Source organism: Saccoglossus kowalevskii, chromosome 16 (assembly GCF_978046115.1).
Source record: "Saccoglossus kowalevskii chromosome 16, keSacKowa6.1, whole genome shotgun sequence".
NCBI lineage: Eukaryota > Metazoa > Hemichordata > Enteropneusta > Harrimaniidae > Saccoglossus > Saccoglossus kowalevskii.
The window spans coordinates 5,632,291-5,738,361 of record NC_140656.1 but is presented as its reverse complement, the minus strand read 5'-3'; the positions used below and the strand labels follow the sequence as shown (position 1 = coordinate 5,738,361).

Sequence of the window (106,071 nt, the reverse complement as noted above, 5' to 3'; positions counted from 1 at the left end):
ATAGAAATCCACAAACGAAAATGGCTACCACTTGAGACGACGCCTCCACAGGCGTGAATAGGTTAATGCACGCGATTTTTTTAACACACACACGAAAAAAAATCTCTCAAATAGCGCCCCCACAGGCGTAAAAAGGTTAACGCACGCGTTTTTTTGCACACACACACGAATAAAAAATCTATTCAAAACAGCGCCCCCACAGGCGTAAATAAGTTAATGCACGCGTTTTTTTCTTTTTACACACACGAAATTTTCATTCGACCTCACACACGCCATTTTTAAAAACACACACGTCATTTTTTAACACACACGTCGTTTTTAACACACACGTCATTTTTAAAAACACACACGTCATTTTTAAACACACACGTCATTTTTAAACACACGTCATTTTTAAAAACACACACGTCATTTTTTTAACACGCACGTCGTTTTTAAACACACGCCATTTTTAAAAACACACACGTCGTTTTTAACACACACGTCATTTTTAAAAACACACACGTCATTTTTAAACACACACGTCATTTTTAAACACACACGTCATTTTTAAACACACGCCATTTTTTAAAAACACACACGTCATTTTTTTAACACGCACGTCGTTTTTAAACACACGCCATTTTTAAAAACACACACATCGTTTTTAAACACACGCATCGTTTTTACACACACGTTATGTTTTTAAACACACACGTCATTTTTAAACACACACCATTTTTAAAAACACACACGTCATTTTTAAAACACGTTTTTTAAAACATCCACGCCATTTAATATACACACATGATTTTTTTAAAGCACATACCATTAAAACGCACAGTCACGCCGTTTTTTTTTTAAATGCACACATCATTTTAAAACACACACGCCACGGCCTCCAATACGTACGTAATTTTGAATTATTAGTACGTTTTCTTCTAGTATACAAAAAATAATAAATTTACATTCCGCGCCTCGTATGGCTTATCCGCCAATCTGATTAAAATAAGATCCTGGTTGGCTTTCACGAACAAAACCATTCTTGCAGCAAAATAATTGTAACGTCAAAAAATAATTAAAATAAATAATAATGATAGTAAATAATTAAAATAAATAATAATTATAGTAATTATATAAAAAAACAATTTTAAAAAAAATTTTAAAAAATCAAGCCAACCAGGATCTTATTTTTTTCAGATTGCTTATCCGCTGGATTGAAAATCAGATCGTTTTCGTAGACCTGAAGATCGCCCTCGCAAGTTCAAATTTTGAAGCTGCTTTCGTTTTTGAACTTTGAAAAGGTTATTCTGCGCCTTAATCGATATCGAAACCATGGAAAATGGCTCCACAATGGTGTCGGTTTGTTATTGACGCGGCGTTGGAGTATGACACTCCAAAAATAGTTCATATTAAGAGCAAGAAAGTTGGGATTATTAACAGGTTAATACAGTTAGTAATCATAAGTTACATCGTCGGGTAAGTAAGTTTGTTTTGTGTGAAGCCTTCACCGATATCGCGATGAGATTTTATCATGTGATTTCTACTGCAATAATCGGCATCAATCAGCAAACCAGTCCAGCCGGTGTTTCGCTGTACAGCCAACGTCGATCTCCTGTATCGGTGATATAACAATCGCGTGCTCTAGCCAGTCTGTTTAGTAGCTAGCAGAGTACCCTTTTAAAGTTTACGCCTACACGAGTTGTAATATGGTGTTGATCGGACGTCAGGTGACCACCGTGACTAATTCATACTGTAATCTGGTTGTAGTCTGTTGCCATTTTATGATAGATTTTTGCATAGCGCTATTTCGATCAAGTTTTTATATATTAACTCATTGTAATAAAAGTTATTTGAAAACTGGCCACACGTTTCCACCTCCACTGCTGAATATCTCGACATTTCCTTCTTGTAATCAATGGCGGACACAAGGGGTCGATCCTTTTAAATCATGTAAAAAATGTATGCCAGGTGTTGCAGTAAAAATGCACATTCGGGAAACTAAATAAAACACTCTTAAAAAAATCATTGGGCACACTCATCCAGCCACCCTCGTGATTTCAAATGTTTGACCCCTTATTTGTTTCCAACACAAAACAGTCATCATAATTATATTTGAAGGGTAGCTGTGTTTCTATAATTAGTCATGTCGAAATATTTATCCAAATACATGTGTAAATGGAGAATGCAGGTATAGTAAACATGAGTAATTATGATGTTTACAAGGTACCTGCATACTTACTGTGTTTTAGTTTATAATTAATTATTAAATCCTATTAACATATGTTGTCAGTGGTATCCACTATGACCTTAAAACCAGCTGAAGCCTTTGCATAGAACAGCATGGCTATGGTTATTAAATACATAAATTAATGAAAAAATAATTACAATATAATTATATTTCTACAGATATAGTAGTTATATTTTCAGTTTATAATTGTTTTAAACTTATAGTGTTTAGCTATTTCCACTAATTGTAAACTAGCTAGTGCAAATTAACTACTGTAAAAGGCTTAATTATTCAATGGGTTTTAATTTTGCTCATTTCACTGACTGGAAAATGCGCTAAATTAAAACCCAGTGAATATGTCAAATTTAGCATAGAACACATTATCTAAATGATAAAACTGTGAATTTAAACTCGATGAGTATGCCTGAAATGGTAAATCAGCAAAATTTGAACCCAGTGAAAATTAGTCATTTTACAGTATTATAATTTTCTAATTTGGTTCCAGTGAGAAATGCTGTTACATAGACAGGAGTTCACAGTGACTAATATATTTAAATGACAAAAAGAAAATACTGAGCACTGCAAATGGAAGTACTTCATTGTGGGCATCAGCTGTCACCATACACTGTTTATAATAATAATAATTTAATACTGGTAACAAGTGCAGTGTTACATTGTTAGTTTTTAATTAATGTATACTTTTCTAGATACAATGTATTTGTAAACTAAGATACACTGAATGTCAATTATTCTGAAGTGTCTGCATTAGCAAATATCAAATGTGTTTCTGTGGTCAAGATAAGTAATATTTAAATGATCCTGCATAAAATAAATGCAATGTTTAGTTTACACACACTTCTATAGGGCAAATATTCAAATATAAATATTTTAAAATTGTCTTTTTTTATTTTGGGTATTTGTCAACAATATGTAGCCTATTTTTTTTTAGATCTAATTTTTGGAAAAATATGTGCCAAATAAAATTTAAAAAATGAAATTAACTAACAATTACCTAATAGTTTCCTTGATTGGCAGCTTGGGAAGTTAAATTTTTGCAAAGAAGTAAACTGCTCTGAATTATCATTTGTTCTGAGCATTGGGGAGAAACAAATGCAAAACACTACATGAGTAAAATCTCTATGCCCATGCATTTGAAATCGAACAATGCACTGTGCCAGTCAATTGTGTACAATGTACAATTTCTTTATTTTATTTTGACTATATTCTTTCAAACAAAACTTTGTTCATATAGATCTGACATGTTTACGTGACAGGGTTTCAATTTTCACTCGCTGAATTTGAATATTTTGAAATGAACACGCTGACGACAGATACACGTTTTCACATATGTACTCACATCAATTGTAGGCCTAAATGCAAGCAAATATTCACTGCTTCCTAGTCTGTATGGACAGAATTATTTCATTTTTTTATAACTATCTTTATTATTATAAAATTGTGAAATCATTTTTATTTTCGAGTAGCATACCACCTAAAGCTGTCAATTTAATTAATTTTGATAACAATTAATTATTTGAATATCAAAACTACACATCCATAAAATTAGTATAACTTTTGCAATTTTTTACATCTGTAGCTATAATTTTTTATTAAATTTTAACGAAAGGAATATAATTTCTCATTTGTACAGATCAAATCTGAAAAACAAAAATGCAGGTTTATTTGTCAAGAGGGGGAAAAGACTTTAGCCTTTTAAAGTTTAACACTGAGGGTCAAATATTTGTTGTATATTTAAACAGATAACTCTTATCAAAAATATTTCAATACGCCCACTGTATTTAGTACCGTAGTTATCTGAACAATCACGCTGGCCAATGTTTTGGATAACAAGTCTTATTTTGGAAGATAACCAGAACCAAAACATTGCCCTAATGTTTTGTCACTTTTCTCAACAGTATTTGTAAAATCAACTGTTCATGCCTGGTGTCAATACAAACTGGCTTTCTTAAACGATTGATCTACAATTGTAAAAACTCTCTCAATTCTTGGTGTTCAAAACAAGATTTAAATTTGTATCTTTTTAATTCGTGTTCAAACTTTTTATGAAAAACACAGGATGGAAATCATTATTATTAACCGAATTAAAAAAACAACAACAAAAACATTTTGAAAAACGTGACATCCCTTGATGTATGCTCTCCTTACATTTCCAGTGACCCTGATTGCAACACATCATATCAGTGATGATTTCAACGAAATATGAATTAAATCTTTATTACTCACAACATAAACGTAACTATAGGCATGTGACAAGAAAAAAAAATGAGTTCAAGCAATGCATATAGATAGGAACATTTTCTCAGATACAATTAGAATGCATTGCTATGACAGCTTGAGTTTTCAAAAGGATTTGAACCAGGAAAAAGTAAGTTTATTGTAAAAAATTTTTAACATTAATATAAATATATATATATATAGTCACAGTTTTTGTTTTCTTCACAGATACGTTATAGTCTATCAGAAAGGTTACCAGGAATTTGACGATGTTGTGAGTACGGCAACCACCAAAGTAAAAGGCGTGTCTTATACCAATCTGTCCAATGTGGATCCAGCTAACTTGACGGTGGACGATACCACACCGTATGATAGACTATGGGATGTGGCAGATTATGTTATACCACCACAGGTAAAAAGATTATGGCATATGAATGCAAGCATAGTTCTATTTGTTCTATAGTTTGTATTGTTTTATATGATTACTAAATATTACTGATACATTTAGTCGCTAATTACTAATACAGTAATGGTTAACCCACAGCACCATTTTGAACCAGGAGTCAATTTTAACTCTTAATCCAATATGGCATTGTGGGGAGTTTGTTATTCTTTTGATATAAAATATCAGTATGGCCATGGTGATATCACTTATTTTGGCTTCTTTATTCCTAAAACCTGACTAGTGTCGTAACTGGTGCTGTTTGGATGGGCCAAAATGATGATGAAATTTAGTGACAATTTTGCAAAATGTGAAAATATTTGCGCTGTAGTTTTGGCGTAAAAATTAACAGGCACTCAAACGGTTAAGAATTCTATATCAGTGGATTTCCATCAAGGCCAAAAATATTAGAGGGTGTTATTTTTGTCATCCTGATCATATATAATAATAATATATAACTTAATAATATATGAAATACAGGTGTCCAACGACAGGATTGTTCAAGGATTTGAGTATGTCAAACTTTATGAAAAGTTCATTGTGAAATGTGGGCATGGCAAATACTGGGGTGTATAGACCAATTGTACATGATATGTACTATTAAAAATGAGTGCCTTCACTTCATCAAGATATTTTGTTAATATTATTGTTACCAGAATCTAGTGTTCTAAAACAGAATTGATAATATTTGATTATTTTTCAGATGCACAGTTCTTTTTTTGTGATGACTAATATGATTATCACTGTAGACCAAACACAAGGAAAATGTCCTGAGGTGAGTTCAATAGTTCAGAGGTCAATTCTGGTCATATGCTTCCCCATTCTCCTTCCCAGAGCTCCTTGGGATTAGAACACTGAAAGTGTCTCTTCCACCTAACACTGCCATTTTGTGGTGAAACACTTCAAGACTTTATTATCCATATTCTTGGCATGTTTTTGTTATTAGAGGGCCCTCGTGTTCTCTAAGCAGGCCATTCTGCCACTGGCGACGAAATATTATCAAACGAAAGCCCATCATAGTATTGATGGCAAACTCATCCTACTATCAACGGCAAGCATAAGATTGTGTGGTGCTAGAGATATATTTGTAGAAATAGAAATCTGCATGGATTTTGATGCTTCCCATAACCTTCCTTAGATTAGCTTTCACTGTACAACTGACTATGAGGTCAAATATAGATGCCGTTGGCAATAATCACCTTACAAATTGAATTAAAAAAAAGTTGCATAAATGGACAGTTACTTGTTAATGACAAAATTTATGATGATTATCCCTTAGCAATAAATCCTAATATGGCGGTCATTTTGAATTGAAAATTGGTCAAAATTATTTCAAGTATGGTTGATAATTCAAGCAATATAGTACTAAAGTTATTAAAATGTGGCAAATTTAAGTTATTTTTAGCATATTTAAGTAATTTTGTTTGAAAATGCATTTTGATAAAAATGATATGCGATGATTCCAGGAGTAAAATAAAAACATTGGTTTTGTTGTAAACATAGTATTTGTTCTAAATGTAAAAATTTGTGTATATGTGTTTTAGATTGTTTTGTACATATCGGTATATGTGGTAAATTTGGGGTGCAAGTACAATTCTGTTTTACATTATTTTATTGAATGTTTAACGTTATGTTTTGCTGTCAAAACAAGTTTTTATTTTTCAATAAACCTTACTCCTACCTAGGTATATACCGTACTCAACCGCGTTAGCGCCCATGCCCGGGCAAGCGCCGACTCCCCACTTTTGCGCAATTTTCATATTTGGGGTCACATTCGGCAAAGCGCCCACCCCTTCAAAATGCAACTAATTTAAAACTTGGTCTTGCGTAACGAATCTTGGTAATCGTTTTTATATGATACAGCGTGGATATCGACCGCTGTGAACATGTTGTGAATGCGTAGACCACGGTAACCGTGCGTAAACTACGCTTCGACAATGACTTGTTAATACAAGTAAAATGCGGTAAATATTTCATGCCATATTCAGTTTACCTCTTTAAAATGGCTAGTTACTAGTTTTTTAGAAAAACCATGTCGTTTATTCGCTGAAATCAATTCCAACTTCGACATCGATCATTCACTTCCGCATTGCGTTAACGGAAAGTCTTCGGGAATTTCCAAAGAATTGCGCCGGTACAACACAGCATTCTGATTGGTTAATAACCAACTTGACCCATTAGGTCAAAGGACACTGCTGCAGGTCAAATCTGCAAATGCATCATGGCGGAAAGTGATTTCATCGAGAGTTTACGTACGATCCAACACCTTCGTCAGTGGAGATAATATGAGAATTTTGACTTCGACTGTGTTCCAACAGACTCAAATGTTTTTAATTTCGTAAATTCTGGTGGTACGTAATTAATATTGTAATAAAATGTGCATATTTTTTGCGATCATTTCTGTTTCTTCATTGCGAAAATCAATAACGACGCAACTAATTTCGTAATTTGATTTACCCTCAAAGACGTAATCTGTCACATGATGAATCAAAATTTTCATTTGCACTCTTTTTCGAGGGGGGTGCTCGGGTAAGCGCCCACCTCTAACAAAGCGTGATTTTCTGAGTTGAGGCCCCTGGGCGCTAACGCAGTCAAGTACGGTAAAGCAGAATTATTTAAAAATGCACAAATTTACATTGCATTTTATTGAAATAGGCCTGATTGACATTTCTGCTTTGGTGCTGTGTGCTGGTAGTGAGAATTGAAATAACATAGAGTGCAGTGTAATTACATGTTTTGTCAGACTTTAAAATATATTCATTTATATTTACATATTAGATGTGTACATGTGTTTTTTTTATACAGTCAAACTAACAGGGTTTCAATATATATTTCATTATTTGAAAGGACCCAGGAATGTTTGGTGCAAATTGTACTGTGGATGCTGATTGTCACGAGGGAGAAGCTATAGTCGCAGGCAATGGTCAGTAAATCTACAGTATACATGTCAATGAGGTCATATTCTTGGGGGCGAACATCCAGGCACTTTCTCTCTCTGGCAACCATCTTGTTGAAATCGTAGGCCGAAAATTCTCAGAAAACTGTACTTTGGGGTAGTGTAGACATGTCAATGATAGTGTATACATGTTCGTATATAAATTTGGTTGCTTAGGTTGAGTTTGTGCTGTTTCCTCGACTTTAGCCGTTTTCACCGGTGTTCCACAGCAGCTCGCACAGAGCCCATAGAAATACATTGTACAGTGGTGCGTCTTAGCAACATAGAATGTTCTGTGACTTAACCTTGTTCCTGAGAATATTTGCTAATGTCAATGTTACTCAATTATTTCATGTAACAAATAATATACTTTACCATACACTTGAAACAGTACGATATGTTTATGCTATATACACAGTTAAATGTTATTAAAAATGACAGGGTTTACAAATGCTCACTGTCACCACCATTGCAGGCTAAGTTGCTCACTTGTTTTGTTATGCACCTCTCAAAATTGTTACGCGATTAGAACTGGTTTGTTCAAACCACTTTTATGAGGGTGTTTTGTTCAGCTAAATGCACTCATTTATGAGTGTTATGACACACCATTAACTGTGTCCTGACATTTCACACTGTGTCAGTACATACATTTTGTTTGGATAACTTTGACATTTATTATATACAAATTTATATGATTGAATAAAATAAATTGAAAGGCAATTGCATAATAAATTTTTATTTATATTCAATGTGGCCCAGTACCCCACTATTAGATTGACGTCTCTTGTTGAAGTCGGTTTATTATAATCGTGTAATGATCTCCAGGCGTGCATTTTAAACCAGTCAGCAACTTATATGGCAATGTTGCTGTTCAAAACAATATGGCAGTGACAGTAACTGTATTTTCATAACTGATGATCTATAAAATTAAAATGATTGGCATGTCACATACAACCCGAACATGGACGCTTAATTCTTTCATTGACCAATGAAAACATTTGTCGTCGTAAGTCAAATAAATTAACTCCTTCATTGAATTGAACATTTCTAGTAGATTAATGTAAACGTTAACTATTGCATTATAGGTGTGGCTACTGGTAAATGTATAGATAACCCAGGGTATAATAACACAAAAACTTGTGAAATACTTGCTTGGTGTCCTGTGGAAAGAGACATTAAGCCAGGTCCAAGGTAGGTTCTGTATCTTGCTTCAGTTGTTATCAAAACAATCAGGGTTGATGATTGGTTAAATATAGTCACATGATATTATTGCATAATAATATTTTCTCCCCATAGTATGTGTAAAATATCAATTAATTTATCATTATAGTGATTATCTGTAGTATATTGGTCTTATTAGCATATTTCCCGCGCTTGTAGTTCACACATGCGCATTGTACCTGTCGGTTGGTGAAGCCATGTTTTGAATAAAGTAAAGTCTATCGATTGTTCCTGCAAACTTTGGTTTGTTTCATCTCCGCCTTACCACAGGCCACAACATATTTGGCGACGAGGATGAAACTGTGTATTTGGAGAACCGGCACGACTGTTTTTGACATTCTGCAATTCCGTAAAGTGGTAAAACTTGTCGATAGAAAACTCATCCAGAACTGAACTGTTGGCGCTGTACGTCTATTTTACACGTCCGTACGTTAATTACTCGTATTTGAAATGGCGAGTTCACTGATAGGAACGGTGAGTCAATTTAACCCACAGGAACAGTCTTGGGAAGACTACTGTGAAGTGATGGACCAGTTCTTTCACGCAAATTCTATTGATGACAATGATCGAAAACGTGCCGTGTTATTGTCTTCCGTGGGTCCCAAAACGTACGCGTTGATTAAAAATTTGTGCCAGCCAGACGGACCAACCAAAAGCAGCTATGCAGATTTAGTAAAGCTTGTGAAAGCTCACTACACTCCGAAACCAAGTGAAATTGTTGAACGTTATAAGTTTAACTCGCGTGTCCGTAAACCCGGTGAAAGTGTACAATCATACATGGCTGAATTACGTAGACTTTCAGAACACTGCAATTTTGGTATGACCCTTGAAACTATGTTACGTGATCGCTTAGTTTGTGGTATTAATGATCAGACTACACAACGTAAATTACTGATGGAAACAACTTTGTCTTTGGAAAATGCACTGAAGATTGCTGTTGCAGTTGAAACCACAACACAAAATTTGAAAGACATGAACTCTGTAGACTCTACTCCGCCTGTTAGTGTGATTGCGTTCAAGACGTCAAAATGGAAGGGAAAGCCTGGCAAGCCAGCACCAAGTCGGAAAACACAGTTTGTGGGCACTAATCAAGGGCAAGTAGCAGAACAATGTTATCGTTGTCTAGGAAATCACCTACCAAGTATTTGCAAATTTCGAAATGAAATTTGTCACTATTGTAAAAAAGGTGGACACATTAAAGTCGCATGTAAAAAGCTAAAGCGAGTTAAGGCTGCCAATCACATGACTGAATCAGATGGGGAAAGCAGTGATACCCAAACATACCCATATGACAATGTTTTTGGTCACTGTCAGTCTGATGAACTACTTGGGAAGTGTAGCAATTCCAAGTCTGGTGGATATACAGTTAATTTAGGGATTGATGGAGTGAACACTAATTTTGAAGTGGATACTGGATGTCCATTTACCTTGCTGAATCAGTCATCGTTTCACAAGTTACAAGATTCACAGTTACAGGACAGTCCTATTGGTCTGAAAACTTACACTGGTGAACGTGTGAACATTATAGGTCGTAAATATGTGTCTGTTCAGTTTGACAATAAGAGTGTTAAGAATTTACCTCTTGATGTAGTTGAGGGAAAGGGTCCCAACCTTGTTGGCAGAAATTGGATTTTACAAGTGCCAATTAATTTAACAAAGGTGTGTACTTCAAGCTTAAGTTCTAATGATAGTGATACTACCACATGTAATTATTTGCGAGTAGTAATAAGCATGAAAATTTGTTTGATGATTCTCTGGGAAAGTTGCGTGGTTTTGAAGCCAAAATTCATGTTGACAAAACTGTCCAACCTAAATTCTGTAAACCCAGATCCGTAGCCTTTGTACAAAAACAAAAGATTGACATTGAATTAGACAGGTTACTTAGTGAAGGCATTATTGAACCAGTCACACATTCTGATTGGGCTACTCCAGTTGTATCTGTACCCAAAACTGATGGTACTATGAGGCTTTGTGGTGATCAGAAGTTAACTGTCAACAAAGCATCACCTGTTGAACAATATCCTATTCCACCTTTTGATGATTTGATGGCACAACTGGCTGGTGGACAAAAGTTCACAAAACTTGATCTGTCCCATGCTTACAATCAATTAGTTTTGGATGAAGAGTCTAAAACACTTCTTACAATAACTACACACAGGGGCCTATTTAGGTATAACCGCTTACCTTTTGGTGTAAGTTCAGCTCCAGCAATTTTTCAGAGAACTATAGAGGGTGTCCTGCGTGACATACCTGGTGTTGTGTATTTTGATGATATAATTGTAACTGGGAAAAATGATTCTGAGCATCTTGCAAACTTAGATAAAGTGTTATGTCGTTTAGACAATGCTGGTTTGAAACTCAAGAAAACTAAATCTGAGTTCATGAAAGATAAAATTGTGTATTTAGGTCACATGCTAGATTCTGAAGGTATTCATCCTTTGACTGGAAAAATTGACGCAATACAAAAAATTGACAAACCTAAATCTGTGACTCAGCTTAAAGCTTTTTTAGGTCTTTTGAATTATTATCATAGGTTTTTACCTAATCTTTCAACAGTGTTAGGACCATTACATTTGTTATTAAAAAAAAATGTAAAGTGGCACTGGGGTCCAAGTCAGGACAAATCGTTTGAAGGAGCAAAACAACTTCTTCAGTCACATCAGTTGTTAGTACATTTTAACCCTCAGGAAGATTTATTACTGAGTTGTGATGCATCTCCATTTGGTCTTGGTGTTGTCCTGTCTCACAAATACAAAGATGGTAGTGAGAAACCAATTTCATTTGCATCCAGAACTTTAAATAATGCTGAACGTAATTATGCTCATATTGAAAAAGAGGCATGTGCTATTCTATTTGGTGAGTACGTAAATTTCACAAATATTTGCTGGGCAAGAAATTTACTATTGTCACAGATCATAAACCATTGTTGGGTCTTTTCAGTGAACTGAAAGCTATGCCAACTACCTTGTCTGCCCGAATGACTACCGGTAGATGGTCTTTAATATTAAAAGCATACGAGTATACTATTGAGTACAAGCCTGGGAAATCCCATGGTAATGCTGATTCGTTAAGTAGAGTACCTATTTCTAACATAAAGTGTAATTATGAGGAACACATGTGTTTGATGTTGGACGAGTTAGACTCGTCACCATTTACTTCTGATGATGTAAAGTTTTGGACAAGTCGTGATCCTTTGTTAGCTCATGTCCGTGAATTTGTATTACGTGGTTGGCCAGAAAAACCTCCAGATGAGAGCTACAGGCCATTTTTCTGAATTCGTAATGAGCTTACTGTAGTTGATGGATGTATTGTTTGGGGTACACGTGTGGTAATTCCACCGCAAGGTAGAACAGAACTTCTCAGGGAGCTACATGTAGCACATCCTGGAATGAACCGTATGAAAGGTTTAGCCCGTAGTTATGTTTGGTGGCCATCCATGGATGCGGAAATTGAAAATAAAGTTAGATGTTGTGATGTTTGTCAACAAAATCAGAAATCTCCAGCAAAAGCTCCATTACATCCTTGGGAAGTTCCTAATAAACCTTGGACTCGTGTTCATATTGATTATGCCGAGTATGAAAAATATAATCTTTTAATAATAGTTGATGCGTATTCTAAGTGGATCGAGGCTCACAGAATGACCTCCATCACTTCAGCTGCCACAATTTTGAAGTTGAAACAAGTGTTTGCTACTTTAGGCATTCCTGAAATTTTAGCATCAGATAATGGGAGTAATTTTACTAGTGATGAATTTTCACATTTTCTTAATGTAAATGGTATTACACAAATCTTAGTAGCACCATACCATCCTTCATCCAATGGTTTGGCTGAAAGAGCCATTGAAATTGTTAAAGATGGTCTTAATAGAGTTAAAGACGGTACAATTGACGAGAGATTAGCTGAGATTTTATTTCGCTATAGAATCATTCCACATTCGAGAACCCAAGTTTCACCCGCTGAACTTTTAATGAAGCGTAAGCTTAGGTCTCGTCTTGATTCTGTACACCCACAGTTTAATAAAAAAATTGTTGAATCTCAAAGGAAAATGAAAGTTTTCCATGATCAAAATGTTAAAGAGAGACAATTTTCCATTGGTGATACAGTTTGGACTCGAAGTTATGGTTATGGTAGTCCTTGGGTTAAGGGAAAAATAGAATCTAAGTCAGGTCCTGTATCTTACACAGTGAAATTGTCTGATGGTCGATGGGTTCGTCGCCATATTGATCATATTGGTTCTAAACATTTTGAGTCAACTTCAATTGAATTATCAAATACTAATAGTTCAAATCCTGTAATATCATTGGAAGATCTTAAAGTTTCACCGAGTGATATTACTAGTACAAGTGCTATTTCTACTAGTCATAAACCTGTTATTGAAAACAATACTGTAGAAAACTCTAATCCTGTTTCTGTACATGTTACACCCAGTGGTGAAAGGGGTAACGTTGAGAAAGATAGTATTGCAGTGAGTAGACCAAGAAGAGAGATAAAAATACCAGAAAGATTTAAAGATTTTGTATTGACAGATACTAAAAGTAGTTGCATTTAAACAAATGTTGATGTACTTGTTTTGTATGTGCTTGTTATACATACAGTCTTGTTAAAATTTAGCGTTAAGCATTTACTTCTGTATGGTGTTATAAAAATTAGTTTTGTGAAACAAAATGTAATTTTTAGCTAAGGGTAGAGGAATGTAGTATATTGGTCTTATTAGCATATTTCCCGCGCTTGTAGTTCACACATGCGCATTGTACCTGTCGGTTGGTGAAGCCATGTTTTGAATAAAGTAAAGTCTATCGATTGTTCCTGCAAACTTTGGTTTGTTTCATCTCTGCCCTACCACAGGCCACGACATTATCAGAGACTGATGTCCCTTTACATAGGTTAGCATCATGAGTATGATATGTCCTATATACACTGTTATATTAATTTATCATTACAGTGATTATCAGAGACTGATGTCCCTTTGCATAGGTTAGCATCATGAGTATGATATGTCCTATATACACTGTTATATTAATGATATTTATATTACAATAAGGAGTACTTTAACCTTTTCACCACCAGACTTTCTTGCCCAAATTATTCTGCATTTATTTCTCCTATTCTTCAGTATTTCCAGTAATGAATCCTAATTTTGATTCAGAATGCCTGACTGAGGTGTTTTACCTGTTTCTCAGATGCACTTTCACTGATTTGTTTGCTATACATATATACACAAAGGCATATAGTGGTTTTAGTGGCCATTTGTAAACAAACAAAAAATCATATTGCAAAATTGGAACATGTCATCCACTTTTCTCAAGTATATGCAGATCCATTTAATTCAAACCTGATGTGAACATTACTCATGAAGTTTTGTGATTTGAGTCAAAGTGTCCAATAGGCATCTTTGTTGGGGGTTTTCTATTTGTCCATATCCATTTCTTGGATACACGCTTGACTGAATTAATTTGTTCAAGTATAGTTACAAAGATGAGACATAATGTTGTGTCCTCAAAAGTAAATTCATCCTAATAAAAGCGAAGACTTTGTCAGTGACAATAATTTGCTCTGCATGTACCATTATTGGCTGATCACATGATACTTGAATCACATGACCACTAAATAAAATCTGACAAAAAAAAAATATACACTTAGTAAAAATGACATGAGGTAGGAGTTGAATAGTACAGCTAAATTAATTGTACTTGCAAATCTACAACAGGGCCAACATATATATTTCTGATCCTTTTCTGCGATATTAAATTTCTTTTCTGTAGCACTGTATGTTAATGCCGGAGTTTTCTCTTTGCATATAATCTATGATAGAAATTGGCAAAACAAAACAGTTTATGAAAGTCTTGTCTAGTTGCTATGGTAACACATATGACATTTATGATAAGTACCGGAAATCACCATTACTGTTCTCTTCCAGGAAGGACAAACCTGTACTTTATGAAGCTGCCAACTTTACAGTACTAATTAAAAATTCAGTATCATTCCCAAAGTTTGATTTTCAAAAGTGAGTATTGCAATATTGATATTGTGAAATACAAACTTTGTTTTAGGAAATATTCAGCATTATTTGTTTAATAAGGTAATGCTAATACGTGTGTGTGCAGGTAATTTGAAGCTTGTATGTACTCAATGTTTTCATTAAATCATTGAATGTTTTCATTAAATCATTGAATGTTTTCATTGAATGTTTCATTAAATCATTGAACAAACACTTTTATTCTACAATATTCTTTATCAAGTTTTAAATCAAATAAGCTCAAAATATCATTTTAAAATTTGTTCTGTACTTTTTTATTTTATTTTTTGTTGTCAGTTTATTTGGTTATAATTTAATCTCACTTAGGGGAAAACCTCAGATTTTATCATTTGCATAATCATATTATATATTTCACAAAATATAGTATTTCATTAATTGTATTTTACTGTTTACAACACTCACAAACTGTAGGTTGCATGCAAGGTTCTTATTAACCTTCTGACATGAATTTTAAAAAGTGATTAAAACATTTCCAGTGTTTTCTGATAATAAAATATAATAAATCTTATAGCAATAATTTGTTAGTAATAAAATACAATACATATAATACTAGAGTAAAATGTCAGTCATTTATATTTCTAATTTGAAATATTTTGTTTAAATGTTCAGAAGCTTGGCTTATTATTTATATTTTTTTTTCTTGAACTCATAATTTATTTAAATATCTAAAAATCACTTTTTAATTCTTTTGGAATATTGATATTACTAAAAACTTTTGTCTTTCTGTTTGGTATCTAAGATATGCCATGAAGAAATGTTCAGTGCTTACTGTTCAAACCAAAACTACACTTATTTCAAATTAAAATTAATCAGTATTTAGTATTTCATCATTAAAAAGAAAGAAGCAATTTGACATTTAGTTAATATGTTCATTTCATGGAATACAAATGTAGTGCTTGATAGCTGCCACCAATAGACCACTTTTAAGGAAAAAAACAAGACTGTGGTGCAAAAATACTCCTGCTATGTCATGGCAGAAATTCCAAACAAGTCAGTTTGCCGATAGTCGATAAAAGGGAATTTTATTTTTGTGATGTCGATTGGTACATCCATCAGCACAATATCACATGCACATGTTTATGTTACACCACAAAACGGTATGTGAGTGCATGCAAATTGATGAATCTTTGACTTCTGGGAAAGTGGTCTATGTCTAATTTCAACACTAGAGGGCGGTATCATTTTTTTCCAATTTTACCACCAGAGGGCTTCAGTTTTCTGATAAGAGTTTATTGCATTCTTAGAAATACAAATTTCATTCAGTTTACAGCAAATAATGTTTTCTCAATAACTAATATAAAATGTGAAAATAAAATTTCAATATAATTTTGGTTAAAAAGAAATGAAGAAATATTCATATGATGTTTTTGTTAACATCTTTGAAATTAAAATTGATGTGCAATGTGATTATAATGATTATTTTTCATCTATTTCAGGAGAAATATTTTAGATAGTAGTAATGCAAGTTTTTTAAGAGATTGTAGATATGACTCAAAAGATGCAGATCTTCAGTTTTGTCCAATTTTTCGACTTGGAGATATTGTCAAAGAAGCCAAAGTGTCAGCTGGTGAAGAAGTGGATTTTGGAACAATGGGGTTTGAGGTAATTATGAGTTGATATCATCTACACAGTGCTGTTGATGCCAGACAAAAAAATATGTATACATAAGAAAATTCAACATGTATACTCATCTTAAACATTCTTTAAACACTGTACAAAATGCAGAAAATTTGAAAAAAAAATTGCAAATATTAAAGCAGACAATTGTAATTATTAATTTGGTTGGAACGTCAACTCTCCACTTGAGGTCTAGTAGTTTGTGAGAATCATTTTTGCAGTGCCACCAACAATCAAGTGACTTTTTGACCCAAAAAAAAAAAAATACAAGTGGGTATGATGGACAGGGAATTTTTTCCAGCCTAAGTTAAATACATTACATCCACTGATAATTTGTCTTGTTAAAACTTATTTTGGTAATTCTTTGTACTGCCAAGTTGCATTCCCACTTTCCAAATCTGAGAAGTACCATCCATTGACAATATATACACCATAAACTGTTAATATTATGGGAGAGCAATGAGGAATCATCTGCCATATATGAATTTAAGCGCTCCTCAAAATTAAACTAGATTTTTAAACAATAGACACTGAGTTACGAAGCTTTGATTACCCTTGAAGGTCAGTTACATTGTAGATATGTTTGTTAAAGGAACAAAACCCTCCAGTACTCTGAAAATAAAATAAGAGCGAAAGTGATGGCAGGATATTATGTACTTTTAATATAACATATTTTTAGCTAAAACGACATCATTTTGATGCATGTTATGCTTTAGATCGTTAAAACATTTACTGTTTAGCTCGATTGTTCTTTCATGATATTTACAAAGTAGTAATGCAACATATAACTTATAATAGACCAATTATAGTACATATACATTACCTTCCTGGCAGTAATTTTGTAATCAAGTTTAAATTAAATCTTGTGAAATGACTCTGTATATCTGTGTCGTTGTTATCATTGCAGGGTGGTGTGATGGGAATTTTTATAAACTGGGATTGTAATCTAGATCATGCTGCTGAAGAATGTAAACCACATTATAGCTTTCGTCGTCTTGATAACCCAGAAGCAAAAATTGCCCAGGGATTCAATTTTAGGTAAGTATACGAGTAACTGAGAAATGCAGATGTTGTACCTAGCAGGAAATAGAATGCATTGATTGGCATGTGTCCATTCTATGTTTGTTTCATCGATATCTCTGTCATGTCATATATTCAATTGAAATTTGTTACACATATGGATAAATAATCGTTTAGATCAAAAGTTTTTTTTTATTTCTTTGCATTTTAAATTTATTTAATTGTTAAAAGTAGCTTCTGATTAATTCAGGCATGCTATGGCCAACATTGAGGTAAAGACATGAGTGGTTGTGTCCCTAGCAATAAGTCTAGTAGAACAACCTTGTTTCGGTTTTAACTGTTGTGAGAGGGGGGTAAACATTAAATATATGACTGTGCAGTGGTAAAATAAAGGGGGGAAACTCAACCAACAGTTTTTAGGCCTACAATATGTACTATTGTCCATATTTGTGTGTCATCTTCGTGTTCCAGTGTAGAGCAAACCTGTATTCATGTTCCAAGGCCATGGCATTCACACTGTGCATCAGGCTGCATTTATGTTTAGGGCAAAAATCAAGACATGTGATGTAATGATAGAATATCACATACACAAGGCATATCATAATGACAATAATGAACTTCCACGGTGTGATATTTGTTTGATTTAGAGTTGATTCTACAATCAATAGGGTGATCCACACAAAGTATCAACTCCTAATTCAGTATTGTGTTATGGGTCATTCATTAGGGTGTAATTTGGCAATTACATGTAGTAACCTTAATCACATGGGGACACTAACTAAATGATTGCATTAACTTACTCAATTATTTTATTTGCATTCAATATCTGTTCAATATCTTTTAGCTAGTTACAGTTATTATTTAATTTAAGACATTTCCAGTAAAATATATTATGTTGTGTCTTCAGCTCACAAAGGTTTTTTCTGGATCCTCTAGATTAAATGTTAGTTCCTTGTGTAAGATATGAAGAATATAGAGTTAATATGAAGCTTACAAGATAGTACCTGATTGGCTACCCAACCCTAACACTCAAACCAATCAGAGAGCGGCTTGTTATTTGAAAATTGTTTTCAACGTATCAAATTCTGCCTTGTATACATGCTTTGACTCAACTGAGAATATGATGTACTCATAAATATATTTTGCATGATTCTTATTCACTTTTTATTTTACAATAGATTTGCATACAAATATAAGATAAATGCAACTGACGAGTATAGAACATTGACAAAGGCCTATGGTATATTATATGAAGTGATAGTGACTGGACAGGCCGGTAAATTCAGCGTCATTCCGCTCTTCCTCAACATTGGCTCTGGTTTAGCTCTATTGGGCTTGGTGAGTATGTGTATAAATTCTATCAAATGAATATCACTTAACCAAGCTGTGTTAACACATGGACTGTACTGGGATACTGGTAATTAGTCCACCATAAGAAAACTTGTCAATAAAACTTATTCACAAATATAAGGATTGTTTATTCTGGTATCTTGTCTAATAAAACAGCTTAAAATTCCAATATTTAATACCCAGAATACCCATAATACCCTGTAATGATTTTGGTGACTAATGCATTATAAGATACTTCGGTGGTTTTGATTTTAGTGACTCATTATAAGATACTTAGGTGGTTTTGACTTTAGTGACTCATTATAAGATACTTAGGTGGTAATGATTTTGGTGACTAATGCATTATAAGATACTTAGGTGGTTTTGATTTTAGTGACTCATTATAAGATACTTAGGTGGTTTTGACTTTAGTGACTCATTATAAGATACTTAGGTGGTAATGATTTTGGTGACTAATGCATTATAAGATACTTCGGTGGTTTTGATTTTAGTGACTCATTATAAGATACTTAGGTGGTTTTGACTTTAGTGACTCATTATAAGATACTTAGGTGGTAATGATTTTGGTGACTAATGCATTATAAGATACTTAGGTGGTTTTGATTTTAGTCACTCATTATAAGATACTTAGGTGGTTTTGACTTTATTGACTCATTATAAGATACTTAGGTGGTAATGATTTTAGTGACTAATGCATTATAAGATACTTAGGTGGTTTTGACTTTATTGACTCATTATAAGATACTTAGGTGGTAATGATTTTAGTGACTCATTTTAAGATACTTAGGTGGTATTGATTTAAGTGACATTACTCTATGGGGAAACATATAGAGGATGTACAAGTCTCTACACATTTGATAAGTGAATGACTTTACATCTTAGTCTGCAGTCTGTAACCCTATGTATTTATTTGATAATCTTGAATATGAGGAGTGTAGTTATGAGTTAACAACTCAGTGATCTCATCTCTCTGTGACCATTTATTACAGGCCACTGTACTCTGTGATATTGTAGTACTTTATGTTCTAAAGAAAAGAGAATATTACAAAGAAAATAAATACTTGTATGTGGATGATTTGGAAGATGTGCCTTCAGAGAATTACAGGGTATGTACTATACATTGTATGTTTTCAAGACTAATTAAATGAATATTGTCTATGATTTGATCACGTGCATGGTAATACATAAAATATCACTACTGATACAGTGAATGTCAGCATTTTATGTACCAGTATGTGTAGTTATGGATGTCAGAGATTGAAACAAGCTGGTTTTGTGAATTACCTGTACTAAGCCTAGGATGAAATGCAGCAAATATTGTTTATAAACATTATTGAGAATTTTTTTTTTTAATTTATTGTCGTTAAACTGTTCAGCAAGCATCAGTTTATGGTCTTGTATAGGGGTCATCAAACACAATCACAGTTTAAGCGTTTCAAAATGTCCACTGTGTTCTGCGGTTACTCACTCTTATCTTTAATTTCTTAAATATACATGATGTCCTTTCACCAGACCATTATATTTTTGTTTTCAATTTACTTTGTTTCAGAATCTAGACAAAGAATGATGGGTCTGATGAAGGGGGGGGTGGTGTCTTTGTGACTTTACCTCACTTATACTATAGATATTACATATAATAGGCTTTTATGTAGTATATCGGATATTTAAAGTATGAAATTAGACTTATTTTCCTGCTGCAGATTAAATTAATCTTCTGTTTGCGAAAATAACAAACAAATCTTATCGCAAGCTTAACAATGTTTTTTAACTGTATATTTTGTTGTCGAATATTTACGAATTGCTGGATTAAATATTAGCATAAAAACAAATTGTTAGCCTTTATTTACTCATCTAGTGTACTTGTTATTTAAAGGATGGTGGTCACCGTGCCGTGTCCTGTTCGATGTGGGACTCATAGTGTTGTATACAATCCATGTAAAATACATTCTCTATCCACATGAAATTCAAAGATGTGCTGCACAATGACCACTGCCCTTTAATCAATCTGAGATTGGAGTCTGAGGCTATAAGAACCTGTTATCACTGGTGCAAGATAATATCTGCTAGAAACAGTACTCCCTAACTTCACTGTATTTTTCACATTATATTCAGGATGATTACTCAATGTTGATTTATCACTCATGGCCAACGCTTGTCCTAATTGTCTGTGGCTCCTTAATTCACAGTGGCATGTGCTTCAATATTAAAGGCCACTTAGTTTAGTCAAAATGATTCAAATCTTCACAAGATGCTTATAAAAGTATTAGCTCACATATTGTACCGGTTTTATGTACCACTAAATTGGTATGTGTTGCTAGTCTGTGATGCAAGGATTAGATATCTTTGTCTTTTTACAGAATATGGTAGAGGATGCTACTACCCTTTCTTCCGCTATATAATTGCTGTGTGTTTTCAGGTACTATTATGTAACATGCTATATGTGGCCTACATGTCTCTATTCAGTTACTATTCATATAGACATGTAGGGATAAGCACATAACTGTGTCATGGATAATATTTTCACTTCACTATATTGTCTGTATTCAAATCTCAATTCTGTTTAAGTCATTGATGTTCACTGCAGTCATTTTGTCTATAGCAATTGTTTTCTTATTTCCTTGTGTTATTTTATTTATGAATAATATGAGGATATCATATACACAAGCTCATCAGTTCATCTAGAGTGTGGATCATTACAAAGTTCACTGTGACTACTTATTATCTGACTGAACACTTAGCGTCATGCATTACATCATTAATGGCATTAAAATATTCTTTATGCAACTGTTTGGTGTATGAACCCAGGAGACAAAGGTAGTCTAACCAATTGGTGAATGTACCCAGAAGTCAATTGTTGTCTAACCAATTGGTGTATGAACCCAGGAGGCAAAGGTGGTCTAACCAATTGGTGTATGAACCCAGAAGTCACAGGTGGTTTAACCAATTGGTGTATGAACCCAGGAGTCAAAGGTGGTCTAACCAATTGGTGTATGAACCCAGGAGGCACATGTGGTCTAACCAATTGGTGTATGAACCCAGGAGACAAAGGTGGTTTAACCAATTGTAGTATGAACCCAGGAGTCACAGGTGGTCTAACCAATTGGTGTATGAACCAAGGAATCACAGGTGGTCTAGCCGATTGGTGTATGAACCCAGGAGGCAAAAGTGGTCTAACGGATTGGTGTTTGAACCCATGAGTCAAAGGTGCTGTAACCAATTGGTGTATGAATCCAGAAGTCACAGGTAATATAACCAATTGGTGTATGAACCCAGGAGGCAAAGGTGGTCTAACCAATTGGTGTATGAACCCAGAAGTCATAGGTGGTTTAACCAATTGGTGTATGAACCCAGGAGTCAAAGGTGGTCTAACCAATTGGTGTATGAACCCAGGAGTCACAGGTGGTCTAACCAATTGGTGTATGAACCAAGGAATCACAGGTGGTCTAACCGATTGGTGTATGAACCCAGGAATCAAAAGTGGTCTAACCAATTGGTGTATGAACCCAGACGTCACAGGTGGTCTAACCAATTGGTGTATTAACCCAGGAGACAAAGGTGGTCTAACCAATTGGTGTATGAACCCAGAAGTCACAGGTGGTCTAACCAATTGGTGTATGAACCCAGGAGTCAAAAGTGGTCTAACCAATTGGTGTATGAACCCAGAAGTCACAGGTGGTCTAACAAATTGGTGTATGAACCCAGGAGGCAAAAGTGGTCTAACAGATTGGTGTTTGAACCCATGAGTCAAAGGTGCTGTAACCAATTGGTGTATGAATCCACAAGTCACAGGTAATATAACCAATTGGTGTATGAACACAGGAGTCACAGGTGGTCTAACAAATTGGTGTATGAACCCAGGAGTCAAAGGTGGTCTAACCAATTGGTGTATGAACCCAGGAGTCAAAGGTGGTTTAACCAATTAGTGTATGAACCCAGGAGTCAAAGGTGGTGTAACCAATTGGTGTATGAATCCAGAAGTCACAGGCAATATAACCAATTGGTGTATGAACACATGAGTCACAGGTGGTCTTACAAATTGGTGTATGAACCCAGGAGTCAAATATGGTCTAACCAATTGGTGTATGAACGCAGGAGTCAAAGGTGGTTTAACCAATTTGTGTATGAACCCAGGAGTCACGGGTGGATTAACCAATTGGTGTATGAACCCTGGAGGCAAAGGTGGTCTAACCAATTGGTGTATGAACCCGGGAGGTAAAGGTGGTCTAAAACATTGGTGTATGAACCCAGGAGTCAAATGTGGTCTAACCAATTGGTGTATGAACCCTGGAGGTAAAGGTGGTCTAACCAATGGGTGTATGAACCCAGGAGTCAAAGGTAGTCTAACCAATTGGTGTATGAACCCATGAGGTAAAGGTGGTCTAACCAATGGGTGTATGAACCCAGGAGTCAAAGGTAGTCTAACCAATTGGTGTATGAACCCAGGAGACATAGGTAGTCTAACTAAATGGTGTTTGAACCCAGGAATCACAGGTGGTTTAACCAATTTGTGTATGAGCCCAGGAGACAAAGGTAGTCTAACCAATTGGTGAATGTACCCAGAAGTCAAATGTGGTCTTACCAATTGGTGTATACACCCAGGAGGCAAAGGTGGTTTAACCAATTGGTGTATGAACCCTGGAGGCAAAGGTGGTCTAACCAATTGGTGTATGAACCCGGGAGGTAAAGGTGGTCTAAAACATTGGTGTATGAACCCAGGAGTCACAGGTGGTCTAACCAATTGGTGAATGCACCCAGAAGTCAAATGTGGTCTAACCAATTGGTGTATGAACCCAGGAGGTAAAGGTGGTCTAACCAATGGGTGTATAAACCCAGGAGTCAAAGGTAGTCTAACCAATTGGTGTATGAACCCAGGAGGTAAAGGTGGTCTAACCAATGGGTGTATGAACCCAGGAGTCAAAGGTAGTCTAACCAATTGGTGTATGAACCCAGGAGACATAGGTAGTCTAACTAAATGGTGTTTGAATCCAGTAGTCACAGGTGGTTTAACCAATTTGTGTATGAGCCCAGGAGACAAAGGTGGTTTAACCAATTGGTGTATGAACCCAGGAGTCACAGGTGGTCTAACCAATTGGTGAATGCACCCAGAAGTCAAATGTGGTCTAACCAATTGGTGTATGAACCCAGGAGGTAAAGGTGGTCTAACCAATGGGTGTATAAACCCAGGAGTCAAAGGTAGTCTAACCAATTGGTGTATGAACCCAGGAGGTAAAGGTGGTCTAACCAATGGGTGTATGAACCCAGGAGTCAAAGGTAGTCTAACCAATTGGTGTATGAACCCAGGAGACATAGGTAGTCTAACTAAATGGTGTTTGAATCCAGTAGTCACAGGTGGTTTAACCAATTTGTGTATGAGCCCAGGAGACAAAGGTAGTCTAACCAATTGGTGAATGAACCCAGAAGTCACAGGTGGTCTAACCAATTGGTATATGAACCCAGGAGGCACAGGTGGTCTAACCAATTGGTGTATGAACCCAGGAGACAAAGGTGGTCTAACCAATTGTAGTATGAACCCAGGAGTCACAGGTGGTCTAACCAATTGGTGTATGAACCAAGGAATCACAGGTGGTCTAGCCGATTGGTGTATAAACCCAGACGTCACAGGTGGTCTCACCAATCGGTGCATTAACCCAGGAGACAAAGGTGGTCTAACCAATTGGTGTATGAACCCAGAAGTCACAGGTGGTCTAACCAATTGGTGTATGAACGCAGGAGTCAAAAGTGGTCTAACCAATTGGTGTATGAACCCAGAAGTCACAGGTGGTCTAACCAATTGGCGTATGAACCCAGGAGTCACAGGTGGTCTAACAAATTGGTGTATGAACCCAGGAGTCAAAGGTGGTTTAACCAATTAGTGTATGAACCCAGGAGTCAAAGGTGGTGTAACCAATTGGTGTATGAATCCAGAAGTCACAGGTAATATAACCAATTGGTGTATGAACACATGAGTCACAGGTGGTCTAACAAATTGGTGTATGAACCCAGGAGTCAAATATGGTCTAACCAATTGGTGTATGAACGCAGGAGTCAAAGGTGGTTTAACCAATTTGTGTATGAACCCAGGAGTCACGGGTGGATTAACCAATTGGTGTATGAACCCTGGAGGCAAAGGTGGTCTAACCAATTGGTGTATGAACCCGGGAGGTAAAGGTGGTCTAAAACATTGGTGTATGAACCCAGGAGTCAAATGTGGTCTAACCAATTGGTGTATGAACCCAGGAGGTAAAGGTGGTCTAACCAATGGGTGTATGAACCCAGGAGTCAAAGGTAGTCTAACCAATTGGTGTATGAACCCATGAGGTAAAGGTGGTCTAACCAATGGGTGTATGAACCCAGGAGTCAAAGGTAGTCTAACCAATTGGTGTATGAACCCAGGAGGTAAAGGTAGTCTAACCAATTGGTGTATGAACCCAGGAGACATAGGTAGTCTAACTAAATGGTGTTTGAACCCAGGAATCACAGGTGGTTTAACCAATTTGTGTATGAGCCCAGGAGACAAAGGTAGTCTAACCAATTGGTGAATGTACCCAGAAGTCAAATGTGGTCTAACCAATTGGTGTATACACCCAGGAGGCAAAGGTGGTCTAACCAATTGGTGTATGAACCCAGGAGTCAAAGGTAGTCTAACCAATGGGTGTATGAACCCAGGAGTCAAAGGTAGTCTAACCAATTGGTGTATGAACCCAGGAGACATAGGTAGTCTAACTAAATGGTGTTTGAACCCAGGAATCACAGGTGGTTTAACCAATTTGTGTATGAGCCCAGGAGACAAAGGTAGTCTAACCAATTGGTGAATGTACCCAGAAGTCAAATGTGGTCTAACCAATTGGTGTATACACCCAGGAGGCAAAGGTGGTCTAACCAATTGGTGTATGAACCCGGGAGGTAAAGGTGGTCTAAAACATTGGTGTATGAACCCAGGAGTCACAGGTGGTCTAACCAATTGGTGAATGCACCCAGAAGTCAAATGTGGTCTAACCAATTGGTGTATGAACCCAGGAGGTAAAGGTGGTCTAACCAATGGGTGTATAAACCCAGGAGTCAAAGGTAGTCTAACCAATTGGTGTATGGACCCAGGAGGTAAAGGTGGTCTAACCAATGGGTGTATGAACCCAGGAGTCAAAGGTAGTCTAACCAATTGGTGTATGAACCCAGGAGACATAGGTAGTCTAACTAAATGGTGTTTGAATCCAGTAGTCACAGGTGGTTTAACCAATTTGTGTATGAGCCCAGGAGACAAAGGTGGTTTAACCAATTGGTGTATGAACCCAGGAGTCACAGGTGGTCTAACCAATTGGTGAATGCACCCAGAAGTCAAATGTGGTCTAACCAATTGGTGTATGAACCCAGGAGGTAAAGGTGGTCTAACCAATGGGTGTATAAACCCAGGAGTCAAAGGTAGTCTAACCAATTGGTGTATGAACCCAGGAGGTAAAGGTGGTCTAACCAATGGGTGTATGAACCCAGGAGTCAAAGGTAGTCTAACCAATTGGTGTATGAACCCAGGAGACATAGGTAGTCTAACTAAATGGTGTTTGAATCCAGTAGTCACAGGTGGTTTAACCAATTTGTGTATGAGCCCAGGAGACAAAGGTAGTCTAACCAATTGGTGAATGAACCCAGAAGTCACAGGTGGTCTAACCAATTGGTGTATAAACCCAGGAGGCACAGGTGGTCTAACCAATTGGTGTATGAACCCAGGAGACAAAGGTGGTCTAACCAATTGTAGTATGAACCCAGGAGTCACAGGTGGTCTAACCAATTGGTGTATGAACCAAGGAATCACAGGTGGTCTAGCCGATTGGTGTATGAACCCAGGAATCAAAAGTTGTCTAACCATTTGGTGTATAAACCCAGACGTCACAGGTGATCTCACCAATCGGTGCATTAACCCAGGAGACAAAGGTGGTCTAACCAATTGGTGTATGAACCCAGAAGTCACAGGTGGTCTAACCAATTGGTGTATGAACGCAGGAGTCAAAAGTGGTCTAACCAATTGGTGTATGAACCCAGAAGTCACAGGTGGTCTAACCAATTGGCGTATGAACCCAGGAGTCACAGGTGGTCTAACAAATTGGTGTGTGAAACCAGGAGTCACAGGTGGTCTAACCAATTAGTGAATGCACCCAGAAGTCAAATGTGGTCTAACCAATTGGTGTATGAACCCAGGAGTCAAAAGTGGTCTAACCAATTGGTGTATGAACCCAGAAGTCACAGGTGGTCTAACCAATTGGTGTATGAACCCAGGAGTCACAGGTAATATAACCAGTTGGTGTATGAACACATGAGTCACAGATGGTCTAACAAATTGGTGTATGAACCCAGGAGGCAAAAGTGGTCTAACGGATCGGTGTTTGAACCCATGAGTCAAAGGTGCTGTAACCAATTGGTGTATGAATCCAGAAGTCACAGGTAATATAACCAATTGGTGTATGAACCCTGGTTGCAAAGGTGGTCTAACCAATTGGTGTATGAACCCAGAAGTCATAGGTGGTTTAACCAATTGGTGTATGAACCCAGGAGTCAAAGGTGGTCTAACCAATTGGTGTATGAACCCAGGAGTCACAGGTGGTCTAACCAATTGGTGTATGAACCAAGGAATCACAGGTGGTCTAACCGATTGGTGTATGACCCAGGAATCAAAAGTGGTCTAACCAATTGGTGTATGAACCCAGACATCACAGGTGGTCTAACCAATTGGTGTATTAACCCAGGAGACAAAGGTGGTCTAACCAATTGGTGTATGAACCCAGAAGTCACAGGTGGTCTAACCAATTGGTGTATTAACCCAGGAGTCAAAAGTGGTCTAACCAATTGGTGTATGAACCCAGAAGTCACAGGTGGTCTAACAAATTGGTGTATGAACCCAGGAGGCAAAAGTGGTCTAACGGATTGGTGTTTGAACCCATGAGTCAAAGGTGCTGTAACCAATTGGTGTATGAATCCAGAAGACACAGGTAATATAACCAATTGGTGTATGAACACAGGAGTCACAGGTGGTCTAACAAATTGGTGTATGAATCCTGGAGTCAAAAGTGGTTTAACCAATTTGTGTCTGAGCCCAGGAGACAAAGGTAGTCTAACCAATTGGTGAATGTACCCAGAAGTCAAATGTGGTCTAACCAATTGGTGTATGAACCCAGGAGGCAAAGGTGGTCTAACCAATTGGTGTATGAACCCAGAAGTCATAGGTGGTTTAACCAATTGGTGTATGAACCCAGGAGTCAAAGGTGGTCTAACCAATTGGTGTATGAACCCAGGAGTCACAGGTGGTCTAACCAATTGGTGTATGAACCAAGGAATCACAGTTGGTCTAACCGATTGGTGTATGAACCCAGGAATCAAAAGTGGTCTAACCAATTGGTGTATGAACCCAGACGTCACAGGTGGTCTAACCAATTGGTGTATTAACCCAGGAGACAAAGGTGGTCTAACCAATTGGTGTATGAACCCAGAAGTCACAGGTGGTCTAACCAATTGGTGTATGAACCCAGGAGTCAAAAGTGGTCTTACCAATTGGTGTATGAACCCAGAAGTCACAGGTGTTCTAACAAATTGGTGTATGAACCCAGGAGGCAAAAGTGGTCTAACGGATTGGTGTTTGAACCCATGAGTCAAAGGTGCTGTAACCAATTGGTGTATGAATCCAGAAGTCACAGGTAATATAACCAATTGGTGTATGAACACAGGAGTCACAGGTGGTCTAACAAATTGGTGTATGAACCCAGGTGTCAAAGGTGGTCTAACCAATTGGTGTATGAACCCAGGAGTCAAAGGTGGTTTAACCAATTAGTGTAGGAACCCAGGAGTCAAAGGTGGTGTAACCAATTGGTGTATGAATCCAGAAGTCACAGGTAATATAACCAATTGGTGTATGAACACATGAGTCACAGGTGGTCTAACAAATTGGTGTATGAACCCAGGAGTCAAATATGGTCTAACCAATTGGTGTATGAACCCTGGAGGCAAAGGTGGTCTAACCAATTGGTGTATGAACCCAGGAGTCAAAGGTAGTCTAACCAATTGGTGTATGAACCCATGAGGTAAAGGTGGTCTAACCAATGGGTGTATGAACCCAGGAGTCAAAGGTAGTCTAACCAATTGGTGTATGAACCCAGGAGACATAGGTAGTCTAACTAAATGGTGTTTGAACCCAGGAGTCACAGGTGGTTTAACCAATTGGTGTATGAACCCTGGAGGCAAAGGTGGTCTAACCAATTGGTGTATGAACCCGGGAGGTAAAGGTGGTCTAAAACATTGGTGTATGAACCCAGGAGTCACGGGTGGTTTAACCAATTGGTGTATGAACCCTGGAGGCAAAGGTGGTCTAACCAATTGGTGTATGAACCCGGGAGGTAAAGGTGGTCTAAAACATTGGTGTTTGAACCCAGGAGTCACAGGTGGTCTAACCAATTGGTGAATGCACCCAGAAGTCAAATGTGGTCTAACCAATTGGTGTATGAACCCAGGAGGTAAATGTGGTCGAACCAATGGGTGTATGAACCCAGGAGTCAAAGGTAGTCTAACCAATTGGTGTATGAACCCAGGAGGTAAAGGTGGTCTAACCAATGGGTGTATGAACCCAGGAGGCAAAGGTGGTTTAACCAATTTGTGTATGAACCCAGGAGTCACTGGTGGTTTAACCAATTCGTGTATGAACCCTGGAGGCAAAGGTGGTCTAACCAATTGGTGTATGAACCCGGGAGGTAAAGGTGGTCTAAAACATTGGTGTATGAACCCAGGAGTCACAGGTGGTCTAACCAATTGGTGAATGCACCCAGAAGTCAAATGTGGTCTAACCAATTGGTGTATGAACCCAGGAGGTAAAGGTGGTCTAACCAATGGGTGTATGAACCCAGGAGTCAAAGGTAGTCTAACCAATTGGTGTATGAACCCAGGAGGTAAAGGTGGTCTAACCAATGGGTGTATGAACCCAGGCGTCAAAGGTAGTCTAACCAATTGGTGTATGAACCCAGGAGACATAGGTAGTCTAACTAAATGGTGTTTGAACCCACGAGTCACAGGTGGTTTAACTAATTTGTGTATGAGCCCAGGAGACAAAGGTAGTCTAACCAATTGGTGAATGTACCCAGTAGTCAATTGTTGTCTAACCAATTGGTGTATGAACCCAGGAGGCAAAGGTGGTCTAAGCAATTGGTGTATGAACCCAGAAGTCACAGGTGGTTTAACCAATTGGTGTATGAACCCAGGAGTCAAAGGTGGTCTAACCAATTGGTGTATGAACCCAGGAAGCACAGGTGGTCTAACCAATTGGTGTATGAACCCAGGAGACAAAGGTGGTCTAACCAATTGTAGTATGAACCCAGGAGTCACAGGTGGTCTAACCAATTGGTGTATGAACCAAGGAATCACAGGTGGTCAAGCCGATTGGTGTACGAACCCAGGAATCAAAAGTGGTCTAACCAATTGGTGTATAAACCCAGACGTCACAGATGTTCTAACCAATCGGTGCATTAACCCAGGAGACAAAGGTGGTCTAACCAATTGGTGTATGAACCCACAAGTCACAGGTGGTCTAACCAATTGGTGTATGAACGCAGGAGTCAAAAGTGGTCTAACCAATTGGTGTATGAACCCAGAAGTCATAGGTGGTTTAACCAATTGGTGTATGAACCCAGGAGTCAAAGGTGGTCTAACCAATTGGTGTATGAACCCAGGAGTCACAGGTGGTCTAACCAATTGGTGTATGAACCAAGGAATCACAGTTGGTCTAACCGATTGGTGTATGAACCCAGGAATCAAAAGTGGTCTAACCAATTGGTGTATGAACCCAGACGTCACAGGTGGTCTAACCAATTGGTGTATTAACCCAGGAGACAAAGGTGGTCTAACCAATTGGTGTATGAACCCAGAAGTCACAGGTGGTCTAACCAATTGGTGTATGAACCCAGGAGTCATAAGTGGTCTTACCAATTGGTGTATGAACCCAGAAGTCACAGGTGTTCTAACAAATTGGTGTATGAACCCAGAAGTCACAGGTGTTCTAACAAATTGGTGTATGAACCCAGAAGTCACAGGTGGTCTAACAAATTGGTGTATGAACCCAGGAGGCAAAAGTGGTCTAACGGATTGGTGTTTGAACCCATGAGTCAAAGGTGCTGTAACCAATTGGTGTATGAATCCAGAAGTCACAGGTAATATAACCAATTGGTGTATGAACACAGGAGTCACAGGTGGTCTAACAAATTGGTGTATGAACCCAGGTGTCAAAGGTGGTCTAACCAATTGGTGTATGAACCCAGGAGTCAAAGGTGGTTTAACCAATTAGTGTAGGAACCCAGGAGTCAAAGGTGGTGTAACCAATTGGTGTATGAATCCAGAAGTCACAGGTAATATAACCAATTGGTGTATGAACACATGAGTCACAGGTGGTCTAACAAATTGGTGTATGAACCCAGGAGTCAAATATGGTCTAACCAATTGGTGTATGAACCCTGGAGGCAAAGGTGGTCTAACCAATTGGTGTATGAACCCAGGAGTCAAAGGTAGTCTAACCAATTGGTGTATGAACCCATGAGGTAAAGGTGGTCTAACCAATGGGTGTATGAACCCAGGAGTCAAAGGTAGTCTAACCAATTGGTGTATGAACCCAGGAGACATAGGTAGTCTAACTAAATGGTGTTTGAACCCAGGAGTCACAGGTGGTTTAACCAATTGGTGTATGAACCCTGGAGGCAAAGGTGGTCTAACCAATTGGTGTATGAACCCGGGAGGTAAAGGTGGTCTAAAACATTGGTGTATGAACCCAGGAGTCACGGGTGGTTTAACCAATTGGTGTATGAACCCTGGAGGCAAAGGTGGTCTAACCAATTGGTGTATGAACCCGGGAGGTAAAGGTGGTCTAAAACATTGGTGTTTGAACCCAGGAGTCACAGGTGGTCTAACCAATTGGTGAATGCACCCAGAAGTCAAATGTGGTCTAACCAATTGGTGTATGAACCCAGGAGGTAAATGTGGTCGAACCAATGGGTGTATGAACCCAGGAGTCAAAGGTAGTCTAACCAATTGGTGTATGAACCCAGGAGGTAAAGGTGGTCTAACCAATGGGTGTATGAACCCAGGAGGCAAAGGTGGTTTAACCAATTTGTGTATGAACCCAGGAGTCACTGGTGGTTTAACCAATTCGTGTATGAACCCTGGAGGCAAAGGTGGTCTAACCAATTGGTGTATGAACCCGGGAGGTAAAGGTGGTCTAAAACATTGGTGTATGAACCCAGGAGTCACAGGTGGTCTAACCAATTGGTGAATGCACCCAGAAGTCAAATGTGGTCTAACCAATTGGTGTATGAACCCAGGAGGTAAAGGTGGTCTAACCAATGGGTGTATGAACCCAGGAGTCAAAGGTAGTCTAACCAATTGGTGTATGAACCCAGGAGGTAAAGGTGGTCTAACCAATGGGTGTATGAACCCAGGCGTCAAAGGTAGTCTAACCAATTGGTGTATGAACCCAGGAGACATAGGTAGTCTAACTAAATGGTGTTTGAACCCACGAGTCACAGGTGGTTTAACTAATTTGTGTATGAGCCCAGGAGACAAAGGTAGTCTAACCAATTGGTGAATGTACCCAGTAGTCAATTGTTGTCTAACCAATTGGTGTATGAACCCAGGAGGCAAAGGTGGTCTAAGCAATTGGTGTATGAACCCAGAAGTCACAGGTGGTTTAACCAATTGGTGTATGAACCCAGGAGTCAAAGGTGGTCTAACCAATTGGTGTATGAACCCAGGAAGCACAGGTGGTCTAACCAATTGGTGTATGAACCCAGGAGACAAAGGTGGTCTAACCAATTGTAGTATGAACCCAGGAGTCACAGGTGGTCTAACCAATTGGTGTATGAACCAAGGAATCACAGGTGGTCTAGCCGATTGGTGTACGAACCCAGGAATCAAAAGTGGTCTAACCAATTGGTGTATAAACCCAGACGTCACAGGTGTTCTAACCAATCGGTGCATTAACCCAGGAGACAAAGGTGGTCTAACCAATTGGTGTATGAACCCACAAGTCACAGGTGGTCTAACCAATTGGTGTATGAACGCAGGAGTCAAAAGTGGTCTAACCAATTGGTGTATGAACCCAGAAGTCACAGGTGGTCTAACCAATTGGCGTATGAACTCAGGAGTCACAGGTGGTCTAACAAATTGGTGTGTGAAACCAGGAGTCACAGGTGGTCTAACCAACTGGTGTATGAACCCAGGAGTCACAGGTGGTGTAACCAATTGGTGTATAACCCCAGAAGTCACAGGTGGTCTAACCAATTGGTGAATGCACCCAGAAGTCAAATGTGGTCTAACCAATTTGTGTATGAACCCAGGAGTCAAAAGTGGTCTAACCAATTGGTGTATGAACCCAGAAGTCACAGGTGGTCTAACCAATTGGTGTATGAACCCTGGAGTCACAGGTAATATAACCAATTGGTGTATGAACACATGAGTCACAGATGGTCTAACAAATTGGTGTATGAACCCAGGAGGCAAAAGTGGTCTAACCAAATGGTGTTTGAACCCATGAGTCAAAGGTGCTGTAACCAATTGGTGTATGAATCCAGAAGTCACAGGTAATATAACCAATTGGTGTATGAACCCAGGAGGTAACGGTGGTCTAACCAATTGGTGTATGAACCCAGAAGTCATAGGTGGTTTAACCAATTGGTGTATGAACCCAGGAGTCAAAGGTGGTCTAACCAATTGGTGTATGAACCCAGGAGTCACAGGTGGTCTAACCAATTGGTGTATGAACCAAGGAATCACAGGTGGTCTAACCGATTGGTGTATGAACCCAGGAATCAAAAGTGGTCTAACCAATTGGTGTATGAACCCAGACGTCACAGGTGGTCTTAATAATTGGTGTATTAATCCAGGAGACAAAGGTGGTCTAACCAATTGGTGTATGAACCCAGAAGTCACAGGTGGTCTAACCAATTGGTGTATGAACCCAGAAGTCACAGGTGGTCTAACAAATTGGTGTATGAACCCAGGAGGCAAAAGTGGTCTAACGGATTGGTGTTTGAACCCATGAGTCTAAGGTGCTGTAACCAATTGGTGTATGAATCCAGAAGTCACAGGTAATATAACCAATTGGTGTATGAACACAGGAGTCACAGGTGGTCTAACAAATTGGTGTATGAATCCAGGAGTCAAAGGTGGTCTAACCAATTGGTGTATGAACCCAGGAGTCAAAGGTGGTTTAACCAATTAGTGTATGAACCCAGTAGTCAAAGGTGGTGTAACCAATTGGTGTATGAATCCAGAAGTCACAGGCAATATAACCAATTGGTGTATGAACACATGAGTCACAGGTGGTCTAACAAATTGGTGTATGAACCCAGGAGTCAAATATGGTCTAACCAATTGGTGTATGAACCCAGAAGTCAAAGGTGGTTTAACCAATTTGTGTATGAACCCAGGAGTCACGGGTGGTTTAACCAATTGGTGTATGAACCCTGGAGGCAAAGGTGGTCTAACCAATTGGTGTATGAACCCGGGAGGTAAAGGTGGTCTAAAACATTGGTGTATGAACCCAGGAGTCACAGGTGGTCTAACCAATTGGTGAATGCACCCAGAAGTCATATGTGGTCTAACCAATTGGTGTATGAACCCAGGGGGTAAAGGTGGTCTAACCAATGGGTGTATGAACCCAGGAGTCAAAGGTTGTCTAACCAATTGGTGTATGAACCCATGAGGTAAAGGTGGTCTAACCAATGGGTGTATGAACCCAGGAGTCAAAGGTAGTCTAACCAATTGGTGTATGAACCCAGGAGACATAGGTAGTCTAACTAAATGGTGTTTGAACCCAGGAGTCACAGGTGGTTTAACCAATTTGTGTATGAGCCCAGGAGACAAAGGTAGTCTAACCAATTGGTGAATGTACCCAGAAGTCAAATGTGGTCTAACCAATTGGTGTATACACCCAGGAGGCAAAGGTGGTTTAACCAATTTGTGTATGAACCCAGGAGTCACGGGTGGTTTAACCAATTGGTGTATGAACCCTGGAGGCAAAGGTGGTCTAACCAATTAGTGTATGAACCCAGGAGGTAAAGGTGGTCTCAAACATTGGTGTATGAACCCAGGAGTCACAGGTGGTCTAACCAATTGGTGAATGCACCCAGAAGTCAAATGTGGTCTAACCAATTGGTGTATGAACCCAGGAGGTAAAGGTGGTCTAACCAATGGGTGTATGAACCCAGGAGTCAAAGGTAATCTAACCAATTGGTGTATGAACCCAGGAGGTAAAGGTGGTCTAACCAATGGGTGTATGAACCCAGGAGTCAAAGGTAGTCTAACCAATTGGTGTATGAACCCAGGAGACATAGGTAGTCTAACTAAATGGTGTTTGAACCCAGGAATCACAGGTGGTTTAACCAATTTGTGTATGAGCCCAGGAGACAAAGGTAGTCTAACCAATTGGTGAATGTACCCAGAAGTCAAATGTGGTCTAACCAATTGGTGTATGAACCCAGGAGTCAAAGGTGGTCTAACCAGTTGGTGTAATGAACCCAGGAGTCACAGGTGGTCTAACCAATTGGCGTATGAACTCAGAAGTCAAAGGTGGTCCAACCAATTGGCGTGTGAACCCATGGAGTAATGAGAAATATGGTCTAACCATTTAATATGTGAACATAGTATATATGGTATATGATGTGTATGTAGCCCACAAACCAAAGTGGATCAATTCATTTAATCATTATATCTCAATTAGGTTTTTGTAAATAGCAGGTTCTCACCCAGGCTTTCCACTCAAACTGTTGAGTAATGTTTGCATTGCTCAATACAATTTAATCAGACCATATTTATGCATATTTAAACATAGTAGGTATCTTAATAAATCTAATTAGTAATAATCCAGCTATCATGGCTCTTGTGGTCAGCTTTTTCATCTCTGACATATTTATGGAATCTCTAATAGAAAGTGATCCATAGCTGTACAAAACGTGTATTATTTGCATTTTTGGTCATGTGTTATATGTTAATAACAATTAACACCTTTGTAATAATTGTTTTTTTTTCTCTCATTGTTAATTGTTCATCTATCACACATTTTATTTTATTAAATTATTTTTGCACGACTGTTAGTTCACTAATATTTTTGTTCCTTTTTTCATACTAATTTGTAGTCATTTGGGGGAAATATGAAGGTAAGTTTTGCTAGGAAATGTTTGTGGCTATGTGTTTTATAAAAGGGGTGTTTATGGAGTTTAAATACATTAATGTTCTTTATTGTTTAGTGTTAAAAATGCTATTTACTGCTGTATCATCTGTTCATATTATTATCTCATATCATATGTGCATGATCCAGTCATTATTTACCAGCATGATAAACTGAATATCTCAAATACCATGCATGTCATCATATTATTATATAAATATTTCAATATTAAGTATCATTAATTTAAATGTAAAAGATATTGATTTATGTTTATGTAGGTTAATTCCACCTAAACTATATGCTTTGTAGGACACCCCTGTGTAAATAAATACATTTATTGCAGCTGATGTGGCTGAGTTTCAATCTAATGCAGGCATTCTGCAAATTTAAAGTCATCACTTTTGTTTTATGATTAACATTATTGTCCAAATTTATGATTTATTACTTTACTGTACATGTTATCTAATTTTTATCTTGGTATTATTTTCAGTCATTCTATTCTGTCCATGCTTCATCAATCATTCTTTAAATAACAAAATCAGTTCAATAATTGTTATCATCAAAATTGTTACATAATAGTACCTGAAGACATGTAAAATTCTAGTGTAGTTAAATGTTGGGCAGATATTGTTGTATGTCATTTTGTTTTTCAGATCAGTTTACAAATGACCGACTGATGGCCATTTTGTTTAGGAATGCTTTTATCTTTGGCACTTCTTTCCCACTCAGGTTCAGACTTCACATATACATTATGTCACACAAATGTACAAGCATTTGATTCATGATCCAATTCAAGATGCCCAATAATAACCATTTTAAAGATAAATATCATCAAAATCAAGCAAAAAATTTTATCATTTGGAATTTTATACATACTTGTAAGTTTGAAAATGGCAGACTGGTACAGTTTTTTTTCACAAATGCATAACAGGAACTTTGTCATGTCAATGACTTGCTGCTTATTGTTTTATTATAGACACTGTATGACAGCACTTCAAAAAGAGACGTCACGGAGTAAGAATCCAAATTCCTCCAAAGATGATGATGAGTGATTATTAAAAGTGGATGAAGACAGCAATTCAAGTTTCATGTGCAATCAATGATGGTCAAAGTAAATCAAGAGAACAATATATTTTCTTACCAGATAATTAACACAGATTAATTAAATGTTATTTATATCGAATGCTTTAATTAATACTAGCATATTCATGTATGTAACTTTATGTTGAACATAACATTTCTACTATAAATAGTATGATACTATGTTAACCTAGGAGCAGATTGGGAATATATTCAAATTAATCTTAAACATTTGAAAGTGAATGTATAGTGCTTTCAAATTTGAAAGTATCTTTTATTATTACTGAAAAACAAAAACATGTTAATGAAAAGAATTAATCTGGAAAAGAGAAACAACCATACACACTAGAACAGAACTAACAGTCAAAACAAATGTTAGTTTATGGAAACAAAACTTTAGCGTTTGTACTACTTAATACTTAATACAACTTAATTACTTTGTGGTGTTAACACATAATGTATTTATTTATATTCTGGTATATATCAGTATGTTTTTATATCATACATTCTGTCAATGCTGTATTGGCAGAGAATCTTCAACTTAGAATCATCCGAAAAGTACAAAAAATTGTACTTCTGAGATTTTGTTGTTGTGAACCGACCTGAATGAAAGTTATACAAAATGCACATCGCACGCTGATCACAAATACAATGTAAACAACTAGCGATTTATTATTTATTATTGTTTAAATTTTCGGGACTGTGGCATAAATATATACATATCATCAATTTAGGATGTATTGTCTACTATTTGTTTAAAGTAATTCGTTTTATGTACACAACGTATAGAGAAATGATGTGTATATATATATATTCAATAAAGTGGACCAAGCAATAATCAAATTATTTAAATAGTTAGCCAATTTGTTTTGAAATTGATTAAACATTGTAAATATTGTATTGGTGCGATTCAATGATTACTCGATTTCAGAATCCCTCTCATTACATTCATCACACGCTACATAATTTTATGTACACATACACTTCACTTCTATCACTTCCAGCAGTGTTATTGCAAAATCTTACGATGAACGATTAGAACACTTGCAGTTACAATCAATGTAATTGTCTTTTTGAAGCGACACATCATTGCGGTTCACCATGCTCAAAATGTGATCTATAAAATGCGTGTGAAATGCATTGGCTGTGACACTTTTAATTGGAATTGAGTAAAAGTGTTACTATAAAGTTTGTATTCAAATTATGATTGATCAGAGAGCATAATTGAGTTTGGGTGGCATTTGTACGTAATTTATTCTCAAGCTTCTGTTCTCTTTGTCTGCCTTGCGCCAAACTTAGCCGTAATATTACATTAATATTTAAGTGTATTTCAGATTATTATTTTGCCTCCAATTTTAATAATCTTGCCCCCGCAAAGTTACACATACACTTGTAAATCGGCTCTGAACAGTTTCAATCTATGTCATATAGAACAGAATATAGAATTATTATATCTAAAACTGCATTGATCCAATAAATCAGTATTTCTCGTTAAACTATATTTTTTACGTAACGCCGCGCGTCAGTCGATACTCCAACTGTACTGTATTGGTGCATGCTTTAAGGTATTCTCGTAATACCCTTATTATTATACATCTTTTCCTTCCAAGGTTACACCTTGGGAATGCCGAAATCCAAAAAGTTTAGAACAGAATCAGCGAACGTCTTTGTGTGGAGTCCGGTCAAACCCCGATGGCAGCCATGTTTGTTTTTATTATTAGAAGACGCTTACGCGCGTAATCATTCCATATTTGGAATTCGCATTTTCTTGTATGCTAGGATGAAAATACCCCGTAAAATACAGCAAAATTACGGCACGCTGTAACTTATGGCGTTACTTTGACAGATGTATAATAATAAAATAGACTGTACATCAATAAAAATCACTAGAATATCAAATATATATAAAGAATGCTCAATTGAAAAAAACAATCATGATAGTCCATATATTAACAATTGACATAAATACAATGCTTGTTTTCGAACATTTACCATAATCAAGACAAGTAAAATTGAAGGTATTGCAAAATAACTTATGTATTACTAAAAGATTAATTTAAATAAACTGTCTTGCCTAGCATTGTTGGCTTTTTAAATATTCTAACTTGTCTGCCATATATAGTATACCATGAAGTTTATAATATGGTTATCACTATATCTATTCCACACACTGTGTAATCAGTCTTTGTGTTATGTTCATATCTCTCTGTAAAACGCTGAAATATTCATTACCATTTGTCTGTAATTGGTGCAACTCTTTCGTTAATTTGTTCACCTTTCGTTCGAGATGAGCAACGTTATTTACCAGGGTTGTCTGCACCTGCTCCAAACTATACACATTAATTTCCTTTTCTCTTTTCAGAAAACTTTCTCTTATAAATTCATTTATTTCGTCCACGGATTTTATTTGGCTGGGTTGTATGTCACTGTTTGACAGTTTTCGCATGATTGTGGAACGGCGTCGTCCTTCTCTGTAGCCAACCACTATATTTTCAACCATCTTGCTATCTCGTTGCCACGGTAAAGCCTTCAAATTGTCATTATCTTCTTCACCGCCCTTTGTAACTTGGAATTTCTAAAAAAAAAATTGAAAACCTTTCAGTGGAAAATACATATTGAACACACAAATATATATTGTTTTCAAGAACCAGTGCGTGCGTCTGAAACTAGATAAATAATTGCGATGGGATAATGTGCAGATCCGTACATATTATTGAATGAATTTGCATATTAATTAGCAAATTTAAAGGCGTAACACTTTTTACGCCTGATATATTTCAATGAAACTGGATTCATAGAGGTTTGGGGTAATCCATATCCTGATTATTTTTATTTGTGATCTGTGCATTGAGCCAATTGTTAGCATTGTCACTTGTTTTTCAAGTACCATTCAACAAATGGAATGATGTCCAAACCTGTTTATTTTTTTTTATATCCGTGCATATTAAAGACCTAATTTACTTTTTACATTTTCACTTGTTTTTCAAGTATCATTTAACAGATATCAACGAAAATTGGTAAATGAAACTTGGGATGATGCGCAAACCTGATTATATTTTGATTGAAATCCGTACATATTAAAGACCTATCTTGCATATTATTTAGCTAATTATAAGTATTTTCACTTCTTTCCCAGGTACTAGTCAACAGATTTCAATGCAACGTGGTACATGGGTGCTCTGAGATAAGCCATATATTCGTGTAGATTAGGGCTAACTTTGTGCTTACTAATTACCTAATTTGCATAAATTAACCAGTTTATAGGTACTCCACAGAAATACTCAATAAAACTTGATATATAGCTGCTTTTTATATAATTCACAGATTTGATTACTCCATGGGTTGAAATCCATGCATATTAATTAGTTACCCAATTTGTATAATTGCATGTGATCTCATTAATATGCAAGACTAATATCTCAAGCACTGTTGCAGTCGTACATGCATTCGGTGTTTTATTAAAGGAATCAGAAAATGTATATGGCGAATGGTATATTAGATGACAATATGTGGTCATGTGAACTGATTAATATGCATAACTGTAATGCAAATAGTGACATACAACCAATTCTATAATAAAGCATCGGAGAAGAGATAAGATTAATGTATCATATGACTATATATGGTTATGTGACCTCAATAATATGCATAACTGTAATATCTTAGCTACTGTTGTAATATGGACATGCAACTAGTGCCGTAACTATGCTGTCGGTCAAGATATATGGGCAAAAGTTATATATAATTTTGTTAATTATTTATTATACCATATCCACTTAGAAACATCCTGATCACTGCTTGCAATTATGTTTGTTAATGCTATAATTACTCTATTCGAAACATTTCAATGATTGTGAATGCAATAAATGCATTGTTTGTTTTATGCATTTTGGATATGTACTAATATAGCAAACACAGTATCCCTTGTTGTACAATACCCTCAGCACATGGGAGTTCTTTCTAAGCTTTCTTTGATAATTTATTCAGTATTCTAGGCGAGATGATATAGAACCACAGCTGGACCGACTTGAGATTTCACTGGAATAACTGTCATGTAAAATATGTTTAGAAAATTACTCACATTACACTTGCCACAAGTCTTTCTGCAACACCTTCGCAATAGGTGGATCACTGCTGTGATTATCTTGTATGTATAAAGTATAAGATTCCATGGCACCGGGGCGTCCCCGCCATCTCGAAATTCCATTGTTAATCTAGCACGCTCGTAGTTGTACATAATTGTTGCGTTTTCCTATTAGTGTTTGAAATCAGGAATGCATAGTAAGCATTTACAGACAAGAGGATTCAACTTGTGTAATGCTGGCAACAGTATAGCGCGACTACAATTATTGGACGGATGAACACGAAATGGACTTGTAGCGTTTTCTATGTTTTATTGTGAACTTCTGCGTCGTTTAGATATATTAATAAAAAAATAAACGTTTTCTTTATCAACTGTCGACAACAAATGAAAAATAAATAAATATGGATACATTGAATGTAAAAACATTCGTGTCTCAGTGACGTAACTAGAGATTATTTTGGAATAATCATTCAAATGTTAATCAGAGAAGGCCATTCACAAAACAGACTGAATGATTGGGCACTTATGTAGTTCCATTGTATACTTAAAATAATGGTCATAGATAGTACGGTACGTTACCTCTATACGGTTATATGTATCGCTCATTTTGGCAATTAGCATATTCAATATGACAACAACAGCCAGTAAATTATAAAGACCGAAGAGAATTTTTCCAATAGTTTCAACAGGCCGGAAGTCAGTGTCGAATGAGTCAATGTCACCTAGTCCAAACAAAGTCCAGAATAGGTCTTCTATTTGAGCGAATAGCCTACAAATACATAGTCGTTTATTAGATTAGCTGATAATATTTAAAAATCATGTATATAATGTTTCTACTATAACCAACTCATACACATGACATATGAATTCTAAATCCCCTTAAGTAAGACTTCGGTGGACACACTGTATATATGAAATGACCCTGTGGTGAGCGTGCAGTAAAATGCATACTCCAAAGAAACGATGGACCACACATTGTACAAATGATAATCAACAAAGGGAAACGAAATATAACACACGAATCCAACGTGTCTTGGAGACTTACTCCAGTTTCGTGGCATCATTTTTATGGTATGTCCATATTTAGCATATTTTGAGTTAAGCTATAGTGCAATGACTTACACGGCTCCGCCGATATCATATCTGGCCTGTGTGTTGTTAGAAACACTCTCATCCGGTCCTGATCCGATCTCGCCATTATAAGTACCAGATAGTAAAGAGTACACCTTATGTTTGGAATCAAAACAAGGATAATTGAAAATACATGAAATAATTACATTATTGACAGATTAAATTTACAATTTTTGTTACAGTGAATGAATAATACCTTAATAATAGAGAGACTGAAAGCCAACAAACCAATCAACAAGAATATGAACAATTGACCAACGTCGTAAAACATACGGGCAAAGGTCAGCTGCAAGAGACCAACACCATGACTTGCTTGAAGAAAGAGCATGAGCCTGAAAAACATAAATCATGTGTATATTTCATGTTCCAATATTCACATATAATACTTGATATTTACTTAAGGTGTCAGGATTATTATTTGCATTTATATTTTCAATTTACCATGATGACAAAACGACCGCTAACAGACCAGGAAGTGCATATATGTTTTAAATCACAATACGCCACGTTTTTGATAAATTTAATTTTTAAGTCAGCATCGGCATTCTGTGACATGTGGTACATCTAAATGTAAAACAGTATTATTACTCCTCAGATGAAAACAGAACGCAATTAAACATATGGTTGGAATTTCCGACAAGTTAAGTAGACTGGTGAACTAAGTGAGTCTCTCCAGCTGTACACATGCACGTGCATTTGTTTTATAACAGTAACACGCCAAAGTGTAAGGCAATGTTTAGACGCACAGAATACACGTATTTTTGCTCATATTAACAATACATACTCACCTGAAAAAAGCTATGAGTGTGACCAGAGCGATGCCGATACTTGCACTAACAGCTAACTCATTCTGCTCAAGTCCTATGCCTACAGCAATGATTACGATATCAAATGCCATTATTGCAGTTAGACATGTTAGCATTACAACATCAAAAACATTGGCCATAGAACTGAAATATTCTTTGTATGACGGAGACTCAATAAACTGCTTTATTTCTTCTACAAAGTATCCAACAATAAAGACGGAGAGAAAATAATCCACAACTGGTAGACTCTCGATGCTATAGTAGTCTGTGTGGGTGACGCATTTAATTAACAATAGAACGAGGAACACCAGATAGGAAACAAGATTGGCATAAAATAGCATATACGGACAATTCTTCGAGACAACGAAAACAAAGTAGAAGTAATTGGTGACGTTGTTGTAGATGCATTTGCAGCAACTGCCTTTACAATAACCTGTGCAACAGTCACGTCTACATCGTCCTCGACAGCAACGACGGTTAGGGTGAAAATCAATGTCATCAATACTGCTTCGTCTCCGAATATCTTCGGCGCGAACGCTTCGCTGAATCCCGCGTTTACGTTTGTTTTTCTGAGACCATTTGTAAAACGGCAAACAGCATAAATATAACAGCATAGCTATAGGTAAGATGATAGGGGTCATGACGTAGAGGAACCCATACAGTCGTATCTTAGAACTGTGGACGCTGCCATATATGTCGTACATTTGACCTACCCAGACTTCGCGGAGGTAACGTTGTGTAAAATTCGCTGAAATAAACTGTAATTATATATAATTATACAGACTTTGGTGATATGACTACTATGTATCACGTCGACTCAGACTATTTTACTTCATGTAAAGTTAAGTGTTCAACACGTACACTGTTAACTATAACTTGTTTTCATGTTTGTCATTGACGTTAGATCTATATAAATATAAGAATGGTCTTAGAAACGTGATCGAATCTTTGAAGATGAAATGCAAGCAAGCGGTATGAACTCATTACACATAATGATACACATTAGCTATTATTGGGTATTTAATTTCCACTGTATATGTGTTTTTCATATGCAAGGACCGATCGGAATGCAACATATTTTAACATGAAACAGATTAATCATGAATGTACTATGATGAAATTATTTGCACGTATCTGTTAATCGACTTAATTAGCTGATTACTAGCGAATGGCTGTGTTATGTCTGTCATCATTTAGGCCCATGCGAGGTACTGGACTGAACTTGGTTCAGTGATTTGGAACTAATTACGATATAACCATCGCTATTCGGACTACTATTTCTGACAGTTGGTATTCGCAAGTAGTAATATAGTGAACGATTAATTAAAAGATATGACGTGTCCAGTACTTAGTGTGATTGGCTGTATGATTGAAGGTTACGCCCTAGAGTCGTTATACTTCTGTGTATTGGTTAAGGTTTCGAAAGTGAATAAAGAGAGTTTTAGTTGGTCTTGGCGAGTACACGAGGTGAGACGCAGTCTTGGGCAGTCTTGAGAGCAGTCTAAGAGCAGTCTTGGGCTAGTCTTGGGTCAGCCTTGCGATAGTCTTGGGGACTTTTCCCCAGGGCGCTGTGTCTTATAGAGTGCTCGACTGACCGACTAAGACGAGAGTTGAAACGTATTTTATTGTGTGCGTCTATTTGACTGTAAAGTTTAAGTGACGTTCCCGATCCCGTACCTCAAGGGAACGCGATAGAAAGACAGGACGAGATTCCCCCTGGCACGTGTGGAGAACCCAGAGAGGAAGAATTTCCCCCCCCCCAATAATAGTACCTTCTTGTGTTTATACTCCAAAGAATAACTAAGCAGGTACTCGTCGTTATCCCGGATAAGAGTGTTAGCACTGATTCTACCTGGGCATTGGTTAAACAATCTCACCGCCAGCTCGTCCATTTTATCTGCAAGTTCTTCATAACTTTCACGCTGATCCTTTGAAACAAAGAACATAATACAAAAAAACTGTTGGTATATGAGGTTTTATCAATACAGAAGACATTGTACAGATTTATCAGCTGGCAACACTCTTATTTGCAAAATTTTCAAATGGCAATCATATATTTTGTTATTAACAGCTATAGCAATAAATATTTTCTACAAATGTACCGCACCTTTTTCAATTTAGAAATCTTCTTAAAGACTGATGAATAATGTAAGGCCGTCTTCACAGGATGTGGACTGGCTGCAACGATATCTGCTTTTCCTAACTTTCCGGCAACGTTTAGATCACTGGTTACTGGGTCATTCTAAAAGAAAACCTTTGTTATTACGCTATTATGGCTACAAATGCATATGTCATTGTTATTATATGTCTTTGGCAATAACATACTAAATGAGTGTAATAAGACAAATTGCATAATGCAAAACTTACAGCCACAAACTTGACGAGCGTGTTATGGTACAACATTTCTATAGGAGTTTCTTGCCATTTACCACACTTCAATACAGCATCTGCTCTATGATTAAGTAGAACACTCATTACGTCCACCTTTTTCAGCATAGCAGCACGATGTAAAGCTGTCAACCCATCTGAGTCTACTTCATTGATTGACTTATCCCCTGGGCAAGGCACTAATATTTTCACCAGCTCCTCCGTATTGTTGTTGTCTTTGTCAACAACTAACACGTGTAAAGGCGTCTGCTCCAATTTGTCTCTGGACAGAGAACAGGCACCATTGTCTATAAGACCCTTCATTATTCGTGCATCTGCTTGCTTTGCTGCATAATGAACCGGTGCAGATCCGTCATAATCTATCATTCCCAATTCCGCACCTGTATTATAAAACAGTTTATCAACACAACCTTTCCAATAAATTACGACATCGAGCGAAGAAGCTCTCTGCTGTAAAGTAGGCTCACATATCAGCCACATATATTGGTAGAGGCAGTATAATTTACGATGACAAATTTGTTTTATCTTTGCTAGTCGTATATAACATTAAACTATTACTTGTTTTATGTACCTGCTGTTTGTAGTTGTTCTATAACTTCAACCGCATTCTCACTGCTCCCAATAACGGCTTCATGTATTGGTGCCATTCCCATATTACATTGAACATCGCTGTCAGCACCAGCAGATAATAGTATCTCCACACATTCAATACTACCCCGGGAACTAGCGAAGTGCAGAGCTGTCTTGCCATGACTGTCCTGTGAATTAACATACTGAGATCGGTCTTGGCAGAACCGCAACATAAGATTGGTCATTGGTACAACATTGACGTGTCGTTGCTTCATAAGAAGATGTAGCGGCGTGGTGCCCTGGTTGCTGTGGTTTAAATCACCTCCTCGTACAAGGAGAAAATGTAATGCAGGTACATTGCCAGTTTTTACCACTTCATGCAGGGCGGTCCATCCATCTTCATTCACAGCATTGATATTTACATCAGGAACTGAGAAATGAAGAAACAAATTACATTAAACTTAAGACTTAGACTTCAAATGAATTTAGAGACAATTATTTAAGTATATCCCAAAAAAGAATATATTTTTGTGACAAAAACCTAAGATCAATTAACCATTTAACATACTAATATAACACTCTACGTGAGAAATACTTTGTTGCATTTATTTTATTATCGATATGTACAATATTTAAATGTATTTGATAATGTATGCCTGCGCAAAACATATTTTGTTTGTTTTAGTCACTTATCATACAAACTTGTTAAATCTGTCGAAACTTGTTATTAAAAAGAAGAACATCATATCAGGTGTTCTATCTACATTTCAGTGGTTCTTTCTATACAAAATCATGTAACACACTATTAATAAACGACGCGATGGGGATACAGAAAGCCAACTAAAACTTGTCAAAATCGCGGTGTCACCTTCGTTATCGTATATCAACTATAACGGAAATTAACGACCACTGGAAAAAATAGACAAATTATAGATGGATGGATGAAAAGTGCAATTAAATTAATTACCATGAATTTTACAAATGCTCAATGTTAAATGAAAAATGAATATACATATCAATAAAAAGTAGGTGAAAGCAGCTAGGACCGATACATGTAATGCATACAATGTGGTAGTTGGTATTCTTGCTTTTTAGATGTTTTCTAATGGCAAGTGAAGAACGGAATGCGAAATGTCTATATTCATTTTCAGTTTAGATGTCGTGCTATGATACAAAATGAATTACTGCTGTTATAAACGCGTTTTTGTTGACAGATTATTGAAAATTCTAAATGATCCGAGAAAATAAGTAACTCTCACCTATTGCGAGTAGAAGCTCTATCTTTTTAACTACATTGCCCAAGTTATTAGAAATCAGTTCGCTCACTGAGGAAGCTAGTTCATCGATGGTTAACTGGTCACCCAATTCCTCTCCGAGCACCGTGGCAAGTATGCTCATTCGACGATCTGATCGACTGTCTTCTCTCGCCAGAACTGCCTAAGTTTTAGAAAAAAAAACATATACATCTTCTTATATCTAGCGCCCGCAAGCAACGAAATGCTTCTCTGACATTAATGGTTGACACGACGATGTCGTAGTTTTGAATTATTGCCGTCCATCAATAAAGATTATGTTTTTGAGCGGTTTTAATATATTTTAGACGAGACATTACTAGACAACAAACTAAACGAAGTGGTTCATTTGAACGGCATTGCCTTCATCTATATACGGCATCACATGAGCGTCCAATCACTGAGGGACGCGATCTTTAGGAATAGTGTATAACAAGTGTTACACTTCTCACAAACCAGTTCTATATACACCATAATTTTCAGAATATTGACAACAAGATATGTTAAACATAATTGCATTCAAGAGGTTTGCCAATTAATATAAAAGTCAATAATATGATCGGCCATTATGATTGGTTCACGCAACTTTGTAATCATGCCTGACCATTCTGATTGGTCCTCGCAACATTTTTGGAAGGTTCAGATGTTACTATAGTATCTGAAAAGTGTTCGCATCCGCATGTATGCGAGACAACATTTTTAATTCTCTCAACCTCAGTATATGGATTGTACCCATATCTAGTCATTCGAATTGTGAATTTACTCAAAATCAGTAACCATTATAACACATCGCCGACACCAAAATATATTGATGGTGCTAAAAATAAACATGTTCTTGCAGTGGCGGATCCAGCAAAATGTATTGGGGGGGTCCAACCTACGCTTAAGATATACGGAGCGTAAATCGCAGAGAAGCTATGCGTAATCCAGATAATATACATCGTCATGCGTTTGGGGGGCATGCCCCCCCCCCTCTGGATCCGCCACTGTGTTCTTGAAAGTAAATAGACGATATTAGCTGTACGTGAACGGTGATCCATAATGTCTTGAATGAACGCTCACACAAAATTAAATTTAGATTAAACGTTTAGAAATCTTGTTAATTAATTGTAGCATGTTATAAGTACTATCTAAATCATTAAACAAATTATAAATGAAAACAATCCACAATTGTATAAATACCTCTATAAATGCCACGTGACCTTCCATTGCTGCTAACTGACAAGCGCTGTAACCAAAATCGTCTTTCTGGTGTAAGAGTTGGGGTCGACTGCTTAGGATAAGCTCTCCTATCTCAGTGTGTCCCCGTTTCGCAGCTTCGTGAAGAGAGGTTTTATTCCAATGACCACTCCCCGTGTACGCTGGGTCAGCACCTTTTTCTAACAACAAAGCGACCGTCTTCAAAGAACCTGTAAAATAGTGAAATTTAAATACACGAATTGTCGGTTGACTGTTATTTTGATTCGGTGTTTAGTATTTCAGTAGCATACACTGAGTCAATTTTAATTTACATAATTATTTCAGATTTACCTGACATGACAGCGCGGTGCAATGGCGCCATTCCGTTAGGGTCTTGTCGATTCAAAACCAGTCCAGGATCATTCAGTCTTTCCAATATATGCATTATTGCGTCAAACTTGAAAACAAAATATGCATTAAACTGCGTAACAAATTGTCAATTGGAAACAACATAATATGATGAGTGAGATGCTGTCTAAACTATTATATGTTTAGTTCCGACATTATGTATATAGTTTTATGCATCTATCTACTGATTTGAGCTAGTTTAGACTTGCTGTCTATTATGTTCAAGGACCTACTTAGTTCTGAATACCGAGTGGATGTGATGTTGTATTCCGCTTTCTCTGATAATATGAGTGGAGTTTTACATATAAACCGTCCATGTAAATTAGAAAAGGTTAGAAAATTAAGGTTGGAATTAGAAGGCAAGTCACATCATACCTGGCCATTCAAGCATGCGACGTCAATTGCAGTTTTATAATCGTTGTTTCTAATGCTGAGATCGGGCTGGAAATCCATCAAAATGTCAACGATTCTGACATATTCGTCTTTCGCAGCATAATGTAACACAGTGTTTCCCTGGTAGTCTTGTCTATTCATCTCCTTGCCACGCGTATTCATCAATATTCTTTGAAGATTTTCTTTATTAACAAAAATGAAAACAAATAAACGAGAAAATAATAACATGATGTCTGAAAGACTGACGTAAAATACCGACTACTTACGTGTTATATTTGTGTGTACTCCTGCCTTTTCGACATGTCTAAACATGCTCAGATAACCAGGTTCGCCTAGTGTGTCCTCTTTTCGATTTGACAACTCTTCTCGCAACGTTTCTATCTGTTCTTTGATTTGTCTGAAAAGTAATCGAGGCTGTCAATGTCTAGCGAATAACAGCCACATGGAGGAATACATAGTATGTGTCGATACAGCACATCGAGTGTTTTTCTATAATCTCGAGTAATGGCAGGCAGTTTGTAAAACTAGGTTTTATCAGTTTGTAACACGTGTGTTTAGAAGATGAGCTTCGGTGTTTCTATGTAATGCATTTTGCACTCATTACTAGTGGGACGTTCCCTGGCTACCTAGCTTAGTGATACAAGACCCATAGTAACGGCGACGGAGAATGACAACCTTTATGATAGGTCATGATGCTCAGGCCGATAATCAGAGTACGTTAACAATAGTAAACACACTCTAACCCGTGCAATATTATACTTAAAGCGGGGGAGTCGTCACCTACGCATGTGCCAAGTAGCCATGGCGTGTCATTGTTTACAAACAAGCGTTTTCACCATGAGCCTTAGCTTTCTTCGCTTGTATTGTTATCATCGCTTGGGACTCAATTCTCGCGCGTGCGCAGTTGACGACCCCCCCCCCCCGCTTTAAGATCTCGTAGTTCATTTAAACTACAAATAGGCGACAATATTTTATATATAGAAGCAATGAATTACGATTCTAGAATTTTAATTAGTCTAGTCTAGTGATTTGTCTAGTTTTTAAAATCAGATACCATCATCACAAATACGTTCAATATTTGTGATATTTAAAAGGTTGCTCAGCCCGCTTTAAATGGACTACTAGTATTCAATCATTTTCGAAATAAATTTCAACCCCAAATTTAAGGCTGCTCGTTCTAGCATCAAATTAAAAAGTTTGATATGCAAGCATGTCAACCATTGCAATAAGTTGACGATAAATCGTAAATCATGACGATTTATTTCTCTAATTTTATTTTTTTGTGGTTTTTGGTTAAAAAAAGACTATTTACCTTTCATATTGAAAATGGCTAGCCAGATTGATTTAATATTGTATATATGAATATGTATGTTATCTAGAAAATGATTAGACTGATTGATTTGATATTCCTTTCTCATTGTGCACCAGTAACAGCAAAGATATCTAAACCGACAGGCTGCTTGTTTATTAAGGTCTCAAATCGGATAACTGTATTTCAATTCAACACTGTACATGCGCTCATTTGGTTTTCTAAGTTCTAAATATTCTATCTATAGCATATAGGTTAACAACACATAGCATATTTATGTTAAAATACATATGTTTCTCATTTGAATAGCCCAACACGCATCGTTTATTTGATATCACAATTAATGGTGCCAGTAGTATTACCGACAAAATCTAATATATGAAACTCAAACAAATATCGAAAGACAAACATGTAACATGACGCAGCCTCGCCTGCAATGATGGAGACACATAACAAGCTTATCGAAACTCCCGTTACAAGAATGCGTCTATATAATTGGTTGGCATTTACAGGGCTGATTGAATAACAATAAGAGCGTCACGTACACATTGATAGTAACTTACCTTTTCACGTTCGTGACTACAGGATTCAATACTTCGTGATCTTCTTCCCATGCACAATCCGATACCTGATCAGTTTCACTCCCTATTATAGAGTTTCCAAACTCTGAATCATGCTCTGAATCCTGATTACTATTTTTAGCAGTATCATCATCCTCTACAAACTCGTCGCCATTTTCAGACTGGTGAACATCTACTTCAGCTTCTATGTCTTCCCGGTGATAATCTTTATTGTCAACTTCAATAATATCAGGCTCATCCGGTAACGCACTTGTCAGCATTTCGGGCTGATTGAGTGGTTCATTTGAAGTAGATTGATTATCTTGAGCTGTATCACTATCATCTAAGATATCTTCTTCTGTATGCTGGTCTTTCTTTTCAACCTCTAGGTTGCCACCATCCCCGTCTTTTCCCGCTGTATCACCGGCAGGCATGAATACAGGTTGGGTTGGTTCAGTTTCAGAAATCGATTGAGATTTATTAGAAACATCCCCGGAATCGTGAATGAACCTCGCACTATGTTGTATTAGCATACCGACATTTGGCGCAACTATTCCCCTAGTTGACGAACGCACGTCCTCATCACCCACTCCATCGTCATTTGTGACGGATCCGATATATTCATCAACTGATTCCTCACGCGTAATTACATCAACGTTATCCACAAAGTTATTACCTTCTTCCACTAATTCAGCATAGTCTTTAGATAAGTGGACTTCCTCTGTCGGTGGTTCATTTGATCCCCTGGTCAGCGTGGGAGTTTGAAACACACGTTTTGCCATGCTTTAGAATTCGGAAAAGTTGTCAGGTGATGCTACCACAGTCTAACACCTTAGAGGACTGTAATACCATCTAGTCTCTGAGCGTGTACGTGGGTCATTCGGTGGAATTTTGTTTGTAATAGTCAAAGTACAAACAGAACGAAGTTGACATTCTTTTCATGACCAGCAATATTCAATCGTCAACATACACCTTCCATAGAAACTACATACATACTTCGGTTGCTTGACAATACGTACCAGCATAATGAAATAAAGTAAAAACTTTGGTCGCCGACCTCGGGTTTTCAGAAAATTGCTAAACATACACAACCCACAGATACTTCATACATGTTTCGGTTGCTTGACATTACATACCAGCACAATGGAATAATAGAACAACCGTGGTTACCGATCTCGGCTTTCCGGAAAATCGTGTACATATATTAGTATGATTACTAATATGACATTTGGCTCGAAACCCCCATGATTGAATAAAAAAAACCATAGAGACACGCATAGAGTTGAAAGTTGCGTGCTTATATTTGAACTAAGGCATTTCCAAGGTTGCATCTGGTATTATGTTACCTAAGTCTGATATACATGATACATTCCCGAGCTTAGGTTGAGGGGTCGTTTTGTGCGGGTCGGGATATAGTGCAACAGACGTTGTTTGAAGTTAGGGTTAACCCAATCGCTTGCAAGAGCGGGCACTAACTATCACTGAGAACATACACACATATACCAATAAACAGTCCGTTATAAAAGTTGAGTTCAAATTTTTAGTAGCATACAAAGCAATACGGTGTACGTGGACGTGGGTACAGAAATAACCCTTACTGGGACTTAAGCACGCAATATTACATCCCGCGTATTCAAACGAAGCTGTCTTTGAAGAACATCAATTGACCATTGTAATGCCTAAAGTCCTCGGTGAGATAATGGATACGCTTAGGAGTTTTTGCAGTGGTGTAGCCCGCATTTAGTGCAGAGTGATGTGAACATTCGTTATGCCAGGCGACAGTTCGTTTGTAGGCAAAGCCTAAAAGTGACATAACTGTGGCCATCTACCTTCCGGGGATAATTACGACATTTGGCAATTATTACCATGGTCCGACATTCACGACCGAGTATCGTGAGTGACATCTTTATTCTCAGATTTGGACATTTCACAACAATGCGTCTCCCTTCTTACCGCAAGACTAGTATAACACATAGAAAGCAATGTTTCAACACTGTCAACATTTGCAATTATTGTATAAGATGCCACATCAACAACAACAAAAAGTTCAATTGTTATAATCTTAAATAAAAACAATCAATAATTTCATTCTGTTTCAATACATTTCAGCTATCTTTTTAAATCCTTCCACAACCAGTACATGTTACGAACTTATGGCGACTAATGATACGATATTCTCCAGGCTGCCTGTACTTTTCACGCAATAAAATTACGGAAAGAGGTGGATAAATTGTCACACGTTTAAAAACCGAAGTAAATTAATACAGACCATATAGAATAAATAAGATATATCATTCACTATTTCACTTTTTTAATTGACTAAACCGTGGTGCGTTTAAAGTTCAAAACAGTATTCTGGATGAAATATGGATTGTCTACTTACTTTATACACATGTACCAAAACACATAGGTCAAAAAATACCTACAAAAATATATAAATGATTTTTATCATATAATATCACTATATATAAAATACAATGCTATTATTTTGCTCTTGCATAATGTCATTGCTGTTATCATCTCCAACAGGTGTTTCTGTATCCCTACATACACACTCCTCAGCTTGCATAATATCATTGTTGCTAAGATCACCAGTATGCGTCTCTGTGTCACTACATTCACACTCCTCGACTTCAGACTCCTGTGTTTTTCTCTCCTCAAATATTTCAAGAAATTTGGGGTTAGAGATTGTATTTTTATGTTCTGTATTTTGTTTTTTAATTTCATTAATATGTTCATCAGCATTTACGTCCAGAGTCAAAGTTGGATCTTTTGATTTATCATTTCCCAAATTACATTCGTCAGCCAAATTATTTTCGATATTTGAAGTGTTTTTCGCATTATCAAGACCAACTGTCTCTTCAAGTAACTTGGTTGGTTCACAGAGGTTCATATCTGAACTGACGTCTCTTATACTATAAATAGCGTCACCATATAATTCAGCATCCTTACTAACATGTGCAACTTCCTTCTCATGATTCACAAGCATACTTACATGTGAATCAACATCTATATTTGCCAGACCAATAAGATTTCTCGCAGCTGTGTCATTTAATTGTTTTTTCAAATATAATGGTTCATTGGTTTGCTCCACTTTATAAGGTTTAATGTTTTCAAAACTTTGTTGAACATACTCGTTTACTTCCGATGCTGCAATTGCAATAACATGGTCTAATTCTGCAGTGACATCCTCAGCCATGATATCACTCTTATGTGTATCGATTTTGTGTACGTTATTCGTGTGTTCAGTTGTCTGGTTGGCTTCCATAACTAAATTTGGCGTTGCATCGGGTAGTTTCTTTTCGACCAAAAGAAAATCACTCAGTTCAACGTTAAAATCGTCCAAAGCATCACCATTTTGTTCAACGTCACGGATTTCAACTTGTTCAGAGTATGCCGTCATAGTACTTTCCTCGTTTACGCGTGACAGTTCTTCACCTACAGTTTCTGTACTCTGCTCAACGCATACATTATTACCCTGATTCATTATATGTTTTTGTATGACCATATCATTACTAACTCGCTCAAATAGTTCGTTAGTTTGTTCTATGACTTCATTATTTCTTTCCATCATTTCATATTCTTCGCTTGATTCAATGTCATCAATATTTTCTACCGTTGGTATAAACCCGACATGTTTTACCCTGTTCTTTGCAAAGACGCACAACGTTCCATTCATTTCATCATCAGCTTCTTCGTCATCGCCCTCAACGTCAGCATCGTATGGCATAAATTTATCATTTCCATGTGAGTAGTCATCTGATGCACATGATACTATATCAACATTCAAATCTCGCGATACATTCAGTTCTCGGAATGCGTTCAAATCTCGCGATACATTAAATTCTTGCGATAAATTTAGGCGATCAAGTAAACGGTCGACAAATTTCCCATAATCAAATATATCAGTCATGAAAGGGTTTTTCGAGCTATTATTCTTAATTTGTTTTGCGGCTGATATATCTGTGATGAAGGCCGTTAAAGTGGGATCCTGCAACAAAATAATAACACGTAATATAATATAATATATATACAATGAGTATTTTCAGAATAGATATAATAACCACACAGAACTAATTCTTGTGATTTCGGAAATGTAAACAATCTAATAGGTGTCCACCTTTTCTACACCTTTTGCATGAGACGTATCTCTATGGGTCTGTTACTATATGAAACAAACACAACTCTCAAAAAGGTACATATGCGTGCCCACAAATGCGAAACAATAACATTGAAACAACTAAATGAACAAAACTGAACTTCATTTGCGCACATCGACCTGACCCAATAGGCCACAGCGCATGCTAACAATGGTTAAAATAAATGTAAATTACCCTAATTAGTATGCTGATTACAAAAACGTCTTCCATGTGTGGCACACAGTATATAATAAGAACATCCCATCAGAGTAAAATCATAATCAGTGTCGCCAAATCTGTCGCTTAAATTAATACTGACGAATTGTATCAAAAGCTAATATTACAATTATTCATTGTATCTAAACAATGATTTATTTCTGACTCAGAACACATTTGTATTACAATGGGCACTTAAACTAATTAAAGGTTGTTTAACGCAACATTATTTGTGTTGTCCTTGAAAATAGGTTATATTTAACAAATGCATAATATCATTAAACCTACCATAGGCGATCTTGATACCAATACGTGATCTTCATTAACGCTCCTATGAATAATTTTGTTTCTATGGAGATATTCCAAAGCCGAGGCCACGTCCATGGCTATGCTGTATGCATCTGCCACAGATAGAAATGGTATTTCTGGGTTGTGTAGATATCTCGTCAGCACTATCGAATCCATGCCTTTGTGTGGAACAACTCTACTGAGACGGACATCTTGCAGCCGTTTTAGTGTCATGTCTGCAAAAACAACATATTTTTATAACATAGCTTACTCGAGTGTGACTGTATTTGACCCGTAGTGTTGTTATGTAATAAACCGTACATTTATATCTATATATTTCGGTAATTCGTCGACCCTAGCAAACTCAACTATAATTCGTAATTGTGGTATGATCATGTATTTATGATATATATTAATATATGACCAAGCTACTAGTGCCGATAAATGTCATTATTGATATGTTTTTGATGTGTCACGGTCTGTATCTGTTTATTCCAGCAGTACTTTACTTTATTAACGGAGTAAACAGATAATGACCGTAACACCTGAGCGGAGCGAAACGACCACTCGGTGTAGTCGCCAACGGAGTGTATAGTAATACTACTAGTATTATGAATTTACCCGATAAGCTTCGTAAGATTTTTACAATAGTGTAAACGTTTCCATTTGCATTTCTAAAACTGTAGCCATACGTCAGCTCATCGTCCGTTTCGCACGGTCAGCTGGCGCACAAGTGATAATAAAATAAATGCGATATTTACTATATGGGGCTGCAATCTTAAATACGACATATGTAGTTTTATGGCGGCCCCCATTTATTTTATTATCACATGTGCGCCAGCTAACTGTGGGTTTCGCATCCAGGGTCTATGAAGCGACGGCCGAATAAATGATCCTTGACTGGCGATGATGACGTCAACCAGTCATGGGCCGGGCAAGTTCGGTCTGAGGTTTGGTAAATAGCTTTGGTTTGAAAAAATGTTAAGAGGGGATCCGCTGCTACGTTAATAACCATTGTTCATATTTGCTAACTTGCTTTTATTCAAAACTGCACAAATCCTGCGTTTTCTGATGGTATCCGACGATTTCATGAATGAAAATGGCCAGCAGCCAGAATCAAGGAGCGGGGAATTCGCACAGAGTTCTGGGTAAATCAAGTGCGCAGACTTACTTCCTTCGCATTTTAAAGGGCGGCAGTCGTCGTGCCGCGTCCTGTTCGATACGGGACTCATAGCGACGTATACAACGCGTGTAAAATACGTTGTTTATTTACATGAAACTCTAACACGCGCTGCGCGATGACCACCGATCTTTAAGGCGAGGAATCGACATTTCGGTTTCACAGGGGCCATGTTTAATAACTTGTTCATTTATATGCGTATAGCGGATGACTTTTTAAAAAAAATAGTATGTATTCATTTTCAGCCCCCAGATGATTGTGGTGTAGCTCAAGTAGGGAATGCAATAACCGTTTAGTTCGAACACTAGTTTATTTATATAAATAGAAACATTGTTGCACTATTGTAAAAACCACAAAGTGCTCATTGAGGAAACAATCATAACGTTGTTACTTTAAACTCCTGGTGTTTACGCCCAGTGGTTGTTTGGCACCGCTCAGATGTTACCTCAGATAGTAACTATGACAGCATACATATTTGACGGCGGATATCTGTAACTGCCATCATATGCGACCATTTAGGCAGCCGATGCGCAGGTAAATATTTGATGCGAAAGGGGCCAATATTATTTTGGTATGAAAGCTGGCAATTTGAAAATTAAAGCCAAATGTAAACAAGCATTTAAATATAATACGAGTGGCCTAATTTTGATTTTGTTCATGAATAATACAAGTTGAAGCGGGAGAGTCGTCACCTGCGCATGCGTCAGATGGCCACTGCGTGTTATTGTTTACAAACAAGCATCTAGCCATGAGCCTTTTCGTTTTTAGCGCGTGCGCAGGTGACGACCCTTCTCTTTTAATCACCGTGTCTCTATTCAGCAATTACTCAATACTGAACTGCATATGCGCGTATACAAATGTACAAATTATTAGTTGAGTATGAACAATTAAGAACGCTTTAGTAACTGTTTAATACATTATATAATTTTCAAATCAGGCTATAAACATTTCATCTATGCTGCAAACTTTAATACATACAATCTGCATCTGAGAATATGTGCATATAAACAAAAGTAGGATTACATGATTTCTCCTCACCGTGTCCAAATGTCTCCTCTAACTTGTAGGCAATTTGTCCGGATGCAGTGGTGATAAGAGATGGTTTTCGTCTTTTGTATATCGCCCCAGCGCTATCAACTATTTTCTTCAAAGAATTGGGATTATCGGAGCCACTGCCCCCGCCACCAACGCCGCCATCCGCCGATGAACTCTGTCTTGATTTCATGCGAATAGTTGATATTGTGTATAAGATAGGGTTCATGGCGCTGTTCAATGGTAATATGAAGACTGCAGTCCAGGCGTACATTTGAGAAGGAATGACAGCGGTGTCTGTTAAAGCCAGCGTACCCATGAGTATAATAGGGATCCAGCAACAGAAGTCGGTGAGAACAATGAGTGTCATCCTTCTTGCCATGGCGATGTCGTTACGGCTTTGCGACGATCCTACCGCGTTACGGCTTCGTCTCACCACGGCATACATGGCGATATACGCGAACAATATAGTCATGAATGATACGAAATTAGCTGCTATAAATATCGCTACGGAGTACTGCCATCCGGGATATGCTTCACTAGTGAGATGAAGCGACAAACAAACACCTGACCGAGCGTAATATTGGTCTTGGAAGTAAGGGATGCCAGACAGAGGAAGTAGGCTGAGCATGGCAACTAGAATCCAACCACAACTTATTACTCTGATTGCCGTCTTCGCTTTCAGTCTTCTAAATTTAAACGGGAATACAATGCAACAGAATCTATCAACAGTTATTACAGTCAGCGTGAACACCGACACTTCGCTGGACAGCATAGAAAGAAATCCGGCAAACTCACACAGTTCACTATGACGCCACTCGTCTGCAAATCCAATATATCGCCCTCTATAGTACATATCTACCGAAGCGATAATCAACATGTACACTCCCATGCAGAAATCAGATATCCCGAGATTCAAAATAAGGTAAGAATGAACACGGTTCTTTTCTTTTTGCGATAGTCTCCAAATGATGACAAAGAGGTTGCCAAGGAACGCCAATAGTCCTAACATCCACATACATACACGCAATACTTGGTTGGACAGCAAATCTTCACATGATGAGAATTGGTCTGCAGGGGGTGTGCACAGGTCTAATGGCCTCGAATTCTCAGCCATGCAGCAATATTTATAGTTGTCTGTATAACTATAGTAAGAAATGAAAACCGGTCGGTTAAAATAGTTTCCTAATAATAGCGGGTATTACCGAGCAAAAATAAAGTAATTATTAAAAATAAAGAACTACTATAATTTCAAAATTTCTGTGAATTCGGGTTCGTATTTATTGATGTATGTGTTACATACTGTATCAAACTGTATACACTGGCTAAGTTATTGTCAGCGTGAGTGACCAATCAGCGACCGCGTAGCTGCTCGTGATTTCTAGCATTAAAAAGAGACACGCCATGGTGTTACTGGCTATATTACTCTCACTACACACTTTAAAACACCTGTCCTGAAAGTGTCAGTGTGTTGTTCATAGGGTCGGGTTATTTAACCTGTGATGTTGTAAATCAGGTGTGGGCTTGGCTTTTTAATGGTCACTGTCAACAGATGGAAATTATAGAGTGATTATTTTGTTGATAAGGAAATTATATTCACCTTGCATTGAACCAATTACATTAAAGCAGCCAATAGCTAACACACTGGGCATTGGGATTGTCACGGGCTACATCCTCACAACACCCGTATGTCCTGTGGTGTCTCCTGGACTTAAAGTCGTAAAGCTTACGGCCGTGCACCTGGCATATTATTACGTTCCGTTTCATTTGCAAACTAAAGCATTGTTCTTTGAAATGGTTCACTGACTGTATGCCAACAATTAGTGTAATTAATACCACAAACTTGCTGGTTGTTGAGAAGTTTATAAGTGTGTATTTACTATCTGAGGCAAGGACATCTTGACTTTGATATACTTGCCGGAAAATATGTACTTTGTGTGGTTGTTCTCAGATGCGAGTACAAAATGGGTGATACTTACAGGTATTTCAGGTTTTCAAGAGGATCGAACAAGTCTTGACTGCCAACACTGAAATCACCAACTCTTAAATCCCTATGCAAGATAAACATTATTAAAAATAGTGAGTTGTTATCCACATTAAGTTTTAATGACTAATGGGGGAACAACAATTAATATCATACTAAGAACCACTAATTCTTTTTTCTATCTGATTTATTTTCCACTGAACAAGATATAATGCTAACCACAAGATCATGACAAGTCTGATCTAAATTGTAGAATAATAGTTGGTTGAATGTATAAAAAATGTGGTGATATTCACGCAAAACAATAATATAATGTACACAGTCGTCCATTTTTAGCATGACGTGACGTCATACACCGTTTCAGATCATGTGAAAACATTCGATAAAGAATATATATGCTCAACTATATGTGAATGATCTTCGCTGACACACATCGTTTTAAGATTTAAGATTTTGTCAAAGAATAATCATTAAAAGATACATCGCCTTCTCCGCTACGCATACACTCGGGATTATGGGTAAACCATAATAGGTGGTAATATCTCCTGTTAACACCTCGCACATGGACAGTTTGTCAAATATTGTTATAGAATATAAGACTTACAATGTTCGTAGTTGGAGCAGAGCCTCGAATGCTCCATTGTCAATGTACTCCATGTTATTGCCAGATAAATTTCTAGAGAAAAGCATATGTTGTATTATTACTCAAGTACATGTGAATTAACAAACATTTCGATTGGTATTTTGAAAAGCTTTTTGCTTTTTCATAAAACGATTTTAATATTACTCACAAATATGTTAACTGCTGCAGACCGCTAAAAGTATCCGATGCAAGATGGTGAATATTCATCGATGTAAGATTTCTGGGGAAAAATACAATTTCTCACAATAATTATTTAAATAATAATACTATTTATACCACTAGATTTGTGATAGTTATATCATTAATGTATTTAGGTTACTTACAGACTGTGTAACTGATACAAGCCTAGAAATGCATTCGGTGATATATCTTCGATTGGGTTATCTGTCAAGAGTCTGAAATGTGTTTATTGGTTAGTTTATTAAACATTATAACACACCATATCAAGACTCTGTACCATGATTGGTCAATACGAGGTCACATGGAGTTATATAGGATCACGCTTTCACCCGCACATAATGAACTGTTCACAAAGCGACGTAATGTTTGAAATAGCCTACGGCCTCGAGAAATACACTGGGCTTGGGCGACCCCCCCTCCCCCATTTGGTAATATGACAGGTTTTTTAAAACATTTCACTCTACAAATATAACAATGTAAGGTACTTACAGTTCATCTAATTGACTAAGTCCAGCAAAAGTGTGAGCATTTAAAATACTGACATCATTAGAAGTCAAGTCCCTGGTGAAAAGAAGGAAATAGTTTAACCTTAGTAGCTATGAACAATACTAACATCTCACCAATGTTTTATAGTTTTCCACATGCGATCTATATGGTATTTGATAATTGCATTGTATTTCAAAGTAAATGATTGTTCATGAATAAATACACTTTATCTTTTATGTAAATCTGTTTATGCAGTGGCGTATAGTCACGCTGGACAATGCATTGTTTACACATCACATATTAGTTTTCACTTGTCTTTATTCATTTCAATTCATGATATATAGAATATTTAACTGTACACAATATTACGTCTGTGTGTTGTTTTGTATTCCTGGACGCTGGACTTATAACGTTTAATATCAATATTATTTTACAGAAGCAAACACTTGCAATCAGGAGATACCACACACAGCAAACGTCTTATAGAAAAGAAAATACGTACAATTTATACAGATTCTTGAGAGGTTGAAATATTGCGACTGGAATTTTGTTTATCCCGTTTTCTGACAAATCCCTGTATATAAATGAATGTATAATACAATATAATAAGGGAGTAACAGCACATAACATATATTATTATTTGTGAATAATAATAAGAAGCTATTTCTAATGTATCCCTGTCCAAATTGTACGAAATTCTATATATTTATAGTTCGATCACAGATTACTTACAATTCTCCAAGTGATGCAAACCTACTGAAATCACTGGTAGTTAAGTTGAGATAGTTGCCACCAAAATCACTGTAAGACAATTTAACTAAATGTTAGATAGGCTTGCAGAATGTGGTATCATATCGATCACGATTAAACATTGATGATGATTTTTAATACGAATGTTATGATAATATTATACTTACAGTCGTTTTACATTGTCTGGAATATCTGCGGGGATGGCAGTGAGGTTTTTACCAGTACAATCAACAGTCAAACCTGTGCATGTGCATTGGTCTGGACAGACTATATCTAGAACACCAACAACAGATTTGTGTCAGATTAAAAAAATCTGGACGTGCGTGTGGTTAAAAAAAAAACGTAGACAATACTTGTACAACACTTAAACAATAAAGAGCTACTTGTAGGTGCATTTATTGAATGACCGATATTAAAATAAATGTTGCTCTTATAAATTACAGTTAAAACGATACTTACCGCAGAGGAATTCATCATCGCCTTCTTCACACTGTCGTATTCCATCACATCGATGAATTGAGGGTATACAGTATTTTTGACCATGGCATCTGTAGTATCCTGCGCATGTATACTCATCTGTAGGGTAGAGTATTTTTTTCAAAAAACAAGTCTATACTAACAACACACTTTTAATAAATACGTCGTTTAACGATCCAAATGCTAGCACATATATGTCACGAAGTTAACTTTGTTGCTCGTTTGTCATGTATTCTTGATTCTCAACATTCCACACACGTGACGATTTTGACAATATTGTTACTGTGAAGTGAATGTGTTCTATGAAGTAAATCGAAGCGACACTAATGTTGCAATATTCGTGTAGGGAAAACTTAGTGGCTAGTGTTCAGAGAGGTCGTGGCCATATAGGCATTCACATACAAGAAAATACACAAAACGTGGTAAAACCAAATTACGTATTGGAATATGTGATGTTAAAATACTGGTTACAATCACGTTACAAACGTAATGAGTTTGAATGAGCGTATCGCGTAATGCAGGCGATTAATAATAATGCAGCAGTGCGATACCACCGTATTAGTAGCTCTACCGACAGTACCACTTTAAAGAATGGCACTGCTGAGATATGTCATTTTATATTTTTAGTGAAGACTAATATCTTAATGATCAGAAAAGTATAATTGGGATCTTCATCATTTATTTTAATGAACATCTTATTTTTATCCGCTGTAAAAAAGTAATAAGCCTTGTCATTTGGAAGTAATCTATTCTTCGGAAAGTAAGCGTAGGTATTTTGATATAAGCTTCTAGTTCTAAGCGTGTGGTGAATATCTAGCGTTTGATGAATCCCTTGCCAGTAGTATGAATTTAAGACGACATGATTCAGTACACAGACGTGTGTTTACATACCACAGTTTAATTCATCTGCTCCATATGGACAATCATCAACTCCATCACATCGTCTGTGCAGTGGGATACAGTAACTATGGGGACACTTAAAGCTGGTATAGTCACATTCAAATGGCTCTGTAGAAGAGAATAAGTCGTTATTTGAACATTTGAAGTTCTTGGTGTTGTCGAGTTGTTGGGCACTGTTTTTCTCACAAAAATGCGCTCGTTAAATATAAAATAATACTTATCCATGTTTATTATTTTCACTTACCGCAAAATCTGATATGAGTTGCATCCCGGCAACCTCTCTGTGTCCGCTGCTCATCAAAATAGTATTTACACATGTACTGCCTGTCAATGCAGTAGTCATTCTGGCAGTGAAACTGTTCACCAGCACACACCGATCCCACTAAATACATGACGGAAAACGACGTTTTAAAACTGACAATAATGTACGTACTAAAAACCATTAGCAAAATGTAATTTCAATTTGTGTTAGTGGTATTATGTAATAGGTTATTCGATGTTGTTGAATTCATTTGATGTAACTCTGTGAAAACACGCAGTGGAATGATATTATATGTACAATTAAACTTACGCTGACAATCTTTTTCGTCCTCGCGTAAAAGACCCTGGCAATCATAAACTCCATCGCACACCTTGTGGTCTGGAATACATTCTCCATTATAACACAAGAAGCCTGGAGGCTCGGGACAAATATTTTCTAAAGAAAATGAAGACGTTTAGGTGGAAATAAGTAAGATACCCAATGGGAATTCTCAGCCGCAAGTCAAATTACAAGTCGTAGAAAAACAAAAGCCAATCGAAAAATGATAACAAAAACACAACGTATTGCAGTGATGTACCGCAATGTAATAAATTTAAATGTACGCATGGCACAGTAACACAGCGACCACTCACCGCAGTTTATTTCGTCTGAACCATCTGTACAATGAATTACAAAATCACATCGTAGCTGTATTTCGATACACTCACCATTAAGACATTCGAATTCTGTATCTGTACAATTACGTAAAACTAACGAGAAAATCAGAATCATTCAAATAATATAGCATTGAAATAACGTAATCCTAGCATAAGGCGTAATTTTAAATCAAGTTTAAATGGCAGGCCAATATCGCATATTGAGTGAGTGATCGATCGACTTTTCAAATTTCACACGATTGTCATTGTACACGTCGGCTGATGATTATTGATATATGTGAGATCATTTAACAGATTTTATCTAAACTACCACTCAACTGCCTGGTACTCTCAATGGCCAATTTGGATACAATCACTGGAAATATCATACTTACCACAGTTTAATTCATCGGAGTTGTCGCCACAGTCATTTTTGAAATCACAATAAAACGTCATAGATATACATCGCCCATTTGCACAAGTATAGCTAGTATTAGAACACTCCGTCTCTGCAATTGACATGTCAGAAATAATGTCCAACTAATAATAACTGTCCAAATAAACCACGTATTATGTAAATGTGTATATGCATGTACCCTCTCCTCACACACGCATCCATATGAAATACAAATTGCTATAACGGATGTAGTTTTTGTTCATATCATGCTGTATTATTACTTACGGCAATCAAGTTCATCAGATTCATCAAAACAATCAACAAAGCCGTCACACTCGTAAACCGGAAGTATGCATTCGCCATTTTGGCATCTATACAAGTATATGCCGCAGTCGTCCATTTCTAGAATTACATTAATTTATTGTTATATTAAGATACATTGTCTAGCATTTTGTTTCGTTTTTCTGATTCAAGTGTAACGCAAGTGCACAAAATGTTTACATGCCGACTTATAATGCAACAGAAAAGCGAGTAACCGAAAAACAAGACAATCTTACGATTCGAAGGTTTTTCACATATATAAAACGGTGTCAGCTGCATTTTACAAGGTACCATTTTCCATTCCCAGCTGAATTGTTCAGTCATCAAGGCACACACGTCACTGTCATCACTACTGATACCATTATCATCACTCTCCCAATTATCGTACTTCACAACTTCCCCAGTTATACATGTAGTATCTTTACTACCCTCATCTTGTCTTAGTCCAATCCATACCATGCCGTTACTGACTGGTGCCCATATAACATTTAATAAATATTCAACTTGCTCTTGGATGGCAATTGATGTAATACAGAGGGGTATTGCTCCGTGTATTCCACACTGTGTCTTGGCGTCCTCCCAGGACAGCACCACATTTGTATTGTCTGTATTTGGTTTAAGGTCCACGCACGACGACCCCATTAAACTCCAACCACTATCACATCCTAGATGCGGGGACAAATTGAATAATATTTTGGACGTGTTACGTTACGTTACGTTATTCTTTGTTTCTATGTTGTGTCGTGTCGTGCCATTAAAGCGGGAGGGTCGTCACCTGCGCACGCGCGGAAATTGAGTTGAAGCGACGATAACAACACACGCTAAAAACGCAAAGGCTCATGGGGAAACGATTGTTTATATACAATGACATGCTATGACCATCTGACGCATGCACAGGTGACGACTCCCCCGCTTTAAGTAGAAGACATGTTTATTCCACAGTACAATAGTGAGTTATACATACCAAGTTGATTGATTCCAGAATATGAGATATCCTTCTGGTCAGGGTCTGTAAAGTCAACAATGTTATCCGATTTAAACTAAATATATGAGTAATATCCACTTTTTAAACAAATCAACATATAATATTTGTCCATCAACCTCATCTTTAGAAACCTAGTCTTGGTGGTTTATGTACAAGTTCCTCTCTTGTTCTATTGTAAATAATTACCTAATTTCTGGTGATATCTCCTCCTGAACGAACTATGTTGAGGAAAAACCTTTGGAATATGTAAAATTCTGCATACACTTTTTGAACTTCGATACACATTGATTACAATATTCTATTCGTAAATTATGATAATCATGACGTCATCGTACCTATATATGTCGCTTTCGTCTTGCAAATATATTGCCTGACGTAATCATAGGCACAGGCCACGTCATGCCAGTGATTGGTAGAATGTATGTTGGACAATCTATATAGACCACAGTCTTCGAATATTCCACCATCCGGTTGTTTCTCTTCTCCACTGCGTTCGTTTGCTTCAGCCCTACGCAATTGATACAATGTGCTGGCACTAATATGTGTGATCGTTATTGAACAATTGTATAACGATGTTGTTAATGATGTTATTACTGCTACTGATTTCAACATACTCACCAATCAGTGTAACTCATTGGGTTGCCGTCAATCCACCGAAAAGTACCTTCATCTCCAGAATCTGTTAAACCTAAACAATTTACAAATTCAATCGTATCATTACAGTATAGATGAACAAATGTTGGACCACCCTGAACGTGTAAGTTTTTATTTATTTATTTATTTATTTATTTATTTATTTATTTATTTATTTATTTATTTATTTATTTATTTATTTATTTATTTATTTATTTATTTATTTATTTATTTATTTATTACGTACTACGTATTACGTACGCCTTTTTACAAGAATGTTTGTTAATCATTCTATGACTATTCAAAATACTTCGTGAAAAAGAATTTTCAAGATTTTCTTGTCCCCAAAGCAGTCCACTCGACTAGCAGGTCGATATATTTCACAGAATAACTTAGTAGATTTTAGTATGTTTCTAAAATATTTGCGTGACCTCCATGTGGACCAGATAATATGTTCAGAATCATAATAACACAAATCCTATTATGCGCATGCGCAAACAATGAGTCATATAGACTGTGGAACATGAGATATATCATAATTTTACGAGTCTTACCAATGTATGTTTCAATAAACTCGCTTCTCCACTCTGTTGACAGCATGTAATGGATAAAAACCATTTCTTCATATTTTAATATGCTTACGAGGTGGGAGGTTTCGGATTGGCATATACTTTCAGCTTCCATCCACGATGTCGGTTCACTGTGGTGAAACTTATAGCAGCGTCGGTCATACAATTGCCATCCATCTTCACAGCTGTAATCTTTCAGGGTAAATCAAATATGACAGAGAACAATAAATTCTATCCGTTCGTGTGTATGTGCGGACGTGTTCGAATGCCTTCATTATTTAAGATTCCGTTGATTACGTAGGACGCAGCGAAAATGTAGCGCATGCCTGTACGCATGACTGTAATAGACTCCTGTCACTGAACACAAATGATGACACAGGAGCGAATAATTATTGCTGGTATTCAGTCTGTTATTATATCTCACTGAATTATCACTACCAGAGGAATGTGTGTATGTATATATAATAACAAGGTTACCACAAAGTATGCACTCAGTCAGTATGGGATGGCATCGACCTCCGTTACGCGTTGGTCGACACGATCACCGTACTGCCTTCGTGCACACAGTTAACAATACAGATATTTAAATGACTTTGGTGTAAGTCCTCCCAATCAGGTAAATTCAACTCGGTAACACTGAAAACGCAAACGAAATACATAAACAAAATGCTAAGCATGGTATTATAATAATAGACATATTCACATTTGTGCTAAACGCTTGTGCTCCTCATTAAAGATTAGGTGCAAAAATTTAGGTACTTTTAAGTACCTGTACTTATGCTATGAAAATTTAAACAGTACTTTAAAAATCGACCGATAAAAGCTTAACTATAATGGGACACATTTTCGGGCATGTATTTTCATAGCTGGATAGGATATATTCAATATGTACTCGAAAAGCAGGAACGAATGTAACAATAATGAAACATGTATTTGGGGATTTGGGGGAAGGGCGATTGAGATATCAAAAAAATGTCTGCGTAGCCAGCAATGTAGTTTTTAAATTTGTAGTAAAAAACAAAATCTTTATAGGAATAGGTGAATTTTACTCCTAAGCTCATTTAATAAATGAGGTAATGACGCATCTCTATCTTAAGGGTTTCAAAGATTATACCACAGCTTGATGGACATCAAACAGCAATGGTATTTATGCTCACCTTTGTCATGCTCATGAGTAAGTTCGATAGGCGGGACATACCCCGACGATGTATATTCCGCTGAAAATCCACCCCCAGATTCACCTCCATTAAAATAAATATACAAGACATTCTCACTTGAAAGAACCACCGGTGTAGGTCTTTGTGCATTGCAGTAAGATCCAATCAGTTGCGTGAAGTCTCTCTCGTCACCATCGTACACGTGGACACCATAATCAGAACATAGATTATCGTTGGTCGGGACATCGAAGTAAAGAAACAGCAACGTAATATACGTTCCTTTGAGCACCGTGATTTGCCATGTACACCGACTGTTGTCTGGATATGGGTTCGGGTAATTACTGGATTGAAAATAACCGCAAGTGTGATTGAATGCTCTTATCTCCCCATCCGGGCACTGCCGAACACCTGTCGAGAATCCGGGACACTCTGGAACGATGATATCAAGAAAAAGCATGTCAGTCATCATAACGCCCATGAATAGTTCAAATGAATAAACATATACTTTGAATCTATGCCTGCAAATATTATGACAGGTTAGCGGTTGTAACAAGAGAAGTCTCACTTCAACACTTCAATGTCTGAACTGCAATCATAAGTTTTGTATTCATCACTTCGACACTCTCTACACCTTACCTTGTGTTACATAGCTTGCTACAAATACACCAGTTCCTTCATTCGGATTGCCACTACTGTAACGTATGATTACTTGATTGTTAGAGGTAATTAGATAAGGCGGTAATTGGGTACCACAATATCTACCAATCAAGTTTGAAGGTACAGCCTCATTTCCAACATACAGTTCGATATAGTTGAATGGAAGACATTCTTCTACATTCGACATTTTATTCACACTTGGTATGATGAATTCAAGAAATTCGAGAAATACATGCTTTCCTTTTTCCACGGTTATGGTCCACTGACACCGTTTATAAGAAGATTGGCCGAGATTGCTTGTGCTTGTTATGCGTCCAGATGCACCTGTCAACTGGCTGTCACCACCACAACCAGAGTCACACATTCCAAACCCACAGTCTAAAACACAAGCATTATAAAATAAGATGACATTCACATCGGTTTTGTATCGATGTGACGTGACAGTTGGCACAGGACGTCAAACGATAGCGTTAGGTTGAATATCACGTTTTATTGCTTTTATAGAGAAAAGCTGTCCTGCAATTAGTATAACATGCGACATATCAGCAAGAACGTGACAGTATAGGATATGATTACAGATTTTATTAGTCGAACGCTGGAGAGCTATTACGTGCATTAGTCGGTGTCATTGAATCAAGTTTCAGTAGAATCAGGTCGTACGTTTTAGAAATACTAATAATTAAACATATTAAATATAATGGACATCATATCTCAGCTATCATATTATTGCAATTCTCTAAGGCATTGATTTAACCATGAATTAAATTACATTCGATTCGGTAATTTTTTACCTGTTCTTGCATATATAGCCAGAAATCCCAGGTTCCTGTCGCCGATGTCCGAGCCAGAGTTGAAGACAAGTGACAATGCGTTAGAGCTCGACTGAACTGCAAGATTTGTTATAGTTCCACAGTATTCGTTGATGCGTGTATCCGTGTCCGGGTCCGAACCATCATATATAATCAATACGTTTTCACAATGCTTATAACCATCCGTGGATAAAGTGAATCGTTTGAATGTTAGGCTGCAATGACAAACGGACCGCTGTGTCTTAATAAAAGTACATACACACATGGGCTTGTCATCTGTATATGATATGCGAGAATGTACTGCAATTAATATAAGACATTCAGAATATTGTCGACATTAAGGACTTCTCAGATCGTATATGCGACTGATAAAAATTATTTTGAACTCTGCTGAACCAATTTCAACCAGGTACTGGTGCTTTAACATTATGAATAAATGTTAGGGGGTTAATTTATTTATATTGAAACGCCAATGTTGTATTGTTATACGGACTCATTTCACCATAATCTCACATTCATTGCTACTGACCTTATAAAACTACCTTCTTGCGCCAGAATTGTCCATTGGCAGTTCAAATCAGGGTCGAACGTCAATGGATAATTAGGGGATTGTATTTTTCCAATAGGCATCGTCATTGGTTGGAAACTCTGGTCACTACACATGTCATTTTCGTCGCTTTCCCCACAACATTCTAAACAGTAATAACAATTTATAAAGAATAGAGCAATACATTACCATGATATTAGTATCCAAGGTAGATAAGTACAATAGTTACGGGTAAATCTATATGTTATGCAAAGTGTATGGGTCTTGACAAAACCCAACCCTTGTTGCAAACGATAACGCACTTGTCCTTACCAAGCTGACATATGGATGGCAGATGTTGTTGACAATCTATGTTCACCCACGCACTGTCGTTACTAGCCACACATCCATCAACAGGGTATCCTGAATTTTCGCGAAAATTCGAGTAACCAGTAAGCGTGCTACCGTCTGACCAGATCCAAAATTCATTGTCATGTGCGTGTAAACCAATCCAATAATCTTCATTAGGTATAACAAAATCCGTTGCTATGGGAACATTGTATGATCCCCGTACAGCCAAAGTACTCTGCAATAAATATATATTTTATTTTGCTTAGTGCGCAGTTTTGTTTTAAGCAATTACATTTAAGCATCGCAAAACAACGTTTGTGGTCATTTTTTTTCAAAGAATAGAGCAGTGAGACGGTTCCTTGGGAATATTTTAGGGTACACACACACACACACACATACTTGTATTGCAATATGTTCCGAGGACTTCATTGGATTAACTTTTAATATAGTTGAATTAACTTTTAATATAGTTGCGATATGAACTCGATTAAAACGCGTTCCTATATAGGGTTGCGTTTTAATTGGAGTTTAATTAAACTCAATTACAATGCAATACAATGGAGAATTGCATTTTAATTAAGTTTAATTAAACAAGAGTTGAATATCCGGTGACTGAACATAGAAATGTTTGCGAAGCTTAGGTTTAGTATCGGGGTAAGGTATGGTACAATTATATTAATATTAATATAACGTGAACCATACCTTCCCCCGATACTAAACCTAAGCTACGCAAAACGTATTAATAATCGAATTAACTATTAATATAAATTATGTTTTCCGAGGACTATGAAAAAGGTCCTCGGAAGGTGTGTATGTCCTCGGAAGTAGGTATATATATATATCTGTATTTTTGTCCTCGCAACATATAGCAATCCAAATACACACACACACACACACACACACACACAAATTTCATCAGTTTGTTAACAGAGAGCGCCTTACAGTGGTGAAATAAGTGAATATTTTAAATATAAATGCTTACCTCTATATTTGAATTGGTCACTTTTAGTAAAAACCCAAATGCGAGTTGACATGACGTAAGTGCATTAGACCATGTCATATCCCGATGTTCACTTCTATAACAGTATCCATCAGCGTACGCCCAATCGTAAGACAAAGCTGATTTGCATATCTCTGTTAATTTGAAATACGAACAATTGTTGTTAGTTTTAGACATGCCGACCTTTCTGTCAACTTTCAAAACATTTCTAATTAAATATTGTAATTTGCGGATTGTCTTTGCTTTTTTTTCAAATCTGGATTTTAGAAATAATTTAAAACTAAAGCGGGAGAGTCGTCACCTGTGCACGCGCGGGAATTGAGTCCCAGGCGACGATAACAATACACACTAAAAACGCAAAGGCCCATGGGTAGAGGCTTGTTTGTAAACAATGACACGTTATGGCCATTTGACGCATGCGCGGGTGACGTCTCTCCCACTTTAAATATTGCTCTATCAATGCTTTTTATTAGAACTGTTCTTAATGTAAAACTGTCTGCATAATGTTTGAGAACCAATTTCCCAAAGATTATTTAGTATTTCTCATCTTGTGTGTATTGTAATATCAGCAAGCGTGTGCTATTCGTTAGTTATTACCTAAACAGTTCCTGTCGTTTCGTGGATTCAGATAGTACCCAAACGGACATCCACAGGCATAACTTGATGGGGTATTGAAACAGGATGATGCACATCTACCATTGTCAAATTTGCACTCATCGGCATCTGAGAAAATATTATAAATATAAAATGCGAATTTTGGCTCCAACTAAATCACTGTGAGCTAATATTCTTAAATTGCAGAATTGATAGTATCAGATGTCATGTGTACACAAGCAGACTGAACGTACGTCTTTTTTCATTGATTCAATTGAATATGTATTCGTGTCATTCGTTATGTTGTGTTTTTTGACTTCAAGTCAATTCAAATTTGTTGTTAGACTAAAGATATGATGTGATGTTATTTTTACGTCTATGCGACATACAGACCTTTCTCACAAATAAACGACAAGAACTGTCTCTGACATGTATCATAATCCCATTGATATGTGCTTCTTGGTTTAATAAATGCGCACTGATCTTGTTCCGATGGTTCACTACTGCCAATAAAATTGGTATAAGTCAATTCGTATCCAGAAACCCATTTCCACGTAGCTGACTCGGCCTCCATAGACAGACCAATATGATAACCATTGATGTCATTCTGGGGTATATTGCTCTCAATAAATTGTTGCACTGCTAAAGTAGAAATGCTTGCCAGATGAGCGCCTTCCCCGGTACACCATTCTTCAGCATGTGCCGAGTGTTCACTAATTTCGTTCATCGGTACATATGCCAATCCATTCATGAGCCATAATGGACCGTAACACCCACCTTGGAATAACAACCAATGTTCACCACATTCCTGACGGGCTAGATAAACATCGCAATTACAATTAATTACAAGTTTCTTGCACATGAGCAATATGCATACATGTCTCACTGAATAATTGTCGGGAATCGATTTCTGCACACTATAGTAACAACATAACGCTTACCTTTACTGGTTTGGTAATATGTGAAAAATCGATACTGGCTATGTAGTCCAATCGTGAAATTCAACATATTGCTTTCAGAAGAGAATGCCAAGTAACCCAAGGGGACAATCTGCTCAGATTCGATTCCTTCACACATCGCATTGCTATACAGCAGGCCGCCAACTCGTTCATAGTCAGTACCGTTTAACTCAACTTCGGATATCTCAATGAAATTTGAGTCTGAAACGCCAGGTATGCACACCACTTCGAAGACTAAAATATTGAAGTGTATAATTTGATTTGGATCTGTAGTGATAAGCCACGTACACTGCGTCACATCATTGTCGAAATTTGGATAAATAACGGATTGTATAACACTATTGTCGTCATCTAAAGCGCCACCACATGCTATGAATGAGAAGTAACATTGGTTAGACATAACATCTACAACAACGCATGGTGATAACCTTTCAAATATATGAATAGTAAAGTGTACACGAGAAGAAGGAACACACAAATGTGTGCAAAAACTATTTATAACCTGGTTCCAATTAATTCGAAAATTATTCATAGTAACGATCGTACTTACGAACTGCTGTGCTGATATCAACTTCAAACCCCTTTTTATTAATTGTTGCATCACTTTTAAACACAAACAGTACAACATTACCACTGGATTCGATTGTATCGCTTACGTTGTTGCCCGATCCACAGAGACTGCCGAGCAATGGCGATTCTTCAGTTGGTCCATCATAGATTTTTAAGTAATCATAACACCCACTGTACGCGTCACTTTCGATTTCTAGAAACATAACCTTCATTCGGATGTACACTCCATATCTTTGCTTCAGTGTCCATTGGCAGTCCAAGTGACAGTCGTAGTTGTTAGGATAGTTTGGTGATGTGATAACACCTGACGCTGCACTGAATGTGCCACCACACCCGCCTGTGTGACAAATAGGTACAATGTAATAGCTTTCATAAAACATCATTGTTCTATATGGGAATGCAATATGTGGCGTGTATGTTTTATCAGATTAGCTCCCTATTGACATAAACTGGATATTTTTCAAAATTGTTATTTACTGAATTTATACGCTTGGTAAGAGCATAATATGTTTTGTTTATTGTGTTTATTTTCGAGCCTGTTTTTTGGCATAATGCGTTAAAATATTTCGATATTGCAATGAGGTCATCCAATCTTACGTCTATAAATATTATAATTATTGCTATACCAGACAAGTCATGAAGGTCCATACAAAAGAAAAAAATACAATTACAATAAATTCACACTAACAGAACACTTTATATACATAACACTTTCACCAAAATTGTTCCTATTTGCATAGACTTATATTATCTATAAGCTGCGTTCTTATATTATCGACATAGACAGCAAACTATATTGGGGCGGTGTTCTTCCCTGTAAAACTTCGTTGAAGGCACGCTGTCCACCACAGACAAAATAACCGTTCTCTTTACCACAAAATGAGATTACGTACAATAAATTCTAATAGTTTCGTAAACAATATCCAGTGATTAACCCTGTCATGTGCCTTAGTAACATCCATAAAGCAACAAATTTAAAATACCGGGAAATTATGAATAGCATTCTTTTATGTTCAGGGCGATCGGATGGAAATAAATGCCTCTTTTGAAGTGGTATCGTTACATGCTGATTGTGTAATATAGTTAGTACACTATCGATAAAGTGTTAGTAATAGCATAGCAACATTGAAAGAGAGGGAAGTAATTTTAGATTTGTGCAAATTACCTAATAATCATAAAGTGACAAAAGTATCTTGTTTTATCTTACCCGCGTCTCTTTTATCGAGAGCTTTATAACTGGCAGTGAAGTATTCTCTGTCTAATCCCATGGATGAATGGAATGTTACTATCATACTGGACGAAGATGAATGGTATGTGATGTTCTGGTTTTCTGTATCATTGCCACACAATATCACAAGGGTTTTGCCGTTTGTATCAGAAAGTTCTAAGAAACTGTCACATGAGGTAATGTTCTCAAATTTTGCATAGATGAGCTGGAATCCAATTATTCGATCTTCACCTGGATTTAGAGTCCATGTACATGTTTCAGGAGAATTATCCGTTCCATGTCTGGTCGGAGAGTGAATCGTACCAAATTCTGCCTCTAATTGGCATCCACACCCTGGAAAATATAACTATGTTTGATTATCTGTGTTTTATATATTGAGTATTATATCGATATTTACATTTTGTCAACGTTACTCCAGGTAATGTAAGTTGTAGGCCACACTTTTAAATGTACCCAAAGCTTTATATATTTGTGGTTTTAGGTACGATGAACATACTATATCCTGTTAGTAGGATAAAATAATATAATATCAATACATATCTGTATAATTATGAGAGATAGTTTACATTCACATTAACCATCTATTCGTTGATTTTAATTTGTGACTTTTTTGTCTCTGAAGCATATACAAATTCCGCGACCCATTTTCAAAGATCAGTAACAGTGATAAAATAAAAAAACATAGATAAAACGAACAGCGCGAAATGGTAACCACGCACAAAACTCTTTTATAGGCGGTTCATGGAAATGTTCGTAACTTAATCCCCTGGGCAAATATTACAGGAATCGTACACGATCGTATTTGTCTATTTCTCAGCTTTCCGAAAACGTAAACATTACCATAGGTACATGCTTAAGTGGCGGGGAAATTAATAATCACAAGTAAACTATTACTCGCTTTCCCCCTCTCACCATCTTAATGTTACTTTCAACAATTCTTCGGAAGGTTTCATTGACGTAAATATTGATACGCTGAAATATTTAAAACCAATATTGAAAACATTAAATCTGCCTTGCAACATCATTATGACTATTGTTTTTCAATCATCTACATTTACCAATCAAGTTGTGGTGAATACAAGAAGATTATCTATATTGTACTAATAACGGTGAATTGGTGATCGTTCGAAATGTCACGACGTGAATCAAAACTACAGTAATCTTGTGAATATGTATATAAATACCAATTTTCATCTTATGAATTCCTAAAAAAGGCTTATTTTTTCAATAAAATTATTTTTATGGATTTCATATATACAAACTAACGTTTTACATGACAAATATCACTGAACACAAAAACAATCGTCACAATCCTAACCTATGTTATATAGTCGAATGATCTATTGGGGCAAGATTTCTTTCGTCATTAAAAAGTAGTCTTTAACGTGTAGTGAATCTACGTTCTACCATTTTTATTCCAGTAACTAAATAGTTGCTTCGAAACATACATCGTGTTTTGGACAGTGTACATACCGCATGAGGTAAAAGTTGCAAAAACCCCACTTTGTAAATTCGGTTTACTGTCAGAGATGAATCGTATCACCATTTTATTGGAACTTCCTATTATTTGGTGTGGATTATCGCTACCACAGTACTTTCCAAGGTTGTATAAATCACCATCGTCTTCTAGGAGGAACGTAAATGCAGAATATTAGATTGGGCAATGTGTGGTGCAAGTATTGAGAAGAATCCACTGGTATAGTTTTTTTGTTTAATGTAAGATATGCTTAAAATGGCATGAACACATAACCCAATAGCACAATATATATATATTTGTGAATATGTGTATATGTCCTCTTCTTAAATTAGTTAAGGTAGAAGCCTACTCATATTTGTTGAGAAAGTTGGTCATAAATCACATGACAGTGTTCATTGGTTTAGTATGTAAAATCATGGAGCTATTGTCCCATGGCACCATAAAATAGCATTCTATTGTGTGTTACAGTGACGTATTTTGAGAAACTTGTCCTAATTTTTTTCAAAAATAGCTATTTTTAGAACAATTCCATAGAGCGCAATGTTAAACAAAAATTGCATTTTTCAACACTTTTTAAAACCCAGATTTTTGAAAAAATTCTGGAAAACAAAAAGAAGGCCATTATTAACAATGTATTATTTTTGCAGCCTATGTCACCAGCCTACAATTTGAGATATGGCATAATATCTCTGCCATAGGAACCTATAGTAAAAGCACTATAATACTGCCAAAATGGCCACTATTCACTAAAATACAACCATGATTTTCTCGAAAATTAACCTGGTGACCCAAATTTTTTTCAAAGTCAATATTCTTATATTGCCCGGAAGTACAATATATTAAAAAATGAATAAATTGTGGGTTTTTGAAATCATGACTAGGCATCTACCTTAATGTTCCTGGCAACATGTAATAGACCATTTTCTTTCACTGCGAGATCACGTGAAATCGAACGTAAAAACAGGACAAACAAAGGTCATAACGTCGTAGTGGCGACAAACATCGCGTGGGATTCGACAAACGCGAAAGTATTTTGGGGATATTTCTATGGTTTATGTGTTGTACACACGTGATGACGGTCAATTTCGATGAAGTAATGGAATTCAAACGCAATATTTTCCTGTCAAAGATCGGTCTTTTGATGTGAGCTACGAAATGAAGAAATTCGCGTTCAAAATCTATTCGTTCGATTTTTGAGAAGCAGACGTTCGGTGCGCGTCTTTCAGGCAACTCGCGAGATTTCGTCTAGTAGTATGCAATAATTGACGGCGTACCTTCCATAATCTGGAGATAATCCGTGCATATCCCGTCAGTGCTTGATCCAACATCAAAGTATTCTATTGTAAGGATAACATACTCTTCGACGGGCACTTCTAAGATCCAGGTACAATTCAGGTTAACATCATAAATCTCGGGGTGATTTGGAGTAGATAGATAATCGATACAAGACGAATCATTCAAAAACTTAACTCCGTCACATCCTGATGTAGTCCCAGTCAATGCACATTCTGGAATGTATACAACAGCAAAAAAACTATAGACGACCGCTGACCATCGTCTTTGCAGACTTCAATCTAAATCAAATTAGCGTTAAACACAGATGGTGCAAGCTGTGCCTTTTAAAATAAATTAATATTCTACAACAGGCTTCGTCTGATGGTAGGAAAGTAGTTATATGAAGTAGTTATATGGTATACGCTTCGAGTATTATTGTGATAATTATGTATATCGGTTGACGTTTACATATTAGTATGTGATTTTTTAGAAGTTGTAGGGTATTTAATCCATTCTTTCCATAAGACATGTAAACAATTGCACAGTTGTCAATAATGCCAGGAGTATGTATGTGGCAGTATTTTACAGACGGGGATCTGTCTGCTGATCACATGAAACTCACCTGCCTGAAGTCCCACTGAAATAGCCGTTGCGACACCTAAAACTTGCGCATTCTCAAACGACAAGACACTATCTAATTCCACATCTTCTGGTGATGATATCAAACTTCTCAGAAGAGTATGCCTATGTGGACAGTTATCTAAATACGCTGATTTCATCGGGCATCCGTTTTTGCACGACCACCCTAAAACAAAACACAATCGAAAATGTGCATACATGTACGGCATCCAATGATACTGTATATAATATATGTGTGAAGATACAATTCACTTACCGATAATATCGCCCTCTTTACATGGTATCCTATCTTCATTTCCAATTTGGATTACAAGTTCGCCTGAAACATTTTCCCTTATATTAATGTCACTCGAAGACACAACTAAAAATCCACCGTCCACTTGACGAAACAATAACATTGTCAATATCACAACCCCTTCTAAATCGTCTCCAGGTATAATCCTCCAAGACGTTATGTACCCGGAACAAGGTACTTGAAGACCGGTGTCAAGGAACACCCCTTCATAGTCTTGATTTGAGAGTGGATAAGTTCCTAAGTCATATCCAAATGTTCGTGGACAAGCCTGGCTACCAATGATTTCATAGTAAATATTAAATCCATGCATTTCAGTTGCAAAATCAGATACAAAATTGACTGTGACCTCGTTTGTGGTGGATATGTAAATCTGCAATCAAATCATTACTCGAGATTAGTTTACGGAATATGCATACAAGTCACAATATGTGTTGATATGTTGTTAAATGATAATACATTTACACCCTTACGAACTGATGTACTTGTCACTGTATCTCTGGACCTTGTTCTGAAAATTAAACGGTCTTTGAATGCTCATTAGACGTTTAACCAAACCGCATTATTTCACCAATGTAATCACGTGATTGATGTAAATCAATCCCTCGAAAAATAGATATGCAACTAATTTATAAATTTGAACTAATTTGAAGGCTTTATTTGTCCTGTACTGTCGAGGTGGTTTCGCTCCTTTGGTCTCCATACAATAAATCGAAACAAAGAAGTGGTTTAGAAGATATATATTGTTTTTGAATAAATTACATATTTTTAACATCCTAGTCGCTAGATTATGCTCGTCAAATCTGTATAATTTCTGGTAAGTCGCAGTTTATCCTACCGGAGTTTTACACAAATCATTACATTTACTGCATTTTAAAGATAGTTATATGAAGCAAAATTGTAAACAGAAGAAATGTTTGATTTATATAATCCCTTTCTGGCCTTGTAGAAAAAATAAACCTTTAATGTCTTTCCTTCAACAATATGTAAAAGGTTCAATGAAGTAAAACTTAATACAGCGTTATAGGCACGCGTAAACAAGGTTTTAGAAATGAAGAAGTGAAATGCCACTGTTTATTTAGTAAACATGGATGTAACAATCAATTGAATATTTAAGAATAAGCTATCAGTGCTGTAACGTTAATGTAATAAAGCGTAATCTTAAATTTAGAAAAAATATACATATTCAAACTTCAAATTTCATTTTTCTTAAATGTTGTCCGTAATACTATTGTTAACCTTACATGGAATCACTATGAAACAAACACTTTGGGGTTGCGACACATACTAGGTGTATATATTTACCTTCATCGGCGGGATTTGCGAAGAGCAATATTTGAGAATAGATTTTGAACTTGGTACACCATCCCATACCTCGACATAGTCAAATATACATCCATCTTTTGAGCTAAGACAGCCCTCCATCTCGATTGAGTAGATCTTGAATGAAACACGTGTATCTAAATAAACGCATAAATAAATTTGTTTTCTTTCTTTTTGAGAAATTATTTCCATATCAACAACAGCACATAGGTTCAGACGTTACCTTTAGTTTGGTTACTGTTTTGAAGTAGTTATTCGACTACATTAGTTGATCGTTACAAACCTACTGGTCCCGAAATAACCCACGTGCAGGACGCGTGACTGTTGTATATTTCAGACTGCACTGGATACGTAACCCACCCATTTCTTGTTGTTAGTGGTGTCTGTAATTCCAATTCACACGTTCCTACATAAATAGACCAATGTAGATGATTATATATGTCACATAGAATGAATACAACCGTAGAAAGTAAAGAATTTCAAATCCACATACCACAAATTTCATCATGTTCGTCAGAAGAATCGCCACAGTCGTAAGATACAGCGTCACATTGCCTTTCACCAGAAACACACTGATTTCCGTTCCAGCACTGGAATAATCCTTCCACACACACAACGTCTGATTAAGAAAAAACGGGAAAAACAGTATACATTCCTGATTCAATCTAATATATCGTGAACATGATAACATCACCGGAAAAAAAGACACATTACAATATACACTATACGTACATGTACTTCTTCGTTGAAAATAGTGTGTATTCACACTAGGTGTAACACTACCAGATCTCCATTCATTCTCACTGCTCAGATAGCAAGTTCGATCGTATATGGCGTAGTTTACTGAACGGCACAGAAATGCAGAGTTGTTTAAGCACAATTCCATGCATTCGTCTTGCGTAACATCCACAATTATGGGCTTGAAATTACTACTTCTATGGAAGCGATATGCCGCAAAGTCAGTGTAGATATCGCCTTCTGAAAATAATACCATAATATTGACTTTTACATTTGATATGCTATCTCATGTGTATCTCTAAATATAATGAACACAAGTTATCAAGGTGGAACCCAATATTCAGCTTTGTTGATTCATACAGATAATATTAGTTCAGGGTAGTCTGTGGGTCAGTGAAATTGAATATTGGCCGACCACAGAGGTGCTTTAGTGTATATATTTCTAAAAACACACAACAGCTTAATAATTGATATTTTAAAACATAATAATAAATAAATTATTACATTTGGAAAACAAACATTCATAGAACTTTATTAATAAACATATAAATAACATTACCTAAATCGCACTGTCTGCCGGCCCATCCATCCAAACATTGGCAAATGTAGAACTTATTACCATTTATACATCCAGCACTATTCTTACAAGGATAACTTGAACATGGATCACCTATGTCTGCAAATATATAATACGCAATGCTTGACCGAAATACTATTCGAATTGAGTGATTCATTTTGATTGTTGAATGCCAATAATTTTTTTAAATGTGTAATTTTTAATTATCAATTTTGAAAGTATGTATATGGATATCATATGAATATCAAACTACCAACAATTTTACATGCATTACAGGGTGAGGGAACGGCAAATAAAGGCTGTATTCGTCGCATATCGATGCCTTACAACGACCACCATCCTTTAGAACGTATAAACATACCTGTTAACATAACAGTATATTAATATTCATATCACTAACCTATTTGGCAGTTGTCTCCAGTCCATCCAGTTAGACATTGACATATGTGACTGTGCACGTCACCAAAGCAGGTACCACCATTCAGACAAACATTTTTAGAACATAATCCACTTACTGTAAGCTCTGCTGAGAATACACAATTAGTAAATGGTGTGTCTATAATTATAGAGAGGACAAAGCAAAGTGTTTGCACAAAGGTTCATTTGAGATTTTCCAAAGTTCCAGAGATGGACGTCTATTAATGTTGCCCCTTCCTATGCCATCATACAGTATATTTTCTTTAGCCTTGTTACCATTCTGTTATTGTATGGGCTCTTCACTCGTTTGTGAGAGGACCGAAGGAGTTATGAAATAACAGGACGGTAAGCTGGCTAAGCTTACATGCGGTTGCCATCTACATATAGCTATATTAAGTTCAATGTGTATATATGGAAAATTCGGAAATAATAATTCACCGATAAAAATAAGATTATTCCGTAACTTTTCTGTTTTGACGAGGTTTTGTTATATATACGTATTGTGGATTACCTGTTTCGCAGTGTGTGCCACTCCAAGACGGAAGACAGAAACACTCAAACTCCCCTCCATCAGTACCAGTTACTTGAACACATACGCCGTCATTCATACACGGTGTATTGATGCAAGGATTGGTAGCTACAAAGCAACATACACGTAATGTTAGATATAATTTCCGGCAACTCGTTGTACGATTCGATTGAATTTTCTAGTACATTGCACTACACATGCGTTATCGAATAACAGTTCATGAATGGTGTATACCTTGGCTACATATCTCTCCGTGCCAGCCAGCAGTACAGCTGCAGATGAAACCATGGTTACCATGAGGGATACACGTAGCACCATTCATACACGGGTCATACGGAATACACCTATTACCATCTGAAAAAAATACAATATATTATAATTGCAGGATAGCTTCAATGCATGTCATATTATTTCTATTATTAACACCATCAATCCGTGTTGGTGGACACACGTAACGTACCTGTGGTTGCCACAACTGTTTTGACATCGCTGTGAATTGACCTGGAATCATCCCCAACTACAGAAGTGACTTCGATTGTATACTCAGTAAGAGGCTGAAGATTTGTTATTTGTACGTGCACATTTGGTGTGGATTCAACAATCTCCTTTACCAATATGCTATTCGGATATTCACTTGGCCAATACGATAGGTGGTACACATCTACTTCTTGCAATGGGGACTGCCAGGAAACACTGATACTAGTGGAAGTTGTTAATGTTGCTGATACACGTCGTGGTGCGATAGGTCCTGTTATGTATAATAACACACATGAGTATCGAGTATATAGCTACACTCACATTATCGCGTTCACATCTCTCGTAACCTGCGCTGGCATAAGGGAACACACGTATGAACACGTTACACCGGCGTGCATGAACATACCACAACTGGTATAACCAGTAGTAATAATTGCACCGGCGTAAAACAGATGTGAACACAAAACGTGGCTTTAACGCCATCACTTGGCGACCAGATTTATAACAAATTAACCTACATTGAGCATTATAATTGTTGTTAAACACAAGATCTGCGCGAGATATATACTATTATAACATTTAACGGCCATTTGATGTGAACTAGTAGATACCTTCTAGTAGATGATCGATTGTGTCGAAATGAATAAAGTAGGCAAACGAGAGAAATGTATGCATGAATGCCTATCTGATATAATGATCTTATCGTGTGCATTACGGGCTCAACTTACGCCGGTGTATTTTGTTTCTAGTGTAGACACGGCCTTTAGGTATCGTCGATATTGCAGCATGAACCGATTCGTTCTGTACGTCGGTGAATGAAATATTTGTGGCTGTCTATTTCTTGTTCGGACGATTACAATTATCAACTATCAATTTCTATAAACATTACCAAATATTCCTTCCGATATTCTTGATAAATGTAATTTACGTATGTCACACGCCTTGCTGACAGGATATATCAGGTGTTTCCACTACTTACTTGTCCAAGACGAAACAGCGTTTTCAATGTCAGTACCCGTGACAACCAGTGTTATGTTGTACTCAGTGGCAGATGCCAAACCAGTAATCTTCACTTCTCGTGTCGCATCCACATCTAAGAGATATTCCCCGGCCGTCCCCTCGTTTGACCCATATATAACACGATATCCAGTGAAATTAGCACCAAATTCTCCGTCACTCCAGGTGATCGTAATACTGTTGCTTGTAAATTTAGTGATGTACATAAACGCCGGTTCTCCTTTATCTACGGATGTGAAATCAATGCATTACGTTATTGTGACGTCAGCAACACCGTGACCACGTGCGTCAATAATACAATGGACCGAAGATACAAATAAGTAAGTTCGTGACAGAAGACGCAAATCAACCATAAAAATATTATGCAAATATGTATACATTGAAGTTACTGACTTGGTGGTCGAATGGACGGATTCTGGGTTAAAAAAAATTTCCGGCGAAGAAGAAACTGTGTTTACTTCTGAAAATCTTCGTCTCGTGCCAGTTCCGTTATATAGGGGTTCCAATAAGCTCTACCACATACCTGTCGAATGTGCGATGCTGACGGGTGAACTCTTGACCGCACCCAGGGATGTCTCAATCTTTACGTTATACTGTGTGTCAGGTATGAGGCCTTCGACAACATACCGTGTTGGCTGGTTCTTGAACACAAAACCGACAAATTCAAAAGAAGAAAAGCCATCGTCTGGGGCCACTGAAATGTCGTAGCCATCAAACTGTCCCCAAGCTGCACTCCATCCAACTTGAATTGAGATAGGAGATGAGTTGATGAGGTAAATAGAGCTGGGTGCGTTTGGTATCACATCTGAAACTGTAAGACACAAGAGGATGTAATTTAGGTATATCTGAACATGGAGCTGACGTACGAAATGATGATAGGGGCGTAAATACTCGTAATTACGAAACATGTGGAAAACGGTATGTGCACACAATTCATGGGATAGAAATACACTGTTACTGTACATCTGGTAAACAGGACACGAACATTCACACAACGTTAGTATTCACGATGAATTAACGTGTATGTACCGTTGTGCGTGTTAAATTACCTTGGCAAACTGACTTTGAAGATAATGCACTGATGAAAGAAATTAAAAACAAACCAAACTCCATTGAGACTCAACATCCACGTATATGAAGCATGTCTGAAATAAGAACACCGAAATCACTTATTGTTAAGGACAATATATCACCCAACGAAGTGATCTGAAACATTACTGCTGTGATTTAACGACGTGTGCATTTGTCTTTAACTCGACGGTGGATGATATGTCACATGATAACGCCAGAGTACGCAAGATGATGTGGCGAGGCCGCAGGCAGGGACATTTTATTGCGGGGGAATTAATTCACATGACAGAAGAGCCAGCCTACGTTGCCGTTCGGCTTTATAACTATACAATTCAATCCATCTTTTTAAATGCATCCAGCTAGTAGTCCTGTCAGCAGACCTACACAAATTTCTTTCTAGAGAAAAAGCAATATGCCCCTATTTTTGAATGGAATGTACTGTAAAACTAAATATGTACACCGTATGTTAATGCAATACACGTGCGTACGAGTAGTGGAAGTGTCGGAACGTAATCGAACGATTTACTTAAAATGTGTGTAAAACACGTCACTGATTGATGTTCGTTTAATTCATGCAACACTGTCACAGTTTAGTCAGACGTGATGTCATGTAAATTTTTTGAAGGCAAGATTTAATGATTATTCATATTAATCGCCAGGTTTCATGGCAACCAATAACGTATGAAAGTTGGTTTCCATGGCAACAATATATGTAACAACATATGTATATTAGTAATTTAAGTTTTAAGTCAATGTGTTAAATGTAACTTGTTAATGTTTTGTAGCAATGTGCATGCTTATCGGGTGCTGCAACTTGTAGCCTTACTTAACGATGTTATTGATAATACATACCAAAGCGCCATAATGAATACTACTCTCAGTCCCGTACTTTTTGTTGATCCTGTATTTTTAAATTATGTTTTGACGTGATATTTTGTTATATTGTATATAGACATGGCATTATGGCATCTCACTGTGGTTACCATGCTGTGATTGGTTGACACTCAGTCACATGACATTGAATAAAAATAGATATTACATGGTATATTGCCCGCCAAGTGGATATTACATGGGTATATCACATGAATGACGTCACTGAAACTACTACACAACGATACTGCGCATAACAAATTGTCGTTCGCTACACTAGTGCTGTCCTGGCCGCTGTTGCTTGCAAGGTTTACTAAAAAAGAGTAACCATGGCTGAAAGTAACATATACTGTGTATTTTGCAGTTTTTCTCAGCAAACAATGTGTGTGTGCTTCGGCTTTGGCATCATCTATATTATGGTCATGGCCAGCATCCAATTGGGCAAACAACAAATCATGATATTACCCTCACAAACTTGTGTTATTATTTAAATATGAAACTGAACTTGATGTGTGTTAGACAGGGAAAAATCAAACGAGACGTCATATGACTCTAGTAATTAGACCATAATACAAGTCGTGAATTTAGGTTAACGCTTTACCAATTTGTAGAACAATTGATTGCCATAACCTGAACTTAGTTTCATCACCACTTGACACTATATATTTCGTGATACTAAGTTTTGAACGTGGTTTCCATAGGAACCTATAGAATATGACGTTCCACAATCCACGTTACTAGTATATTATGTCTAATATACTTATCAGTAAGTATTCCACCTTTTCTATGAATTTTTAGCCATTTTAAAAACGTATAATAAATTTAAAAGTAGATAAGTAAAACAACAGAATGTTGTGTGACCGCTTTCGCATTGAACCGTGTTCGAAATAGTGAGGAAAAAGGAAACTGCCTAATCTGTGTGGTGTAAACTATACAGCCTTCCATGCCAGTTCGAAACCAGAGAATTAAAGTATCGAAGGTGAAAGCCAATCACCCTACCTGTCAATTATAACATAATTCGTCTGTTATATTTGTGATAACAACTGTTTCTGTTTTTGTCGATATCTACATTGTTGTTTTGAGCGGTTGTGCATGTAAAGGTCAGTTAGGAGTGAAAGCTTTCATTTCATTTCCCTCTTAAGTCGTTATAGTGCACGCGACTACAATCAACACTAAGCAATGCAATGTGCAACGATAGTAACATTAATGGAATACTCATGTTACTTCCAAGGGTAAGATTGTAATCCCGGGTCTGAACATTAATCGTGTTCGTCCGAAGGGCTGGTTTAGTCGACTTGGATATCGTTAATAATTTCCTGTTAAATAGTTTTCTCGTGTTCACAACTTCGAATCACATGTGAGGTTTTAATCAATTCATTTAGACTGGTCAATAAATTGATACTGAAAACGTTAAGTCACAATGAAATTATATTATTATTAATATCCACTGGATATGAGGAATTATGACATTCCACCAACTTTTGGATTTGTAAACCACATAGAGTGAATAAAGTAGTATTTATATTAAGTTAACAATCAGTTATTACATACGAGAAGCGGAGTAATTGTCCGACTGTACATTCACATTATAGAATATATATTATATTTTGTAGTGCTTTCCATTACCGCAATGATTAATATTTTCTGTAAATATTGTACGATTTGCTAAAGTTGCTTTTTTGTAATATGTATGCAAAACGAATTAGGAATGTTTTGACAATTTCAGTAAAGCGTGTTGTGTTTGCTCACTGTTTTCTGTTTATTAGTCGTTAACTATATAATAGTTGAATACGCGGCCATTAGTGATTAAAGAATCTGTTGACTGAAACTGATTGTGACAGCCATTGTATAGTACTGTTATTTCTTACACCTCTTCCAGATTGTGACGTAACATGGTGGTCAGTGGAAATCAGTTATGTGGCGAATATTTGAAGAACGTGACAAATGTGTTAGATGCACGTTATTGCGCTGACTGTGATACATAGTTCCACACTAAGTACTCACACCGGAGTTCCTGGTCTGTCATTTCTGAACATTTCCATTCCCTTCTACGGATATCCGAATATATTGTTTCCATGGCGACACTGACGCGTTCATTCAATGGACTACGGAATGCTCGGTAATATAATAATAATAAGCAAATGGTGCGTCAGTATATGTCTTGCAATTAATTTGTCATGTATGCCGAACGTTTGACTCAACCTTTCAGTGAAAGTCGCCTATTGTTCAAAGAGCGATATATCGAGGTTGGGAATTGTTGATTCATAACTTTGTTCACGCTTCAGATGACACCCTGTTTAGAACGTTCCCGGGGTTTACGCATTTACTTATTAGACACGATTGAATTTGATTGAAAGTCAATCACCACTCAGTTACATCAAATTGGAAATACGTGTCACACTCACTGGGCTTGAGAGTCACATTAACATTCATGTTGTGCACGTGACTGCACTGATCAAATGGTTAATGATGGTGGTTTTATACTTAATTATTTTTTTATATTACAATGGATAATGAAAGTCATATTTTTGAAATCCATGCGTGGTGGAACTTGATACATTTCCTTTGTATCTGTAATTCATGCTCGCTGGGTGCCGTTGAGTCAACAACTGCAGGAGTAACGCTTTGTAGGGGGTATCGATCGAGAAGTCTCCTTTGAGACAACGCACTCGCTCGTTGAGCAGTTAATTCAATTACACCATGAAGCTAATACAAATTGTTAAGAAACAAGTAATAACATTATCCAATTTATTGTCGGTATATAGGTATATATCTGTTTTCCGCATTGATGAATTCAAATACAACTAGTTTGTCGAGTTCTAGATTGTGTTATTGATCTCTAAATACAATTTAAAAACTGTTTATACGTTATAATGTTTATACTTAAAAAAAATGACCGTGGCAGCAACATAATTCGTTTTCCATAATATGACAAGATATTAGTTGTCAGTCGGTCTATGAAATTTGATAGAACATGTCTAGCTTATATACCTAGGATGAGTGGAATTTATCTAACCTGGCAGGCTCCGGCACCGTGACAATATACGCGCATTGTCACTCACTTTGTAACAGTCGAACGTGGGAATACCGTTGGTAGTCGAACATATATACATTTTGCATAGTGGTTTTGACTGATATAAAAATATAAAATGGCGACCGGCTCTTTGTCGCAATGTATGTAATAAAAGACGCAAATATTTCGTATTGTGGAAAAGTATTTTTTCCGACCGAATATTTACTAGCGGCCGACAACAGGAAACTCAATGATTGTCGGGTTTCTGTTGACGCGCGACAAAATCCGCCACGAACAGCGTAAATATTTCGTGCAAAAACGCATGACTTGCGAGATGTTTTTGAGTATGGGTCTCGTTTGCAGCGAGTCGATAAAACTCTAAAATGTTCTCTAAATATATACCTGCAACTTGAAAAGTAAACACGACGAATGCAAAAAACATGTTTAAATACAATATTATGCACACAACAAGACATTTATGTATTTAAATAACTCCGAAATGTATGTGTTGTGTCGATGTTTCCAACTCGTGGGACCTCCGAACAATACATGAATGGAATTGAAAAAAACAAATCCACTTGACTGTTTAGTAATCGAATTAGGTGACAATCCTGAACACTTAGAACAGAGCTTGGATAAGTGGTAGGCAAAATCCGGTGAGCAAAATTTTGTAAGTCAGCAAATGAGGAATCTCCGTTGAAAATTGTGAGCAAAATATCCTATTGAAACAATAGATCAAGGGTTGACGATGTTAAATCGAGTTTTTTTTTTCATTTACACATGTATCAAGAACTTTTTGTTTGAACTTGTTTTACGATTATATTTCCATGCCATTCGCTGACTTTTAATTAGAACTACTAAATAAATAGTAGCTGAATCATCTACTCACCTACATTTATTTCAATGTTTATCGGAATTTTGCTGATTAAATCTGATTAAAATCCGATGTATGTATGAGGCTCCAATTTAAGAACTGATTAACGACAAGAAAAAACAAAAAATCGACACATGCAAACTAAAATACAAATAAATATTATATAAAGGGTCATAGAAAAAATAACAACTCACTACGATAAATGATTCAGAAATATGTTCTATTATATAGATATTAGACGCGGTGGTCATGTGAACATCTATTGAAAACTTATCCAAACACGAAACCACGACTGTGGTGAAAATATCAACCTAAAACGAAGGTAATCAATGTGACAATATGTGTGCTGGTTGTTCATCGTGGAACGCCGTGGGCCTAAAACATGTACATGCGTATCGTTCCGAGACATGCAGGCAACACACAGAGTCGATCGTAAACAGCTATTAAAAATGTATGCATGCTCCATCGAATTGGACTCGCCCTTCTTCTGAAGCGATACTCTTAACAAATACATCAGACGCACTTGAGCTGAAGCCATTCATATTGTCATTAGTATTACGTTCAGGCCCGATCGATGGAAGGCACCAAAATAATATACTGTCGTCTGATAATGTTTAACCATGACGTAACTCAATGTCCAGATAATGTCAGTAGAAATATTAAAGCGCAACAACGTCATACTCTGACGACTGTTGTGCTGTATGACGGTCATAGCGCTTCGCGACGACTGTTGCACTGTATGACGCTTATAGCGCTTCACGGCGACTGTTGCGCTGTATGACGGCCATAGCGCTTCACGACGACTGTTGCGCTGTATGACGGCCATAGCGCTTCACGACGACTTTTGCACTGTATGACGGCTATAGCGCTTCACGACGACTGTGACGCTATGTGACGACTGGTGCCGCGTGACGACTGTAACACTGCTCGGCGACTGTGGCGCTGCACGAAGACAATGACGCTGCAAGACGACTGTGGCGCTGCACTACGACTATGGTGCTCTACGGCGACCATATCCGCCGCGTGGCGGGACGAAAAAGATATAACAATTATAACTGTTGAAAATCAAAATCACCAAGTATGGTGACAATTATGGATAATACCTTCAACATCTTATCCAATCATATGTCTTCCCTATAAGACCAATTACAGACGATGACATTTTGTCCTCTCACTCAATCATACATCTCAATTATGTGACCAATCCCATAAGACCGGATGTGAAAAGTAGCCAGTCATAGCGGATCTTAATTGGCCAGTGATAACGATGTCATTGATACACTTCCAAATTCTGAATTTATATAAATCGACCATTGCCATCACTGTATTAGTGTTTTCAAAAAATCTGTTCAACTGTCAACAAGCTGCTGTCTATTGTGTATATTGTCGTCACCCGAAGAATCTTACCCCACAATAACATGCCACAAGCAACCAGCATAAAATACTGTGTACAAATCAAACTCTAAAAATACCACCGTGGGCTGTGGAATTTACCAATGAATTGTTTCAATAAGCTGAGAGATTTGATTGAGATATTTATATACGGACCGTCATCTTAACGTATACGCTTGTATCAAGTAGTGCTCTATTACTCGGTGAATGTTAGTATTAGAGTCAATTAAGTACCGGCATACAGCCGCCGTAAATTAATTTATAAATCACTGCAATGTGTAATGAGTAAGAAATGTAAGCAATCATGAAAAATAACCATGTGTCCATGTGACAATTTCGATGTCTGCCCAACGATTAGTTTCTTGGCAAGATTGCAATACTGAGTCTCCAACATGTAATTATTGGCTGAGAACGCAATCTTGGACAATTTTTCCGTCTCAATGCAAGTAATATATTTCCCATATGTTCATTTCTGTCGACATTTATGATTGAAGGTTCGCTACCACAATCTCAGTATCAAAGATGTGAGTATAAGAAAATACGCAAATTGGAATAATAATCTCTGAACTAATATTTTTTGGCAAAATATTCTGTTATTTTTTAAAGACGATTGATCAAAAACTATGTACAATATTGTTGAACTCCACGTCAGCTCCAAACCAAATGAAATGTACGAATCGTTTTTTTTTCTAAATGTAAACAGAAAAACGTTCGGTGATGAAATATTCAAAGAAAAAAATGTAGGGCAAATTTAGACGAACCAGTTCATTTTTCCATTATTTATTCGGTCATTGCGATTAAAAAATGTTAATCGTAAGCTGTGACACCCATTTCCTGGTGAATATTTAGATCAGTTTATCCAGTCACCCCGCAACGATCTGCTGCTCTTTGTGCTAAGAATGATGTGTTTGTTCACGTACATGGGTAGCACACAGGATCGACAGTTTGTTCGTTCCCGTCGACTGGACGCGATATTCCCAACACTGAATCCAAAGAATGTGGCAAGTGGTCAGTATGTACACTTTTTTCACTGATAGATGTGCAGCCAACCAGGATGTTTGGGAAAGCTTAATATTATACTCACCGATAAAATAAATTCGTGGTAAATTACAAGCGACTGTGATTGATCTATCTTGTGACTGTTTCTGATGCCTGCCCGTTACCAGTTAATTATGTTCCAGTGACAGACTACTATGATGGACTGGATCGATAGTCGCCTCTAAAAAAAACACCGCACTGTAGGAGTCAATGCAAAGATACTTACAAGATTGTACCTGATTGGCTATCCGACCATAAAAACTACCTGGTAACCGTTAGACCAATCACAGAGCAGCTTGTTTGTTTTGCTGACGTATCAAATTGTACCTATATGCTTCGACTCAACTGAAGTGTGGGGATACTTCCCGTCAACCAACTCACAATTAACTTAAGTATAATCACCAACCTTGACCTATGTGTAGTTCACCCGGTCATGGATTAAACCCAGTAGTTATTGAAATTAAATTACTTTAATTTCCAAAACACGCACGTACATTACGTTACATAATTGAGATATACTTAATAACATTAACATTATCAGAACTATACATCTTATTCAATACATGTACATTAACAAAATATTGCGTTCATGGGTTCTTTGTTGATTTAACTTGTATTGTGTCTAATCTCATGGGTTTCAATTATATTGAGACAGGCAGTGCTTTTAGACTTTACAAGTACGTGGAATTAAAGTAAAAATATCTGAATTCACTCACGCACAGGAATAGTCCTTGCTGTGCTGCTTTGTATGTCGCTTGTTATTGTCGATACTCACATTCTACATTATATTTCATTCTTAATGAACCATCGACATTAAATAGAACAGTTTCCATTGTTACATTGCTTGTTGCAGTCCTCGCCAAATGTGTATTAAATATCTTCACGCAAATTGGCAAAAACTAGCATATGGCACGCAGTGTTTTATATCAGGGCGTCAGTTAGTATTAAACATTTGAGTTTGGTTATTGCATATATTGTATCGTGTCTTGGCACACAATTAAAATGTTCTAGCGCAGTGAATATATATCATATTCGCATCTGTGCTTGTGCCCCTGACATCGACTTACAACGGCGTGAGAGGAAAACAGATGTTAACACGTCCCCCTTTAAGAGGGTTATCAGCGCCGGCGTAAATGGTTTTAAATGTATTGGCGTCCTAAACTTTATTCGAATGCCACAGTCAACTGTATACAAGTATTTTTTTTAATTTAAAGTAGATGTTCGCAATTTGGGTCATTGTGTTAATGGAGTTTAGGATGTTCTATTGAGCCATATACGTTTAATAATCTTCAAGTATGCTGGATGGTGTTAACATAGAGCTATAACGTGATTAGCTTCATGATCTGACATGACAAGCTTACATGTATGCGTATGTATATTATTATGACATTTTATTTTCATGACTATTATTTCTCGGTTGAAAAAGTACACAAAGGACAGAAATATCTGTTCTGTCATGATTTATATTTCAGTCAGTTTGACAGTGGTTGCCATGACATATACTGATAAAGGTTAATGACAAGACCAGACGGCGAGCTGGTCGAAATCAACCAAAAACATCTTATGACTCTGCAGTTTTTAAGATACAATACAGTAGCTGTAATCCTAAACCAATTTTGTTTGCGATTTTAACTAAGGTGGTACCTTTGTGGAATGTTAGTGCGAGACTATTACCCCATCAATATTAGTTAGTGTTGACAATATATAGTAGTGTTTTTTCTAGAAAGCTTGACGAGTAATTAATTGATTATGATGTGTAAAACTTTCATGTGATTGGTTGTTTGTTGGAAGGCAAGGCCTTGGAGTCTCTTATACTGATTGTAATTGGTTAAGGAGTGACAAGAAATAAAGAGTGATTTAATGCTGTCTCGGGTGAAAACCAGGGACTTGGCAGAGAATCGTTTGGGAACATGAACGGAGCTCGTGTGCGTTTTTGTCAGCCTAGCGTGGAAACGACCGAATCCCGGTTACCTAAGTGAAAGGTTTTTAACCATCAAAAATACCTATCACAGTTCAACCGAAACATTGCCTGCCCACAAGACAGTGCCATTGTGGGCATCATCTCATGGTTCCCCTTAAAAAAACAGGTGTGAACGCAAGATAATGAGATCATTATTCTTTTAATTACCGCACACGATTTACACAAGCGTAGTTTTTTCAATGAGAACGATAGATGTTCGGTATGACCATTGAATTCCGGAAAGTGAGTTAGAGGTAAAGACAAAACGAGATCAATTGGTCCTTTACAGTATCGATCAGTGCTGAGTGAGACTGGTACAGTATTGATCAGTGCTAAGTGAGATTGAATTATGGTTTTTATTCCAGATATACCTGCTCCAACACACAAAATCTCGAATACGAATGGCTCATATTCTAACACTGCAACTAAGGTGTTGTTGACTATGAGATAGATATAGATGACACCGGGAATTCATACTTTATATGTTATTTTTATCTATCCTAATCTTTAACCTCGCGCGTTGAAGTCACTGTGGTCGTGTTGTGACGTTATGCTATATTAATGTTAAGTCTGTCATTGATGTTAATTCTGTGTAAGTAGTAAATACGTATATTAATATGCCCTAATTTATATGGCAACGTACCAATGGACGCTTTAAAAGTGTCATGCGTTTTCGACATACAAACTGAAGTCGTTTTCTATGGACATTTGTGTGACAATAAATACGGTAATATAATCGGATCAAACATGTTAAGCTGATACAATACGGTTAGAGATTTTCTTTCGACGAACTAAACTTAGCCTTGATATACGTACAAGCGTCTTATTTTCAATGATTTATGTTCTTGTTTCCACTTTTTATTTCATGTCGACTATTATGAACATTGAGCTGTAGAATAAAAAATGTTTGTTTTTTTCTATATTATTGGAAAGCATGATTTCATTTGCTTGTGATTTAGGGCGAGAATATTCCTTATTTTTAATCAAAATAACCAAATGTACATTTACGCGCAATGATAACAGGTAATCGTTAGTAGCAACTATGTTCGTCGAAAAAAAAATTATTACTTAAACTCTCAGAACAATAACATTTTATATTGACCTTTTCAAAATTAGTTTTCATGCAGACCAGCCCTTCACACTGTGTGTGGCAATAACGCTGGAGATTTGAAGATATTAACAGATGTGTTTGTACAACTAAGCGTTACGTAATCTACTTCATGATTTCAAAGTGACATTTCACGGAGTAGATCAATAATTTCATGAAAAAATGACAATAATCACGGAAAGCACCCACCTATCAATTGAGATGCAAAGGACAAGATGATATTCTCCGTGAAGCCGGATGTTACGTCATCACAAGCACAAGATTCTAGACTGAGACTCAACACTAATATTCACCGTTAATATTTCTTTACATATGAAATGTATATTAATACCTGATGTATGATTTTATACTCTATACCACGTTATATATATTTCTATACCACGTGTTGTAAAAGTTTCAAATAATCCAATAGATCAATGAATATTCTAACAACCCTTTTCCCAGTTATGAGTGAGATTTTAAAATACAAACAATATACTCAAATCCGAAATCACTTTATGGCGATTTTAACGTGATATGGCTCTACCATTGAAGGATCGGGTTACTTACTGTGCTTCGTTATATTGTGCTCTTTTGGCTCGTCTTTCGGCGCGACAAAACCTTTTCTATACGATGGTAGTTACTAGCGAGGCAGTTTTAATACATATTACTAAATTCATTCCCGATTAAATTGACTCCTAGACCTCAGGGTGAACAAATATTGAAATTGATTTGCTTCGTATTGTTACTGTTCATAATGTAATAGAAGTCGCCTTTTACACTTGTGTACTTTACCAATCGTTCATACTTAGCGCAATATTTACAGTGTCAATATTCGTTAATTACATCCATTCGATATAATTGAGTCCACAATTACCCTCAAAGTAATGTTATTAGCAAACTATTAAATCTTAATAAAGGCTACCCGATAAATTGCAAAGGAGAGTTTTGAATATAGAGTTTAGTTCAACACAAAAGTCATTTCATTATTGTACGGCATTATAATTGCAAGATTGATCATCTATCGCAACACGGCAGTTTGCACAAACACATTTGTGGACCTAAACACGCGGTTGAATTTTATTACAGAGAATTATACCGCGTTAATTGAGATCCAAGCGCAAACATCTCTGTGTTGTGGAATATTACGCACAAGTGAGCACTTGGTATAGATTGTAACCCAATGGCGGATGTTGTTATCACGATTACCCTCGATGGCTATTCTTCAAAATGCTGCATAATTATTTCAAGTAAAAGTGGCTTTTTGGTTTCCGTGTTGCGTGCTATCATAGGTGGGCGGGGCGGGGATTGGGTAGTCTACAGACAACTGGAATTTGGTCTTGTGTTTAAAAGCTAATATTGTTGTTTTGAAAACTATTATTTCATATTTGCAATTTTGTGAAATACTAAACTGTCTGACTAATGTTAACTACTTAAAACTAAATTTGAATACAATAAATCACTGATTATAACTGTTTATCCATCCAACCATTACTTTAATGAAATCATCATGATATTGAGCAAACTGAACAAAAACGTGTGTAACAACCTACTGTACTCAACAAGCTTACATTACTTGATATCACAGTATGCGCATTTCAAAATAGACACATATGGCGCAATGTTTCCAATATGATGAACGTGATTTGAACTATTGTGAGTGTACAGCGAAAAGAATATCTTACTACGTCACGTTTTATAGCTGTGGGCCCATAGCTCTTCTTGTGTCGGTCTTTAATCTTTGTGAAGGTATTTTAGTCATGTCTGATACATTTGGTGTCCTTAAATTTGTTGTATTTAGATATTAGGATTTTATCGACACAGAAGAGCTATGGTTCCTTCCATAGACTTGCGTAACACAAACGTTCGACGCCAAACAGTATAGCAAATAAAAGTTGACAAAAGCAGAATATTTTGCCGCATCACAACATCGAAACTATCCTCAATCGATAATATGTTTATTGAGCTCCCACCAAAGTAAGAACAGTGTTCCGAACCACCCGTAACTCCGGTGGCAGCTAGAACGTAGAACGAGGACAATATGACGTCACTGGAGTAGGTATTCCCGATCGCTGTCACGGTGTCGTCACAGGAAGCGCTGTCTCGGCATAGAGAACGATGATTCCCGATGGATACTCCAATAAAGCGAACATCATGTCGTCTGCTTAGATGTGCGTGTATACTATACCGCCCACAGTCTTTTGCGAGAAATGTACAAAAAAGTGTTTTTCCACGCAAATAGACAACAACAGTAATACCAAGTGATCCATAACAAACTGCCGATAGTAGCAGACAACCATTTCCTGGCGTTTCATTTGGGTTTTTTTCCGAAGAGGGTTTCTAATACAGTGACGTAATTTGGCCAAAAAAATGGCTGTCACTAGAGTTACGTACGGTTTAGCGTCCTAAATCTCAGAAAACGATCAAACGATCATTTTTGTCGTTGTTTTCGCGCTGGGTAGTACATTTATTTAATAAACAAGCTACCGATTGGTGGTAGTTTCAATTGCGTGCTACGAAGAAATGGTGTACTTTTATCGATTGTTATTTGCGATGGCATTGGCGTCGCACGTTTGTGTCACGCAAGTCTATGGGAGGAGCAAGTCTTCTGTGCCGATAATATTTCAATATCCAAAAATAACAACTCAAGGACACCAAAAGTATCAGAAATTACTAAAATACCATTACAGGGACAAAAGACAGACACAAAAAGAGCTATGGCCATATCTACACGTTTTACAGTGCTGGGCTTCATGTACGAATCCATTAAACTGAGTTGTTAATAAAATTGGATATACCGTATACACCCAGGCAGACAGACAGTCAGTCAGTCATTCAGTATGTCAGTCAATCAGTCAGTCAGTTATTTAGTCGGCTGGTGAGTCAGTTAGTCAGTCGCTCAGTACGCAATTGTATTGACCTCTCCGTATAATCGTGTCAGCGGTCGATGCGACCGAAACACCGTCTTCGTTCATTCGGCGACCTCATACTAATAAACTTGTATAATTATATAATAATAATTTGTAAAAGAATGACTGGCATTTACCATGGCAACAAACGTAATTGATGAATAAGTACTGGACGTCTTCGCTGACCTGTTCCGTAGAACGTATTAGCAAAACCGGGGTTTTCGCGCAGACTGACATAAAGTAAATTAATGGATGAATGACATCCCGTCATTTTTTTTACGGCTGTGCAATTAGTTTATATACAACAGCACTGTGATTTATACAATGATGAGAAAATAATATCATAGAACTGTCAAAAAGGAAACTCAAATTACACTTATATTTGAAGAAACTGCAAGGGTTCAACCTCAGAGCTGACGTATGGATCTACGATTTGTGTGTGCGGTGATATTTCGTCAGATACTTATAAAATCGAGTTATTATTACGGCAAAATGTAGCCTGGTTTACTATACCATAATTGATTGGCTTTTTCTATTGTCGGAAAATGCTACTGTTATAAAACACAATTTCTCTCCGCGTGTATCGGATTTGTGAATATTGTATCCCGGTAGGATAGATGTAATTAAAGAGAATATATCGCTGTATAGCAAGCCGTTATTTCAATTTACGGTAGTACAATGCGTTGTATTAAAATCAACTCATATTATTATAATAGAGTAGTCTACCACCGAGGGTTACTTGCACTATATTCAACATATTAATGGCTATACAGCTCAGATAATAACGAAATCTCATTTTAGAATTCCTGACCGCATAGATTGACACTATTCGTGTATATTTCAGAGTACAGAAAACACAATTTAGGAAACTCTCCACGTTTTAACTAAAGACGCGTGCCGTGTAAACACGCAATCGTAACACTGCAGTGGAAAAGACAATCTAACGAGAGAGTTTCTGCGCCTAAATGCCAGTTCCATGTATCCGATGAAGTCGCGTGTAAAAGAAACAAAAATCTGACGATGTTTGTAATATCAACGTTTTCAGTTTGTTGCAGTTAGTCTGAAAGGTTGGCGCATTTTACTATATTCTTTGACTCCGTTGACTGACTACTAAATATTTCACTTACCTGAGAATGCTTACCCGACGCACAATGTGAACGCCGCTAGTGTACGTCCATGACCAACGCTCACAACTAATACTTCAATTCATTTAATCTCTCCAATCTGGCCTACATCACGTGATATTTAAATACATATTTCCACTTATAGTAATAAAGACTATAATGAATACGACATTTCAACGTAGCCTTAGTTGTTAAGAAGTGAAGTGTGTTATTATATATAAATATGGATTTCCAATTGTCCGTTTTAATTTGAAAAAAACACTATATTGCGGTGAGCTAATGCCTTATTATGTCGAGTTAAGGGGTCTAAATGTCTGGTGTTAAGTGATTAAACAAGTAACTGTAATTATACCGGGGTACTTTCTCTCGGTTGCTTCTGCCGATTTTAGTTTGGTTCAGAGTTATATTTGTTTCATTCAGTCACTAGACAATAGAAATACGAGTCTATGTATTTTCACAGAAAATCAACAGAGCAATTAGAATTGGTCAGAACACGATTATTTGGGTTTGTGAATTTCGTTCAGGATACTATTTACTAGAATTTAAATGAGATAAGCCCATTGCACGTTTGATGAGTCGAACACCCTAGTTTAAATATTATTGGTCGTACTGGTGCCTTTTCAACAGTCCCTTATACCTCTAAACACGTAGAACAGAGTGTAGGACGCATTCGTGACGTCACATGCAAAAAGTACAAGTCATACGCTATAACAGCCCTAGAACATGTACACCTTACGTGTTGAAATTACGGCAGTTTAACAGTATACTCCAAAGATGCTTACTGAATAATTTATGAATATCACCGCAAAATATCGTCAATTTCCAATTACGTGATCTCAGGCAGATCATGTGACGTCATGGGTTTCCAAAGATTGACCTGTTTGGTTTCAGTTTTAACCCAGGTGTGGCAGTCTCTTCTCAGAAATGGCGACCTTTGTTATAGAATCATATGATTTATATAAATTACAGAATTCATAGAGCTCAAAGGGTTTTAATTTTTGTTTCACAAGACGCAAATATTACAAAGAATATTCTATCGATTTATGAACTGTTTTTTTATTGTTTATTGTCTTTTAGGCCACAGGCCCATATGACTATACATTACAAAAAAACAAAAGAATACACAAGCCCTGAGAATGTACAGAAATTGTAAAATACATATATATACATAACAAAATTATTATACCGATTGTAACGAAAACTCCCTTCTAAGGTTGAATGCTTTATGTAGAAATTTACCAAGATTACGTAGTACCTTTGCTGATTTTGAGCGCATTAAACTGTAATATTTTTCTGGATTGGGAAGATGCCAAAAATACTCAGGAATTAACTGTTTTCGCATAGAGTGAAATAATGGGCAAATAAGAACAAAATGGTATTCGTCCTCTACATTAGATAAACAAAACTCGCATATTCTTTCATCAATTTCCAACCCTGTATAGCGCCCCTCTTCAATGCGCAATCTATGACTAGAACAGCGAATACGTGCTTGAGCATGTCTGTGTTTAGCCTCTGTGACTACAAAAAGATATCTTTCTGGTTCAAGCATGGTTTTAAAATTACAATATGACCTTAGTTTGGCAGTGCAACATATTTCACTGTACCAATCCTGCCTATGAATATCAATTACCCGCTGCTTGAACTGTACCAAGAACAGGTTTACCTCCCCACGCCCTGGGATATCCAAATCATACCAAAGCCGTACATATGAAGTATATTTTTAATTTCAGTGGCCCATGATGTCCTTCCATTTTCATCTATTTTATACATTAGTCTGTAAGCATGCTTTACAACCCTCCCTTCAGGAAGTTCTGTGACTCGTAACCAGTATGTTATACATTTTAACAAGGAGTAACCGCCCACATCGATTTATATAATATATCAACGAATATAACCTAGCATTTTAAACCTTGCATTATGATATTGCCGAAATATGAGTCTTAGTTAACATCAACGTAGAGTGGACGTCACGTTAGACTCCTGCGGGGAAGTATAAAACATAGTTCGAATCACGGCAGCTTGGTACGGTTTCGTCAATACACAAACTATAGGAATGTTTTTTACATTATTAAAGTACTGCTTATTTACCAAGTTGTATACGTTCATCAAGCGCCTCTAGCGTAATTTCTGAAACATTTCCCAATCTCTACCACTAATTAATGTTTGTATATTAAAAAAAAAGATATCCGAAGTTTTTGACATGTAATAATGTTTGATCGATTAGTTCATCTTGACAGGCGTAATGTGGTTTGAAAAATGCATGACACGGTAAGATAATGTATCTGCATAGTTATTTGCGTTGACATGACAACAAAAAACAAGTCTACGTAAAAGATGATGATGTCAAACGCAAGTCTCGCATTTTCGGAATCACGATGTTGCTTAATAAATTATAAGTGATTCATGTCACGTACGACGCAATATAATAAAGATGATATGATTGCTCTTTTCGTTATTTAAGATAATTGCCTCATTGCGACGGCATGTATATCTGAAACACTAAAATAATTTCACAGTCAATTTACGGAAACTATTAAAAGGCCAATAATATGTCGAGTTTTGTTGGTTGCGTCATGTGCTTTCAGCTGCCCTGCTTTCAATTGCACTACTTTCAAGCAAGTAGGAAAGTGACAGTAACGTTTTATGAGTGCGTGTTATAGCTTGTCTATTAGATACTACGAACTACACGTGAATATAAGTACACCTAAAGAATACGAATTTTGCAATCATTGCCTATATACTCCTGATTGCCAATTTGATGTTTTATTTTCCAAAACGTTCCTGGCATTAACTACAACATTTTCTTTGGGGTCACTGAGAATTCATCTTTTTATGCCACAAGAAATGACATTTCTTAATTTAAATTGATGAGCTGAGTGTGGCGGGTGAGATCTTGGAATATAATATATAACAATGAGAAAGAAATGTTACATCTAAGAGCTAATGAAAGTAGAGCCTCAAAATCACATGGAAGTGCCTTTCCTATGGAAGTAGTTTTTGCTTATTTGTGTAATTTGTATAATAGTTGTTGAAATGTCCAAACACTTTTACAGTATTTCTGATATTGTTATGCGATCATTGACGTCATACGTAATTATTCAACTCGCACTAATTGAGTAGTCACAATTTACAAGGTATAGACAAATTTACCTGACAGGTATTTTAATTAGTTAATTAGGAAACCAAGATGACCTCCCTTGTCCACAAAACTATATATTTTCGGAAAGCTTATTGTATACATTTTAAAATTTTGTTAGTATTTTTTATGGACACTGTAATTTGAAATATGCACAAAAATGTGCCTTTTGGTCAAAAGTGATTTTAAACAAAATTAGCTTATAGACCATGCTTCTGTTTCCTGTCAAAATTGGTTTACGGGTACATATGTTTACTATGAAGAAAGTGCCGTCTTGAAAACTGTCTACCAGTTGTCAATTTTGTAGGGCAGTAGCTCAAATTTCACTACAGTGACTTCAAGTTTACGCATAAATTAACACTCACGCTAGTTGTCTGTACGAGTGTTGTAACACTGTTCATCCAAAAACAATGCCCCGACGGCTTTTTGAAGATAAACACATTGTCAATCATTTGTTAAAATTTCAAAACAAAAGGTCAAAGCGTCTGGGAGCTATTTTCTTAAGTTCGGGGTGTGCACTAAAAATAAGCTGAGATAATTGCTAAATCTTGCTAAGCATTCAAAAGAGATAATTTTGCACCTGTTATCTATAATTTAAAATCGTTTTTTGCGTATGTTCCACTATTCACAATTCTACAAAATTTTAACAGTCTATAACCAAGACTGTTTGGATAATAAAAAGCAAAACAAATTTCACTCCCACGTGCCTACAAACTTGCATCTCTACCTTAAAGCCTGGTTATTTTCTAAGTAGATTTGACGCATTTTCAAAACTGGGCTATTTTACATTATCAAATCGGGTATGTCTATACTATTTGTAAAATCAACCACTTTATGAAGAAAGCGCTAATTAAAACCATTTTTGCTTTACTAACCTCGCGTGTATTTTTTTATTTCAGAGTGTGATTTTCTAGGCTTTAACAACGAAAGCATTCAGAACATTACTCACCTAAGCTAATACAAAACCGATTGTTGAATACAAGCTGGACATTGCGATTGGTTTAAATATCATTATGTATTTAAAAAAATGTTTATAAAGTCTATTATGAATAATTATCTGAATAATTGACGCAAACGTCAAGAATGGTGAAACTAGTTTCATTATAACACATTCAAGTTAATAAAACCATGTAATTGTTTATAAGTTCGTTACTATGGCAATTGTGGAGATACTGTATGTAATATTTGAATTCGTTTTCGATACAATTTTACATGTTTATAATTTTCTGATTGTTGATCAGTTTTATAATCTATCAAACCATGTACACTTACTTCTTGTTCACTCATTGTGTTGCGTTTGCAGTATTACATCTTCCTCTCATAGCATTTGACTTGATTCATCAATGTCGCAAGTTACACCATCGTAATTCCGAATACTGATGTCCACTACACACACAGTACACACATACGATAATGAAAAGACAATTTTCTAATTTTCACGTGTTACTAAGTTACTTTTTGCTGGTTTGATACTATGTATTTTACCAATTAGAACACGAAAATGCATACAGTATTGACTAGTGTTATTAACCTAGTAGGTGTTGTTTTTAAATTCTTCACCGATGCCACGAGAGTCTCAACAGAATATGATCACAACTCTCATCATACACATCCTTCATACTCTATATATTTTACAATCACAGTCTATGGCTATATTTCTCACAGCTATCGATATTTGTCCATTCCTATCATTTGGTCGAGTGTCACGCCACATGTAAATCCAACATTAGCTTTCGTATAGTTTCTTTATGCTTTGTGAAAACTCAATAGTCGGTTGCTTAGCAGCAGTGATGCCAATGGTTTCCACGTAGTGCTTTCCCCGATGTGAATATTTCATCAATTGTATCCGCTGCGCGATGCAATAGTTTTCCATATACGAATAAATATACACAAATATGTTTACTAAATGCACATGTTATGTGTATGTGTGTTCGTGCTTACCTTAAGTTAGGAGTTTCCAGAGACGTATCCAACTGTTGGTGTATGTAACTGTACTTATATGACACATGGGGGAAGAAGAGTAAATGAAACAGCATCGGCTGTTACAATAAGAGTGTGTGCTTGGTATGGACGTGCATTGCTATCGTTGTCCCTAGCGGTTTTATCATATATTCCGGATTAAAAAAAACTAGATCGCCGAACTTCATGTATATTTAATTGCGATGAATCCAGCATCTTACAATCATCAAAATAATATACAAAAGTAAAAAAAAATAACATTGGTTCATTTCAATTCAACACCCAATTCTTCATTCTACCATGGACCATTCCATTACCAGCAAGTGTGATATCCACAGCTGATATTCACCCGTGTTCATATTGGAACATTCCTGATATTTTCAATTCATGAATGGTTCATCAAATCGAATTAAATATTATCTACTTTCGAGATGTTTGAGTTCTCATTTACTTGGCATTATTAACATACAATGACAAACATGTTTTCATTCGATAAATAAAATTATGCCTTAGAAAATATTTTAAAATTTAATATACGAGTATAATTTAGAAATTTGATAAAATTGTTTCACAAAACAAGTATATCAAATGCACAAGAATTCAATAATTTTGTTTCCGAAGACTTCCCACACTTTTTTACACTTTAATGGGATGCATGGGAAGTCTTTGGTTGGATACCAACCACATTTTTTGTTCGAATGAGATTCAAAGTCAAAGTGCCTTTATTTTTATTTTACAAAACGGGCACAAAATCATCTACACATGGCATGGCATCAGCTTTATTCAATCAGCGAGATACGAGGTAGAATCTATATTTAGATATTTATTTTGAGTAGTAAATATCAATTTCATGTTAATGAATATTTATTGTTTCAATTACACATGCCCCATTTCGACAAAATTCGTAATTACACGGCTATCAATAATGCATAATTTATTAATAACACTTGTCACATGGCCATAGTTTATACCAATCACAATACCAGCTTCCATGGCATAAATATGGTCACACTTTTGCGGCTTTGGTAGCTTCTCATTCAGCTATCAGCGCCCCCTACACACACCCTCGGCTGCCGATACTGCATATGACTGCTTCGACGCGCTCAGTGTGATTTGCACAATAGTCACAAGACCAGTTCTGTAGAATTAATTACTCTGCCTTTCGTCATTCTAATTTGGTCATGTGGTAAAACAATTATATTTCTATATCAATTAGTCGTAGAGCGTCACTCGTACATTCATTTCTATGAATAGAGAATAGACCGTTTTCCGTTCACTGCGAGATCTCGCGTTACGTGTGAAATCGAACGTGAAAACCAAAAAAAAATGCGTCCGATCAATGAAATGGCAAAATAAGTGTTTACACGGTCAGATTAATGTCATCATATCAATCTGATGAATTTGAATATCCAAAAATCAGGTCAAACATCTAATTCGTCGGCTACACTGTCAGATCTATCATCAGAATAATCGAGCGCCAAGGTTGTACATCCGAATTTTAAAA

At 36.7% G+C, this 106,071-nt stretch overlaps 3 protein-coding genes across 4 annotated transcripts; 1 reads left to right on the top strand and 2 right to left on the bottom strand.

The window, feature by feature from the left end:
- Positions 1-1,285: 1,285 nt before the first annotated feature.
- On the top strand, positions 1,286-38,225 carry LOC100313714 (purinergic P2X-like receptor). Of its 2 annotated transcripts, none has more exons than XM_085490843.1 (11): positions 1,286-1,458; positions 4,673-4,856; positions 5,590-5,661; positions 7,734-7,809; positions 8,907-9,012; positions 14,960-15,046; positions 16,516-16,681; positions 17,604-17,734; positions 18,895-19,054; positions 20,056-20,172; positions 37,222-38,225. In XM_085490843.1, the coding sequence occupies exons 1-11, from the start codon at positions 1,322-1,324 to the stop codon at positions 37,261-37,263; spliced, it is 1,278 nt and encodes a 425-aa protein (XP_085346969.1). In that variant the 5' UTR covers positions 1,286-1,321; the 3' UTR covers positions 37,264-38,225. The 2 variants fall into 2 exon arrangements, with proteins under 2 accessions (XP_085346969.1, NP_001161641.1); NM_001168169.1 differs by lacking the exon at positions 37,222-38,225 and adding an exon at positions 20,616-20,891 and having other exon boundaries at positions 1,308-1,458.
- Positions 38,226-39,483: 1,258 nt separating this feature from the next.
- On the bottom strand, positions 39,484-52,227 carry LOC102803298 (uncharacterized). Its single transcript, XM_085491482.1, has 16 exons — positions 51,449-52,227; positions 49,843-49,973; positions 49,559-49,758; positions 49,127-49,232; positions 48,779-49,005; positions 47,564-47,741; positions 46,306-46,734; positions 45,714-46,114; positions 45,454-45,588; positions 45,119-45,274; positions 43,329-44,104; positions 42,737-42,872; positions 42,532-42,635; positions 41,989-42,178; positions 41,407-41,577; positions 39,484-39,900 (listed from the first exon to the last, which is right to left on the bottom strand). Exons 1-16 carry the CDS (start codon positions 52,225-52,227, stop codon positions 39,484-39,486), a joined length of 4,536 nt encoding a protein of 1,511 aa, XP_085347608.1.
- A 1,076-nt stretch (positions 52,228-53,303) lies between these two features.
- Positions 53,304-90,788, bottom strand: LOC102803184 (uncharacterized). Its single transcript, XM_085491481.1, has 47 exons — positions 90,644-90,788; positions 84,658-84,945; positions 84,097-84,360; positions 83,101-83,388; positions 82,875-82,994; positions 82,623-82,748; positions 82,095-82,250; positions 81,112-81,357; positions 80,873-80,998; positions 80,667-80,785; positions 80,362-80,496; positions 79,138-79,429; positions 78,125-78,358; positions 76,847-76,999; positions 75,353-75,706; positions 74,126-74,482; positions 73,558-73,944; positions 73,010-73,432; positions 72,620-72,745; positions 72,005-72,156; positions 71,005-71,257; positions 70,675-70,837; positions 70,128-70,360; positions 69,316-69,714; positions 68,680-69,108; positions 67,508-67,714; positions 66,939-67,008; positions 66,656-66,828; positions 65,572-66,000; positions 65,300-65,416; positions 65,013-65,126; positions 64,615-64,731; positions 64,292-64,417; positions 63,965-64,102; positions 63,712-63,828; positions 62,803-62,919; positions 62,511-62,616; positions 62,326-62,394; positions 62,096-62,167; positions 61,597-61,668; positions 61,251-61,322; positions 61,076-61,147; positions 60,889-60,960; positions 60,280-60,351; positions 58,307-59,445; positions 56,089-56,324; positions 53,304-55,436 (listed from the first exon to the last, which is right to left on the bottom strand). The coding sequence occupies exons 1-47, from the start codon at positions 90,786-90,788 to the stop codon at positions 53,907-53,909; spliced, it is 11,205 nt and encodes a 3,734-aa protein (XP_085347607.1). The 3' UTR covers positions 53,304-53,906.
- Positions 90,789-106,071: the final 15,283 nt, after the last annotated feature.

Coding starts and splice junctions, on each gene's coding strand:
- LOC100313714 (XM_085490843.1), top strand. CDS start 1,322: ATGGCTCCACAATGGTGTCGGTTTGTTATTGACGCGGCGTTGGAGTAT. Junction 9,013..14,959: donor GACATTAAGCCAGGTCCAAG/GTAGGTTCTGTA, acceptor GTTCTCTTCCAG/GAAGGACAAACCTGTACTTT. Junction 17,735..18,894: donor GCCCAGGGATTCAATTTTAG/GTAAGTATACGA, acceptor ATTTTACAATAG/ATTTGCATACAAATATAAGA.
- LOC102803298 (XM_085491482.1), bottom strand. CDS start 52,227: ATGGCAAAACGTGTGTTTCAAACTCCCACGCTGACCAGGGGATCAAAT. Junction 47,742..48,778: donor GTCACGTGGCATTTATAGAG/GTATTTATACAA, acceptor TCTAAAACTTAG/GCAGTTCTGGCGAGAGAAGA. Junction 46,735..47,563: donor AGAGCTTCTACTCGCAATAG/GTGAGAGTTACT, acceptor TTCATTTCTCAG/TTCCTGATGTAAATATCAAT.
- LOC102803184 (XM_085491481.1), bottom strand. CDS start 90,788: ATGGCCGTCATACAGCGCAACAGTCGTCGTGAAGCGCTATGGCCGTCA. Junction 64,732..65,012: donor CTCCGATGAATTAAACTGTG/GTAAGTATGATA, acceptor TTTTCTCGTTAG/TTTTACGTAATTGTACAGAT. Junction 62,395..62,510: donor CCAGACAATGTAAAACGACT/GTAAGTATAATA, acceptor ATTGTCTTACAG/TGATTTTGGTGGCAACTATC.